The following is a 129,956-nucleotide window of genomic DNA, read 5'->3' as shown; positions in this document are numbered from 1 at the left end:
TCACCCACATCTAGATCATAATGTGGTAGTTATCTCTAGCTTATGGTTGATGAATAACCTTTCTTTCAAATCAAGATATTTCTTTCCACATCATTTGCAATGGAAGTAAGAAAATCACCTAAATAACACTGATGGTGTGTAAACAGTTATGGGGAAAAGAAAGATGGGGGAGACAAAGTGTGAGCAGGTAGTGAACTTGTGTAAGAAAATTCTCTCCTAAACTTCCCTTCTCTTTAGCTCATATTCATAAACCCAGGTCAGGGGAATGTGATCAGAAGTAGGCTGCCATAGAGCAAGATCCAACCTTGGAATATGACTATGAAACATCTACACTCAGGATGAACAGCAGGTAGCTCTCTCATTTAGTGTCCAGTGATCAGTAGTTTTCTCTCAGGGATCAGATATTTCCACATTCTCACCAGGCACTCTCAAAGTTGATTTCTTACCTGGAAAGGACATTGATATTTTGCCTCATGTATGCATTCCTCTCATTTCTGATCCATGAAATGAATGATCAAAAGTAAAACAAATGTGTGCCTAGAGACAGCACACAGAAAGATATCTCACTGCAGAAAGTCTCAAAATGTTTCTTGCTTCTGATTTATCTCTTCCCTGGATTCTTACCATCATTCTCAAGTTATACATGCTCATAACCCCTGCTTTCCTCATGGGAGTATCTTCTGAGACTTTGCCACTAAGTCCCTGGCGTTTGGTGGTGGGGATGGGGAGAGTAAGAAAACACACATTCATTAACTTTGTGCAGAACTGTCTCCAGTGATCCAGAGGGATTACAAGTGTTCTCACTCCCCAGGTGGACCCACAGTTCTCTTGGAATCGCCAGATGTTGTACAAGATCTGCTTTGCTTGCCATAGGTATCCAAGATGAATAATACTTTTCTTTTCCTGGATGTTCCATGCTCTTTGAGGGTTTACCTGGGAGATGTCCCAGGTAGCACTGAGGACAGAGTACTGGGTATTACTACCTGGATCCATTTCAATTTAGCTTTCTCCTTAGTGTCTCCATTTCTTGTAGGACCACTACCCCTAAGTACCCTGACATCATGGGTACCTTCTTTCCCTAACCACCCAAGATTAGATACAGCTACTAGTTTATTGTCAGTTACCTTATGACTACCTTCAAACAAAAGGTTTGTTTGAAGGTACCCAATTACTATCACAATAAGGAAAGCTGCTAGCTTTAGATATTTTGCTCCTATTGATTCATGGAAGCCCACAGCATCAACACATCAGCATCTGCAATTGCCCTACCTTTTACATCTTACTTGTTTTCTGTCACTTACCGATTCCTGCATCCATCTTACAATTCAGTCATCAGCCTTTCTTCTTTTTTCTTTTCTCCTCTAATTTTCTTAAGGTATAAATGATAAATAAAAATTGTATATATTTAATATGTACAATATGATGATTTGCTGGACGTACACAATGTGGAATGATTACCACAAAATAATTAATTAACACATCCATGACTACATATTGTTAATATTGCGTGTGAGTGTGTGTGTGTGTGTGTGTGTGTGATCTACTGTCTTAGGACATTTTATGTAAACAATATAGTACTGTTAACTATAGGCATCATACTGTACATTAAATCCCCAAAAACTGCTCATCTTATAACTGATAGTTTGTACCCTTTGACTAGCTTTTCCCCACCTACCCTAACTCTAAGCCCCTGGCAACCACCATTCTACTTTCTGCTTCTTTTCCTTTTTTCAAAGAGGTTTAACAGGTATTAATGGTTTCTGTCACATGGATGAATCGCATAGTGGAGAGTCTATGCTTTTAATATACCCATCACCTGAATAGTGTACATTGTACCTGATAAGTAATTTTTCATCCTGTATGCACATCCCCTGCTCAATTTCCAATGTCCATTAAATCACTCTAGATGACCATGTATACTCATTGCTTAGCTCTGTTTATAAGTGAGAACATGTGGTATTTGTTTTTTTGTTCCTGGGTTGCCTCACTTAGAATAATGGCCTCTGAGAAGTGATGTTCCATTACATATATATATATATATTTTTTTTTCTTTATCCACTTACTAGTTGGTGGGTTCTTAATTTTGTTCCATATCTTTGCAGTTGTGAATCATGCTACAATAAACATACAGGTGCAGGTGTATTTTCTATAAAATGTCCTTTTTATCCTCTGAATAGATTGCCAGTAGTGGGATTGCTGGATTGAATGATAGATTTACTTTTAGTTTCTTGATAAATCTCCATAGTATTTTTCACAGAGGCTGTACTAATTTACATTACCACCAACAGTGTATAGTCATTCCCTTTTCACCAAATCCATGTCAGCATCTATTTTTTTTAACTCTTTAATAATGGTCAGTGTGATGGAGTAAGGTGATATCTCATTCTGGTTTTTTGGGGTTTTTTTTGTTTTTTTTTTTTTGAGGCAGAGTCTGGCTTTGTTGCCCAGGCTAGAGTGAGTGCCGTGGCGTCAGCCTAGCTCACAGCAACCTCAAACTCCTGGGCTCAAGCAATCCTCCTGCCTCAGCCTCCCGAGTAGCTGGGACTACAGGCATGCGCCACAATGCCCGGCTGATTTTTTCTATGTATATATTAGTTGGCCAATTAATTTCTTTCTATTTATAGTAGAGACGGGGTCTCGCTCTTGCTCAGGCTGGTTTTGAACTCCTGACCTCGAGCAATCCGCCCGCCTCAGCCTCCCAGAGTGCTAGGATTACAGGCGTGAGCCACCATGCCCGGCCTCATTCTGGTTTTAATTTGAATTTCCCTTATTAGTGATGTTGAGCATTTTTTTCTTATGTTTGTTGGCCATTTGTTTTCTCTTATTTTGAAAAATATGTGTTCATTTCTTTTGCCCACTTTTTGTTGGGGTTATTTGTTTTTTTCTTGCTGATTTATTTGAATTTCTTATAGATTATGGATATTACACATTTTTGAGATGTATAGCTTGTGAATATTTTCTCCCATTGCATAATAGCATGTCAATTTAAACTGTTGGTTATATCTTTTGCTGTGTAAAACCCTTTTAGTTTAAGTCCCATTCATTTATTTATTTTTTTTTGTTATTGTTGTATTTGCCTTGGGATATTAGTCATAAATTCTTTGCCTGGGCCAATGACTAGAAGAATATTTATGGTGTCAGGTTAGGTCTTCATCCATAATGAGTTCATTTTTGTATGTGCTTAGAGATAGGGATCCAATTTCATTCTTCTGTATGAGACTATCAGATTTTCCCAGCACCATTTATTGAAAAGACTGTCATTTCCCCAGTGTATACTTTTTCTTGCTTTGTTGAAGATCAGTTGATTGTAGGTATTTGGTTTTATTTCTGTATACTCTACTCTGTTCCAGTAGTCTACTTGTCTACTTTACATCCATACCATGCTCTTTTGGTTACTGTTGTCTTGTAGTATAATTTAAAGTCAGGTAATATAATTCTTTCAGATATATTCTTTTTGCTTAGGATTTCTTTGTCTATTTGGGCTCTTTTTTTGGTTGCATATGAATTTTAGGGTAGTTTTTTCCAAATTCAGTGAAAAATGACATTGGTTTTTTTGATAGAAATTACATTGAATCTGTAGATTACTTTGGTCAGTATGGACATTTTAACAATATTGATTCTTCCAATCCATGAGCATACACTCTTTTCCATTTGTTTGTGTCATCTATGATTCTTTTCACCAGTGTTTTATAGTTCTTGTAGAAATCTTTTACCTCCTTGGTAAAGTATATTCCAAGATATTTTATTTATTTTTAAAGCTATTATAAATGGACTTGAGTTCTTTATTTGATTCTCAGCTTGATTGTTATTAGTGTATAGACATGCTACTGATTTGTATACTTTGATTTTGTAACTTCAGACTTGAGAAGCCTTTAGGGTTTTATAGGTATAACATCATATCCTCAGTAAACAGGGATAGTTTGACTTCCTCTTTTCCAATTTGGATGTCCTTTATTTCTTTCTCTTGCCTGATTGCTCTGGATAGAACTTCCAGTACTATGTTGAATAGAAGTTGCAAAAATGGGCATTCTTGTCTTGTTCTAGTTCTTAGGGAGAATGCGTTGAGCTATTTTCCATTCACTATGATGTTGGCTATGTTGGCTTTTATATATGTCTTTTATTACTTTGAGGTATGTTCCTTCTATGTCTAGTTTCTGAGGTTTTCTTTTTATCATTAAGGGATGTTGGATTTTGTTGAATGCTTTTTCTGCATGTATTGAGATACTCATGTGGTTTTTGTTTTTAATACTGTTTATGAGGCCGGGCGCTGTGGCTCACGCCTGTAATCCTAGCTCTTGGGAGGCCGAGGCGGGCGGATTGCTCAAGGTCAGGAGTTCAAAACCAGCCTGAGCAAGAGCGAGACCCCGTCTCTACTATAAATAGAAAGAAATTAATTGGCTAACTGATATATATATAAAAAATTAGCCGGGCATGGTGGCGCATGCCTGTAGTCCCAGCTACTCGGGAGGCTGAGGCAGAAGGATCACTCAAGCCCAGGAGTTTGAGGTTGCTGTGAGCTAGGCTGACGCCACGGCACTCACTCTAGCCTGGACAACAAAGCGAGACTCTGTCTCAAAAAAAAAAAAAAAAATACTGTTTATGTGGTGAATCACATTTGTTGACTTGCACATGTTGAACCATCCTTGCATCCTTGAAACCCACTTGATTATGGTAAGTTATCTTTTTGATGTGTTTTTGGATTCAGTTTGCTAGTGTTTTCTTGAGGATTTTTGCATCCATGTTCATCAAGGATAATGGTCTCTATTTTATTGTTGTTGTGTACTTTCCTGGCTTTGGTTTTAGGGTGATACTGGCTTCATAGAATGAGTTAGGGAGGATTCTCTCTATTTCAATGCTGTGGAACAGTTTCCGTAGTATGGGTATCAGTTATTTGTAGGTCTGGTAGAATTCGGCTCTGAATCCATCTGGTTCTAGCCTTTTTTTGATGGGAGATTTTTTTTTTAATTTTATTTATTTAGATAGGAGATTTCTTATCACTGATTCAATCTTACTATTCATTATTGATATAATCAGGATTTCTATTTCTTCCTGATTAAAGCTTGGTAGATCATGTGCTTCCAGAAATTTATCCATTTCCTCTAGATTTTCTAGTTTGTATGCATGAAGGTATTTATAGTAGTCTCAGATGATCTTTTTTATATCTATGGTATCAGTTGTAATGTCTCGTTTTTATTTCTGATTGACCATTTTTGAATCCTCTCTCTTCTTGGTTAATCTATCTTGTGGTATATCAATTTTTTATCTTCAAAGAACCAAATTTTTATTTCATTGATCCTTTGTATTTTTTTGGTTTAAATTTCATTTATTTTTACTCCAATCTTTGTTATTTCTTGTCGTCTAGTAGCTTTGGGCTTGATTTGTTCTTGCGTTTCTAGTTCCTTGAAGTATGACATTAGGTTGTCTATTTTTTGTCTTTCTGTCTTTTTGATGTAGGCATTTAGTGCTATGCATTTCCCTCTTAGAACTGCCTTTGTCATATCCCAGAGATTTTCGTCACTAGCGTCACCATTGTCACAAAATTAAAAAAAATGTTTTATTTTGTCATTAAGCCAATGATCATTCAGCAACAAGTTGTTTAATTTCCATGTAGTTGTATAGTTTTGAGAGTTCCTCTTGAAATTGATTTCTAGTTTAGTCTACTGTGGTCTAAAAAGATATTATACATGGCATGACTTCGATTTTTAAAAATTTGCTGAGGCTTGTTTTGTGGCCTAACACATGGTCTATCTTGGAGAATGTTCCATGTGCTGATGAGAAGAATGTATATTCTGCAGTTTTTGAGTAGAATGTTCTGTACATGTCTCATAGTCCCTTGTTCTAGTGTCTTTTTTAAGTCCAGTGTTTCTTTGTTGATTTTCTGCCTTGATGATCTGCCTCTTTCTGTCAGTGGAGTGTTGAAGCTCCCTATTATTTTTATGTTGCTGTTTATTTCTTTTCATAGGTCTAGTAGTATTTGTTTAATGAATCTGGGAACTCTGGTGTTAGGTTCATATATACTTAGGATTGTTATATTTTCTTGTTGAATTGATTCATTTATCATCACATAATGCCCACCTTTGTCTTTTTTACTGTTGTTGATTTAAAGTTATTTTTATAACAATAAAATAAAGTTATTTTTATAACAATAGCTACTCCTTCTTGCTTTTTGTTTCCATTTACATGTAATATTTTTCTGCCCCTTTATCTTGAGTCTATGAGAATCTTTATAAGTTAAATGAGTTTGTTGGAGACATCAAATTTTGGGTTGTGTTATTTTTATCCATTCTGCCAATCTACATATTTTAAGTAAAGGAATTTAGGTCATTTACATTTATTGTCAATATTGACATATGAGATACTGTTCCAGTCATCATGTTGATTGTTACCTAGTTGCTTTGTATTCTCCCTTGTGTTATAAGAGCTTTGAGCTTTTACTTTTGGATTTTTTTATACTGGTGAGTATTGTCTGGTCTTTTTCCCCCATAATTTTTAGAGCACCTTTGAGCATTTCTTATAGGGGAGATCCAGTGGTGATACATTCCTTTGGTGTTTGCTTCTCTGGGAAAGCCTTTGTTTCTCCATCACTTATGAAACTTAGTTTTGTAGGATATAAAATTCTTAGCAGACAGTTATTCTATTTAGGACTATAGATAGGACCTCAATCCCTTCTGCCTTGTAAGGTTTCTGTTGAGAAATCTGATGGGTTTTCCCTTGATGTTTACTTGATGTTTTCTCCTCCTGGCTCATAGGAGTTTTTCCCTCACTTTTACTTTGGACAGTCTGATGGCTATGTGCCTTGGTCATGTTCTTTTTGCAATGAATCTTCCATGTGCTCACTGAACTTCTTGTATCTGGATATCTATATCCCTAGCAAGACTAGGGAAGTTTTCCTTAACTATTTCCTCAAATAGGTTTTCAGGCCTTTTGTTTTTTTCTTTTTCTTTCCCAGGGATATCTGTGATTCTCATATTTGGGTGCTTTACATAATCCTATATTTCTCAAAGAGTTTGTTTGTTTTTCTTGATTCTTTGGTCTTTATATTTTATTTACTGGGTTAATTCAAAATAGTAGTCTTCAAGCTTGGAAATTCTTTCTTCTGCTTGGCCTATTTTTGAAACTTTCCATTGTGTTTGTGTTTCCCTAATTGAATTTTTCACTTCCAGAAGTTCTGTTTGGTTTTTTAAAAAAATAATAAAAAATAAAATAAAATTTTAAAATATTCTCCATCATTCCATGTCCTGTATTGCACCATTTCCCAGGCCAATCATTTTTAAAGCACCAAAGCACCTTTTCAATATAAAAGAAATAAAGAATGATGAGGGTTTAGAGAGGGAGAGACAAAGGAAAATACCACATCCAACTTTAATTTTGGGGTTAAATTTCTCCCAGAGATGTGTATTCCTTATATTCCCTCCAGTTAGTAGGGCCCAGACTGTTTCTGACCCAAGCCCTCCTCTTACTGGCTCCATAAAAGTCCAATTCTTATGAATTTCTTATGCTGTCACATAGTAAATTACAGAGATTTACCTAAATCTTCCTTGAAGTGGTAGCCTAGTGCAATTGTCAAGGACATGGATTGAATCCTGGCCCTGACATCTGATATTATTTGGGGCAATATCATTTACCTCTATGAGTAAGACTCAGTTTCCCTATCTATAAAATGGGCATACTAATAGAACATCTCTCCAAGAATTTATGTAACTACTGCATGCCTGAAATGAACTATGTGGTTTTGTTATTTCATGGAAAAGTTGGCTTAGGGCACAATTCTGGCAACATGTGTCTTATAAAAATTTATAAATCCTAGGATTCTTAAGGTTTCATGCCTTAGGTTTAAGTCTGTTATCCATCTTGAGTGGACTTTTGTGAGAGGTGAGAGGTAGGGATCCTGATTCAGAAGATGTTGGGGGGGGGGTGGAGCAAATTGGCGGATGAGACACACTGCCAGACAGAGTGTCTCTGCAGAAAAGACAGATTCTAGCAGAAATTAGAAAAATGAAGCAAGAAGACGACCATACAGCGGACGAGGGCCGGAAGGAGGGGTACCTGAGACCCCAGGAAACTCCACGGGAGGAGGCTTCGGAGGAGAACTGGAGGCTGAGACCACCGGAGCAGCCCGGAGACCAGCGGCAAGGGTAGGTGGATTTGCTGTTTCCCCTCCCCTGCATTTGGGACTGCTGGTGGGCTCCCCAGTAGGTGGAGAGACCTGCGGACACCAGCCCAGAGACGGTTGCCGCCAGCCAGCGGTGAGCCTGTAGCAGACGTGGCACCAGGGTCCCAACTTCCTCCAGGCACCTCCGTGTGCACAGACCCGAGCCACATGGCAGGCGCCATATTACCTCCTCCTCCCCTCCACCGACCCTACCTGCAGCTGCCCAGAGAGACAATACAGCCACCAGCCAGAGGCACCTCCAGGGAATGGGACTTTCCCTTTTGGGACCCTACAGCTGACTCAAGGGAACTCAGACTGTGAGCTCCCTACCCGACAGCTCTCCCAGGTGTTGGTGGCACGGTGTTCCCAGGAGAACAGTGCCGACTCAGAGGCTGAGAGACATAGACCCAGCTTGGGCTCCCTGTGGATGAATTGGGACCAGAAATCCTCTCCCTGGTGGGGATACAGTTTGAACTCTGGGACCCAGAGGTCGGACCTGCAGACCAGATCCCCTGCACCGAGGGCTAGCATTGCCCGGGGCACAGAAGGATTATACGTGAACAGCCTACTGAGGTCTGTGTGCCTCCAGGGGCGGATCGGGCGGAACGGCGTCCCAGGAGGAGGCTGTGCGCCCAACCCAGGTGGCGTTCCTGTGCAGGGAACCTCCCCGCCGGCATCACAGTCCGGGGAGGCCTGGTGGCTTGTGGTCTGGCCTGCTGGCAGAGGCTCAGGAGTAGCTGCGGAGTTGGGGAGGGTAGAAAGAAGCGAGGCCTGCTGCAGACTGTGGGTCTCAGACAGCCCCACCCCCACACCCAGACTTTCTGGCTGAGCGGGACCATTCCAGCCCCGCCCTGACAGCAGAGAACAGAACTTTGACCCCTGCTAACGGCCTGAGGGCAGGCTTACCCAACCCAGCTCCGCCCAGAACGAGAGCTGATAACAGGACTCAAAATCAACACCATAGCCTGTTCCTCCAAGCAAACGCCACCTACTGACAGGGACAGCATCTTGCACAGCCTTTCCACGGCACCCACTGACTCAATATACAGGGAGTGGTCCAATTTCACCCACAGGCACCACCTAACGCCTCAGAAACTAAACAAGGTGTGTGAATACCCAAACAATAACCTAAGGAAAGAAACAACAACTGATCGACATGGGAAGAAATCAGCGAAAGAACTCAGGAAATATGAAGAACCAAATGGAAAACACACCCCCAAGGAGGAGCACCAGCCCCCTAGAAACGGACACCGACCAAAATCAGGCAACCAATATGACAGAAGAGGAATTTCGTATGTGGAACATAAGAACACTCACCCAGCTGCAACAACAACTCAATAACCAACACAAAGAAACCACAAAAAGCCTCCAGGATATGGAAAAAGAAATAGACACAATGAAGAAAAGTTTAACCGAACTCTTGGAAATGAAGAATCAATTCAAGGAACTACAAAATACAGTGGAAAGTCTCAAGAACAGGGTAGATCAAACAGAAGAAAGAATCTCAGAGCTTGAAGATAACACCATCCAATTAAATAAATCAGTCACAGAAATAGAGCAGAGAAACAAGAGAAAAGAGCAAAGCCTACAAGAGCTGTGGGATTATGTGAAGAAACCTAATGTGAGGGTCATAGGGTTACCAGAAGGGGAAGAAGACAACACTCAAGGGTTGGACAAGCTGTTTGAAGATATAATAGAGGAAAATTTCCCAGCCCTTGCTCAAAATCTTGATACACAAGTTCAAGAAGCTCAAGGACCCCTGGGAGATTCAACGCAAACAGGAAGATGTCACGACATGCAGTCATCAGACTGACCAAAGTATCAACTAAAGAGGCCCTTCTAAGAGCTGTAAGACAAAAGAAGCAAGTAACATACAAGGGAAAGCCAATTCGAATAACATCAGACTTCTCTAATGAGACTTTACAAGCAAGGAGAGACTGGGGCTCCATTCTCACTCTTCTGAAACAAAACAATGCCCAGCCTAGAATATTATTCTCTGCAAAACTAAGCTTCGTATATGAAGGAGAAATAAAAAACATTCTCAGACAAGCAAAGGCTCAGAGAATTCACCAAGCCAAGACCAGCCCTATAAGAAGTACTTAAAACAGCGTTACGCACGGAACAACATAATAATAACCCACGAATATAAAAACAACCAAAACCCAAAGATATTAAAGGCCAGATATTACAATGGCTCAAGACAGAAATCATAGCAACAACATCCAACCCAACAGAATGAACAGTAATCTACCTTACCTATCAGTTCTCTCAATAAATGTGAATGGCTTAAACTCTCCACTCAAGAGACATAGGCTGGCTAAATGGATAAGAAAATACAGGCCAAGTATATGCTGTCTTCAGGAAACACATCTAACCTGCAAGGATGCATATAGACTAAAAATAAAAGGGTGTAGATCAATATTCCAAGCAAATAGAAGCCAAAAGAAGGCTGGTGTGGCAGTTCTAATTTCAGACGATTTAGTTTTTAAAGCAACAAAAGTAATGAAAGACAAAGAGGGTCATTATATAATGGTGAAGGGCACAGTTCAACAAGAAGAGATAACAATTTTAAATATATCTGCACCCAACTTAGGTGCACCCAGATTCATAAAGCAAACCTGACTGGAGCTAAGCAAATGGATTAATAGCAACTCCATAGTTGCCAGAGATTTCAACACCCCACTGATGGCATGAGACAGATCCTCCAAACAGAAAATTAATAAAGAAATAATGGACTTAAACAAAACTCTAGAACAATTGGGTCTGACTGACATTTACAGAACATTCTACCCAAAATCCAATGAATATATGTTCTCATCAGCTCACGGGACATTCTCTAAGATTGACCATATCCTAGGACACAAACTAAATCTCAAGAAATTTAAAAAAATAGAAATCATACCATGTACCTTCTCAGATCACAGTGGAATAAAACTAGAAATCAACCCCAACATAAACTCACATTTCTACACAAAAACATGGAAATTAAACAACCTCCTACTAAATGATTACTTCAGAAATGAAGAATTCAAGACGGAAATAAAAAAACTCTATGAAGAAAATGACAATGGAGAGACAAGTTATCAACTCCTCTGGGACACAGCTAAAGCAGTTCTGAGAGGAAAGTTTATCTCCATAAATGCCTATAACCAAAAGACAAGAAGATCACAAATAGACAATCTAATGAAACGACTCAAAGAGCTGGAAAAAGAAGAACAGACCAACCCCAAACCCAGCAGAAGAAGTGAAATCAACAAGATCAAATCAGAACTAAACGAAATTGAAAACAGGGAAGGTATTCAGGAGATTAATAAAACAAAAAGTTGGTTCTTTGAAAAAATAAACAAAATTGAGACACCATTGGCTAAGCTAACGAAAAGCAGAAAAGAGAAATCTCTAATAAGCTCCATCAGGAATAAAAAAGGAGATATCACAACTGATCCCAAAGAGATACAAGATACAATTTATGAATACTACAAAAATCTTTATGTATACAAACTAGAAAATGTGGAGGAAATGGACAAATTTCTAGAAACACACAGCCTCCCTAGGCTCAACCAGGAAGAAATAGATTCCCTGAACAGACCAATCTCAACAGCTGAAATAGAAACAGTAATTAAAAATTTCCCTAAAAAGAAAAGTCTCGGTCCAGATGGCTTCACACCTAAATTTTACCATACTTACAAAGAAGAACTAGTACCTATCTTGCAGAAACTATTCCACAACATCGAGAAGAACGGAAACCTCCCCGACACCTTTTATGAAGCGAATGTTACTCTGATACCAAAACCAGGAAAGGATGCAACAAAAAAAGAAAACTACAGACCAATATCCCTAATGAAAATAGTTGCAAAAATTTTCAACAAAATCTTAGCTAACCGAATCCAGAAGCTTATCAAAATAATAATCCACCACGACCAAGTGGGCTTCATCCCAGGGATGCAGGGATGGTTCAACATAAGTAAATCTATAAATGCAATTCACTACATAAACAGAAGCAAAAACAAAGACCACATGATTCTTTCAATAGATGCAGAAAAAGCTTTTGACAAAATTCAACACTCTTTCATGAAACGAACACTTAAGAAAATAGGCATACAAGGGACATACCTAAAAATGATACAAGCCATCTATGACAGACCCATAGCCAACATCATACTGAATGGGGAAAAATTGAAATCATTCCCACTTAGAACTGGAACCAGACAAGGCTGCCCACTATCTCCACTTCTGTTCAACATGGTGCTAGAAGTCTTGGCTACAGCAATCAGGCAGGAAAATGGAATCAAAGGTATCCAAATAGGGGCAGAAGAGATCAAACTTTCACTGTTTGCTGATGATATGATATTGTATCTAGAAAACCCCAAAGATTCAACCAACAAACTCCTGGAACTGATCAATGAATTTAGTAAAGTCTCAGGATACAAAATCAATACACAGAAATCAGAGGCATTCATATACGCCAACAGCAATCTAATTGAGAACCAAATCAAAGACCCAATTCCCTTCACAGTAGCAACAAAGAAATTAAAGTGCCTAGGAATATACTTAACCAAGGACATAAAAGACCTCTACAGGGAGAACTATGAAACACTGAGGAAGGATATAGCAGAGGATGTAAACAGATGGAAATCCATTCCATGCTCGTGAATCAGTAGACTCAATATCATCAAAATGTCTATACTACCCAAACTGATCTACAGATTCAATGCAATTCCTATTAAAATCCCATCATCATTCTTCACAGATATAGAAAAAATAATTTTATGCTTCGTATGGAACTAAAGAAGACCTCGAATATCAAGAGCAATTCTAGGCAACAAAAACAAAATGGGAGGCTTTAATATGCCAGATATCAAACTATACTACAAAGCTGTAGTAATTAAATCAATCTGGTATTGGCACAAAAATAGGAATATGGACCAGTGGAACAGATGTGAGAATCCTGATATAAAACCATCCTCATATAGCCATCTCATCTTTGACAAAGCAGACAAAAATATACGCTGGAGAAAAGAATCCCTTTTCAATAAATGGTGCTGGGAAAACTGGATAGACACCTGTAGAAGGCTAAAACAGGACCCACACCTTTCACCTCTCACAGAAACCAACTCACGCTGGATAACAGACTTAAACCTAAGGTATGAAACTATTAGAACTCTAGAGGAAAAAGTTGGAAACACTCTCCTAGACATCGGCCTGGGCAAAGAGTTTATGAAGAAGTCCCCAAAGGCAATCACAGCAGCAACAAAAATAAATAAATGGGACATGATCAAACTACAAAACTTCTGCACAGCCAAAGAAATAGTCATGAAAGTAAACAGACAACCTACAGAATGGGAGAAAATTTTTGCATCCTATGCATCCGATAAGGGACTGATAACTAGAATATACTTAGAACTCACGAAAATCAGCAAGAAAAAAAATCAAATAACCCTATTAAAAAGTGGGCAAAGGACTTGAACAGAAACTTTTCTAAAGAAGACAGAAGAATGGCCAACAAACATATGAAAAAATGCTCAACATCTCTAATCATCAGGGAAATGTGAATCAAAACCACAATGAGATATCACTTAACTCCAGTGAGAATGGCCTTTATCAAAAAGTCTCCAAATAACAAATGCTGGCCTGGTTGCGGAGAGAGAGGAACACTCCTACACTGCTGGTGGGACTGCAAACTAGTTCAACCTCTGTGGAAAGCAATATGGAGATATCTTAAAGCGATACAAGTGATTCTTCCATTTGATCCAGCAATCCCATTGCTGGGCATCTACCCAAATGATCCAATGACACTCTACAAAAAAGACACCTGCACTCGAATGTTTATAGCAGCACAATTCATAATTGCAAGGCTGTGGAAACAGCCCAAGTGCCCGTCAATCCAAGAATGGATTAATAAAATGTGGCATATGTATACCATGGAGTACTATTCAGCTCTAAGAAACAATGATGACATAGCACATCTTATATTTTCCTGGTTAGAGCTGGTACCCATACTATTAAGTGAAGTTTCCCAAGAATGGAAAAACAAGCACCACATATACTCACCAGCAAATTGGTATTAACTGAACAGCACCTAAGTGGACACATAGGTACTACAGTAATAGGGTATTGGGCAGGTGGGAGGTGGGAGGGGGGCGGGTATATACATACATAATAAGTGAGATGTGCACCATCTGGGGGATGGTCATGATGGAGACTCTGACTTGTGGGGGAAGGGGGAAATGGGCATTTATTGAAACCTTAAAATCTGTACCCCTTTAATATGCTGAAATAAAAAAAAAAAAAAGAAAAGAAAAAAAAAGATTTTGGGAAAACCCTTTCAGATCTCAGCCTAGGCAAAGAATTCTTGAAGAAGACCCCCAAAGCAATCACCACAGCAACTAAAATAAACAAATGGGATCCAATCAAATTAAAAAGCTTCTGCATGGCCAAGGAAACTATCATTAGAGAAAATAGACAACCTACAGAATGGGAGAACATGTTTACTCTCTATACTTCCAATAAAGGCCTGATAATGAGAATCTATCTAGAACTCAAAAGAATTAACAAGAAAAAATCAAACAACTCCATCAAGAAATGAGCAATGGAAATGAAGAGAAACTTTTCCAAAGAAGACAGAATAATGGCCAGCAAACATATAAAAAATGCTCAATATTTCTAATCATTAGAAAAATGCAAATCAAAACAACAATGTGATATCATCTAACCCCAGTGAGATTGGCCTGTATCAATAAATCCCAAAACAACAAATGCTGGCGAGGATGTGGAGAAATAGGAACACTCTTACACTGCTTGTGGGACTGCAAATTAGTCCAACCTTTGTGGAAAAGAATTTGGAGATACCTCAAACAGCTAAAAACAGAAATACCATTTGACCCAGCAATAGCATTATTAGGCATCTACCCAAAAGAGCATAAGACATTCTATTATAAACACATCTGCACCTGAATGTTTGTGGCAGCACAATTCACTATTGAAAGGACATGGAAATAACCCAAGTGCCCATCAATTCATGACTGGATTATTAAAATTTGGTATATTTTTACAATGGAATATTACTCAATTCTAAGAAACGACAGCGAGCTAGCACCGCTTATATTTTCCTGGATTGAGCTTAAGCCCATTATCCAAAGTGAGGTGACACAATATCAGAAAAATGGGCTCCACATGTACTGACCATCACATTGGTGCTGACTGATTATCAATATCATGCTCAAAGGGTGGTGTTGTTCACCAGAGATTGGGGGCATGGGGGGATAGACCCATATCTGAGGGATGTGGCAAACCGTGTAGAGGGGAAGGGCATACTTCTAATCTTTGCTACATAAAGGCAAAGTTATAAAATCTAACCAAAATGTTTAAAAAAAAAAAACATTTATCGGGTGTCAGACAGGTGGGGGGGAGGGGATGGGTTTATATATATACATTACAAATGCAATGAGCATTGTCGGGGGGATGGACACACTTGAAGCTCTGACTCAAGAAGGGAGGGAAGGCAATAGCAATGTATGTAACCTTAACATTTGTACCCCCGTATTATGCTGAAATTAAAAAAAGGAAAAGAAAAACAAAAAAAGAAAAGAAAAAGAAACTATATTATTCAGCAATCCCACTACTGTATACATAACCAAAAAAAATTGGTATGTCAAAGAGGTATCTGCACTCCCATGTTTATTGGGGTCACAGCAAGGGCTGAGTCCCTACCTCTCCCTGATTTAATTATGTAAGAATTGTGTCTCTTTGGTCTCACTTATATTGCTAGGATTGAAGTATTTTATAAGAGTGTGGGAGTAAATTTAAATAGTATCAGAAACATTAACAACACAGCCATTCCTATTTTTTAGGAATAATGGTATTTAATTAGCCTAGTACAGATATGGGAGAATGGATTAGCTAAGTGATTGTGAAAGTAAAGAAAGTAAAGGGAAAAATACATTCATCTCATAAATATTTACTCTTTGTAAACACTGTGTTTGGAGAACATTAGGCAAGATATACTTGAGCTCAGAGATGTTAAGTTGATCGTCAAATTCACAGAGATTGTAAATTGTGTATCCCAGAAGCATATTTAATTTTATTTGCCTCCAAAGTTGCCCTGCTTTAGGTCATTATATCACACATTCCTTATTATATCATAGGAGATAATAAAGTGATGACTGTGTGAGGGACTGGGCTAATAATACACAAGTGTCTGTCATTTGGGATGTCTGGGCATTGGTTGAGTAGTGTCCTCTACCCCTTCAGGGTCAGTGGCATGGAGCCATTGGCAGGGACTTGAGGTACATTAACCTTCCCTTGAGAGTATGTCCATGCTTTCTTGATCAGCTGGCATTGCACTTAATCTTCCCCGTGTGGCTCTAGGGGATAGATCTCTAGGGCTCCACAACCTCTGCATCTCACTTAGCTTCACCAGGCTGACTTCCAGCGCTAGCCATGCATCTGCATTTCAGCACCATGGACAGATCTCCGAGGACTGGCAGAAGGCTGGAACTACAAAGGCCAGTGTCAGAGCACTCCTTTCTTGCTAGGTGAATGTATGGCTGGGGAACTAGCCTTCACCCTCCACCCTGTTTTCCCCTGGCCAATTCTTGTCTTTATTAATAGCCCATCTTTCACTCTGGATCCATTTGTGTTTAACACCATCTTTTCTCTTTTATGTCCTCACAATCATTTTCTTCTCTCTCCTCACCCTGCCCCCCCCATTTTTGCCATCCTTCCTTCTTTCTGTTCCCATTCTTGATGTTCCATTTCTCATGCCTGCCTTCACTTCTCTTTCTTTTAGACCATTCCATGTCCGTTTCCTTTCTGCTCTCCTTCTACTCTGTCCACTTTCACACCTTTGTCTCAATCGTCATCCACATATCCTTCTTCATTTCCTGAAAATCTTATTTCTTCTCATTATCTCTTTCTTAATTATATTCTTTAAATTCCAGTCCCTAATTCTGCTCTTTTCTCATTTCAAAAGTTCTCCCCTCTCCCGTGGGGGGGCAAGGGCAGTATACGTAGCCTTAACATTTGTACCCCATGATATGCTGAAATAAAAAAAAAGTTCTTTCTCTTATTTTCCTTATGTTTTTCTTTTTACAATACATAAATGTACCACTATTTACTTTTATTACTTTTTTTTATTTCAACATATTATGGGGGTACGAATGTTTAGGCTACTTTTTAAAAATATGTTTTTAATGACAAATACAATTTAAACATATTTGTCATGTACAACATGATGGGTGGAGAATGTAAACATTATGGAATGACTAAATCAAGCTAATTAACCTATACATTACTTCACCCAATTATTATTTTTTGTGGTTAGAACACAAAATGTACTCTCTTAGTGATTTTCAAGAATATAATACATTGTTATTAACTGTTGTCACTATGTCATACAACAGATATTTGGAACTTATTCCTCCTACATAACTGAAGTATTGTGTGCTTTGTCTAAACTCTCCTCATCCTGCTCACCCCCAGCCCCACCATTCTCCTCTCTGCTTCTATGAGTCCTTATGTTCTTTTAATTCATCCATTCAGTTTGTACTCTCTTTCCACCCTGCATTTTCTCACTCTTTCCCCATAAATTTTTATTTTTCATTTTTTCTTCCCATTTGTCCTTTCTTCTATTGTGACTTCATTTCTATATCTCTGACCCTCACCATGCCTTTCACTTAACTCTCAAAGAGAAGCACACAGTTATTTTTAGAAACATGGAACTTCAGAAAGGAAAGCTAGGGGAAACACCCAATTAAGAGCAAATTCTGCCTTTCAATAGTTATTTTTTGAAAATCTGTCACATATGCAGAGCTTATATGCAACACACACATGTGTGCACACAGGAACACATACAGTTACATCACATTCACTATTATTTATTCAGAATGTCAGCTGTTCTTGAAGTGAAGGACAATTTTGGTATCAACCATAAGTGCTTCAATAATTACACTCTGCTGTGATTTTGTTGCCTGCTAAGACATCTTTTCATGACCTCAGCCCATCCCTGAACCCCTCTCAGGCTAAAATGGGACCAGCTCCAAATAAGCTCCACACGCCGCTTTGCTTATGTTTATCATATCACATTTTACACTGTTTTGTATATTAATACAATGTTTTTATTCTTTTTCTCTATGCTGTGACCTATTTATTGCAGGATTTTTGTATGATTTGTCTTAATGTCCCATCACAGGTAAGAAACCAATATTAATGGAAAAGATGAATTAATCATTAAATGGATGGATAAATAAATGAATGATCTTTTTAAAATAGGTGCACACATATTTATACAAACATAAATATAATGCACTTGTATTTAGAATTATGTCATTTGGCACTATTAGAGTATGTGGGATATTTTGGCTAGTCAAATTCAATGATCTTCTTGATCATGTGGTTACCTGCTGTGGTTAATCTAGCCAAAGTTATTTTCTGGAAACCATAGGTAAATGCAGGTATTCATAACAATTCTTTAAAGCATCATCCCTTCTCTTCTGTCTCTTATTTTCAGAGGCATGGATTCCAGTTGTCAGTCACTATTTAGAATAACAATTGTGCTTTGTGAGAAAAATAGTCTTTGATAACAGCTTTTATAAATTATTAAAAATCTCTAATATGATTGATTGGCAGTGATTAGTTCTACATTTCCCCCCCACACACACACACTCCATAGTTTCTCTCCTGCTTTTCCCCTTACTGTCTTCTCTCTCTTGTTATCCTCCAGTTCCCTGTATTCACTCTGGATCCTACATTTATATTATTAGCCCTTCATTGTATAGTTAGCTTCTTGAAGTGTTTAAATTTCCACAAGAACTATAGAATGGATCCTTCAGCCCTTTACTGTAGCAGTAAGGGTGGCCAGATTTAGAGTCATGAATAATCAGCATTAAGTTAATAACTATCTAGAACATGTATGTTCTTCTGGTTTGCTCTTGGGGAGGTTCTTGCTAAAGGGAATGAGAAAAGAAGTGAGAAAAAGGTATACAAAAGAGCTAACTACTTGGAGAAGGAGGATAAAATTCATAATTTATAGTATTAGGAAAATGGGAAAAAAGCAAATATCAAGAAGGTGGGGGATAGTGATTAATAATGCCATGGGTAAAGAAGGAAAATGAAGAAGTGTTGAAAGAAACACTGGCCCTGATGTCTAATTCTCTGTGTTCAAATTCATTACAGTCTGCCACTGACTAGTTGTACAATATTAAGCAAGTTGCTTAATTTATCTATGCTTCAGTTTCCTCGTCTATAAAATCAGAATAAAATAGTACTTGCCTCATAGAACTATAGTTTCAATAAAATCATGCATGTGGAGTGCTGTATACTGTGTTTGGCACATAGCAAGGGCTCCACAATGTTGTCTTCTATGACTGTTACTGCAGTTGTTAGAGATCCTTGTATTTGGTGAAGACTGTTCACTGAGAACCTCAAAAGCAAAAATTGAATCAGTTGCTTTATATAAGCACTATATTTAATTAGTTGATAGATCATAAAGTATGAATGATAATTTTTAAAATATTAATAGGCATTTTATTTAATTTTTCCAACAACTTTCTGAAAGTAGTTTCTATGTCCATTTTACAGTTGGGAAATCTGAGATTTAAAGACAAGTCAAGAAATCTGTCCATGTATGACATTTAGTAACTTGGTGCACAGAAATATAAACTTAAGTCAGCTTGGACCCATGCTATGTATAATAGAAATCAGTAAAATTCAAATCGAATACCTATCACAGAGAATGAATAAATATATTGTGATATATCTATACAAAGGGCTGTTATTAATATATAGCAGTGGAAAACAAATGAAATACAGCTATATCCAAAAATATCAGTGAATCTAAGTACTATTAATATTGAGACCTGAAATCAATTCCACCTCAAATTACTTAAAGCTTATTGCCCTTTTATAAATTTTAAATCATCTCAAATTTAATATTCTTCTTGGAATAACTACAGATGTATCAAAATCATAGGTATATATCACAGATAAACATATATAACAAGAGCAAGGGAATCATTAAGCCAAGATTCAGGAGGTTGGTTACCTAAGGCAGGGAGTGACAGGAGGAGGTGATGAAGAAGGCTGTGTAAGTAGGTATGAATTATCAACAATGTTCTGGTTTCTTTGTTAGACAATAAGTTGATAATATTTAAAACTAAGGGAGCAGGCAGGCAATCAGGCAATGATCGAATCAATGAAAAGAGTGTAGCATAAACGAAAGCTTACAATTAATTAAGTTCTGGGCTCCTGAGGCTGGGGAAATAGAGGCAGTTATGAGCTTTTCACCCCTTAAGAGTCTTGCTGAAAGGCCTTGGGGCCACATGTGGCCTTCTGGGTCCTTGAATGTGGCCTTTTGATTGAATTCAAATTTTATAGAAAAAATCTTTTAATAAAAGGATTTGTTCTGTGAAGTTTGGATTTGGTTTAGGGGCTGCACTTGGGGATCTAGAGGGCCACATGTGGCCTTGAGGCTGCAAATCCCCCACTCCTGGCCCATCCATCAAGTTTTTAATTTAAATGTGAATGTTTTTGTTTTCTAAAGTCATTTTTGTAGTCTTTTAAAAATATGTTTTATCTTTCTAATACCTTCTTTCTTATAGTCTTCATTCTCTCTTTTGGATGTTAAGTACTTTAAACATAATTATAATCCCTAAAAACTGGTTAATTTTATGATATTTGGAGAGAGTCAATCCTTATTTGTTGCTGATTGTCTTCATAATGAATAGATTTTAAGTGTGTTTTATAATTATGAATTGTGAGCTCATCTTTGGTGGGTTTTTATTTGTGGGATTCCTGTTCAGTCTAGAGTCTGTAAGGAGAAATTTTATGCTCACTCCTATAAGGTACCGCAATGCTTTTACCTGTATGAGAATGATTTGGATGCTAACTATGCAATTTGAGTATTCCAAGATTGCATGTGTTTTGTAAATTAGCATTCTCCACTCTGTGTATAGTACAGAGCCATCACTGATTCCCATGAGAGATGTTTTTCCCTCCATGTAGTGCAGACTGAGAGATCTGAGATTCCTTTTTTTCTCCCATAGCCTCTCTGTGTGTGTGTATGTGTGTGTGTGTGTGTGTGTGTGTGTGTGTGTGTGTGTGTGTGTGTGTATTCTCTCCTGTTCATGTATACCCTTTTACTGAAAGTTCGACCTTTCAAATGTCCTGAATTTATATGGTGGTCTCTACCTTCTGCCTTGTGCAGGTTTAAACTCTCATCTCCTGTTCCACATGGATGTTAGTACTCAAACCTCTCAACTATGCAGACTGATATGATGTCCCCTGCCACCCACCTGTCACCTTCCACCTCTCACCACCATCATGGCCAGTTTAGATATCAATTTTTCATATCCATCTTTGATTACAGGCCCTTGTATTTCCCTTACATTCTTGGAAGTTCAGTTATCAATTTAAAAAGATGATTATGTGTTCTCTAAATTTCTATTTGTAGTGAATGTGTGGGTATGCTTGTACCTCATATTTCAGGAAGCTGAAGTACTCAAAATAGCATGTGAAGGCATGAAGGGATTTGAGAGCCTACCATGTTCAAGAATTAAGAAAAATGTCTAGTTTAAAGCACTTGGCAGGTAACCCAGCATAATCCTAAGAGAGGTTAGGTACTAGTAATGAAAGATTACAAACTATTTGGATTTTATCCTGATGTCCCTGACTGTTTGCATATGGAGTCACATTTTAAAGTTTTATTGTGGCATCAGTAGAGAAGGCCTATCAGGGAAGGCCTTCCTAAGTAGGGAAACCAGTATGAGGTTGTGGAAATTAGTATTGGTCAGAGATGCTGATGCTGACAGCAAAGAATGAACATAAGGGAAAACATAGAAGTTAGGGTGTGAATGGATGGGGAACGATGGGGGAGGAATTCTTTCAGTTTTTGGTTTGTATGTCAGGAAGATGATGATGACGCAATTAGCCAAAACAAGGAATAAAGAGAAAAAAACAAGTAATTTCATTACAATCCAAAGCAATCTTACATCTAAGAGTTTTTTGGTGGAGTCTAGGTTTTTCCAGATATGAGATTATGTCATCAGCGAACAGGGATAATTTAACTTTCTCTTTTCCAATTTGGATGCCTTTTTATTTCTTTCTTTTACCTGATTGTTCTGGCCAGGACTTCCAGTACTGTGTTGAATAGGAGTTGTGAAGTGGGCATCCTTGTCTTGTTCCAGCTTTTAGAGGAAATGTATAGAAGTCAACTACTTAGAAAAAACAATTTTTTTATATTTTATGTGTTTTAATGGTACATTATGTTCCATACAGGTTAAGAGAGAAGAAATTATGAGTACTGCAGTGGGGTGAGGTGTGAATGGAAGGTCAGGAGCTGGAGAAGGTGAGTATAGGTAATTCTTTCATGAAGCTTGCCACTAGGAGGAGATAAGCAATAGTTGTATGAAAAGACAAGAATGAATGACAATATGAGGATGGTTTTATATCTGGGTTCTCAGGCCTGTTCCCAAGGTCTATATCTCTGTTCTTGTGCCTGTACCATGATGTTTTGGTTACTATAGCCTTGTAGTAAAGCTTACAGTCTGGTAGACTGATGCCTCGCAATTTGTTCTTTTTGCTTAAGATTGCTTTGGCTATGCAAGGTCTTCTCTGGTTGTTTCATACAAAGTGTAGAATTATTTCTTCTAGATCTGTAAAGGATGATGATGATATTTTGATAGGGATTGCATTGATTCTGTAGATCACTTTAAGTAGTATGAACATTTTAACAATATTCTGCCAGTCCATGAACATGATAGGGTTTTCCATCTGTTTACATCTTGTACAATTTCTTTTCTCAGTGTTTCATAGTTCCCCCTATATAGGTCTCTCATCTCCTTTGTTAAATATATTCCTAAATATTTAATTTTATTTGATGCTATTGTAAAGGGTGTTGTGTCTTTGATTCGATTTTGGGGGCAAGGCTAAGGCATTATATGTAACCAAAATGTTTGTACCGCCATAATATTCTGAAATAAAAAACTAATAAGTATTAAAAAAAATAATGAAGGAAGGATTTTTCACTGTGGGAGGGACTTTGGCAAATTTTGTGGATTAGATGAAATGGGCCATTAGAGTGGGTGAAAAAAAGTATAAGGGAGAAAATCGGCTGGGCACGGTGGTTCATGCCTATAATCCTAGCACTCTGGGAGGCTGAGGTAGGAGGATCGCTTGAGGTCAGGAGTTCAAGACCAGCCTGAGCAAGAGCAAGACCCCATCTCTACTAAAAATAGAAAAAAATTAACCAGTCAACTAGAAATAGATACACAAAATTAGCCGGGCATGATGGCTCATGCCTGTAGTCCCAGCTACTTGGGAGGCTGAGGCAGGAAGATCATTTCAGCTCAGGCGTTTGAGGTTGCTGTGAGCTAGGCTGACACTATGGCACTCACTCTAGCCTGGGCAATGAAGCGAGACTTTGTCTCAAAAAATATATATATAGAAAAAGAAAAGGAAGTAATAAGGGAGAAAATAAATTAAGGAAGAGAAATCCTAGACCAGGGGAAGGAACATAGATGGTCAGAGCAACTTAACTAAATTAATTAGAAATGCTTTGATCCCTCACCTGTGATGCAGGACTTGCTTTTTGACTTAATCTCTTTTTTAGGTAGGCTCATCATCACCCATCATGAGCTGTGCGCCTAATGCTTCACACTCTCCAGTCTTCTTGCTCCTTGGGTTCTCCAGAGCTGGCATCTCCCACACTCTCCTCTTTCTCCTGTTCCTGGCTATTTACCTCAGCACTATATTGGGGAACACAACTCTGGTGCTGCTCATCTCCCAGGACTCCAGGCTCCACTCACCTATGTATTATCTGCTCCGTGGCCTATCCGTGATAGACATGGGGCTATCCACAGTCACCCTGCCTCAGTTGCTGGCCCATCTGGTCTCTGATTACCCAGCCATTCCCGCTGCCCGTTGCTTAGCTCAGTTCTTTTTCTTCTATGCATTTGGGGTTACAGACACACTTGTCATTGCTGTCATGGCTCTGGATCGCTATGTGGCCATCTGCAACCCTCTGCACTATGCTTTGGTGATGAATCGCCAACTCTGTGCCCTCTTACTTGCCTTGAGCTGCGTGGTGTCCATAGTGCACACCATGCTGCACGTGGGACTACTCCTGCCTCTTTTCTGGGCTGGGGATGCTAGGGGCAATGTTGCCCTTCCTCACTTCTTTTGTGACCATCGACCACTTCTGAGAGCCTCTTGCTCTGATACACATTCTAATGAGCTGGCCATATTCTTGGAGGGTGGCTTCCTCATGCTGGGCCCCTGTGTCCTCATTATACTTTCCTATGTCAGAATTGGAGCCACCATCCTACGTTTGCCTTCAGCTGCTGGTCGCCGCCGAGCAGTCTCCACCTGTGGATCCCACCTCACCATGGTTGGCTTCCTCTACGGCACCATCATTTGGGTCTACTTCCAGCCTCCCTCCCAGAACTCTCAGCATCAGGACATGGTGGCTTCAGTAATGTATACTGCTGTTACACCTTTGGCCAACCCTTTCGTGTACAGCCTCCGCAATAAGGATGTCAAGGGTGCACTTCGCAGGCTGCTTGGACAGGGGAGGGTGGACTCCTGATTAGTCTGCTGTGGGCCATACTGGGCAGGTGAGGAAAGAAATAGCCATATTTTGAGCATAGCTGGTTTTGGGGAGGTCAGAGGGAGAGATGACCTAGACAACTGAAGGAATTCCAGATTTGGCTCTTGTCAATGCTATGCTTTGATAGAACTGTGAACATTTCCCATTCATACACATGATTGGGAATCCCTTATCAGCATGCCTCTGGGACCCCTCATCAGCCCATTTATCTTAGGTTGTCAAAGTGGATGTAAATTAGTCATTAGGCCTGGGTAGCTCTAACTTTATAGTTTTGAGGGAATGTGAGGATAACATTATGACAGTGGAGTTAATCATAGTCACATTTAACTTAATGTGCTTCTTGTGGGAGTGTGTTGGTGTACATCAGAAAGTAGGGAGAACTGTCTAAACAACAGTTTAGACAAATAGGGCTGGCAAGTTCACTACCTATTCTATTCCATGAGCAAATATATATCCACAAGACACTCCAAGATGATAATCATGATTCTGCTATTCTAAGTTCCATGGGCCTCTCACAGTATGAGCATCTAACTCTGGGAGACAGAGGGGGAAGGATTGCTTGAGCTTAGGAGTTTGAGACCAGCCTGAGCAAGAGCAAGACCCTATCTCTACTAAAAATAGAAAAAATTAGCCAGGCAACTAAAAATCGAAAAAAGTAGCCGGGCGTGGTATCACGCACCTGTATTTCCAGCTAAGTGGGAGGCTGAGGCAGGAAGATTGCTTGAGCACAGGAGTTTGAGGTTGCTATGAGCTAGGCTGACACCATGGCACTCTAGCCTTGGCAACAGAGCAAGACTCTCTCTCAAAATATATATATATGATTTGTTTTGAAGCTTATCAACTACTCCTAAAAGCCTCTTATATTTGAACAGCAGTAATGGCTCTTATGTAGCACATACTATGTGTCAGATGCTATTTTAGTTTCTCTCCACATATTAACTCACTCCTCCCAACAACATTATTAGTTGTTACTATTGTCCTCATGAGGCACAGAGAGAATAAGTAACTTGCTTGGAGTTACACCTTGGTAGTCAGTCTTCAAATATCCTGTTTACTTGTATGCTATGCTGTCTCTCCGAATTGAACTCTTCTCTCAGTTCTCAGAAACTTCACCTCAGTCTAGATCTTTATCACATCCCATGCAACTTACAAATGGGCCTCCCTATTACCAATCTGTTCCATAGTTCATGGTGTTAATCCTACAGAGCACACTGCATAAACCAGCCCATGTGCTTTGGATTTAGAGTCATCAGACTTTGGTTCAACTCTTAATTCCATGACTTCCCTACTATATCATTTTGATTGAGGTCTTGCATCTTTGAAGGTCGGTTATCCCCAGACATTGTAATACCTGCCCTACTTTTCTCACAAGTTTATTGTGAATCTAACATTCTGTATGTGATTGTGCTTTGTAAACTGATAATTGACAAAGAAAAACCGTCATGATTATGGTCTATTTTTTCCAAGTGTGTTGGCATCATTTTTGAAATTGGATTATAATGTTGAGGAGGGAAGAGGCTATGTTATATATTTGTTAATGATTTCCCACAACAGCTGGTCACAAAATAGGTGCGGATATTCATAAGTATTCATTGGCTGCTAGGTTCTTTTTTGCTGGACAAGTTGACATTTGTACAGCACTGGGGAAAAGGTTATCATTTTATCTCCCATTGAACTCATTGAATTGTATATTTTTCCTGATGTTGCCCCTGCTCCCTGAATCATCTTTTTTTCTTCTCTTCTATTCTCTGTCTTTCCTCCTCTTCTTCTCCCTCTCCTGTTTCTTCTGCTTCTGCTTTTTCCTCTTTTGACAGTTTCCTGGAGCACTGCTTCTCAAACTTCAGGTGTAACTTGCATTTCTAACAACTTTCATATGATACCACTGCTGCTAGCCAGTGGACCACAACTTGAGTAGCGAGGTCCTAGTGAACTTTTTTGATTAAAAAGTTATCCTACCACTGGAACACAGGCATTTTATTCTTATGCATATGTTTTCATAATAGTAATAATAACCTAGATACAGTTTTGCAAAATGACTAACATCATGTCAAAAAACTTTCCATGTTGTTCCAATGTCACTGTAATATTAAAAGAATTTTCATGACTACTTAACACCTAGTGGTAGGGATCATTTAATCCTCCACCCTCAAGTTTCCATAAAGAGAACCAAATGTTCTGTCTTAATGTGCAGAAGAAAGCAAATTGGCAGGAAAGCTTCTAGTTCTACCCTCATCCACCACTTATACTCAGGAGGAGGAGAAATTTGTCTAACTAATAATCCTTACATTAATTGAGCCACACCCTACATATGAGTATATGAGATTAACTTGCTTTCAAAGTGGGAAAGCTCCCCTGCCTACATTCAGGCCAGCCTTGAGCTACAAGCTTCTGTATCAGTGGTTCTCAATCCTGCAGCATACCAGAAACACCTGATAGGTCTAAAAGTATACTGAACCCAGGTCTTGCCACAGACCAATACAGAATCATTAGGATTGGGCCCACGCACTGATATTTTTATGACTCTCTAGGTGCAAGGCCAGGATTGTGAACCATAGATCTACGAAGTAACGCAAATATGCACAGTAGTGCTTCTGCTCTCTCTGTCCAGACATGGAGAAGGTTAAGGAAAAGTCATCCTTGAGTGGGAGAAACAGGAGAGAAATCACTCTGTTGTGGACTGAATGTTTGTGTCCCTCCACGCTTCATATGCTAAAATCCTAACCCCCTTGGTGATAGTATTAGGAGGTAGGGCCTTTGGAGAGAGGGCATGAAGGTAGAGCCCTCATCAGTGGAATTAGTGCCCTTATAAGAAGAAATCAGAAAGAGTTTCTTTACCGTCTCTCTCTCCTCGCCACCATGTGAGGAGACAATGAGAAGTTGGCCATCTGCAAAGCAGGAAGCATGCTCTCGCCAGACACCAGATCTTCCATCACCTGGATTTTGGACTTCCCAGCTTCCAGAACTATGAGAAATAAATGTTGTTTAAGCCACTCAGTCTGTGGTAATTTGTAATTGCAGCTGTAACTCACTGAGATAGATTTACTGTTAATAAAGCTCTGACCCCAATGTGACTCTTTTCGTCTGCTCAGTTGGTTAGAAGCTGAGTGGAGCAGGGATGTAATCTCTGAACTTCTTATTATACCATAAACACTGAGTAGTAAAATCACTACTATTTATTTACTTCGGTAAATTAATGTTGCCTCTTTTTTGTTGCTATTAATAAGAATACATTTTCTCCTTATTTGGGATTATTGTTAGAAGTGGATTTCTTAGTGCTAGTACATGATCTTATTTGGGCTTACATTTTCTTCATCAGTTTTACTACATATAACACATTTTTGTTCTCTTTTTCCCACCAGATATCTAAAACTTACACAGCTTACTTTTATTTAACTAATGGTCACATTTACATTTTCAACCTTGTACTGAAGTTTATATTTTACTAACTAACACTATCAAAAACATATCTTTAGATGACTTTCCATACATACTGAGGGACTTGCCATCTTTTTTTGTCTATCACATGACTGCATCCAGTTTTTATTTTATTTTTAAAAAAATAAGTTTAATATTTTAAAGTAGTCTTAGGTTCACAGCAAAATAGAGCCGAAAGTACAGAGAGTTCCCATGTACCCTTCTCCTCCCACCCACAGCCACTATCAACACTGTCAGCCTACCATCAACATCCACACCAGATGTTCTGGCATTTAGATTTGAAAAAAAAAAAAAAAGAAAGAAAGAAAATAAAGGAAAAAAAAATCCACACCAGAGTAGTGTATTTGTTATGATTAATGAACCCACAGTGAGACATCATTTCTTCAAATCCATAATTTATATTAAGGTTCACTCTTGGTTTATTACATTCTATGATTTTTGGCAAACGCATAATGGCATGTATTCTCCATTACAGTATCCTACAGGACAGTTTTACTGCCTTAAATAGCTCCTGGGTTCCTCCCTTCCTCCAACCCAGAAGCAGGTTATATAGCTACTCTGTTATTAAGGTTTTGAGGAACTTCCATACAGTTTTCCATAATGGCTGTACCAATTTATATTCCCACCAGCACTGAACAAGCATTCCCTAATTTTAGCTCTTATACTTAGGTCTTTGATCAATTTTGAATTAATTTTTGTATCTGGTGTGAGGTGAGGATCCAACTTCATTCTTTTACATGTAAAGATCCAGCTATACCAGCACCATTTGTTGAAGAGACTGTTCTTACCTCCTTGGATGTTCTTAGCACACTTGTAAGTGTGCTAAAATCAGTTGGCCCCCCACTTATACATACAGTGGAATATTATTCACTTATCAAAAAATCAATTGACATTAGGTATATGAACTTATTTCTAGACTGTCTATTCTATTCCAGTGATCTATATTTCTATCCTTTTGCCAATACAACACTGTTTTGATTACTGTAGCTTTGTAGTCATTTTTGAAATAGGGAAGTGTGAATTCTCCAACTTTGTTCTTTTTGTACCTTCCAGATTGTTTTGGATACTCATGGTTTCTTGCAATTTCACATGAATTTTAGGATTGGCTTTTCCATTTCTACAAAATAGTAGATTATGCTTTTGATAGGAACTGATCTCTGGAACTTATATATCCATCCATCTGAAATTTTGTATCCTTTTTCCAACATCTCTTAATATTTCTCTACCCCACTAGCCCCAGGTAACCAGCAATCTACTCACTATGTCTATGAGTTCAACTTTTTTTAGCTTCTACATATAAGTGAGATAAGTATTTATCTTTCTATGCCTGGCTTATTTCACTTAGCATTATATCTTCCAGGCTTATCCTTGTTGTCACAAATGACAGAATTTCTTTCTGAATAGTATTCCATTGTTTATACATGCCACATTTTCTTTATTCATTCATCCATTGATGGACATTTAGGTTGATTCCATATCTTGGATATTGTGAATAATGTTTCAATGAACATGGAGTGCAGATATCTTTTTGACATGCTGATTCTATTGTCTTTGGATATATACCAAGTAGTGACATTGCTGGATCATGTGCTAGTTCTATTTTTAATTTTTTTTTTCTTCACGAATTTATTACATAAAACGCCCCCAGAGTATTTAATTTTTCTTCTTCTCACTTTCATTACTTTCATTATACAGAAGAAGCACAGTGGATGAGAAGTCTTTTAAGATGACTATAGTCCCATCATCAAGGTAGTGTATGTACCTTAGCAGTGTTCTAAAGGTTGGCCAAAAAAACTTCATGTTACCTTATCACAATACGGAAGCACTGTCTTCTTTTTCCACTAAATTATGGTGAAAAGTGCTACTGTTTTATTTAGCATTATGGTACATAACAGTTCTATTTCAATTACTAAAAGAATTAAAATAATTCTGAAAGACATCCTTTTTCCCCTCCAATGATTTGAAAGCCATATTTTTCCTGTCAAATTCAAACAAATCATCAGGTTGATGTACAGTAATCAGTAAAACAATCATCAAGGCACAAGCTCAGCACATTAGCCATTGCTTGCAGTAAAAGGATATATCAATATGTCTCTCCTTAGTTAAAAATACATAATCCTTTTATTTTGTAATGCAATAAAAGAAATTAACATCACAGACACAGAAGACTAGGAAAGGGGGAAACTACTTACTTCTGAATATCCAGTAATTTAAATCTATTTGTACTTTTCCATAGTACATGAAAGTAATTTTTAACACTTTTTGAAGTAAAATTTAGCCTTTGGAGATATGTAATTCTTAGGACTATTTTTAATTTTTGAGGAAACTCCATACTGTTTTTCATAATGACTATACTATAATAATTTACATTCTGACCAACAGTGTGCAAGAGTTCCCTTTTTTCCACATCTTGTCCAACACTTACCTTTCATCTTTTTCATAATAGCCATTCTAGTGTGAGGTTATATCTCATTGCAGTTTAAATTTGAATTTCTTTGATGATTAGTGATGTTGAGCATTAGAGTTTCTTTCTTCATAATCATTTTAATCTTGATGGATAATTGGTAGTTTTTGGAATCCTATATATCGAAGAAATTATTTGTTGCTTTGTACATGCCAAATTTTTATAATTGTATTCTGACTTTTTTGTGAAGGAATGTTTCTGATAGAAAATAGCCACAGAAGAATATTGCCCATTATGCAGCTTTAGTAATTATCAAATCAACTCTTTGCCAATATTGTATCATTTAAATTTCAACCCACTTCTCTCACTATTGTCTCAAACTAAATTCCAGATATCATATCATTTTACACACACACATATATACACAAACACATATGGTTAATAGCAATCTCTAAAAGATAGGGACTTCTAAAAATATAACCTCAATGCCATTATTATACCTAAAGTGTTCACTGCAATTTCTTAATATCACCAAATGTCCAGTCACTGTTGAAATATCCATTTGTCTCATAAATATAATAAAAATATTTCTATAGTTTTTACAAATCAGGATTCAAATAAGGTTCATAAATTTTTATTAGTTCTTTAGTATTTTCATTCTCTTTCTTATATCTTCCTCCCTTCCTCCTCCTCTTCTTCTTCCTCTCCTTTCCCTGTTCTGTCTCTTGCAATTTATTTGCGAAAGAAATTGTGCAATTTTTCTGTGGAATTTTCTACAATCTGGATTTGTCTGATGTTATCATCATATTGCAGCTTAACATGTTCCTCTGTACTTTGTATTCTCCATAAGTCACAATTCAGATCTAGAAGCTTGATTGTATTCATGATTTTTGGAACAGGGACACCATTTCATAGATGGTCCTATGTTATTCCATCAGTGGGAGACATAATGTCTGCTTATGTTGCTGTTTTGATGAAATTAGCAGCTGTTGCAATTTAATGTCTAGATTGATTCATTTATAGAGCATTAATAGAGCAAAAATAAAAACAGAGTTGTGTATGTGAAGAGGGGTATAGGGTGAGTTGGTGAGAGAAGAAATAGTCTAGAATACAGGACTGTCTGCTTAGAGTGAGACTGGTAGAAATGAATCATACTCAACCACTTAATCCCTTTGTCCCCTACCTAAAGTTCTGGGGTGGGAAAGTGTCTGCCATTGCCATTAGTCTGCATCCACTGGGAGTGGGAGTCATTCCCCTAAAGATAAGTAAAGCTGTTGTTATTAATAGAAACACAAATAGATCCTCTGCAAACAGAAATAACAAATGTCACTCTGTGGCTCTTGGTAAATATAGTCCATTTTTTGAGAATATTTATTAAAATATCTTTACCTGTTTTCACTGGAATTTAATTATATTTACCAACTAGTAGTTTGGTTTTCTAGCTAGTGATTGAATTTCTTCCATGCAAATGAATGGTGGAAAAATACTGCTATGTACCCAATTCATGGTTCTTTCTATGACATACATTTTATATTGATAAGCCATATGTCATTATTATTATATTTTAAAATGAGACCAATAATTTTTTCATTTGCATATAATCATAGATTTTTCAATGTGGTGCTCCACCTCTTGCTGTTTCTTTTATTTCTCAAAGACTTGTTTAAATCCAATATTCTGAGGAAAAGATACATACATATATATTTATAAAAGAGATAAGCAAAATGGCTAGATTAAATCCAGCTAAAGGATGGAACTGGGGAGGGCAGGAAATGAGAAAATCATTGGTAAGCAAGATGGAAACATGATAACAGTGGTCAGAATTGGCCCATTGCTATCTTGTGAAGCCTCACGAGCTGCACTACTAGTTCAGGTGAGTTAAAATGTTTGAATTACTAGCAAATACTCAATAACTATGGAAAGAATAGGTTAGGAAAGATGGCTTCTTGAGATGATGAAATGGGAATCGGTTTCCCCTTGGGGTTTCTCGTTGCCTGTCTGTTGATGTTACATATGAGGCTATGGTATCCCCCAAAGGCTAGACCTTCCCTTCAGGCACAATTGTTTTCAGAAGTTTTATGGGTTTTGCCTCGGTGAGATCTAGGTATAAGGAAGGAGAATGAGCAAGCTCTTGAGTCACAGTCCCATTTGATAACAAAGGTGAAAGGGCCCAGCCCATTCCAATTAGTATTTCATGTGAACACATTGGAGGCTCCTGGGGTTGGTAGAGTCCCAGAGTGAGAGCATGTAAGTAAGGCTGCTTCACTGTGATGAGCTTCCTTGTAGTAAGACTTTTATAAAACACGACAAAAAGGGGATTCCTAATTTTGGAAGGATCTGGGCAAGAGGGTGTGAAACTCTGCCCAGACTTCCTAACTTTGGTGTATGATGTTAGATACAGAGAAAAGGTGAGACTAAGGTTATACTCCACCCTCAGAGTAAATGGAAACGGAATAGAAAATAATACGCCCTAATCATCTTATAGAAAATAGTGTGATATTGGCACCAAAGAGAGTATGACGAAGTACAAATATTATTGTCAAAGGAAGCAGTAGGTTGGAGGAATTTTCAATTGTAACATACAAAATTTATTTACATGTTTTAGTGGAAACTCAAAGACTGAGGTGGATAATATAGTCATGCAACATGGAGAATTTTATGGTTCCTTCATGCAAGATGTGTGACAGAGGACCTAATTTATTTTGTGAGAGTTCAGAGGATCTATTTTTGAGACAATAAAAAAGGAGGTTCTTATTTATATATCCCAGATTCAACTTATGTCAAATCTGAGATTCATCAACGCCAGGTAGGGGACAGAACGTAACAGACTAGAAATAGAATTTAGATCAAGAAGGTATTAAACAGATCGTATTCCTAACATAGTTTGTTAGATCAGTAGGGTGACTTTAGTTAACAATAATCTACTGTACATTTCAAAATAGCTAGGAGATGATAATTCAAATGTTTCTAGTATGAAGAAAGATAAATGTTTAAGGTGATGGATATACCAGTTACCCTGATTTGATCTTTATACATTATATGAATATGTCAAATTATCACATGTGAACAGAAAATATGTACATCTATTATGTATCAAAAAAAAGCCTAGTAAAGAGTCAGAATTTGACTCTTGGTGCTCTCATCAAAGAGGAAAGTTAAGAATAAGCAAGGTTGGGGCTTGACACTCTAGCTCTCTCCTTCTTCCATGACTGTAGATGTCCCTGAAGCTCCAAGTAGGAAGTAAAAAACCTGAGGCACTTATCTGTCCCTTTCCAGGGATTCCTCCTTTTGTTTTTGTTCTTCCAGATTTCAATTTACTTTACTGTCTTGAGACATTCAGGTGCTGTCTTTGTATCTTCATATCTCTCCTAAAAGAATTTTTCTCCTCTGTCTTTCCCTAGCATCAGCATCCTTTATCCCTTAAAGTTACCTGAACAGGATCCACAGAGCTTGGGCTGTAATAGGAGCAATGTTGAGATATTGGGAAATAGGACAGGTACAGAGATGAACCCTTGAAGAAATCAGCCAACAAGAGTACTACCACTGCTTATTAATCTTATTGCATATAATTACTTTAAAACAGTTTTGTTTTGCTTGGAAGAAAATGGACTCTCTATGTTATTACATTCCTATCCTCATAATGGATAAATGTACAGTACTTTTTTCTTCTTGGAGAACGTTGTCTCTCATTCTTTCGCCATGAAGGGACTCCATCCCTCTTCCCTCCCACCTCTTCTTCTCTTTCATCTTCTTCTATACATCCATGTCGATAACTGTGTGTGGCTATGTCTTGAATGAGTGATAGGATCCTAACAGCATACGGTTTGAGCAACAACCACTGAAATAGAGCATAGAAGAAGAAATAGAGAAAAGAGAACAGATACTGGAAAATGTAAGTTTTCTTTCTCTTTTAAGTTTTTGCTCCATGTATGATCTTTAAAGAAAGCACCAAGAGAGATGTCCTTAAAATGGAGTTTTGATTTTTTATTAAAGCTAACTAACTATTCTAGCATCCCACAATAGTGGCTGTCTTTGTAATTGGTACACTTTTTGAATTTGATATAATTTGTGTCTTTTTCTTCTAGGAAAGCTAGAAAGAATCAAACCATGAAGAATCAAACCAAAATAATAACTTATTGTTAGCTTTTCCCCTTAAAGTATAGATGATGAAATGGTCATTTTATACTTTTTTCATCTACTTGCTTATTTATCATGTTAAATTTTTATCTCATTATAAAAATGCTATATATGTGTTCTAGAAAATGTAGGCCATATAAAGTGAAATGGATAAATAAAATCCTGAATTTAAAAAAACCCTCTATAAATTCTCTATCCAGAAATTACCCTTCAGGTTTTTGGTATATTTTCTTGTGGTCATTTTAATGCATATCTGGTAAACTATGACCATACTGTACATATTACATATTTTATTTTTTTTTTTTTTTTTTTGTCTTTTTTTTTTTTTTTTTTTATTTTGGCATATTATGGGGGTACAGATTTTAAGGTTTCAATAAATGCCCATTCCCCCCCTCCCCCCAAAAGTCTGAGTCTCCATCATGACCATCCCCCAGATGGTGCACATCTCACTCACTATGTATGTATATACCCGCCCCCCTCCCCCCTCCCACCTGCCCAATACCCTATTACTTTAGCACCTATGTGTCTACTTAGGTGCTACTCAGTTAATACCAGTTTGCTGGAGAATATATCTGGTGCTTGTTTTTCCATTCTTGGGATACTTCACTTAGTAGTATGGGTTCCAGCTCTAACCAGGAAAATATAAGGTGTGCTATATCACCATTGTTTCTTAGAGCTGAATAGTACTCCATGGTGGACATATACCACATTTTATTAATCCATTCTTTGATTGATGGGCACTTGGGCTGTTTCCACAGCCTTGCAATTATGAATTGTGCTGCTATAAACATTCGAGTGCAGGTGTCTTTTTTGTAGAGTGTCACTGGATCATTTGGGTAGATGCCCAGCAATGGGATTGCTGGATCAAATGGTAGATTCACTTGTATCGCTTTAAGGTATCTCCATATTGCTTTCCACAGAGGTTGAACTAGTTTGCAGTCCCACCAGCAGTGTAGGAGTGTTCCTCTCTCTCCGCAACCACGCCAGCATTTATTGTTTGGAGATTTTTTGATAAAGGCCATTCTCACTGGGGTTAAGTGATATCTCATTGTGGTTTTGATTTGCATTTCCCTGATGATTAGAGATGTTGAGCATTTCTTCATATGTTTGTTGGCCATTCTTCTGTCTTCTTTAGAAAAATTTCTGTTCAAGTCCTTTGCCCACTTTTTAATGGGGTTATTTGATTTTTTCTTCCTAATTTTCGTGAGTTCTAAGTATATTCTAGTTATCAGTCCCTTATCGGATGCATAGGATGCAAAAATTTTCTCCCATTCTGTAGGCTGTCTGTTTACTTTCATGACTATTTCTTTGGCTGTGCAGAAACTTTGTAGTTTGATCATGTCCCATTTATTTATTTTTGTTGCTGCTGTGATTGCCTTTGGGGACTTCTTCATAAACTCTTTGCCCAGGCCGATGTCTAGGAGAGTGTTTCCAACTTTTTCCTCTAGAGTTCTAATAGTTTCATATCTTAGGTTTAAGTCTGTTATCCAGCGTGAGTTGGTTTTTGTGAGAGGTGAAAGGTGTGGGTCCTGTTTTAGCCTTCTACAGGTGGCTATCCAGTTTTCCCAGCACCATTTATTGAAGAGGGATTCTTTTCCCCAGCGTATGTTTTTGTCTGCTTTGTCAAAGATGAGATGGCTATATGAGGATGGTTTTATATCAGGATTCTCACATCTGTTCCACTGGTCAATATTCCTGTTTTTGTGCCAATACCATATTGTTTTAATTACTACAGCTTTGTAGTATAGTTTGATATCTGGCATATTAATGCCTCCCATTTTGTTTTTGTTGCCTAGAATTGCTCTTGATATTCGGGGTCTTCTTTGGTTCCATACGAAGCGTAAAAGTATTTTTTCTATATCTGTGAAGAATGCTGATGGGATTTTAATAGGTATTGCATTGAATCTGTAGATCAGTTTGGGTAGTATAGACATTTTGATGATATTGAGTCTGCCGATCCACGAGCATGGTATGGATTTCCATCTGTTTACATCCTCTGCTATTTCCTTCCTCAGTGTTTCATAGTTCTCCCTGTAGAGGTCTTTTACCTCTTTGGTTAAATATATTCCTAGGTACTTTAATTTCTTTGTTGCTATTGTGAAGGGAATTGAGTCTTTGATTTGGTTCTCAATTAGATTGTTGTTGGCGTATATGAATGCCTCTGATTTCTGTGTATTAATTTTGTATCCTGAGACTTTACTAAATTCATTGATCAGTTCCAGGAGTTTCTTGGTTGAATCCTTGGGGTTTTCTAGATACAATATCATATCATCAGCAAACAGTGAAAGTTTGATCTCTTCTGCCCCTATTTGGATACCTTTGATTCCATTTTCTTGTCTGATTGCTGTAGCCAAGACTTCCAGCACTATGTTGAACAGAAGTGGAGATAGTGGGCAGCCTTGTCTGGTTCCAGTTCTAAGTGGGAATGATTTCAATCTTTCCCCATTCAGTATGATGTTGGCTATGGGTCTGTCATATATGGCTTGTATCATTTTTAGGTATGTCCCTTCTATGCCTATTTTCTTAAGTGTTCGTATCATGAAAGGGTGTTGAATTTTGTCAAAAGCTTTTTCTGCATCTATTGAAAGGATCATGTGATCTTTGTTTTTGCTTCTGTTTATGTGGTGAATTGCATTTATAGATTTACGTATGTTGAACCATCCCTGCATCCCTGGAATGAAGCCCACTTGGTCGTGGTGGATTATTTTTTTGATAAGTGTCTGTATTCGGTTAGCTAAGATTTTGTTGAAAATTTTTGCATCTATATTCATTAGGGATATTGGTCTGTAGTTTTCTTTTTTTGTTGCATCCTTTCCTGGTTTTGGTATCAGGGTAATATTCGCTTCATAAAAGGTGTCGGGGAGGTTTCCGTTCTTCTCGATGTTGTGGAATAGTTTCTGCAAGATAGGTACTAGTTCTTCTTTGTAAGTATGGTAAAATTCAGGTGTGAAGCCATCTGGACCGGGACTTTTCTTTTTAGGGAGATTTTTAATTGCTGTTTCTATTTCTGCTGTTGAGATTGGTCTGTTCAGGGAATCTATTTCTTCCTGGTTGAGCCTAGGGAGGCTGTGTGTTTCTAGAAATTTGTCCATTTCCTCCACATTTTCCAGTTTGTGTGCATAAAGATTTTTGTAGTATTCATAAATTGTATCTTGTATCTCTTTGGGATCAGTTGTGATATCTCCTTTTTTATTCCTGATGGAGCTTATTAGAGATTTCTCTTTTCTGCTTTTCGTTAGCTTAGCCAACGGCGTGTCAATCTTGTTTATTTTTTCAAAGAACCAACTTTTTGTTTTATTAATCTCCTGAATAGCTTTCCTGTTTTCAATTTCGTTTAGTTCTGATTTGATCTTGTTGATTTCACTTCTTCTGCTGGGTTTGGGGTTGGTCTGTTCTTCTTTTTCCAGCTCTTTGAGTCGTTTCATTAGATTGTCTATTTGTGATCTTCTTGCCTTTTGGTTATAGGCATTTATGGAGATAAACTTTCCTCTCAGAACTGCTTTAGCTGTGTCCCAGAGGAGTTGATAACTTGTCTCTCCATTGTCGTTTTCTTCATAGAAGTTTTTTATTTCCGTCTTGATTTCTTCATTTACGAAGTAATCATTTAGTAGGAGGTTGTTTAATTTCCACGTTTTTGTGTAGAAATGTGAGTTTCTGTTAGGGTTGATTTCTAGTTTTATTCCACTGTGATCTGAGAAGGTACATGGTATGATTTCTATTTTTTTAAATTTCTTGAGATTTTCTTTGTGTCCTAGGATATGGTCAATCTTAGAGAATGTCCCGTGAGCTGATGAGAAGAACGTATATTCAGTGGATTTTGGGTAGAATGTTCTGTAGATGTCTGTCAGACCCAATTGTTCTAGAGTTTTGTTTAAGTCCATTATTTCTTTATTAATTTTCTGTTTGGAGGATCTGTCTCGTGCCGTCAGTGGGGTGTTGAAATCCCCGGCGATTATGGAGTTGCTATTAATCCATTTGCTTAGCTCCAGTAAGGTTTGCTTTATGAATCTGGGTGCACCTAAGTTGGGTGCATATATATTTAAAATTGTTATCTCTTCTTGTTGGACTGTGCCCTTCACCATTATATAATGACCCTCTTTGTCTTTTACTACTTTTGTTGGTTTAAAAACTAAATCGTCTGAAATTAGAACTGCCACACCAGCCTTCTTTTGGCTTCTGTTTGCTTGGAATATTGATCTCCACCCTTTTATTTTTAGTCTATGTGCATCCTTGCAGGTTAAATGTGTTTCCTGAAGACAGCATATACTTGGCCTGTATTTTCTTATCCATTCAGCCAGCCTATGTCTCTTGAGTGGAGAGTTTAAGCCATTCACATTTATTGAGAGAACTGATAGGTAAGGTAGATTACTGATCATTCTGTTGGGTTGGATGTTGTTGCTATGATTTGTGTCTTGAGCCATTGTAATATCTGGCCTTTAATATCTTTGGGTTTTGGTTGTTTTTATATCCGTGGATTATTATTATGATGTTCCGTGCATAATGCTGTTTTAAGTACTTCTTGTAGGGCTGGTCTTGTCTTGGTGAATTCTCTGAGCCTTTGCTTATCTGCGAATGTTTTTATTTCTCCTTCATATATGAAGCTTAGTTTTGCAGGGAATAATATTCTAGGCTGGGCATTGTTTTGTTTCAAAAGAGTGAGAATGGGGCCCCAGTCTCTCCTTGCTTGTAAAGTCTCATTAGAGAAGTCTGATGTTATTCGAATTGGCTTTCCCTTGTATGTCACTTGCTTCTTTTGTCTCACAGCTCTTAGAAGGGCCTCTTTAGTTGATACTTTGGTCAGTCTGATGACTGCATGACGTGACGTCTTCCTGTTTGCATTGAATCTCCCAGGGGTCCTCTGGGCTTCTTGAACTTGTATATCGAGATTTTGAGCAAGACCTGGGAAATTTTCCTCTATTATATCTTCAAAAAGCTTGTCCAGCCCTTGAGTGCTGTCTTCCTCCCCTTCGGCTAAACCTATGACCCTCACGTTAGGTTTTTTCACATAATCCCACAGCTCTTGTAGACTTTGATCTTTTCTCTTGTTTCTCTGCTGTATTTCTGTGACTGATTTATTTAATTGGAAGGTGTTATCTTCAAGCTCTGAGATTCTTTCTTCTGCTTGATCCACCCTGTTCTTGAGACTTTCCACAGTATTTTGTAGTTCTCTGAGTTGATTCTTCATCTCCAGGACTTCGGTTAAAGTTTTCTTCACTGTGTCAATCTCTTTGTTGAACCTTTTTTCCATTTCTTGGAGGTTTTTTGTGTTTTCTTGGTGTTGGTTATTGAGTTGTTGTTGCAGCTGGGTGAGTGTTCTTATGATCCACATACGAAATTCCTTTTCTGTCATATTGGTTGCCTGATTTTGGTCGGTGTCCGTTTCTAGGGGGCTGGTGCTCCTCCTTGGGGGTGTGTTTTCCGTTTGGTTCTTCATATTTCCTGAGTTCTTTCGCTGATTTCTTCCCATGTCGATCAGTTGTTGTTTCTTTCCTTAGGTTATTGTTTGGGTATTCACACACCTTGTTTAGTTTCTGAGGCGTTAGGTGGTGCCTGTGGGTGAAATTGGACCACTCCCTGTATATTGAGTCAGTGGGTGCCGTGGAAAGGCTGTGCAAGATGCTGTCCCTGTCAGTAGGTGGCGTTTGCTTGGAGGAACAGGCTATGGTGTTGATTTTGAGTCCTGTTATCAGCTCTCGTTCTGGGCGGAGCTGGGTTGGGTAAGCCTGCCCTCAGGCCGTTAGCAGGGGTCAAAGTTCTGTTCTCTGCTGTCAGGGCGGGGCTGGGATGGTCCCGCTCAGCCAGAAAGTCTGGGTGTGGGGGTGGGGCTGTCTGAGACCCACAGTCTGCAGCAGGCCTCGCTTCTTTCCACCCTCCCCAACTCCGCAGCTACTCCTGAGCCTCTGCCAGCAGGCCAGACCACAAGCCACCAGGCCTCCCCGGACTGTGATGCCGGCGGGGAGGTTCCCTGCACAGGAACGCCACCTGGGTTGGGCGCACGGCCTCCTCCTGGGACGTTCCGCCCGATCCGCCCCTGGAGGCACACAGACCTCAGTAGGCTGTTCACGTATAATCCTTCTGTGCCCCGGGCAATGCTAGCCCTCGGTGCAGGGGATCTGGTCTGCAGGTCCGACCTCTGGGTCCCAGAGTTCAAACTGTATTCCCACCAGGGAGAGGGTTTCCGGTCCTAATTCACCCACAGGGAGCCCAAGCTGGGTCTATGTCTCTCAGCCTCTGAGTCGGCACCGTTTTCCTGGGAACAAGGTGCCAGCAGCACCTGGGAGGGCGGGCGGGGTCCCAAACGGGAAGGTCCCGTTCCCTGGAGGTGCCTCCGGCTGGTGGCTGTATTGTCTCTCTGGGCAGCCGCGGGTAGGGTCGGCGGAGGGGGGGAGGAGGCAATATGGCGCCTGCCGCGCGGCTCTCCGTGCACACGGAGGTGCCCGGAGGAAGTTGGGAACCTGGTGCCACGTCTGTTACAGGCTCACCGTTGGCAGGCGGCGGCAGTCTCTGGGCTGATGTCCGCAGGTCTCTCCACCCGCTGGGGAGCCCACCAGCAGTCCCGAATGCAGGGGAGGGGAAATAGCAAATCCACCTACCCTTGCCGCTGGTCTCCGGGCTGCTCCGGTGGTCTCAGCCTCCAGTTCTCCTCCGCAGCCTCCTCCCGTGGAGTCTCCCGGGGTCTCAGGTACCCCTCCTTCCGGCCCTTGTCCGCTGTATGCTCGTCTTCTTGCTTCTTTTCTCTAGTTTCTGCTAGAATCGGTCTTTTCTGCAGAGACCCTCTGTCTGGCGGTGTTATTCGTCCGCCATCTTGCTCCGCCCCCCTCCATATTACATATTTTAAACATAAAATGTGTAACAAAAATTACACATTTTAAGCATAATCTTACACTGTAGGTAATATTATCATATTATCACACTCTTAGGTGTAACCTAAAACATTATTCTTAATGGCTACATAGTTTAAGTTTTATGAATGCACTGAAATTTATTTAACTTGTCCTATATCATTGGACAACCAAGTTTTACGCTACTTTGAATCATCCTGTGATGAATATTTTTGTGCACAAAGATCATATGATTATTTCTGATTGTTTCCTTGGTAAAATTCCCTCAAAATTAATTTCTTGGTCAAAGATTGTGAGTATTCTCCAGTGTCTTTATCCATGTAGCCAATTGCTTTCCTGAAAGATTTCATTAAGTTGTACTTCACCTCTATAGGTTCGTTAATATCCACATTTTCTACAGTATGGGAGCTATGATTTATTTAAAAAACCCAAATAATTGACAGGTGAAATGGTATCATGTTTATTAATTTATATTCCATTAATTATGAGTGAGGTATACTATTTTTCCAAATGTTTATTAATCCATCCATATTCCTTTTTGCTCTGAGACACTGAATTCCTCATAAGGAGCAGTTTTCCTCTTACATTAGGTTTAATGTCATTACCATTTAAGGGATCAGGGTAAGGTTTATTCAGAACTGTAGAATTTGTTATGTGAGAAATAATACATCATAGCTGATACTAAATTTTTACAGATGAGATCTATTAGTTAAAGTTGACCTGAAAATGTATGTTTGAGGAGATTTAGGAAAAACAAAGTCCAACTAAATGAATTTGGATGTGCTCCAGGACAATGTGACAAATGCAAAAAAAAAAAAAAAAAATGAAAACCTAATGATTTGAATGTTTTTATGATGAAAGACAATGTGAAATGTGTAACCTGCTATTTAACAAAGAGAGCTCAAAAGGGAATCAATTTTTAGTGTTTTCATTGCAATTCAGGGGAAATGTTCCTTACTAGAAGACTTGAGTATCCCATCTGTTCTGTGATTAAATTCCTATAGTGGAGATAGACATCTTAGGAAACCAGAGCCATCCCTAACTCTTTGGCTTTTGGGTAAGGTATCAGATTTATCATATAATACATTTTTGTTCCTCTATATCTCTAGAGAACTCAGCAAAATAGTAATAAAAGAAAACCACATAATAATAAATGGGAAGAAAGGGGAATCATTAGCAGATGTGATATTTTAGTGGATTTTTAAGAGCTAGACAGAAAGTAGCAATATGATAAAAATCCCTTAGAATACCCAGGACGGGATTATAATGGATGGAAGATGGAAGTTACAATGTTTGTAATTTAATCACAGTGATGACATCCTATCATCTTGTCATATCCCATTGTTTAATGCTGCCAGGGGGTGGGAATCACTGGAGGCTAACAGTCTTCCTGCTATATAAGCAAAAGACAGAATGCCTAATGATAGAGATGGTAAAAAATGTGTATGTGCATGTATTAATGTATATATGTATGTATTCATATGTAAACACATATGTCTGTATACCCACATGCATACATATGAGAAAAATGCATAACAAATTAGAAATATATAAAGATAGTATTATTTAGAAGAACTGATGAAGTATTAAAACAGAATAGTAATTTTATTTTAATTTTTTTCCAAATGAAAGTAAGAAACTTTAATCTAATGCCAGATATAAAATATGGACTCAAAAGAAACAGAAAACTTGGGGTTGAAAATGTAGCAGATACTATTAGATAAATAAATGTTTTATTCATGAAAATATTCACGATAAGTCACCCTTTGTTCTCTTTTTGAACATTTTGAGTGCTAGGAAACTATCAACTACCAAAGTAGCTCATTCTAAGTTTTTACAGGTCTAATTATTTTTTTAAAAAACTTTTTTTTTTTTTTGAGATAGACTCTCACTCTGTTGCCTGGGCTAGAGTGCCATGGTGTCAGCCTAGCTCACAGCAACTTCAAACTCCTGGGCTCAGGTGATCCTCCTGCCTCAGTCTCCTAGTAGCTGGGACTACAGGCATGTGCCACCATACCAGCTAATTTTTTTCTATATATTTTTAGTCGGCCAGTTAATTTCTTTCCATTTTAGTAGAGACAGGGTCTCAGGCTGGTCTCGAACTCCTGACCTTGAGCGATCTGCCTGCCTCAGCCTCGCATACAGATCTAATTATTAACAAGTTATTCTTGATTCCAATATGAAGTTAAGCACCTCATCTTTAAAAAATTGATCCTAGGTCTGTTTCCTGCAGCTGAGATATATTTAACTTCTATATGACATTCCTCAATTAATTGAAGATGACTAAAAAGAAAGAGGTAGGCCTCTTTCCAAGCAAAATATCTCTACTTCCTTCAAACACAGAATACTTATTTTATAATAATTTTAGGAATTTTTTTTTCTTTCTTTTTTTTTTCTTTCGGCATATTATGGGGGTACAGATTTCAAGGTTTCAATAAATGCCCTTCCCCCCCTCCCCCCACAAGTCTGAGTCTCCAGCATGACCATCCCTCAGATGGTGCGCATATCACTCGTTATGTAATGGGTGTAACACTGGCCTCATCAAAGATTAAATACAACCATAGCACATCTTTGGTTCTGCAGTAGATAATATTTACATAATTATAATAATATAAATGTTCTTTATGGATTTTAAAATTTTACTTGGAACACAACTATGACTACAACTTAGAATTTACATGTCTTCATTCTTGACATTATACAAGTCAAGGTACAGCTTTCTGAAATTTGGGTTGGTGAGAGGAGAAGTGGAGGCTAAATTTGGGGGAATGAGAAATATAGATTTAAGTAAACCATTTAAAGCAGAAAAGCAAGAACTAAAGAACTTGCTTTTGAAGAACTAAAATAATCATCAAAATTTGGGGAAAGGAGGAGAAAGGAGTAAGGATAATGTAATCAAGACAAAACTTCATCTTTCAGGATAGAGAGACAAAAGGTATCTTAAATTGAGAAAACACGAACATGATGCATAGGCAAGTGGCATGTTATTTAGAGGCAGAGAGGCATGAACTACCAGAATAGTTAAAACTAAACATGGTGGTAGGCAAGCATAGCGTAAGGGAACTCGCTTTTTGTTATACATTCTCCTGTACATACACTATACTATTTTGACATTATTTTTCTCATACTTATGTAGAAATATAGCATTACATCAAATATCTTTATTTGTATAGCAGCCTCAAAAGTTAGCTCTTTGGTGTACCCTGTCGATCTGCCTATAAGGGAAAACCTGAGCTGAAAAGACATGAAAATCTCACCCACCGACAGATTCTTTATTCATTAAAAATAATCAATAGAATCAATGATTATAATAATCATTTCTACTTTCATCCCAGGTAAGTTTAGTGAGTTAGTGGAATATGAACAACCCTACCAAAGAACAAAATTGAGCTTCTCCACATACAAAGTTCACACCAGATCTTCACTCCAGTGGCACATCTAAGATGCAGGGACTCTGAGGTCTGAGTGAGCTTGACATCTTTCTCTTCCCTTTCCAACTGTGATCTTTCTTCTTTGCAGGTGATGTCTTATGGCCACTAGAAACTGGACAGAAGTGACTGAATTTGTCTTGCTGGGCTTGTCTAGCTGGCCCGAGATGCAGCCAGTTATTTTTGGTCTTGTCCTTGCCATGTACCTGGTTGCAGTTATGGGCAATGCCCTATTAGTAATTGTTGCCTGCTCAGACCCCAAGCTTCAGACCCCCATGTATTTCCTGCTCAGCCAGCTTTCTTTTATTGACATATTTCTGACAACCATCACTGTTCCTCAGATGCTGGTGCACACACTGTCTGTGCATCGAACCATCTCATATAACTGCTGCATGATCCAGCTGTTCTTCTTTATGGCTGTGGGCAGCATGGAAGGCCACTTGCTAGCTGCCATGGCATATGACCGCTATGTTGCCATCTGTGACCCCTTAAGATACTCCACCATTGTCAGCCATCGCCTCTGTCTGTGCATAACATTGACCTCGTGGGTGGTTGTCAGCCTCAACAGCCTCCTTTATAGTGTGTTGGTCTCCCGCTTAACCTTCTGTGGCAACCGGGTTACCCACTTCTTCTGTGACATCACTCCCCTGCTGCAGCTCTCCTGCACCCGGCCAGTGGTCAATGAAATGTTAATATTCACTGAGGGTGTAGCTGTGGTGGTCAGCCCCTTCTTCTTCATTTTGGGTTCCTATGCCCGCATTGGTGTTGCTATAGCCCGCATGCACTCAGTGGCTGCCCTGCGCAAAGCTCTGTCTACCTGCAGCTCCCACATCCTGGTTGTGCTTCTCCTGTATGGCTCTGTGATCCACATGTACCTCCGACCATCCTCCAGCTACGACTTGGACCAGGATCGTCAGGTCGCCATCTTCTACACGGTCGTGACCCCTATGCTAAATCCACTGATCTACAGCCTCAGGAACCAGGAGGTTAAAGGAGCTCTTCAAAGGCTTTTTAAGAAACTCTGCATCTCAGGAAACTTCCAACCTGGCTCCCAGGCAGACAGGGAATGGCAGCACATCTCCTGAGCTCAAAGAGTTAAGACCTAAATAGATGGAGTATACCTTTACTAACTGATATGAATCACATTCCTGTGGAATAATCTTCCCTGTTGGCTCCTTCTTGATTGGATTTGGGAAAAAGTGAGTTCATGAATAAATAGTTCTGATGTCTGTTGACGGACCTAGAATCTCATTGTATTGAAACTGAAAAGATATTTTTAAACCAGCAAGTCTGAACCTCTCATCTATCTGGTCTAATAAGGGGCATAGAGGACTATTAAGCAAAATGATAACAAAATCAGTATGGCTTGCATAACTTTGATCATTTCAGTAATGGTGTAGCATGTGCTGTCTTCCAGAGAGAAATCAAAGTGAGTTACAGTGCAATTATACGGAAGAGAGAGTTTTGAATAAACCATCAAATAGCCTAAGCCTCTCTTAAAATTGTAATATTTTTAGTCTCTCTCATTTCAACAACCTCTCAACTCACAGTAATCATAATCAGCTCAATATGTGTAGTGACAAAATTATTCTATCTGTACCATTTTGCTATCCCAAAAAAGATAGTGTAGGTCACTAATAATAGAGATTGGAGGAGAATCTACACAGTGGTCTAACACCAGGAGCAGTTGGTCAGATTTGGGTTGTATGGGGAGAACTGTTTAGAAGTACTGATGGTTTAGATGTAATGTGTAAGGAAAAAAGAGTAATTAAGAATGGATGGTGAAAATATGTTGAATCATCATGCCACTTATATGTGGAAATCTGTTGATGGTAAATAGCACAAAGATTTGATTAGGTGGCAAAATCAACAACTCTTTTTTCCTATGTTAATTTTCTGATATGCATTAGGTATCCAAATGGAGATGTTTTAGAGACAGTTGAATACGTAATCCTTAGGCTCCTGGAGAGGTCCTACCAAGAGATATTTAATAGAAATGTCAGAGGCAATAAAATGCACATAATCCTTGAAGCTGTGGAACTGGATAAAGTCACCTAGTAAGAAAGTGTAGAAAAGAGAAGAGAACTATAGGCAGAGCCCTGAGATGAGTAAGCACTCCAACATTTAGAGCTCTGGGAGAGGAGATAGCAAAGAAAATTGATAGGTGTACATTGGTAGGAAGGGAGCAGCTAAGTTTTACATGTCAGGATCCTAAAAAAGGCTGTTTCCAGGATGGAAGAGTGGTCATTCTCTCAAATGTAGTAGTTGAGAGGTCATTAATGAGAACAGATTATTATTAAATTTGGCAAACTGTAGATTTGTTGGAAGCTTTGATAAGAGCAGTTAAAGAGAAAAATTTCAATTATCATCATTTTATGATGACATCGCATGAGAGGAAGTGGAGGTTGTGATTATATAGACACTTTTTAAGTATAGTTTTTTTCTGAGGAGATAGAAAAAAGTTTTGTATAACTTGAGGACATGAAATCAAGAGAAAGTTTCTTACAATTTTTGGAAAGAGTAGTGACATTAAGCATGTTTATTTGCTTATAGGATTGATCCAATAAAAATGAAACATTAATTATTCAAGAGAGAAAGTAATTAATGGCAAGAACAAAGTCCTTGCAAGAGGATGCACATCTACTGGGGGATGATTTTATCTAGGAGCTGAGCCACCTCTTCCCCTGTAACAAAAAGGAAGTCAGAATATATAAATTTGAATGTAGGTGAGCTGGTGGATTTGGTTGGGAAGAAGACATGAGCTTGAAGAAACTTCAACTGAAAGTGATGGGAGCAGAGTTGTTTTAGAGAACTGTAGGAAGAGAATATGTGAAATAATCATTCTGGAGTTGGGAAAAGTAAAGTACTAGGTAATATTGTAGGATTATCTGCCAGTATTGAGTATCCATTTGCATATTTTGTTCACAAGTTTAATAGTAGTCAAATCAGCATAGTTGGGTGGTCTTATCCAACAATATTGAGGTACTCATGTACAGACATAAATGAAAAAAATACCGGATTTACCCAGGGCTGAAATTTTCCAGGTAGTACAAAAAGGAGCAAAAGAATAAGGGTTTTTACAAGAAGGTATTTATGGTTGTTAGGGTGGGAAGAAAGCATAAATTAGGTTATAGATAATGGAAAACACTTTGAAGGAATAATAGATCTCAGTCATGTCAGGGAATTGGTAGAGTTTGAGAACTAAATTAAATAAGCTGAAAAAATTAGAAGTTGATAGGAATTGTGATGTTTAAAATCAAGATTTCACAGATGATGCAATTATTGGTGATGGCAATGTCTAAGATGGGACCATATGAGTGGATGGCTGAGACAGGGTAATGATGTAAAATATTGTTGAAGCTCCAGAGGTCCCAAACTGAGAATTCAAGGTGTTAGTTAGATCATTTATGTAGATGTTTCCAAAAATGATAAATAGTGGTGGACAGAGATAACCAGATGCCAAGGTCATCAATGAATGAGAGAGAACCACTAGAGAATTGATAGAGTATAGCAACAAGAATAGAAAAGTCTGTTTGAAAGAACTTCAAAGAAATTTTGAAATTTTGGAGATGTGAGGTGCAAGGATCTCATATGTGATGGAACTGAATAGCCACAGGAACTAAAATAGATCCTCTGTCCATCACTCCGGAAATACTTTGTTCTTGATGTTATGTCTCTTTGTAAATCAGATTCATGTTTCTTTCTGCAGCCCAGCCTTTTCTCTACCTCCTTGTGCTTGGCTGCCCCAGAGAGAGAATGTGAACCATATGCACCATGGTCTAACCAAATATGTCTAGGGAACGGGAATGCATAATTTAAACACAGCTCCCTGGGCCAACAATTTTGTATGCAAGTGTGTGATGCTTAAAGTATTGATAAAAGGAAATACTGGCTGGGTCGACACTACCAAAAAATTTTTTGTTTGTTTGGTTGTTGTTGTTGTTTGGGGGTGGGGGTGGGGATTACTATACTGACCCTTTCCAGATCTCTAGGTCTTCTAGGATGCCCTGTACATTTGACTTGTAGGGACACAAATCTTCTGGTTTTATGAGAGGACCAAGTGAGTTCTTGATGTGGAATATTTTCTCTTCTAATTTCCTTCATGAGCTCCCAGATCTGAGTGAAAAGGAGAAACTTTTTTAACACTTGTTGCTTCACTTTATATATCATAGAAATGCAATTTCCAGAGTGTAATATGGTTTAGGCCATTCTAGAAGAAGCATTTTTATAGAGATAAAACCTCTAGTAGAGAAATTGAAAGGATTCTGTGTGTCATGTATGCTGGGGGCTGTAATCTTTCAGTGAACATTTTTTGTTAAATATTAATAATTTTTATCATTTTCATATAAAATAGCATTTATTGAGCATTTCAGACTCTATTCTAAATGATTGCAATTATGTATCTTGTTTAATCCTAACAGCAATCAAATGAAATGTATGTCATTATCATTCCCATCTTAAAAATGAAACATAGGATTATAAAGATTCATGCAAATCATCCAAGAAGCCTGTTTAAGTTACTTGTTGCTACACAATGAACCACTCCAAAATTTAGTTGTTCAGATAACAGTGATTTTATTGCTCACAGTTCTGTGGGGCAGTACTCTAGGCTGAGCTCAGCTCATCAGTTATTTGTACTGCATTCAGTAAACACACAAGTGCAGGTATCTTTTTGAAATAATGATTGCTTTTCCTCTGTGCAGATGCCCAGTAGTGAGATTGCAGGATCGAGTGGTAGATCTACTTTTAGTTCTTTGAGAAATCTCCATATTGATCTCCACAGAGGTTGTACTAATTTACATTCCCACCAACAGTGTATAAATATTCCCTTTTTACTGCATCCACACCAACATCTACTGTTTCCCCATGTCTAGGAGCTTCTCTTGGCTGTTAGCCAGGCCCCAGCTGGGCAAGTTACCAACATCAACCAGGCTTCAGCACAAGGCCAGATAGGATATCAGCAATGTGAGTGAAAGGGGATAGGAAGTATGAGGGCAGATGAGATGCTGGATGAGGAAATAAGGTGGTTTTAATCTGGTTCTAAAGGAGAATAACCATAGTCCAATGCTCAGTGTTCAAGGATGGGATGACATGATGTCAAAGCCCCTGTGAAAATAACCAAAGCTCAAGCCAGAGTGCCAGATCCAGTGATTGTACATCAGATGCCCAACGGCTAAGTTGAGACTTGGTGTGTTTGTGAGGCAAACAAGGACTGCACAAAGCAACATGAATCATGGAGCCTTGAGACAACCACAGTGTGCTGTGGTCATCAGGAAATGTATTTGCCTGGTGTTGTCAGTGTGGGTTTTGATCACCATTCTACCAGCTGTGGGATTTTCATTTCTTTTTTTTTTTTATAGTTTTATTTTTTTTCTCAAATTCTGTGAGTACAAATATTGTTAGGGTTACATATCTTGCCCCTGCTCCCCCTCCCCACCCGGCTCTGCCAGAGCTTCAAGCGTGTCCAGTCTTCAAGTGGTGTGCCCTGCACCCACCATGAAAGTGCGTACCCTTCCCCTTCTCCCCCCTTCCACCTGTTCACCTCCCATTAACAAAATTTTTTTTTAGACATTTTGGTTGCAGTGTGTTTCTTTGCCTCTCCCTAAAAATAGAGGTAATCCTTTCCCCCCTACAATGCTCATTATATCCTTAAGATGTGGGTCTCCCCCCCTCAGATCCCTGTTGAACACTACAATTATTTGAACACCATAGTTTTAGGCTGTCAGTACCAATTTGATGGCGAGTAGATGTGTAGCCCATTTTCCAGGTCTTGTGTCGTCTCGCTTTGTATTACAGGCTTAAGCTTAATCCAAGATAGCATAAACGGTGCTAGTTCACTATCGTTTCCTAGGATTGAATAATATTCCATTGTGAGTATATACCACATTTTAGTTATCCATTCATGAATTGACGGGCACTTGGGTAGTTCCAAGACCATGCAATAATGAATTGTGCTGCTATAAACATTCAGGTGCAGACGTCTTTATAATACAGTGTTTCATTCTAAATGGGGAAAAATTGAAATCATTCCCGCTTCGAACCGGAACTAGACAAGGATGCCCACTTTCTCCCCTCCTATTCAACATAGTGCTCGAAGTCTTAGCTATAGCAATCAGGCATGTGAGGGGTATTAAGGGCGTCCAAGTTGGGTCAGAAGAGATCAAACTCTCACTCTTTGCCGATGATATGATATTATATCTAGAAAACCCCATGGACTCATTCAAGAGACTCCTAGATCTGATAAATGAATTCGGTAAAGTTTCAGGGTATAAAATCAATATACACAAATCAGCAGCATTCATATATGCCAAAAACCATCAAGCAGAAACTCAAATCAAAAACGCAATACCCTTTACTATAGCTCCAAAGAAAATTAAATATCTAGAAGTATATCTAATGAGAGATACGAAAGATTTATATAAGGAGAACTATGAATCATTTATTTCTTAAATTTATTTAACGCCTGTTTGTTAACAATGTATTATGTGCCAGAACTTGTGCAGAACATGGTTGGGATACATATTCTGAAAGAGCTTATAAAAGAGTAGAGGGAGACAGGCTGTAAACAAATGAGAGCAATGAAATGCAGGGAAAGATGCATAGGGTAAGTGGTGTGAACACAGAAAGGTACATCCAATCAACCAGTGCTGGGGAATTGGGATGGTGGTCAGAAGAGGCTTTATAACGAGGTTGTCCATATAACTTATCGTCTAACCCAGCACGCTTTGGGGAGACAAAGACTTAAGAAATATACCTTCTTATATCTATTTCAATGGTATCAATTTTGGCTATGTTTTCTATATAGGTTACAAGAAACCCGCCTAGCACATTACACAAAATTGCCACAATTTTAGCTCCTTCTCACCCCGGTGTCATAACTACTCTTGTTCTCTAAGAGAAACTTTGTACAGACAGATGGACTAATTCAGTCTGCATTTGCATCTTCTGCCCCACATCCAGGGAAACCCCTCTCACATCTTCCTCTCAACCCATGAGTCTGAAGAATCGACATTTAAATAATAGACATCTTGGCTCCTGAATCTGTTCCCCATGCCCAGCACTGATGGGTCAGCAGACAGACACCCAGTGTTAGATGACTTCCACGTACCAACTGTGGGAACTATCTGGAGCCTGCTGAGACAGAAGGAGTTTAAGGTATCCCTGAACAGTGCAGGTAAGGAAGGTTAAGAAGATGCAAATTGGAGAGCGTGGCAGTGCTTAATTCTGGAGACTCTTTAACTTCTGACCCCATATAGTAGACATTGTCATCATGTCCCCCTTCCCATATTGGAGTAGTCACCCCATTTCACGTGTCTTATATAAACTTATTGAAAATAAGGCACCAATACTGCTCTCTCCAGCAGCTAGAGTATAGGCAAGTGACCAATTCTTGGCCAATCAGATACACAACCTTATTTTGAATTTAGAGATAGTAGTGAAAAGAATAAGAAGTGGGCAGATCTTCCTGGGGATGGTAATGTCCAGGTTTTAGGCCTCCGAGGGTTATGCCCAGTGACTATTGCTGGCATTGCTGGTGAGGGTACAAGCTGCAAGGAACAGAGTTTGCTGGCTACAGACTAGTTCTGGGATATGATTACAATTGTGGTTCTGACTACATGATATTTCTTATTCGTGTACAATTTTTGAGCCTTGGAAATTCATGAGCTCCAGTTTTCTTTTCAATAAGCTCCAATCTTTCATGAATAAACCAGAATTGGCTTCTGTTGATTGGATCTAGGAACTCTAAGAGTTACAGCCCTAGTGTTTAATTGCAGGCACAGAGAACACCTTTAATTATGGTTGAAACAATGATAGTGTTTTACATAAGTTCATGGTGGTTCCTTTGGGTTTAAGAGTTATCTTAGGACAATATCTAATGAGAAAATCTATGATATGTACTTAATTTAGATATTTCTAGGACGTCTTAAAGGGAGCAGATCTGTGAGGCACAAAATTGTTTACCCAGAATCATAGGTAAAACTCTGAACTGTGTTTTGGAGTTTTATCTAAAGAAAGAAGTCCATATTCTGTTCGTCCATTTCCTGAAGGCTCCCTTGACATCCCCATTCCTCAGGCTGTAGATGAAGGGGTTCACCATGGGCGTCACCACTGTGTACATGACTGTCACAATGCGACCCTTGGTCACTGAATAGCTGGAAAGGGGCCGGAAGTAGACCCATGTGAGGGTGCCATAGAACATGGCCACCACAGTGATGTGGGAGCCACAGGTGGAAAAGGCTCTCCACTTGCCCTTGGCTGAGGGGATTTGGAGGACCGCGGAGATGATGCAGGCATAGGAGGCAATAATGAGGACCAGAGCTCCATTGATGACAACAACGCCTTCCGTGTGAATCATCAGGGTGTTGAGGTGGGTGCTGGTGCAGGAGATCTTCATCAGAGGGTAGAGGTCACAGAAGAAGTGAGGGATCCTGTTATCTGCACAGAAGATCAGCCGGCCCATGAGCAAGGTGTGCAGCAGGGCATGAAGGTGGGAGAGGGCATGGCACATGGCCACCATCTGCGCACACAGTACTCTGGTCAGGATCACAGGGTAGCGGAAAGGGTGGCAGATGGCGATGTACCTGTCGTAGGCCATCGCAGCCAGGAGGAAGTTTTCCATGGCTGCAAAGCAAATGAAGAAATAAGTCTGGGCTAAGCAGCCAATGTAGGAGATGGTCTTTGTAGGGGAGAAGATATTCTGAAGCATCTTGGGCACAGTGGTGGAGGTGAAGCAGATGTCCGCTAAGGCCAAGTTACTGAGGAAGATGTACATGGGGGTGTGGAGGTGGGGAACAGAGATAATCAGTGCGATGATGGCAAAGTTGCCAGAAATGCTGACTGTATACATGAGTAGAAAAAGAAGGAAGAGTGGGATCTGCTCTTCTGAGTGGGTAGAAATGCCCAAGAGAACGAAATGGGACACACTGGTCCAGCTGGTATTGTCCATCTGTTGCCATAAGAACAAAAAGAATCATTTTTATAGACTTGGACATAGGAACAGGCTGTTTAGTTACTGTTGTGCTTCCAGATCAACTACATGTGATGCTGATAAAGAGATCAAGTGCTAACAATCTTCCAAAATAATATGGATTTTTCATCATCATTAACATCATTACTATCACCACAGCTAACATTTACAGAGCATTTACCTTGATCCTGGGGTGTTTCTGCATTATCACATTTAAATCCAATCAATAACGCCTGAGGCTATTACTATTATTTTTATTTCAGTTTTATACATTAGGAAACTGAGGCATGGAAAGTTTAAGCTCATAAAGGGCAAAATATGAATTTAAGTCATATTTATCTGGCTCTAATGGCTATACCATCAGCCACTATATAACAGAATTCCTTAAATTAAAACCAAGACATCTTGTTCATGGTAGTAAGGCTTGTTGATGAGCTGTATAACCAAGGAACCTGCCTGCTGAAAGGGATGTCAGAGGACATTTGATTCGGCAATTTTCACTTTGTGCGATGCATTCCCTTGCGGATGCCCAAAGAGTTCTCAAAGAGTCCACAGACATGGTTTTTACAGAATAAGTTTCTTAATTTCCATACCTTTTTTTCTAAACTCATTTTTTCTTTGAGATATCACCTTATGCATTATCCTGTCTCCCATGTAACAAATAGTAATAGAATTGATGCTGACTTTGACTTTTTCTGGTAATAAATAACACTCATTTCTGGATGCATGAACTAAAAAAACCCATTACTCTGTTAAGTGTCTTTAATTAAAACTTTATTACTTAAGTATAATAATTATTTTCAAAATTTGTGATATATTACAATACAAAGTTACCATTTTTATAGTTCAAAATAGGTGAACATTAGCAACTTTATGTAATTGAAGCTATTTAATAATTACATAATTTTGGTCTGTTGTTTACTACTAATAATTGTAACAATAGTTCAGATTATTTTTAATGCTTAAAATTGTATGTTCATAAGAAATTAAAAATAAGTTTCATGGATTTTTTTTTCATTGAGAAAAGATGGGTGGTTATAAAATATTTTCCAGCATAAAAATTTATTACAATAAGATAAAATTTGTATAGCAGAAAAAAATGGAAATGCATGTTTAAATTGAAGAGGAGTAACATTAAGCTTATAGCAATTAAGGGTGTCCTTATTCTTGCATTTTAAAAATGGATGATATGAATATCAGGTCACGGCGGTGTTTAGATGTCATTGACTATATTTTAAGAAATAAGGTTAAAGTTTTGTCTTAAAACTTTACTATATATTACATATTATATCCTTACAACTATTTATGCATCTGATGAATAATTTTATATACCCATTTTAAAAAAGTGCATAGGTTTTAATTTGAGCAAAAACTATAAAAACCATAGATTTAACCAAACCTGTCACTCAGTGTTCAATCTCCATTTGTAGGATCCTGGGGAAATGAACTTCTCTCCTCCCCTTGAATGCTGTCAGTGGCAGAAAGTTCTAATTGTCAGCATTTCTTCCTTTGTAGGAGAAGCTGAAATACGATTGCCTCTCATCACTGTCCACCAGTATAAGGTTGGTCCTCTGGGATCTCACAGAAAAAGCCTATTATGCCTCAACATGAAAACCCTTGAGAAATGTAAATAACCAGCAAAGGCAGCACTGTGGAGTGGTTACGAGCCCAGCCTTAGTTTTCTCATCTGTAAAATGGGGATGTTAATAGTATAGTACTCTTAAAGTTGTTATGAGGATTAAATGAGAGTATCTGCTCCCTGGCATGTATTCAGTAAAGGCTGCCAATTTTTTCAATCAATTTTTCAGCCTTGTTAAACATGGAGTCTCTGGGTTTTTCTGCATCTGGGTCTCTCTACTGTGAACCTGTTCCACTTTGTCTCTGTCCTCAAAAACGTGGTTCCTAGAACTAAGCAAGGTGCTATGTGTTGGGTCTTTCATTACAGGATAGTCACAATGAGTTTATCTGGACATAGATAATAATTGAATAGCCTTTTTGAGATGGGCATCAGAGTTGACACTCCACAAATAAGCTGTATTTATGGCTATTCAAAGAATTCGTAGATTTTGCGATTTGGTTGTTGGGAGAACAAGTGCAAACAATTAAGAAATACCCCTGTCTAAGGCACTTTTGCAGATACTTTCACATATACTTTTATGTACCTTTACACTTTTACTTATATCATCTCACATAATCCTATGGCAACCCCAGGACATGTCTAGTTATGTGTCCCTGCAACAATCACTAATTATCCTTACTCCACAGGTGGGAATTCCAAGGCTCAGGGAGGTCAAGTGATCTGCTCAGTATAACTCAGTGTTAGGTGGTGGCTGGACTCCACACTGATGTTTGGATACCTTGAGTGCTCATACATACCTGACTGCCCATTTCATTTATTTAGCTTCCCCACAGAATTGCATTTATTTATCACTCCCAGTCTGTCTGCTTTTATGGTTCAAGTTAAAAGATGCCACCATGGTACAGCTCAAAAGAACTAACACCAGGTTTTTCAGTTATAAAAATGTAGCAATTCATAATATGATATTGAATATCCTGAATTGATTTCAATAAGGCATGATGACGAATGAGGACTAAAAATGGTAGCTGCATTTTCTGAGCACTTACTATATACCAGGAATTATTCTAGGAGCTTTATGTGTGTTTTTCATGTGATCACAGCAATTCTGTGATATAAGTAGTATTACCTCCACTATAAAGATGAGGAAATTGAAGCTCAGAGGAATTCTGTGGCATGTTCAAGGTCACAGAGTTCATACGTGGCAGAACTGAAACATGAATTTAGTTCTGACCTCAAAGTCCCTGGCTCTCAACCATAGGGCTATGCCACTTCTTAAGTTTTCTGTCATTATTCCAGTTTTTACTTTCCTTTTTGTTTCTTACTTTTTCCTGAATTATCCTGTGCATTGGCCAAAGATAAGTACCTGTCATTTTTTTTTCTAGTTAATCTTCATTATAACACTAGAGAGTGGATATTATTATTCCTATTTTCAGATCATAAAACTGAGGAATAGATAAATGGATTAACTTTCTCAAGGTCACAGAGTAGGGTTGGATCCAGGTTGATCACAAATCAGTCTAACTCAGAAGCAATGGCCTTCCTCTCCTACCTCATCCATTTAACACCTGGGCTCCCTTCTCTTTCTGTGCTCGTTTTCTCTTTTAAGCCTGTCATTGTAATTTTGCTCTTCAGATGAAAGTTCACAATTTAGCCTCCAGGGCTGGGCATCAGGTGGCCCTGAGATTATGGTTTATGAAACACAGAATGTCTCTTTTCACATCAAAGGAAGGCCTAAGAATGGACTGAGCTCTACTTGGCAATTAGCAACCTGGGGCTGCTACCCGGGCCAACGTCCGGGTAACTACTGTGATAACAAAGCTACACATGAGGCTGGAGAGAGTCCCAGAAGTGATTGGAGGGGAGCTTCCTGGAACCTTGGCGTCCTCCCGGTCTTCCTCATGGCTGGGAGAGACTATCCTGCCTGACCCACAGTGTAGCATATGGGCAGAGGAGGGGACCGTGGGCAGGAGGTGGGGAGCCAAAAATGGGGAACTACTAGAGGAGAATATTGCTTTATAAAAGGGTATGGATTTAAAAAAAAAAAAAAAAAACAGCAGTGTGGTGTGCAGGAATGAGTTTTGACCCAGGAAATAGAAGATACAGGCTTTGGTTCCAGATCTGCCATGAAAATTTCCTGAGACCTTGGAAAAATCACTTCCCTTCTTGGCGGCCTCAGTTTCTTCTTCTGGGATATGGGAAGAATAATAACTGCTTTCAATACATAAGCTTTATTTAAAAAAAACAGAAGAGACTATAGATGTGAAGGCCCTTTAAAAATCTTATGAAACAGTGAGAAGTTGTTTCTTTTAAATTCCTATAGGATTCTGGGTTCCCTATCACAGAATAGGTCCCCATAAACTGCTGACAATCTGATCCATAGATTGCCCTTTGTAAATAGAGGAGGCACTTGGATAACACAACTTAATCTGAGTTTTCCTGTTTGATCTTTAATTCCCAGAAGTGGGAAGAAAAATCTGGGTCCAGTTGTTAAGAGAAAACAAAAAGGACAGCCATCTCCAGAGGATGATTTCTGGGTCACCTAAGTCTGCTTACTCATCATACCTCCCCAACTGGTTGAAACTCTCCGGAGTCCTTTAGTTATTTTCTCTAACTCCTGGAAAATTTCCCTGAAAGGAATGACTCTTGACTATGTAAATCATTCGTACTTTTTTGTGGATAGGTTTCAATGAGGGAAAGTGAGAGAGTCCACAAAGATACAGTGTTATTCAGGATGGTGTAGGGAAGATACTCTATGAAGGGAGGAAAAAGGCAAAAGAAGAAGACTTATGGGGTCAAAGACAAACTTGACGGTATTCACCATGTGCAAAGAATTTTGAGAAAGATAGTCCTCCCTCCCAAAATTACTGAAAGCCTGTCTAGGAATTGTCCAAGGCTCAGAAACTGCCGTATGCTGGTGTGGAGCCCTCCAAGTGCCTTACCGTGGACCCTCGGCTGGACTGGAGCGGGCCAGGCCTGGTGCTCCCACCCGCTTTCAGGCAGCATGTGTCACCATGTCTTGTTTTGACAGCAGCACAGAGCAGACCTCTCAGGGAAGACAGAGGAGGTGGCCCAACACAGCAGAAAGGAGAGCATCAGGAAGCAGTTGAGGGTAGAGCACCAGATTCCCAGTGGTTGGTGCTTCTGCTTTTTGGGACAGGAGGACATGTCTGGGAAAGGTGCTGGAGGCTGAAGTTTTATCGGGCACTTCTGCTTGGATTCCACTGTTCTCACCAGCATGGAGTCCCAGGTGTGTCATTGTCCAACCTCACTGCCCTCTCTGGGGAGTGGGGCCCATGAGACAGTGGTTCTAACATCAGTATTGGTGACTATGGCTTGGCAGCTCAGCTGATCCCAGGAAAGCAACCAGGGAGGACCTGGGAGATCAGTGTGGATATAGGGTTCATTACATGTGCTGCAAACTCTGGCTCTGAGAAGGAATCCCACAGAAACTTGAATATGGTCAAGATAGGGATGGGGTGTCTCCCTACCCTGAGTCCTTGGAGATGCAGCCTCTTGTTTTACTTTTTTTTTTTTTAGTTATATATGCTTTTTTTTTTTATTTCAGCATATTATGGGGGTAGAAACATTAAGGTTACGTACACACTTATTTTTTAAAAAATTATCAGTAAAACATATATCAAGTAAAAAATGAGAGTCTGTTTCTTACCACTTCCTTATTCCTTTCCAGAGGTAATCACTATTGATATTTTGACATGTGCCCATTCAGACGCTTTCTATGCATGTGTGAGCATGGATATATACAATTTTGTTTTTATAGAAATGGGATCGTTTGTTCTGTAACTTTCTTTCATCGATATACACTGGATCTCCTATGGCACTCTCAGACTTTCTAACTCTCAGTCTGAGAGTTAGAATCACTCTCAGACTCTCATTATTCTAAGGTAGTTCAGAGAATATTAGATATGCCACAAGTTATAAACATTTCCCTCCTCAGGCCACTTACTCATCTCCCTTTTTTTCTGGCTATACAAAGACAATACTATAATCAATAGTCTTTTACAGAAATTTTTGTCTACATATATTTCTCTAAAAATGGAAATGCTAGATGAAGGTGTATGTGCATTTTGCATTTCAATCGTTACCACCAGATTGTTCTCCAAAAAGCTTGTACCAATGTCCAGAAGCATGTAAGAACACCCTTTCCCAGTCTAACAGCATTGTTTGCAAATACTTTACTGTTTCCCAGTCTAAGGAGGGAAAAAAAGAAATAATACTTTATGATTGTTTTACTTCTTATTTTTCTGATCAATGGGGACAATTTTTTATAGTTTTCAGCATTTTAGGATTTTTTTCTTCTTTGAATTTTCTGACTGTATCCTTGCCCATTTTTTCTATGTGGTTGCTTTGTTTCTGTTATTGATTTGTAGGTGTTACCATGTGATTGAGGATATTTTTATGTTTTCCTTCTTGACCTAATTTAAATAAATTAAATAGCTGCTTAGGCAATTATTTATTGAAATATCATTGAGATAAGTTCACTGAAAAAGAGATGCTGGGAGTTTAGACAATGTAAATTGCAAAGATCCAACCTAACTTTCTTGAGGACCTTAGTCCTTTCAGGCTGCTATAGCAAAATACCATAAACTGGGTAGCTTGTAAATAACAAAAAATTATTTCTTACAATCCAGGAGGCTGGGAAATCCAGGATCAAGGTGCTGGCAGAGTCAGAGTCTGTGTCTAGCGAGGGCTGCTTTCTGGTCCCTAGATGGCACCTTTTCTCTGCATCCTCACATGGTAGAAGGGGCAAGGTAGCTCTCTGGGGCCTCTTTTATAAGGGCAGAGAGCCCATTCATAAGGGCTCTGTCTTCATTATCTAATCACCTCCCAAAGGCCTCACCTCCTAAGGCCATCACATTGGTTATGAGGTTTCAAAAGATGAATTTTTGGGGAGACATAAACGTTCAAACCATAGTAGTGAGGAAGTGGGGCTTCACCTGAGATCTAAGGAATGAGTGGGAGTTGGGGAGAAGACGAGGAGGAGGAAATATTTCAGGCAGAAGGAACCTAGGTTCCTGAGCCAGAGCAGTTTGATATATTTGTCAAAACAGAGCAGCATGGTTAATAAGCACAAGAGAAAAAAGTAAATGCTATGAGGTGAGGCTAAAGAAGATGCAGTCTGGGTCATCCGGGGCCTTGTGAACCATGTAAACGTGGTGGCTCTTTATTCCAGTAGCAACGGGGAAAGCCTCTGAAAGGGTACAGCATAGAACACAAAGATCTGCATTTTTAAAAATTCTCTTGGTTTCCATGTGAAGAATAATTTGGAAGACTGAGGTAGGCACACAAAACTGATGGTAAAGAGACCAGCTGGGAGATTATTGTATCTGGGAAAGAGATGATGATGATCAGGCCATCAAGAATGTGTGGATAGAGAGAAACGAGCAGATTCAAAGGAAGTTCTAGGGTAGATTTGATAATATGTCATGATAGAGTAGATGAAGGGAATGACAGAGACAAGAAAGTCAAAGATAAAACGTAGGTTCTGGGTTATCATCAGGGAAGAATAAAGGACTTTCACCTACTTGGGTCTCTACCTCTATTTATGAAGTCAAAGACCATGTTTACTTTCTCAACAGCAGTCAATGAACTTGAGTCCGTGAAAAATCTAGGGTTGACTCATGCTGCTCTCATGCTATCATTTTCCCCATCTCTCTTCCCAGTGCTGTTTGTATGAAGCCATTTTTGCAGGCCAGTATAGAATTTTACACATCTCCACATTACTTTACATTTTCTTGTAGAATTAGTCCATCATTCCAAACTTGAGAGTCTTATTTGAAACTTGATCCTTTCACCCACTATACTCAATTATTTTCTCAGTTTGGTATTATCTAAACGTCTAATCAAAATTGTGCTTACCCTATTAAGATCCATTGATAAAAGTGTCAAACATGATAAAGAGTAAGTATTTGGTAATTAGAAATTATTAATACACGCTAAAAATAACACACAAACCTGATGTTAGTAATGAAATTTAAAACTTATTTTCAAATTTAAAAATTACTCAGATTTGGTCTTATGTAGTGTAAGCTTATATCAAAATATCACATGTGCCCTATAAATATGTTCAAATATTATGTACCCATAAAATTCTTAAATGAATTTTTTTAATTTTTTAAATTAAAAAATTAAAACTTAAAAAAGTACTACCCTTAACTCTTTGTTATATAACCGTTTATAACCAACCAGAATAACATTCGTAGTTGTTTGAAAATCCACTCTTTCTGGGTTTCTTTCCTTCCCTGCCTCACTGTTCTATTCTGCTGCCAGTATTTTTGTTATTCTCAAACCAAGTACTTGAACTTAATTTCCTTAATTTCTAGGTCTGCTTCAAGAGGTTCTGAAATTAAGACAATTGACACAAAAAGTGGTCTTCAGAAGCAGCTCTTTAGTTTGGAGTTCTGGACTGGTTCACTTGCCACCAGATGGTAAAATGGGTACCACAGCTTGTGGTAAGTGGCATGCTGTGGGGAAAAGAAGGAGATTGAGGTAGAACTAGGATGAATTGGCTGGTACCGTATCTCTAACATTTGAGAGATACGGGAGAAATGGTAATTATGAAAATTTGGGATTAAATGACTTGCTGAATGCCCATAGATACACTGAAAGAAGAAAGTGAACTCTTCAGATCGGCTGAGGGCATGTCTGAAAGCCACAAGTCTCCATGTTATTGTTTATAGAAACCTAGATCCAATGATGAGAGTTATGAAGAAATCTAGATGCACAGTCCTGGAAAGTTTCATAAGTTGAGATCAGGGCCCTGATAGAGAAAAACTGGTACCCTGGGCATACGATGAGAATACCCATATGTACTTAAGAAAATTAAATCCTTGATTCTTCTCAACTTTCTGGGCTAAGAGTAGAGATCAGCTTCCTTGCTAGAGATTAGCATTCTCCCCTTGCATGGGTACCAAATAAAGACCTCCCTTGGGGCCAACAACTAGTAAGACCACTGCCCACCTCCCATGATTCTAACAACTAGGGTCAGGCCTTAGCATGGTCTGGCTGAGAAAGCATTGTCACTGCCATGGGATAAAAGGACTAAAGGGCTTACTCATAATAAGAGTTTGGGGACTAAGAGAATGCCTGGAAATGGACCTTAAGGATAATGGCCAAGAAGGGTTGAATATAAGACTGATGAATAAAACCGTTGAATATAGTGATATGGGACATTACTCATGACTACACATTTAACACCTGCCAAAGAACCATAGAGCTGGCTCTAACATGTGGCTGAGGTGGCTGCTCAAAGCTTAGGTATGATTGTGGCCTATAGAAAATGCAATGGATATGCTAGAACTACCTTGCAGAGTATTGATAAAGGAGTCAAAAGTAGGTATGCTAAAAAAGATTTGTTATCTATGATCAGAGGACCTATCGGTTGATGTTCTACAGGTGGTCCTAGAGAACCTCACCTCTCCTCCTCACCAGCGTAGACCACATTCACTACCCTTCCCTCTTGGCATACCACTGTTTGTAGTGCATATTGAGAAGGATATTTTAAGCATCTGGCAGAAACCTGACATTGGTTGTATGACCTGTGTGGTAAGAGTCATAGTGATAGGAAAAGCCAAGTAGAGGCCTGTGAAACTGCCCCCACTCCAATCCAAAACAGCAAATCAGAGGCAACATAACACCCTGGGTGGTATGGCAGAAACTATGCTATCTTTAAAGACTTACATGGCGCTGGGGTGACAGAGCCCCACCATCCCTCTATTAATTCACTAGGGAGGTCCCTTTAAAAACTATATGGATCTAACAATATTTGTACCCCCATAATATGATGAAAAAAAAAACTATATGGATCATGGTGTGTGTTGGTGGGCTACTGTAAACTTAAGACTAAGTATACCATGGAGAACTTCTCAGCCATAAAAAATGGTGAACTATCTCTTGTATTATCCTAGATGGAGCTGGAGCCCATTCCTCTAAGTGAAGTATCACAAGAGTGGAAAAACAAGCACCACATGTACTCACCATTAATTGGCACTGATCAATCAACACTTAAGTGCACATATGGAAGTAATATTCATCAGGTGTCAAGCAGGTAGCAGAGCGAGGAGGGGATGGGTAAATTCACACCTAAAGCGTGAAATGTGCACTGTCTGGGGAATGGGCACTTTTGTAGCTCTGACTTGGGTTGGTGCAAAGGCAATTTATGTAACCAAAGAGTTTGTACTCTTACAATATTCTAGAATAAAAAAAAAGAAAGTGATATTCGCAATCACAGCTGCTATTCCAGATATGATGTCATTGCTAGAATAAACGATCCCTGCCTCTAGATCTTGATATTTAGCTCTTAAACTGGCAGATGCATTCTTTTTAGTCTGAATGAAAATATAAAGTTAGAAGCACATGGAACCAACAGCATTAAATAATGTGCATGCTCTCTGTTACAGTCTGAAGGGGCCTTGACATGTGGACATTTTACAGAAGATAATGTTGGTCTGCTATATTGATGCCATCATTCTTTTTAGTGTATATTTTGACAAGTAAAAATTGTATATATTTATGGTATAATGCATGATGCTTTGATATATGTATACATTGTGCAATGGCTAAATCAAGCTATTTAACATATGCATTACCTCACATATTTTTTTGGTGAGAAACTTAAAATATACTCCTATCAATTTTCAAATATACAATATATTATTATTAGCTGTAGTCACCATGATGTGCAATAGATCTCTTAAAAGTATTCCTCCTTCCTAACTGAAATTTTGTGCCCTTTGACCAGCATCTCCCCAGTTCCCCCATTTCCTAGCCTCTGGTAACCAATAACTGACTCTCTGTTTCTGTGAGTTTGATGTTATTATATTCAACATATTAGTGAGATTATGCAGTGTTTGTCCTTCTGTGCCTGGCTTATTTCACTTAACATAATATACCACATTTTCTTTATCCATTCATTTGTTGATGGACACTCAAGTTGATTCCATATCTTGGCTATTGTGAATAATGCTGTGATGAACATGGGGATGCAGGTGTCTCTTCAACATATTTACTTAATTATCTTTGGATATATGCCCAGTAGTGGGATTTCTGGATCACATGGCAATTCTATTTTTAACTTTTTAAGGAACCTCTATGCTTTTGTCCATAATAGCTGTACTAATTTACAATCTCATCAACAGTGTGAAGGGTTCCCTTTTCTTCACATCTTTGCAGTAGTTATCTTTTCACTTTTTGATAATAGCTATTTTAACAGGTGTGAGGTAACATATCGTTTTAATTTGCATTTTTCGATGGTTCGTGATATTGAGCATTTTTTCATATACCTGTTGGCCATTTGTATGTCTTCTTTTGAGAAATGTCTATTCAGGTCCTTTGCTCATTTTTTAATTGGGTTATTTGTTTTCTTACTATTGAGTTGTTTGAGTTCCTTATATACTTTGGATATTAACCCCTTCTCAGATGTGTGGCTTGGAAATATTTTCTCCCATTCTGCAGGTCATCTCTTTACTTTGTTGTTGTTTATTTTGCTTGTGCATGAGCTTTTTACTGTATGCAATCTTATTTGTTTATTTTTTGCTTTTTTTGCTTGTGCCTTTTGGCTTGTATCCAAAAAAAAATCATTGCTCAGACCAATGTCATGGACATTTTCATCTGTTTTCTTCTAGTAGTTTTGCAGTTTCAGATCTTATATTTAAGTCTTTAATTCATTTTGAGTTGTTTTTATATATGGTGTAAGATAAGAGTCTAATTTCATTCTTCTTCATATGGGTATCCAGTTCACTCTTTAGGTAGGTGAATGGATAAGTAAATTGTGTTACATCCAGACAATGGAATATTATTCAGTGCTAAAAAGAATCAGGGTATAAAAAGAGGTTTTTATGGCTTGAGCTATCATGGAGGAAAGTTAAATGCATATTACTAAGTGAAAAAAGCCAATCTGAAAAGGCTACACATGTATGATTCCAACTATATAACATTCTGGAAAAGATGAAACTATGGAGGCAGTAAAATGATCAGTGGTTTCCAGGGGTTAGGGAGATAGGAAGGATGGGAGGTGGAGCATAGAGGATTTTTAGAGCAATGAAAATACTCCGTATGATACTATAACTGTGGATACGTGTTGTTATACCTTTACAATACAAAGAGTAAACCCTAACGTAAAGTATGGACTGTAGGTGATAATGATAATTCAATGTAGGTTTCCTTGATTGTTAACAAATGTTCTATTCTGGTAGGAGATATTGATAATGGGAAGGCTATACATATGCAGGGGCAATGGGACATCTTATACCTTCCTCTCAATTTTATTGTGAATTTAAAACTACACTCAAAAATAAATCTTAAAAAACCTTGTATTACAGGTTTGTTTTTTTTTTGTTGTTTTTTCTTGGTAAAACATTTTTGTAGGCCGGGCGCGGTGGCTCACGCCTGTAATCCTAGCTCTCTGGGAGGCCGAGGTGGGCGGATTGCTCAAGGTCAGGAGTTCAAAACCAGCCTGAGCAAGAGCGAGACCCCGTCTCTACTATAAATAGAAAGAAATTAATTGGCCAACTGATATATATATAAAAAATTAGCCGGGCATGGTGGCACATGCCTGTAGTCCCAGCTACTCGGGAGGCTGAGGCAGGAGGATCGCTTGAGCCCAGGAGTTTGAGGTTGCTGTGAGCTAGGCTGACGCCACGGCACTCACTCTAGCCTGGGCAACAGAGTGAGACTCTGTCTCAAAAAAAAAAAAAAACAAAAAAAAAACATTTTTGTTACAGACAAGGAGACTCAGAGAGATTAAATAACTTACTCTAGAATCACCCAGCTCCCAAGAGATGGGTCTGTGATTTTCAGATTATTGGGAGTCTTTGTGTGAATCCAGAAAATAACCCCTTCTTTTCCATTTGAGTTATTAATCAATCAATAAATAAGACAAATCAGACAGATGGAAGTCAAATCATCACTTTACTACTGATAACGTCTAGGTTGTAGGGCATGACTAGGGGTGAGAGCCCAAATGCTTTTCTAGCCAACTCCAGAAGTAGGCAGTGCAGAATTAAGGAGGGCTCCCAGGTGTGTGTGGGTGACTGCTTTGCCCTTGGGGTTGTGCAACTGAGCATACGCTCCCTGTAAGCAGGTTGATTCTTAATAAGAAACAGGGAGGATCTGGGCTGAGCATGCCCAGAATAATCAATTAGACATTCTGAGGCACAGCAAGGGTAAACTCATTTAGGACAGTTGTTATGTAATTGAACTTCTCTACTTGGAAGCACAGATCAAGCCTGGTAAAGAAATGTTCCTCCCAATACTAGCACACTCTTCTATCTACATTAAATAAACTTGGAGCGACTCGTGTGAAGCAAATATGGAGGAATTAAATAACTACTGGGAGAATTCTCCTTAAAGGAGTCTACCCTTCTGCATTCAGAAGAAACCTCCAAAATATAATACCAGAGAAAGTAATCACCTAGAAGATTTTTTTTTTTTTTGAGACAGAGTCGCGCTTGTTGCCCAGGCTATAGTGAGTGCCGTGACGTCAGCCTAGCTCACAGCAACCTCAAACTCCTGGGCTCAAGCAATCCTGCTGCCTCAGCCTCCCGAGTAGCTGGGACTACAGGCATGCGCCACCATGCCCGGCTAATTTTATATATATATATATATATAGGCCAATTAATTTCTTTCTATTTATAGTAGAGACGGGGTCTCGCTCTTGCTCAGGCTGGTTTCGAACTCCTGACCTTGAGCAATCCGCCCGCCTCGGCCTCCCAGAGAGCTAGGATTACAGGCGTGAGCCACCGCGCCCGGCCTTAGAAGATTCTTGATAACAGATAAGAAGACTGGAAATGGGTTCCAGAGATGCGAGTGATTGGGGGTTGCACCAGCAAAGGGAGAGAAGAAAGGGTCTAAGATTTATTAGCATAAATAACAGCTCTGAAGACTTAGATTCAATAAATGTTTTTTGAACACTTACTGTGATCCAAATGAATTCATATATTATTTGTCACTCAAAGTAATCCTATGATGTAGTTGTTCTTCCAGTTTTACAGGTAGGGAAACCAAGACTCGGAGAGAAGAAAGTTGTCTCAAGTGACATGATGTGAAAGTGGTGGACTTAGGGTCCTGATTTGTAACTTACAAGTTCAAGTCTTGAGTTCTTGTCACTATAATGCTAAATACTATTAGAACTGGGGTATGTGTGGGGGTGCTTAGACTAACATAGTCCAATCACTTTGTTTTACAAATTTGGAAACCAAGGTTCAGAGTGCTTAAGTAGTCATGTAGCTGTCACACAATTCATTAATGTGAGAGCTGCACTGGAACCCAGGACTTACGTTAAATCCCCCTTCTTAGTCTTCTATAGAACATCATCTATTCAAGTGTAAAATATCAGAATATTTCCTTTTTATTTCATTCTATCATATGAATCCTATATTCTTGGGCTAGAAAAATTTTCTACAGTTCCTTTAGAACTTGAGCCAAACAAAAATTTAGACTTCTATTTTCACTTTATATGTATACAAGTCCCCCACTTGTGGACTCCTCTTTGGCATCCAACAAAAATAAGCAAGAACCATTTTGAGAGCAGGTAGTGAACTACTCAGAGCCTGGACATTTCACAAACACGATTACAGGTTACTAGTATCACTGGCTTCCTCCCTGTCCTCAGATGTCAACCCATATTTCAACATGTAAACATGACAGCAAAGAAGTCTTAGGTTCAGGGAAGCTACAGTGGTTGGGCTCTCAGAAGACCAATTTTCAACTCTCAGCTCTGAGTCTTAGAGTTGGGACCCTAAGGTCCTAAAAGAATGTTGGGGTGTTTTTTCCTTAGTAGTTTTCCCAGTGCCCCCTTCATATCCCTGTTCCTCAGGCTGTAGATGAAGGGGTTCAACATAGGAGTCACCACCGTGTACATTACTGAGAAGACTCTGTTCTTCCCATCTGAGTGGGATGCTGGAGGACATAAATAGACACCAATAGCTGTGCTGTAGAACAGAGAGACCACAGAGAGGTGGGAGGTGCAGCTGGAGAAGGCCCTTTGCTTACCCTGTGGGGAATCAATTCTCAGGATGGCCAATGCAATGTAAAAGTAAGACGTAAGGATGCAGACAAAGGGCACAATCAGCAGAGTTCCTCCCACAAGGGTGAGCACCAGGTCATTGGCATAAGTACTGGAGCAGGCCAGCTTCAGAAGTGGGACCAGATCACAGAAGAAGTGGGGGATGATATTGGGACCACAGAAGGAAAGCCTGGTCACTAGGAGGGTATGTACTAGGGCGTGGAAGGTAGTGATCACCCACGACCCAGCCACCAGCAGGACACAGCGTTGGGAGTTCATGGTCACAGTGTAATGGAGGGGTTGGCTGATGGCCACATAGCGGTCAAGTGCCATCACAGCCAGGAGAAAGTTGTCCAGATCTGCAAACAGGCCAAAGAAGTAGAGTTGTGTCAGACACCCGCCATAAGAAATCAGTTTAGTTCCTGAGCTAATATTATCTAGCATCTTGGGAATTATTGTAGAGATAAAAGCAATATCAGAAAAGGACAGGTTGGCCAGAAAGAGGTACATGGGCGTGTGGAGGTGCAGGTCAGAGCCAATGGCCAGGATGATGAGCAGGTTCCCCACCACGGTGACCAGATACATGCCCAGGAAGACCCCAAACAGGAGAGGCTGCTGCTCCAGGTGCTCAGAGAAGCCCATGAGAAGAAATTCGAAGATGCTGGTCTGGTTGCTTCTGTACATATCTGGAATTCTGTGTGAAATAAATTTTATTAGAATATAAATAGCAAAAAAGTAAAATAATGCTGTGTTGAAAGTACTTCAAACCCATTTTAAAAATTCTTTGGTTTAAATGATTCTGTTTTGGTAAAGCTTGAATCTATGATTTGCACATTAAAGAAAACAGTTTGGATGAGACCATTTGTCCAGTTGTAGATTGGTGTCAGCACCTGATCAGATACCTAAGGCTCCTTCCCACGATTTCAACTTTCCCTATGATGTGTGTCAGCCACCATGTAAAAGTGTGTCCTGGAGCGTCCATATCCTACAGAATATGCTAATATTTTCACTTAATAATATAATTAAGTAAATAATACATTAAGTAAAAAGGTAAAACACCAGAACAGTTTGTATATTTATAATTCCATTTTAGTAAAATTGAAACATAGAAATGTTTCTATGTAAGAACACCGTCTGAAAGAACATACACCAAAGGTATTTACTTCTCAAGAGTGAGTTTGAGTTGAAGGGTGATAGGTGTCAACTTCTGTATTACTCAGATTTTTACTAGCACGTATTATCTTTGTAATTAAAAGATTACTTTTAACTGTGATGGAACACAGTTAAACAGAAGCCAATATGGAGATTTTGAGAGACCCACAGTTCTTACAAATTAGCAAGGGTATAATAATCTCTGAAAAGCAGCCCTGACAAGTAGGGGAACAAAAATCAAATGGCTTTGACCCTGTGCAAATAATTAAAAAGATAAGTTTTGGAGCAAGAATTTTTCATCAGAGTCTACTCTGGCATAATGTTCTCAGCTTTCCATAAGAAAAGCTAGAGGACGTCCATAAAATACTGCTCCAATTTCCCCGGCGTGCCTGGGAATTACACGGGCTTTCCCTCTGACAACCAGGATGCTCCTCACTTGCAGGTGCTTCTCCACGCAGCTTGGCTCCTCTTCTACTGGCCCTTCGTATTTAAAAACCTAAGTTTTAGACTGTCTGTTCCAGCTCCTGAACCCCTCTTTACTCTAAAATGGCCTTATTATATTTATTTATTTACTATATTTATATGGTTTCTAAATAGAAGGCATCAAATTCTTAGTTTGCCCCCAAAACCACGCCTTAGTTTGTCTCTAGCGCTGCTCAGAGAAGAGACTACCCTGATTTGGGATTTTGCATATCTTTTTTTTTTTTTTTCAATAGAAACCACAGTGAGGATATACCAGGCTCTCATAACTAGATAACACTGGGCATTAAGTTTATCCAATCCACAGCCCTTGCTCTGACTCTATGAAAAAAGTCAGAGTGATAGCAAGGGCTAGCACCGGCTGAGCACTAGCTGTTGCCAGGCACCGGATTCCCTTAAGTGATAACCTTGCGCACTGCACCATGACTATCAACAATTCAAAGATGTAGAGACTGAGATTGGTGACATAACTTGCTGAAGTCCACACAACTAGGTATTGAAGTGAAATTTGTCTAAGTCAAAAGCCTAAATTCTTAACCACTCTGCTGTGCTGCCTTTCAACATTCACCAAATCACTTCCAGACTCTAGTTCAACCTCATGCATATTTTCCACAAGGAGAGGATGCACCATCAGGGAATTTAAATGTCCATTCAGTTTGGCAGTTCCAGTTCTCATATAACAAATGACGATGTGGACATTTTTGGCTTATGCCTCAACCATTTGTGAATGTGATCGATGTGAGTCAGTCCGCTTTGGTCCAATCCAATGTTTGGACAAGGTCCAGTTCTATACTTGCAAAGCTAATGGGCTAGAACCATGATTTCCATCAGGGAATTTAAATGTCCATTCAATTTGGCAGTTCCAGTTCTCATATAGCAAATGAGGATGTGGACATTTTTGGCTTATGCCTCAACCATTTGTGAATGTGATTGATGTGAGTCAGTCCGCTTTGGTCTAATCCAATGTCTGGACAAGGTCCAGTTCTATACTTGCAAAGCTAATGGGCTAGAACCATGATTTCTACTCTGAGGTGGAGCTATCCTGAAAGCCCCAGGCTCCTTCCTTTCTGGTATCTCTATCTTGTCTTCCCCTAATTTCAACCAAGTCCAAATTCAGAAGCTAAGCAGATACCAAGATGTACAGTGATATATTTTGTTACATTCATTCAATTGGATAACTTTTATAGTAAGAATTAGAAATAAGTGAAAACTTATTCCAGTTTGTACTTTTTCATGCTCAAAGAATACACACTTCCAGGAATTTCATTATTTCATAAAAACATGTAGCCCCATTGCATTGATTCCAAATGAAAAATTTATAAAAATGAATTACTATTATCAGAATTCTTCTGATATTCTGAGCAAGTAAACTAACAAAACTTTATACAATTGACTTTTGAGAAAAGATATATCCTTTGGTTCCAGTTTTATTATTATGGCAGATGCACTAACACCCTGGCTGATGGGTCTCAGCCAACCTGGGAGGATTTCTTATACTCCCCCTCAAAATCTGATCTCCACTGTATCTATACACTTAAAAACACTGCATTCAACTCATTAATTTTTTTCTGAGGAGAATATTCAGGTTGAGCAAAATAAGGAGGAAAAAAATCTTTAGTTTGCTTAAAGAAAAACTTAATTAGCTTTCTGCATCAAGCTTAATACTATGGGTTTGAATAATTTAACTTCTCTGAACCTCAGTTTCCCTCTCTGGGAAGAGGGATAACTGAATCTGTGTTACATACTGTTGTGATGCTCCTCACTGCCACCTAGAAATTGTTCCAGCTATTTCTTATGGTGGCATAATCAGCCCTTCATGATTCTGCCTCCAACTATCTATCCATGACATTTTCCCCTTTGCCAGGCCACCCCACATTCTTACCCAGGAAGCCACTCACAGTCCCCAAACAACTCATCTTCCTGACTCTATATGCACTGCTATTCCACCTTCCTGGATGTCTCTTCTTCCTCCCCACCGGGTAAGAGCTCAGGTGTCAATTTCTGAGAATATGTTACGGTCTCTAGTTGGAGTTCATTGTTTTATGCTCGGTGTTCCCATGTCCCTTTATGTGGGTCTCTGGTAGAACACTTGACATATTGCCTTGTAACTGGAGACTCATTCCCATTAGACTATGCATTTCTGAGTGCCAGGGACTCATTTTTATTCATTTTGTTTCTTTTTAGTATGTTCTTGGTAATCATCTATTGAATAAAATAGTAGACAGATGAGCAGTCAAATAATTTTTAAGCTATGATAAAACTGTATGATGTAATTATTTAGTTATTAGCATTGTCTTTTACCTATGAGACAGTTAATAAAACAGATGACCCTTAATGAGGGTCTTAGGTTGCCTAGCATAAGTTCTAGGATATAGAAAATATTCAAAATTGTAAAGATGAAAAAAAGTATTGCTGGATGTTGAATTAGTAAGTCTAATCAATTGCATGTTTATACAAATACTGAATGTATGATTTGTTTACATTTGAACTAAATATTGTTTTAATTAGAAAAGAATGCTGGGAAAATTAGTGCTTGGGTTCAGATTGAATATGAACATATCTGGTTGTAGGTCTGAAACTGCTCTTTTATGATCCTTCCCAATTTGATAATGTTACCCCAAATCTCTTGTTTTTCCGCATTCAAAAACTTAGCTAACTTTCCCTGACACACTCCATCTACATATCAAGCCTCTCTTAGGGCAGTTTGGCAATTTCAGGAAACTGGATTCAGGGACTAGGGGTTAAGATCACAAATAAAATAGTCCTCTGATCAAAGCTACCTTCCTAGCCACTCTACCCTTTAGGGATTAAAAAAACATTAAGCCATCTAATAAAACTCCCTTATTTAATGAATAAGAAAACTGAATCTTAAAAGGCTGCTGAAATCTGTCCAAGATCAACACTTACAACTAATATCAAAAACAGAGTTCCTGAAACTATTTCTGATGGACTGTTCTGCTTCTCTTGATTGACCAACATATGAGAGTGTGACCAATGACTTACTGTCAATCCTGAGTTGGAACAAGAAGAGTTCCTCATCTATTCATGTTTAGGTAAGGCTTTGACTCTTCTGCTCTAGGTTCTCACTTGTCAAGAGTGGAGAAGCAGTATTTGAGAGACAAATGAAAAGACAGCATCGTCCTCTGTTTAATGCAGAAGGGACTCTTGAGACATGGAACCCTCCTCTGCTCCAAGGAAGGAGAAATGAGAGCAGGTCACCCCAGATCCTGAGTCAGCCAGACTGATCAGAAACCCAGGAAAAGAGAAGATATCTGCATATGGTTTCTGGCACAATCCCCAGAGCTCCCTGCCAGAAGTTTTGTAGAGACATGTGGGAACACCAGTCTCTAAAGTATTCATTGTAAGAAAAATCTGTATCATTGCCAATCCCAGTCCTCAAACTCTAAATGAGCTGCTCTGTGACTTTCTGAAGTTCACTTATCCTATTTTGACTGTAGTTTCTAATTCAGAAAACAAAATATTCTCTCAATAGAAGTCTTATAGCTAACATTTTGCCACTCTAGAGTGTATGAAGCAGTATCTCATTGTAGTTTTAATTTGCATTTTCCCATTGACTAATGACATTGAACAAATTTTCATCCACTTATTGGTTATTTACATATATCTTCTTTTTATGAAGTTGTATGCCTATTTTTATTGGGTTGATTGTCTTCTAATAATGATTAGTAAGAATTTTTAATTCATATATTCTGTATATGACTCCTTCATCAGCTATATGTATAATGAATACTTTCTCCCAGTCTGTGGCTCAATTTTTGTTTTTCTAACATTGCCTTCTGATGGACAGATGATTTTAATTTAGATGAAGTTCAATTACACATTATTTCTTTTATGGTGATTTCAGGAAACCTTGTCTTATTTGTGAAATATGTTTAACTCAAGAATTTGAAGATATTAACTAAGATTTTTTCTAGGAGCTTTAAAGCCTTATCGTTTATGTTTAGATTTTATGTTAGGGGAAAAAATCTTTTTTTCAATTAACCAGATAAGTGTGGGGCTATGACTGGACTCCATTTAATCTTTCATTGGTCTGATGTATATTCTCAAGCAAATACCACACTGCCTTGCATACTGCAACTTTATCGTAAATTTAAAATCACTTATTATCCTTTTAATGTATTTATTATCTTTGATCATGTCCTGTTTGTCAGATTACAACAAAATTTATAATTTTTGTTCTCTTGTTTTTCTTTGATCAATCTTGGTAGTAGGAGTTTGTTCATTTTAGTAATCTTTTCAAAAGATCAAATTTTGGTTTGGTTTATTTTTCTCTATTGTATGCCTGCTGCTATTTCCTTGCTTTTCACATTTGTCCATATTATTTTCTTTCTTTTGCTTTTTTTTTTCTTACCTACTTAATGTGGGAGGAGACACCATTGATTTGTAACCCCTTCTTCCTATTGTATGCACTTAGAGCTAGAAATTTCTTTTAAACATTTTATTAGTTGCATCTCACAAATTTTGATATATTATATTTTTATTAGCATCAGTTTTAATATTTTCTAATTTTCCTTGATACTTGGTTTTGATATTGTTTGATTCATAGGCTATTTAGAAATGCATGGCTTTATTTCCAAATAATTGGTGGTTTTCTGATTATTATTTTCATTATTGTTTTCTCATTTAACTCCATTGTTTTCAAAGATTATACTTGATATTGAGATAGGGAACTGGCAGGCCCTCCTCAGTAAGGGGTTATGGAGACTCAAACCAAGGTCTATGATAAAACAGAAGGTAGTGGAGAAACTGGCCAAAACCAGCTAGAACCAGATGGTAATGAAAGCAACCTCAGGTCACCCTCACTGCTCATTATACACTAGTCATAATGCATAAGTATATGCTAAAATAAACACCTCCCACCAGCACCATGACAGTTTACAAATGCTATAGCAACTGTTGGAAGTTACTCTACATGGTTTAAAAGGGGGGCGGGACTCTCTCAATTCTAGGTCTCTCCACCCCTTTCACAAAAACCTTATGAATAATCCTCCCTCCACTAAACATAAAATCAAATTAAAAATATAAAATAAAAAGTATAAAAGAAATTCACAAAGGGCTACTCTATGTTGCTCTGAGAGATGACCACTGTCCAGCCTATGGGGTAGCCTTCCTTCTGTTTCTTAGTTACTTCAACAAATTCGCTTTTGCTTTACTCTGTCAGCTTGCTCTTGAATTCTTTCCTATGCAAAGCCAAGAACCCACTTGGCTTTCAGGCCAGACCTCATTTTTGGGGTCCACTTTTCTGTAGCAGTAATTATTTCAATTCTCTGAAGTTTACCGAGGCTTTTGTATGACCCAGCATATAGTCGTTCTTAATATATTAATATATTTCATGAGCAAAAATGAAAGTATATTCTTCAGCTGTTGAGGAGGATTGTAGCAGGGGGTTCTCGGCCAAGTCTATCTGGGGTCCATTGTTAAATTCAAATTTGTCTGTTCTGTAGGCATTGGCTTTCATCTCAAAGTGCTGGGCCAACATTATTCTGTTAGGTGTTGTACTTGTGCAGAAATTTATAAGTAGCAGGTACAAAGTTTAAAAAGGAAAATACAGGGTAAAATTAATAGCAATATATTTGTATAATAGTTTGGCACTATGAACCTAGGCTTAACGGCAACCAATTGAATAAAACAAATGACTATAGGGAATTAGGTGAGACCTCTTGTAACCATGTACTTTGTTTTCTTATTTTGTGTATGTGGTCCCAATTTCCCAGAGGAATTTGTCCAGGCACAGCATGTTGTATAAGGAATAACAGACATTCTTTAATTTAACCAATAGATAATATAGAGCAATTTTATCTAGTATCCCATGACTGGGTTGAATTAAAGCAGACAGTAAGCAGCAGTTGTGTTAGGGATGTTGCCAAAGTTACTCACTAGGTGGATGAAAGGATCTCTTAGGTCAGGTTCTGTCAAGTTACTAATGGGAGCTACTGATTGTGAAATTTCAGTAACACCATTATTCTGTCAAATAAAAAGAGATAGGCATTAAGAGTGGGTGAGAGTCTTATTATGATATGCAGTCTTGTTCCAATGTCTTGGGAAGAGCTGTCTACGGTGTGAAACCATCAACTTGTCCTGGTTTGCAGTTTGAATGTCTCTGGTCATGGCTTAAGGAAGTTTGATGAATATTCTATGTGGCCCATACTTCAGGCATGAAACTTGTTCCTTAAAATTTATCTTGTTTCAGCTTACAGGCCTCCAGGAATAGAGAAGCTCCCATTTTTAGTAATTCTATGGAAGAAAGTTGGATTGGAAAAATCTAAAAAAATTCAACATTTAGTTTAATCTTTAGATTAATTTTTAAAAAACTTGAAAAAAAATGCACAGGGCTATGATCTAATAAGAGGTGTATTATAGCTTTTATTTAGAACATAACTTTTACTCTCTACATTGATCACATAGGAATCTCCGATTTATAAAGGTCTTGAGGCCAGGAAGCCATATTAAGGCAGGCTTTAGATTTTACTTACAGTCTTATGGTTACTGGGCCTGCCAGAAAGTGACAATGTTTACTCACTCACTGTTAGGCTGAAAACCCTTGAAACCAGATATTTTTATGCACATTCTCAAATATGATACTTCGGTCAAAGCCTTTGTAATATAATCAGTGTTTCCCATTGACCACTACAAAGAGAGGGTAATTTTTTTTTTTTCGGCATATTATGGGGGTACAGATTTTAAGGTTTCAATAAATGCCCATTTCCCCCGCTCCCCCCAAAAGTCTGAGTCTCCATCATGACCATCCCCCAGATGGTGCACATCTCACTCATTATGTATGTATATACCCACCCCCCTCCCCCCTCCCACCTGCCCAATACCCTATTACTGTAGTACCTATGTGTCCACTTAGGTGCTACTCAGTTAATACCAGTTTGCTGGAGAATATATCTGGTGCTTGTTTTTCCATTCTTGGGATACTTCACTTAGTAGTATGGGTTCCAGCTCTAACCAGGAAAATATAAGATGTGTTATATCACCATTGTTTCTTAGAGCTGAATAGTACTCCATGGTATACATATACCACATTTTATTAATCCATTCTTGGATTGATGGGCACTTGGGCTGTTTCCACAGCCTTGCAATTATGAATTGTGCTGCTATAAACATTCGAGTGCAGGTGTCTTTTTTGTAGAGTGTCATTGGATCATTTGGGTAGATGCCCAGCAATGGGATTGCTGGATAAAATGGTAGATTCACTTGTATCGCTTTAAGGTATCTCCATATTGCTTTCCACAGAGGTTGAACTAGTTTGCAGTCCCACCAGCAGTGTAGGAGTGTTCCTCTCTCTCTGCAACCACGCCAGCATTTATTGTTTGGAGATTTTTTGATAAAGGCCATTCTCACTGGGGTTAAGTGATATCTCATTGTGGTTTTGATTTGCATTTCCCTGATGATTAGAGATGTTGAGCATTTCTTCATATGTTTGTTGGCCATTCTTCTGTCTTCTTTAGAAAAATTTCTGTTCAAGTCCTTTGCCCAATTTTTAATGGGGTTATTTGATTTTTTCTTCCTGATTTTCGTGAGTTCTAAGTATATTCTAGTAATCAGTCCCTTATCGGATGCATAGGATGCAAAAATTTTCTCCCATTCTGTAGGTTGTCTGTTTACTTTCATGACTATTTCTTTGGCTGTGCAGAAGCTTTGTAGTTTGATCATGTCCCATTTATTTATTTTTGTTGCTGCTGTGATTGCCTTTGGGGACTTCTTCATAAACTCTTTGCCCAGGCCGATGTCTAGGAGAGTGTTTCCAACTTTTTCCTCTAGAGTTCTAATAGTTTCATACCTTAGGTTTAAGTCTGTTATCCAGCGTGAGTTGGTTTTTGTGAGAGGTAAAAGGTGTAGGTCCTGTTTTAGCCTTCTACAGGTGGCTATCCAGTTTTCCCAGCACCATTTATTGAAGATGGATTCTTTTCCCCAGCATATGTTTTTGTCTGCTTTGTCAAAGATTACATGGCTATATGAGGATGGTTTTATATCAGGATTCTCGCATCTGTTCCACTGGTCAATATTCCTATTTTTGTGCCAATACCAGATTGATTTAATTACTACAGCTTTGTAGTACAGTTTGATATCTGGCATATTAATGCCTCCCATTTTGTTTTTGTTGCCGAGAATTGTTCTTGATATTCAGGGTCTTCTTTGGTTCCATACGAAGCGTAAAATTATTTTTTCTATATCTGTGAAGAATGCTGATGGGATTTTAATATTCCATTGAATCTGTAGATCAGTTTGGGTAGTATAGACATTTTGATGATATTGAGTCTGCCGATCCACGAGCATGGTATGGATTTCCATCTGTTTACATCCTCTGCTATTTCCTTCCTCAGTGTTTCATAGCTCTCCCTGTAGAGGTCTTTTACGTCCTTGGTTAAGTATATTCCTAGGTACTTTAATTTCTTTGTTGCTATTGTGGAGGGAATTGAGTCTTTGATTTGGTTCTCAATTAGATTGTTGTTGGCATATATGAATGCCTCTGATTTCTGTGTATTGATTTTGTATCCTGAGACTTTACTAAATTCATTGATCAGTTCCAGGAGTTTGTTGGTTGAATCTTTGGGGTTTTCTAGATACAATATCATATCATCAGCAAACAGTGAAAGTTTGATCTCTTTTGCCCCTATTTGGATACCTTTGATTCCATTTTCCTGTCTGATTGCTGTAGCCAGGACTTCCAGCACTATGTTGAACAGAAGTGGAGATAGTGGGCAGCCTTGTCTGGTTCCAGTTCTAAGTGGGAATGATTTCAATTTTTCCCCATTCAGTATGATGTTGGCTATGGGTCTGTCATATATGGCTTGTATCATTTTTAGGTATGTCCCTTCTATGCCTATTTTCTTAAGTGTTCGTATCATCAAAGGATGTTGAATTTTGTCAAAAGCTTTTTCTGCATCTATTGAAAGAATCATGTGGTCTTTGTTTTTGCTTCTGTTTATGTGGTGAATTGCATTTATAGATTTACGTATGTTGAACCATCCCTGAATCCCTGGGATGAAGCCAACTTGGTCGTGGTGGATTACTTTTTTGATAAGTGTCTGGATTCGGTTAGCTAAGATTTTGTTGAAAATTTTTGCATCTATATTCATTAGGGATATTGGTCTGTAGTTTTCTTTTTTTGTTGCATCCTTTCCTGGTTTTGGTATCTATTTGCTTCATAAAAGGTGTTGGGGAGGTTTCCGTTCTTCTCGATGTTGTGGAATAGTTTCTGCAAGATAGGTACTAGTTCTTCTTTGTAAGTCAGGTAAAATTCAGGTGTGAAGCCATCTGGACTGGGACTTTTCTTTTTAGGGAGATTTTTAATTGCTGTTTCTATTTCAGCTGTTGAGAGTGGTCTGTTCAGGGAATCTATTTCTTCCTGGTTGAGCCTAGGGAGGCTGTGTGTTTCTAGAAATTTGTCCATTTCCTCCACATTTTCCAGTTTGTGTGCATAAAGATTTTTGTAGTATTCATAAATTGTATCTTGTATCTCTTTGGGATCAGTTGTGATATCTCCTTTTTTATTCCTGATGGAGCTTATTAGAGATTTCCCTTTTCTGCTTTTCATTAGCTTAGCCAATGGTGTGTCAATTTTGTTTATTTTTTCAAAGAACCAACTTTTTGTTTTATTAATCTCCTGGATAGCTTCCCTGTTTCAATTTCATTTAGTTCTGATTTGATCTTGTTGATTTCACTCCTTCAGCTGGGTTTGGGGTTGGTCTGTTCTTCTTTTTCCAGCTCTTTGAGTCGTTTCATTAGATTGTTTATTTGTGATCTTCTTGTCTTTTGGTTATAGGCATTTATGGAGATAAACTTTCCTCTCAGAACTCCTTTAGCTGTGTCCCAGAGGAGTTGATAACTTGTCTCTCCATTGTCGTTTTCTTCATAGAATTTTTTTATTTCCATCTTGATTTCTTCATTTACGAAGTAATCATTTAGTAGGAGGTTGTTTAATTTCCATGTTTTTGCGTAGAAATGTGAGTTTCTGTTAGGGTTGATTTCTAGTTTTATTCCACTGTGATCTGAGAAGGTACATTGTATGATTTCTATTTTTTTAAATTTCTTGAGATTTAGTTTGTGTCCTATGATATGGTCAATCTTAGAGAATGTCCCGTAAGCTGATGAGAAGAACGTATATTCAGTGGATTTTGGGTAGAATGTTCTGTAAATGTCAGTCAGACCCAATTGTTCTAGAGTTTTGTTTAAGTCCATTATTTCTTTATTAATTTTCTGTTTGGAGAATCTGTCTCGTGCCATCAGTGGGGTGTTGAAATCTCCGGCAATTATGGAATTGCTATTAATCCATTTGCTTAGCTCCAGTCAGGTTTGCTTTATGAATCTGGGTGCACCTAAGTTGGGTGCATGTATATTTAAAATTGTTATCTCTTCTTGTTGAACTGTGCCCTTCACCGTTATATAATGACCCTCTTTGTCTTTCACTACTTTTGTTGGTTTAAAAACTAAATCGTCTGAAATTAGAACTGCCACACCAGCCTTCTTTAGGCTTCTATTTGCTTGGAATATTGAGCTCCACCCTTTTATTTTTAGTCTATATGCATCCTTGCAGGTTAGATGTGTTTCCTGAAGACAGCATATACTTGGCCTGCATTTTCTTATCCATTCAGCCAGCCTATGTCTCTTGAGTGGAGAGTTTAAGCCATTCACATTTATTGAGAGAACTGATAGGTAAGGTAGATTACTGTTCATTCTGTTGGGTTGGATGCTGTTGCTATGATTTCTATCTTGAGCCATTGTAATATCTGGCCTTTAATATCTTTGGGTTTTGGTTGTTTTTATATTCGTGGCTTATTATTATGATGTTCCGTGCATAACACTGTTTTAAGTACTTCTTGTAGGGCTGGTGTTGTCTTGGTGAATTCTCTGAGCCTTTGCTTGTCTGAGAATGTTTTTATTTCTCCTTCATATACGAAGCTTAGTTTTGCAGGGAATAATATTCTAGGCTGGGCATTGTTTTGTTTCAGAAGAGTGAGAATGGGGCCCCAGTCTTTCCTTGCTTCTTTTGCTACTTAATTAAATCCCATTTATTTATTTTTGTTGTTATATTTGGTTTTGGGGTCTTACTCATAAATTCTTTGTGTGGGGCAATGTCTAGAAGAGTTTTTCTTACATTTTCTTCTAGAATTTGTATTGTTTCAGGTTTAACATTTAAGTTTTTAATCCATCTTAAGTTTATTTTTTTATATGGTGAGAGATGGGGATCCAATTTCATTCTTCTGCATGTGGCTATCCAATATTCCCAGCACCATTTGATGAATAGGGCATCCCATCTGAAAAAATTGGGCTAACAAAATGAAAGATTCTTCTCAAAAGAATATAGACAAATGGTCAACAAACATATGAAATAATGCTCAACATCATTAATTATCTGAAAATGCAAATTAGAACCACAATGTGATATCATCTAACCACTGTCATAATTGCCATTGTTAAAAAGTCAAAAAACAGTATATGTTGGTTTGGTTGCAGTGAAAAGGAAATACTTATACACTGTTGGTAGGAATGTAAACTTGTACAACTGCAATGGGAAACAGTATGAATATTCCTCAAAGAATTAAAAGTAGACCTACCATTCGATCCAGCAATTCCACTACTGGGGAATTTACCAAAAGGAAAATAAGTCATTTTATAAAAAAAGACACCTGCACTTGAATGTTTATGGCACCACAAGTCACAATAGCAATGATATGGTATCAACCTAATCAACCTGCCTATCACCTCATGAGTGGATTAAAAAATATGGTATATATTAATATTTGCCATGGAGTACTACTCAGCCATAAAAATGAATGAAATAATATCTTTCACTGCAACTTGGATGGAACTGGAGACGATTATCCTAAGTGAAATATCTTAGGAATGGAAAAACAGATACCACATGTTCTCACTTATATGTGGGAACTAAATGAAGGATATATGTGATCACAAAGAGCAGTAATGGACATTAGAAACCATGAAGTGGGAAGAGTGGGAGGGGAGTGAGGGATAAAAATATACCCATGGTGTACAATGCTATTCTGATGATGGGTACACTGAAAGCCCTGATTTCAGCAGGATACAATTTATTCATGTAACAAAAGTCACTTGTACCTCCTAAATTTTTTGAAATAAAAAAGAAAAAAAAAGAATATATCCTTAGAAGCATCTCTAGAGCAGATGCAATAACAAAATTGGTAGTTGTATTTTAAAATAGATCTAAACATAGAAACCTTCCAAAAGAAGATAGACTAGTGGCTAACAAACATGAAAAAATGCTCAACATCTCCAATCATCAGGGAAATGCAAATCAAAACCACAATGAGATATCACTTATCCCCAGCAAGAATGGCCTTTATCAAAAAGTCCCAAAACATATCTTGGCATGGATGCAGAGAGAGAGGAACACTCCTACACTGCTGGTGGGACTGCAAATGAGTACAACCTCTGTAGAAAGCAATATGGAGATACTTCAAAGAGATATAAGTAGATCTACCATTTGATCCAGCAATCCCATTACTGGGCATCTACCCAAAGGAAAAAAAGACATTCTATAAAAAAGACATTTGTACTCGAATGTTTATAGCAGCACAATTCACAATTGCAAAGATGTGGAAACAACCCAACTGGCCATCAATACATGAGTGGATTAATAAAATGTGGTATATGTAGACCATGGAGTTCTACTCAGCCACAAAAAACAATGGTGATCTAGTACCTCTTATATTATCCTGGATAGAGCTGGAACCCATTCTACTAAGTGAATTATTCCAAGAATGGAAAAACAAGCACTGCATGCACTCACCATCAGATTGGTATTAACTGATCAACACTTAAGTGTACATATAGTAATAACATTCATCGGGTGTCAGGCAGGTGGGAGGGGAGGGGATAGGTATATACACACCTAATGGGTGCAGTGCACACCATCTGGGGTATGGACACGCTTGAAGCTCTGACTCGGGGGTGGGGGCAAGAGCAATATACCTCACCTAAACATTTGTGCCCCCATAATATGCTGAAATAAAAACAATATAAAGCAGTAAAATATCTTAGGATGAATGTCATTAAACCTTTTATATCACATCAAAATATAATATTGTATTTAGAACAAAACAAAACAAAACACAAAAACATAGACTGTTAACATAGTGCTGAATGGTTCAGTGAAAAAAAAAAAGCTCCGTGAGAGCCAGAATAATGTGGTTCAAGTACTCTTATCTCCAATCATATGGCTTGATTTGTAAGTCATTTCAGAATAACAAACTAGGGACTTATGCTCAAGCAGAGGGTGTACTCCCTTGGGGAGGTGTCAGGATCTTTGAAGGCCTTTATGCTTTTATCCCCTAGCGTCTTATTTGCCTTGTCCCATCTTCAAATCATTTGCTCATATGGAGAGAAAATGTTGATTAGAGCAGTATATGTGAACAGAGTGAGGAAAGCAAGAAAAGAAAAAAAATGAAATAATTGAGGGAAATATGTAGATTTCATGTCCATTTAGACATACTGTAATCATTAAGAGTATGTGTTTGGAATCAAATATCTGGATTCAAATTCTGGCTCTGCCACTTGTTCACTGTGTAACTTCAGTTCAGTCAAGTAATTTAACCACTCTGAGCCTTTGTTTTCTGTACAACGAAAAAGATGAAAATATTTACCTCAAAGGAATATGTTGAATATTTCTGAGGATAATAAAGAACTAAGAATAAGACCCAGAACAAGCAAACTTGCATGTATGTATATATGACATGCATATACATATATCATACATACACACATACATGAGGGCTACCTGGAAAGTATCCAGCCATTGTTAATATAACAATAACTTATTACATGGCTGGATACTCTCCAGACAGTGTGTGTGTGTGTGTGTGTGTGTGTGTGTGTGTGTGTGTGTGTGTGTATCAAAACTACGATAGAGATTAGGAGTGAGAAAATTATAACTCAATGAGGTTATTTCATTTGCCCTCAGTTGGAAAGCTAGCAGGTGGAAGATCCAGCATTTGAACTTAGGCACCAAGATAACTCTACAAGTTGATTTCCCCTGAATTCCCAAAATGATGTTTCTGGCCTCATGGAGACTGCAGTGCTCTCCTGCTCAGGAATCTCCGTAAGGCACTCTTCATGTCTTTGTTTCTCAGGCTGTAGATAAATGGGTTCAGCATGGGAGTCACGACAGCATACATCACTGCTGCGATCCTGTCCTTGCTGGCCGAGCCAGCAGCGGAGGGAATGAAGTACACCCCAATAGCAGACACATAGAACAAGCAAACCGATGAGAGGTGGGAGCCGCAGGTGGAGAAGGCCTTCCACTTCCCACTTGCTGACGGGACTCTCACGATGGCAGCCACGATGCGAACATATGAAATGGTGATGAGCAAGGGGATCAAGACGGTTAATGCCCCTCCCCAGTACATCAGCACACATTGGTTGGCATAGGTATTGGAACAAGAGAGTTTCAACAGGGGGAGAAGTTCACAAAAGAAGTGGGGAATGACATTGTCAGTGCAGAAGGATAACTGAGCTAGGAGAATGGTGTGGGTTAGAGAGTAAGAATGGGCAAGGACTAGGGACGTGACCACCAGCAGGCTGCAGCGTCTGGGACTCATGACCAAGGTGTAGTGGAGGGGATGGCAGATAGCCACAAGCCTGTCGTATGCCATCACTGCCAGGAGGAAGACATCTAGACCAATGAACCACAGGAAGAAATGGACCTGAGACAGGCATCCTGTATAGGGGATGGTACGCCTGTGGGTTGGGATGCTCACCAGCATCCTGGGGACCGTGGTAGATGACAAACACAGGTCAGTGAGGGAGAAGTTGGCCAGGAAGAAGTACATGGGAGTGTGGAGCTGTGGATCGGAGCCAATGGCCAGGATGATGAGCAGGTTCCCCACCACGGTGACCAGGTACATGCCCAGGAAGATGCCAAAGAGGAGAGGCTGCTGTTCCTGCTGCTCAGAGAGGCCCAGGAGGAGGAATTCAGAGACGCTGGTGTGGTTTCCCGGTTTCATGTCACTGTGTCACTACAGAATAAAATCAGGGATGACATTTCAAAAACTTTCCTTGCTCTAATATTGTCTCAATGGGAACAAAGGCATAAAATAAAGATAGCATCAGAATATTAATAACTTCAAATTAGCTCATTGAAACCTGATGGATCGCTATGGGGGAGTTTTTGTTATATCCATTTGATTGATGAAGGAACTGTGTCTCCTAGAAAGAGGTAAAGGAAAAACTTAAATCTTGGCAATTCTGACATTAGAGTCTTTGATCTTAACCTCTCTACTCATCTGCCTATGATAAGGCAACTAGAACTAATTCATTTATTCACTCCACATTCATTGAGTGTTTCACATGTGTATCTGCTCTAGGTACCGGAGAAATAGAATAGTGGTAAAGCTACAGCAAGGCTTCCTCCCTTGTGCAGATAATATCTTCATCAGAGGAATCATGTAATAAACAAACACATAAACGAAAAAAGAAGTGTTAAAATGAAGTCAAAATAGAGTGATGCCCAACAAACACATGAAAAAAATGCTCAACATCTCTAATCATCAGGGAAATGCAAATCAAAACCACAATGAGATATCACTTATCTCCAGCAAGAATGGCCTTTATGAAAAAGTCCCAAAACAATAAATGTTGGCATGTATGTGGAGAGATAAGAACACTCCTACACTGCTGGTGGGACTGCAAACTAGTGCAACCTCTGTGGAAAGCAATATGGAGATACCTCAAAGAGACACAAGTAGATCTACCATTTGATGCAGCAATCCCATTACTGGGCATCTACCCCAAAGAACAAAGACATTCTGTAAAAAAGATATCTGCACTTGAATGTTTATAGCAGCACAATTCACAATTGAAAGATATGGAAACAACCCAAGTGCCCATCAATATACATGAATGGATTAATTAGATGTGATATATGTATACCATGAAGTACTCTTCAGCTATAAGAAACAATGGTGATCTAGCACCTCTTGTATTATCCTGGATAGAGCTGGAACCCATTCTACTAAGTGAAGCATCCCAAGAATTCAAAAATAAGCATCACATATACTCACCATCAAATTGGTTTTAACTGATCAACACCTAAGTGCACGTATAGGAATAACATTCATCGGGCATTGGACATATGAGAGGAGGGAGGCGGGGATGGGTATGTACATACATAAACAGTGCGATGAACAACGTCTGGGGGATGGACACGCTTGAAGCTCTGACACAGGGGGGAGAGGAGGGGCAAGGGCAATATACGTAACCTAAACATAATATGCCGAAATAAAAAATATATATAGGCCGGGCGCTGTGGCTCACGCCTGTAATCCTAGCTCTTGGGAGGCCGAGGCGGGCGGATTGCTCAAGGTCAGGAGTTCGAAACCAGCCTGAGCAAGAGCGAGACCCCGTCTCTACTATAAATAGAAAGAAATTAATTGGCCAACTGATATATATATAAAAAATTAGCCGGGCATGGTGGCGCATGCCTGTAGTCCCAGCTACCTGGGAGGCTGAGGCAGAAGGATCACTCGAGCCCAGGAGTTTGAGGTTGCTGTGAGCTAGGCTGACGCCACGGCACTCACTCTAGCCTGGGCAACAAAGCGAGACTCTGTCTCAAAAAAAAAAAAAAAAAAAAAGAAAGAAAAATATATATAGTGATGATTAACAGATTACTTTAAATTGAATGGACAGCAAATAACTAAAGGAGGAATGAAGGGATGGATAAGAAGGAGACAGCCAAGAAAAAGAATTGGTTGGAAGAGTATTTTAGAAATGGGAACAGTAAGTGCAGACTTGGGAATGAGCACTTGTATTTGGAGAGGAAAGAAGGCAAGTATGGCTCAAAAAAAGTGAGCAAAGGAGTGTGGTAGGAGAGGAGGCCAAGGGGTGGGCAGGGGCAGGTGGCACATGGCCGTGGAGTGCAGATTAGGGAGTCTGGACTTCATTCTCAGGCAGTCAGGGCTCCGTGGGGATGTGAGGGGACATGAGAGTGGGTAAGCAGCAGATGGTCGTGGTCTGATTTATGTCATGGGAAGATTGTCCCGCTGCTGTGTGGAGAAGGATGGCAGGAGCCAGACTGCAAGCAGGGAGGCCAGTGAGGAAACACGTCCAGGATGCAGGGTGAAGCTGGGGTGGAGTGAAGTGGACGGACGTAGGCTGCGTTTTAGAGTTTGCTGACTTATCTGAGGAACTGCACATGCTGGACATGGGCCCAATAGTAAAAGGCTTTTCACTCCTCCAGCTGCACCCTTGGGGGTACAAATATTAAAATCCTTTGAAGTAAACAGGAAAGAATTAAGCTGATTTCCTCTATCAATGGAGTTCTTTAAAAATTATGTAGCTTAAAATAGCTGATAAATGATCTCTAGAATAGTTTTCAAATGGCAGAATACCTGGAATGTCCTGGAAACAAGCTAACTGAGTTGGGGAGGGGGGTGTCCAGAGATGTGCATAACTCGGAGTCATTCCCAGAAGGGGATGGGATGAAAAAGCCAAAGGCTTCAGGGACAATTCACCCGGTTGGTGCTATAAAAACCATTTATGATGTGTTTACTGTGTGCCAGTGATTTATATCATGTAATCCACACAAACTATGTGCTATATATCTTTTCCCTACATTTTCAGATCAAGAAACAAAGAGCTCAGACAGACTGATCAGCCTAAGTCACACAGCTAATAAGGGAATAAACCAACATTCAAATTAAGATCTTTCTTCTGCCAAACCTTGGAAGTTAGTCCCTGCTGCAATCCCACTCCTTAAGGCAGGCAGACTTCATTTCTTTCGTGGGCACTACAAACTATTTGGGAAACGTAACTTTATGGTATTGATTCATTCTTTAGAATGCTTCCACAGTGGGTCTAGGAGCCATGTTTTTAATTTTTCATATATTCAAATATTTGTTGATTGCCTACATGAATATTTACTGAATGCCAGGAATCCCTGTTCATACTGGATATTTAAGAATAATCAAAATAAGCACAGTTCCCGTGCTTACAAACTAATTGAGACTGCCAACAAACAATTAAACAAGTAAACATATAGTCAGAACCTTTGATTAGCATTGGCAAGGAGAGATATGGGGGTGCCATTGAAAAAGTATAACTGGAGGACCTAATTTAGATTGGAGTTCACAGATAACACCTTTGAGAAAGTGAAGTATAATTTCGGATCTAAAATAGTAATTAGCTGTAACAAGAGTAAAGGCAGGAAGAGTGGGGCTATAAACTTTCCAGCGTGTGTGAAGGTCCAAGGTATCATAATAAAGGGCCTGACCAGCATGGGAAGCTCAGGGTGGTTGGAGAACAGTGAGAAGGTGATAAATTACATGAAATATGGCCTTAGCCCTCTGGCCGCAGGTGATTGAACCATGGAGTCCCCTGAACCAAACTGAGTCAGTCAATTGGGTTGTCTTTTCAAAACTTAGAATTACTGAGAGTTTAGCCAGTTAATTCGAGCTCTGAAGACAAAAATTCTTGCAGAGTTGGCAAAAGAAGCAGTATCCTGGCCACCACACCATAAACATTTGAGATGAAACTGCAAAGAGAAAACTGGGAAAAAACTTGGAGAAAAGAGAAGTCAAGAGGACTGATATTCCAGAAAGACACAGATTAGCTGCTTGTTGATTTTCCAGTTTAATTTTATTCTATTTAGTCTTTTTCCCCCTATAACAAGAGGTGGGATAACTCAGTGCCCAAGAGTGCAGACTCTGGGGTAAGACAGACCTGGGTGTAAATCCTGCCCCTGTCATTTGTTCGATAAAGGGAAAAAATCACAGAATATCTCGATGATCACGACAACAGCAAGAAGAGTTAACAAATACTGACTGTTAATATCCTGCCCAGGCACTGTGCCCAAAGTGCTGTACTTCTCTTATCTCATTGGATTTTCACTATTTTATAAGATAAGGAAACTAAGGTATAAAGAGGTAAAGTGATTTGTCCAAGGTGACTCAGCTGGTAAGGAGAAAAGCCCAGACTTGAACTATGGTCTGTCTGATTCAGCACTCACCCTGCAGGTAATGACCAATCTCAGAGACTACTGAGCTGTGGGTTCTGCAGCCTTGACACGTTCCTCTTGGACAGTGGCAAATTCGCATCACAGCCCCATCTGGAGACCCGGGTCTTCCCCTTATGCAATGGAAATGAAATGCAATGTTGTAGGCACCTGTGGAGTCGATTTCTGGAATCATAATAAGTGGAACTGCAAGGCCCTAAGGGATCTCATGTGGGAATATTTACTGGGTTTGGAGCCCCCAGACTTCTTAATAGTGGGAACAGAGACTAATTGTCTCTGAATCCCTGAAGAGAGGACCTGCACTGCTGTTTTCAAGTGGGATTCCTGTTCTACTTGTGAGCTCTCGGAGAATGAGGCACTGCTCGGGGCTTGCTAATGCCACCCTATTTGCTTCAGTCTATGCCTCAGATGGAAAAACTTGGGTAAACAGTCCAGATGGGAACAGTAGAGACAAGGCATCTGTTTCTTTATCTGATTTTGACACTGTCTTAGGCCAAGTACCTTGGCCAATGTTCTAACCCTTCTGTGTGTTATTATCTGTCTGGTGTGCAATTGGTGTCTTTCATAGAACAGAAATTCTTAAATTTAATGTAAATCAGTTCACCAGTTTTACATGACTTACTTTACTCAGCATTTTGTTTGTGAGATTCACCAATGCTTACTGTGTATTTGGTTTATTTATTCTTATTCTCATTTTGTTTAGAATTCCATTAAGTGTGCCACAATTTTTTAATCCATTATAACACAGATGTACATTTAGATTTTTTTCCATGTTGGTCTATTATGAATAGAGCTACTAGGAATATTCCTGTAAATATCTTTGGGTAAGCATATATATGTAATTCTCCATAGTGGAATTACATATATATGTTTGCATATATATGAACCTGTATGTATCCATGGGGAATACATTAATAGATACTATTTAATGGCATTCCAGAGAGGTTTTTTTTGTTGTTGTTGTTGTTTTTTACCACTATATACTCCCAGTTGTAGAATAAGAGGGTTTTAGTGGCTGCAAATACTTAGCAAGAGTAGGGTTGTTAGTCTTTCAAATTCTAGCCATGCTAATGGGGGCATTACAGTATCTCATGGTGATTTTAATTTGTATTTCTTTGATATCAACTGAATGTGAACATCTTTTAATGTGTCTATCGATCATTTGGATATCTTCTTGTGTGAATTAGCTATTCAAATCTTTTGCTTATTTTTTCTATTGCATTTTGTCTCTTTTTTCTTGAAGAGCACTTGTGTATTCTAAATTTTCTTTCTTTGTTGAAGATAGAGAATCTTCTCTCACTCTGTGAGTTGCTATTTCACTATCTAAATGGCATATTTTGATGGATAATAGTTCTTAAATCTAATTTAGTCTAATTTGTCTATTTGCTCTTTTATAGTTAGTACTTTGTGTTTTTATGTTACCTGGACAAATATTTAAAGATATTCTCCCGTGTTATTTCCAAAATACTTTCCTTTTTTACATTTTATTTTGTATCTATGATACTTTTGGAAGTGATTTTTGTTTATGCTAAGAGTTATAACTCACCTTTCTTCTATATGGATAGTTATACCAGCCCTATTATTTTTTTTTATTTCAGCATATTATGAGGGTACAAATGTTTAGGTTACATGTGTTGCCTTTTCCCTCCCTTCCCCACTGGAGTCAGAGCTTCAAGCATGTCCAACCCCTGGATGCTGCACATCACACTATTATGTATGTATATACCCCTCCTCTCCTCCCCCCTCCTATCTGCCCGACATCTCATAAGTGTTATCCCATATGTCCACTTAGGTGTTGATCAGTGAAACCATTTCAGCACCATTATTAAAAAGGTCATTCTTTCCTCACTGCATTGTAGTATCACCTTTGTCACATATCAGGTGATACATATGTATGAGTCTATTCAGTTTCATTGGTTTGTCTGTCCTTATAGTACAGTACAACACTGCTATAATTACAATATAATTATAATAAATCTTAATTTTTAGTAGTATAATTTCTCGTAATTTCTTGTTCTTTAAAGATTATCTCAACTCTGTATTTTCATGTATATTTTAGAAATAGTTTTGCCAGTTTCTCTCTCTCTCTCTCATGCACACACACACACATGCACACAAAGATACTACCATGTGAGCATTTTCTAGTGATTCCTTCTCCAGTCTCAGTCTTAGTCATAGGTATGTTCAGATATGAACCCAGCCAAAGACTCAGGGAAGGCCATCTGCAAATATCTGATATTTCTCTCTGTGAAGTCTCCTTCTTTCTAGCATCGTCCCAGGAATTCTAGCTTTGTTGGTTTCCCTGATCTTCAAATGTTGCCTCTTCAACTTACAGAGGTTTCTGGGATGTTTTGGGGTTTTCCTTTCTACACTGAAACTTGGAAATGCTCTCCAGACAGCAGGACTGGAAATCAGAACAAGCATCCATGTGTTTCCACCCTCCTGGAGACAGTTGTTTTGTGTGGCCGTCTAAAAATAGTAGCTTTATTGATATAATTCACATACCATAAGATTCAGTGTAATTTCAGTATAAAGTCTGTAAATTTTATAGTTAGTAAATTCAGTTAGTTAAGTTAGTAAAGTCAGTAAATTTAATTCAGAGTTGTGAAATCCTCATCACTGTCTGATTTTAACCCAAAAAGAGATCTAGTACCATTGGCAATCAGTCATTATTCTACCTTGCACACAGCCCTGTAAACCACCAATCCACTTCCTCTGTCTATGGATTTGCCTATTCTGGACATTGCGTGTAAATGGAATCACACAATGTGATCCTTTTTGACTAACTTCTTTCATTTTGGTTTTCTTTTTCTTTTTCTTTTTTATTTCAGCATATTATAGGGGTACAAATGTTTAGGTTACGTATATTGCCCTTGCCCCACCCACATGTACTCACCATCAAATCGGCTTTAATTTCTTTCATTTTGCATTAATATTTTCAAAGTCCATCCATATTGTAGCATGAATCAGTACTTTATTCCTTTTTATTGCTGAAAAATATTCTGTTGTATGGATAAACCACATTTTGTTTATCCTTTCATCACTTGACAGACATTTGAATGATTTCCATTTTTTGGCTATTGTGAATGTGCTGTTATGAACATTCGTGTACATGTTTTTGTGTGGACATTTTTTATTTCTCTTGGATATATAATTAGAAGTGAAATTTTGGGGTCTTATGGAAAATTTGTATTTAACTTCTGAGAACCTGCAAACTGTTTCCCAAAGTGCCTGTGCCATTTCACATTCCCACCAGAAATGTTAGAGAGTTCTTCTTTTTGTTGTTTTCCTTATTTATTTATTTCAATTTCAGCATGGTACAGGTACAAATGTTTAGGTTACATATATTGCCTTTGCCCTGCTTGAGTCAGAGCTTCAAGCATGTCCATTCCCCAGACGGTGTGCACCACACCCATTAGGTGTGAATATACCCATCCCCCTCCCACCTGCCCAACACCCGGTAAATGTTACTACTACATGTGCACATACTTATTGATCAATTAATACCAATTTAATGGTGAGAACATGTGGTGCTTGTTTTTCCATTCTTGGGATACTTCACTTAGCAGAATGGGCTCCAGCTCTACCCAGGATAATACAAGAGGTGCTAGCTCACCATTGTTTTTTGTGGCTGAGTAGCACTCCATGGTATACATATGCCACATTTTATTAATCCACTCATGGATTGATGGGCACTTGGGTTGTTTCCACATCTTTGCAATTATGAATTGTGCTGCATAAACATTCTACTGCAGGTGTCTTTTTTATAGAATGTCTTTTTTTCCTTTGGGTAGATGCCCAGTAATGGGATTGCTGGATCAAATGGTAGTTCTACTTGTAGAGTGTTCTAATTTCTCCACATCCTCACTAAACTTGTTATTGTCTGTCTTTTTTTTTTTTTTAATCATTTTAGAGAGTGTGAAGTGCTATCTCCTGTATGTACAATTTGATATGTACAATTCCTTAACGACTGATGATGTTAGCATCTTTTCACATGCTTATAGGCTATTTATATATCTTCTTGGGAATATTATCTATTCAAATACTTTGACTATTTTTAATTGGTTTTCTGAGTTGTAAGTTTATATATTCTAGATACAAGCCCCTTATCAAAGATATGATTTGAAAATATTTTATTTCATTTTGTAGACTGTCTTTTCACCTCTTTGATAGTGTTCTTTGAAGTTCAAAGGTTTCTAATTTTACTAAGTCCAATTTATATATTTTTTGTCACTTTTGGTTTTGGTGCTGTATCTAAGAAATCATTGACTATCCACAATGATTTACTCCTGTGTTTCCTAAGAGTTTAATAGTATCAACTTACATTTAGGTCTATGATCCATTTCTAGCTAATTTTTATATATGATGTGAGGGAGAGGTCCAACTTCATTGTTTTGTATGTGGATATTCAGTTGTCTAATCACCATTTGTTGAAGAGACTATTTTTTTTTATTTGAACTTCACCTTTGAATTTTAGTTTTAATTTTATTTTATTCCTAGAGGTTTTATTTTGTTCTCTCCTATATATTACTACTGATTATTTTTTAATTGTGGCTTTTCAGGTCTGATTCTGTTGTTTGTTATTCCTAAACCTTGCTCATTATGTCTGTTTTTCCCCCCTTTAACAAGTTTTTTGTTTGTGTTTTTTAAACTCATATATTTTGAAACTTAACCTCTAGAAATTCTTTGAAGCCTGAGTTTCAACTATTTTCCAAAAACGATTTTTGAATACTTTTGCCTGATTTCAACTTAAACTAAACTCTCAGCTTATAATTTTTAAACCATGGATATAGTTTTAGTATGTGCTCCAATCTTTCATTAGTTGTTGAAACTTCTCAGAAGTTTTTAAAAATGTACTTGAGTCAAAAACTCAGAAAGAGAAATTTGCTTGCTGTTTCCCAGCATGGACTAAATTTCTTTAGTTAATCCTTACATAGTAGAGCTTAGTCCCCCAGTGGTCCTAGCTTTGGGTGAAGGTGTCCAATATCTTTATCCCTTCCTCAGGCTATGTTTTTTTCTCTTGTTTCTTGTGAGGTCTTTAAAAATGAAGTGGTATCTCTCCAGAGACTGACATTATGAATCCACACTTCCTTGATGTTTTTAGCCCTTAAGGATAGAATTTTTCTTGTTTTCCTTACTAGGAAATATATATACCTGGGAATTTGGAAGTAGAAATATGTTTGCCTAATTGCCAGAAACACAAGTCCTAGAAAGATTTTTGAACTTATTTTTGTCAGTCTAGTGATAATGGCCTACATTTTTACTTAGCCATAACTGCCTTAACTTACAATGATAATATAATACTTGTCACTAATATTACAGAAATATAAACCATTATGATTATATTTAACATTCAATCAAATGCTTTTTGAAACTGGTGTTAGAGACACTGAATATTGCTTGATTTTATAAATGAAAACCAATTGTTCATTCAAGGACCTGATGTGTGTGATCACTTGAAAGAAAGCAAAACACTGATATATATATAGTTATTATTTGAGTGATTTTAGCAGTTTTATTGAGCCACGCTATAGTATCTCCAGCCTAGAACAAAAGTACATATTTTTTAACAAGCCAAAAATAAAAAACAGATACAACACAAACAGAGCCTGACACCAGCAGTCTTCTCACATGTTTAACCCCCTCCCAATACAATACAACGATCACTTTTTTATTTATGGACAATGGGGTAGGGAGTATATTATCAGTGGACTTCAAATAAATTAGTTTGGTAATTGAAACCTTTCCGCTTTTTCTGGGAATTCCTTTCCCATATTCTTGGGCGCTCTTGGCATTTTATGATCTTCTGCATCAATCCATATATCCTGGAAAATGCAGACTGTAATAAATATCTCAGCCCTGGTGCTCCTCTGCCTTGACCATATGTAAACCTAAATTATTAATATTATAGATCAGACATATCATCTCAGGGAAGGAGAAAGTTATTATTTAATGGTGTCATTGGTAAATGTTTGAGAAATGACCAGTTGGCACTCTGTATCCATTCTGACCTGGTTCTAGCATGCCTGCCTGTGCATCAAAGGCTGGAGAGAAACAAGGATACATTTCTCAGCCTCCTTTACATTTGGAATCCTCAGCGTGAATCAATTAGATAAACGTATATACAATTTAGAATACTGAAATGAGGTGGAAGACATCCTATAGTTTTGGTCTTTCTGCTGTCGCAAATATTGGTGGAACATTTTATTCTGCAGCAGCCTTGCACTGTGCAGTTGCCGGGTACATTGTGTCGAGATGCACCTGCAGTGGGAGTGGCCACAGGAACCTGCTTTGTGTGAACAATCATCAAGTCAGTAGGAATTACGAAGTAGTTTGGATGCTGATTCCTAACTTTTAACGTTTCCTGTGAGGCAGATCTTCTGGTAACAAATTCCCTCGCAGCCTATGGGCACAGGTCCAGGGACACACTAAAAGACTGTCACCTAATCATAGGTCTGTAGCACTTCCCCTCCCCACACAACTCACCACCACATCACCAAAGGCTCATTTACTGCAGTTTCTTTTACCCAGTGCATCGTGTCCAGCTATCAAGAAAAAAGTCCAAGCAACATAGTTTGAGGAAAACTGAGCAAGCATCAGAACTAGAAATGGCAGGAATGTTGGAATTATCAGACCAGGAATTTTCAAAGAAAGCTACACTTAATAGGCTAAGTGCTCTCATGGACAAAGCAGACAACATGCGAGAACAGATAGGTGATGTCAGAATAGAGATGGTAATTCTAAGAAAGGATCAGAAAGAAATGCTGGAAGTTCAAAAACACTCTAACAAATTTTAAAACGCCTTCGATAGGATTGTTAGTAGACTGAACATGGCTGAGAAAAAAATCTCTGAGCTTGAGTAGAAATTTCCAAAAGTGAAAAGCAAAGTGGAAAAAGCGTGAAAAAAAAATGGAACAAAATACCCAAGAACTATGGGACAAAGGACATACCATATGTATGATGAGAATACCAAAAGGAGAAGAGAGAAAAGGACTCAATAAATATCTGAAGTAATAATGACTGAGAATTTCTTCAAATAAACATTAGACACCAACCTACAGATACAGGAAGCCCAGAAAGCACCAAGCAGGAGAAATGCCCCAAATTTACACCTAGGCACATCAGATTCAAATTGCAGAACACCAAAGATAAAGAAAAAAGTCTTGAGAGAATCTAGGGGGAAAAAAGACTTTACCTAAAGAGAAACAAATAAACGAATCATTAATGTATTCAACTTCTCTTCAGAAATAATGCAAGCAAGAAGACAGTGGAGTTAAATATTTAAAGTGTTGGGAGAAAAATCCCTATCAACCTAGGATTCTATATCCTGTGAAATTATCCTTCAAAAGTGAAGGAGAAATAAAGACATTCTCAGATAAACAAAAATTGAGGGAATTTGTTGCCAGTAGATCTGTCTCACAAGAATTGTTAAGATCTTCAAAGAGAAGGAAAATGCTATAGGTCAGAAACTCTGATCTATATAAATAAAGGAAGATCATTGGAGAAGGAATAAGTGAAGATAAAATAAAAATTACTATTTTTCTTATTCTTAATTGATCTAATAGATAACAATTTGTTCAAAATAATAATAGCAACAAAGTATTCCATTAATATATATGTATATTTTGTAGACACAAATATTAAATCAAATGGATCACAGACCTAAATGTAAAATGCAAAATTATAAAACTCATAGAAGATACCATAGGAGAAAAATCCAGATGATCTAGGTTTTAGTGATGACTTTTTAGATACAACACCAAAGCATGATCCATAAAAGAAAGAATTGACAAGCTGGACTTTATTAAAATTAAAAGTTTCTGCTCTGTGAAAGACATGGTTAAGGCAATAAAAAGAGAGGCCACATACTGGAAGAAAATATTTGCAAAAAACATGCTGATAAAGGCTGTTTCCCAAAATATACAAATAACTCTTAAAACACAACAATAAGAAAACAAACAACCCAATTAAAAAATGGGCCAAAGATCTTAATAGACAGATGGAAAATATATACAGATGGAAAATAAGCATATGAAAAGATGCCCCACCTCATATGTCATTAGGGGAATTTAAATTAAAACAATAATGAGATGCCACTGCACACCCATTAGAATGGCCAAACATAAAAGCTCCCAAACATAAAAATATTCACACACATCAATTTTTACCCACCCTTGATAACCATTACTCGATGAAACAGAAACATGCCCTTGAGATGGTGCAGTGAAGTTAAGAAGCTCTGAAATTAGTCCCAACGTCTCCACAGGAAACCTCAGGGATCCTCTGTCTCCTTGGAGTCAGCCCTGCTAACTGTGATTCCCACCCTGCCTTCTCCACCTAGAGAGATCACAGGACAAACTCCCCTGAGAGGTCAGTGCACCACAAGTCTCTCAGCCTAACAAGAGCCCCAGAGTCCAGGAGGACAGAACTCAAACGCATGAAAATGACTGAGCTTCCACAATCAAGAGAGTTCTTGCCACTTGATTCAGGGTATCTGTACCTTCTGCTTGTGGAGCTTGGAAAGGACCATCGGTTAGGAAAGAAATGAGGATTTGAGGCCAGAAAAGGGAAATGTGCTATCCCAGGAGAGCAGTGTAGCAGTTCCTCCCTCCTTTCCTGTTCTTCTCCTTGCTAATTGGCCCAGAAGTTAAGAGGAGAAATGGGAGGAAGCTGAGTGTCGGCTGAGGAGCAGACTTGGAATTAGTTCACAGATGTTGTGCAGAAGATCAGCTTCTGGAGAAACTTGGAAGCAAAGAAAAGCCTCTGGATTTGGAGGTGAGCTTCAGTGCACTGGCCACCCACCTGGCCACTCCAACCCAGTTTGGCACTTCCTCTTTCCTTTCTGATAGTTTCAAATATTTCATGAATTATTAAGTCACAGGGTCCAACTGAAATCCTCATCTGGTTTTTGGCTTTGGGTCCATCCAGCTTGACATCTCAGCCATCAATGCCACATGTTTTGGGGGAAGCAAAACCTCATCAGTAGAAAAGAAAAAAACCTCTTGTATTCCCGGGCTCTCACACTCACTCCGTGCTTTTAGAATCATTCTCCCTGATTCTCAGATCCAAAACCTTCTTCCTTTTTTCTAGTCGCAAGCGTGGGTGATCCTCATGCCTACAACCTAGACTCAAGCATCCAACTCAATCCAATCTGCACTCATTTTTTTATTCTGCGTTCCCCAGGCAGCCCTTTCCTGAATGGCTCATTTTTGAATAATACTCGGTGTTTGACAAACTGCTTTTCAGACATGGTATCTCACTGGTCATTCATAAAACATCAAGAATGAGCTTGTGAGCAGGTGGTAGGGGACAAATCAAACCCGCATATTCTGTCTCAAGTCCAGGCCACTGTCCACTGCACCACAACAACTCCATACCCTGACACGCCCCAGCCATTTTACCCACCTGATTGTGGCCACTCACAGGTATTGAGTTTTTCAAATCCCACATCTGTACAACACAGAAAGCTAGGTCATCTCTCTAGCAATGGTAGATACAAGGATAGATTCCCAACAGAGGACAAGAAAGTGTGTCAGTTGTGTTTGGTGGGGAGAGGGGTAGTTCAAACAGAAAATTATCAAAATTAGGGAAACATAGTGCCACACTACACACATATATATGATATATATCACAATCATGCATGTGTGTGGGGTTCAAGCCCTTGTTACTATTCACTTCCTTAGTGACATTGAACAAATCACTTCACCTTTCTTTTTTTTTTTTTTTTTTTTGAGACAGAGTCTCACTCTGTTGCCCAGGTAAGAGTGCTGTGGCATCAGCCTAGCTCACAGCAACCTCCAACTCCTGGGCTCAAGGGACCCTTCTGCCTCAGCCTCCCGAGTAGCTGGGACTACAGGTGTGCACCACCATGTCCAGCTAATTTTTTCAATTTTTAATTGTCTGGCTAATTTCTTTCTATCTTTAGTAGAGACAGGATCTCGCTCTTGCTCAGGCTTTGACCTCAAGTGATCCTCCTACCTCGGCCTCCCAGAGTGCTAGGATTACAGGTATGAAGCACTGCGCCCAGCCAAAATCACTTCATCTTTCTAAGCCTTGTGTGTGTGAAATGGTAATAGTTAAGCACATGTACCTTCTAATTCCTTACTATGAGATTTAGTGAGATGCTTATCATGTACCCGATATTAACAAATTTTCAATAAATATTGGTTATTATTGACCTTAATTACTGATTCACTCAAATCATTTAATGCATAAACAAATACTTCTTCCATAAAATCTTAAAAAATCATGCACTTAGTCTCACAGCCAGTAAGGGATACATATTTCAAGCATGTGAATTAATTAATTTAGAAACCATCCAGGAATAGCAGACAAGAGAAGATGACACTGAGGTTGATGGTGAACAATAGCTTTTTCTGAGGTTTACGGTATACTTGTCCCTCTTCTAAGTCCTTTAATACATTATTTCATTCAATCCTCATGACAATGAACATATTTTTGTTTGATTTCACACATTTTCACACAGAAAACTGACATTAAAAAATGCTTGGTAACTTACAATACAAATATAGGCGTTTAATTTTTAAACAAGTTAATATGTAAGCAGACAACATTTTTTAAGTGTGTGAAAATTCCAATGTATCAGGTCCATTCACAGTGTGCAAAAGAATATACTGACTCTAAAGAAGTTATTTTAAACATTTTGATAATGCAAGCATGTTTGCTGTCAAGATTTTTATGGTAGCCAAAAATAGATAAATAACCAATATTTTAAAATGCTTGAATATCTCTTTGTAATATGTCTATTCACAGCTATGGATGAATTGGCTTACTCTAAAAATTTAACATTTTGCTCATACAAGAACTTTAACTGCGGAGTTTTTTGTAGTAGCAAGAAATGGAGGCCACTTTGATGTTCTATTGCTGGGTAACTAGACATGACTGGGAAAAACACATAAAAAATTAACATGTTATGCATAGATATTTGTGGATAAACATGTGAAAGATGAATTAGAAAAACATAAAGTTTTTACTTAACAATGGATGTCCATTCTGGACAAATGTGATTTAGGTCCCGGGATTAAAGAAGAGGAAAACAAGTTACAAAGAGGGGAGGCTTGTGCAGACTGATGATGATAGTATGTCATGAGCTAGGGAGGATGACTCTCTCATTCTGTGCCCAGAGGAGAAAAAAATGACTCTGTCTAACTGGGTTCAACAATCCTCTTAGATATGCCCTCTTTTCAAGACAATGCAAAGATAAATTTCAGCATGACACAACAGAATTTGCTTTGATAGAGAATGAGTGTCGACTGGCCATGGTGGCTCACTCCTGTAATTCTAGCACTCTGGGAGGCTGAGTCAGAAGAATTGCTTGAGGTCAGGCATTTGAGACCAGCCTCAGCAACAGCAAGACCTGGTCTCTACCAAAAATAGAAAGAAATTAGCAGGGCAACCAAAAAATAGAAAAAAATATCTGGGCGTAGTCGTGTAGTCATGCACACCTGTAGTCCCAGCTACTCGGGAGGCTGAGGCAGGAGGATTGCTTGAGCCCAGAAGTTTGAGGTTGCTGTCAGCTCGGCTGATGCCACGACACTCTAGCCTGGGTGACAAAGCAAGACTCTGTCTCAAAGAGAGAGAGAGAGTGAGAGAGAGAGAGAATGCTTGTCCTGTTACCTCCCTATCTAAAACAGTCCCATCTTCACTCCCCATCCATGTCCATCTCCAAACACTGCTTTATTTTGTTCACAAATGCATCCCTACTTGATATTATACTACATATTTAATAGTGTATCTCCCCGACTAGAACATCAGCCCCACAAAAGGGACCCGTGTGCACTAATGCTATGTCCCCAGAAGGGGAACAATGCTCTCCACAGAACAGGAACTAATGAGTCTGAATCAGAGAGGTCCACCTCTGATGGTTTCTAAAGGAAAACTCTTCTCTGTCCTTCCAGATTTCAACATCAGGCCCTTGTGAGGGCCATGGATTTGGGAAAGGAGGACCACATACCATGGGCAAACACATGAGGTTGACAGGCTGTCCCACGACTAGTACAGCAGCCAATGTGTCCAAATGGAGGATGCCAAGACTTGCTAGATTCTCATGATTTGTGTTAGGAAATCAGAGCATGTTAAATAACAAAACTTGCATGTAACTGGGCTCACATCAATGGAAAGAATCAACCAAACCAGCAGTGTCTCTGAATTTATTCTCCTGGGACTCTCCTCCCGGCCTGAGGACCAAAAGCCACTCTTTGTCCTGTTCCTCACTGTGTACCTGGTCACGCTAATGGGGAACCTGCTCATTATCTTGGCCATCTGCTCTGACCCCCAGCTCCAGACCCCCATGTATTTCTTCTTGAGTTTTCTGTCTTTCACTGACATTTGCTTCACAACAACTGTTGTCCCCAAGATGCTGATGAACTTCCTGTCAGAGAAGAAGACTATCTCCTATGAAGGGTGTCTGACACAGATGTATTTTCTCTACGCCTTTGGCAACACTGACAGCTGCCTGCTGGCAGTCATGGCCTTTGATCGCTATGTGGCTATCTGTGACCCCTTCCACTATGTCACCACGATGAGCCACCACCGCTGTGTTCTCCTGGTGGCCTTCTCTTGCTCATTTCCTCACCTTCACTCACTCCTGCACACACTTCTGCTGAATCTTCTCATCTTCTGTGACTCCAATGTTATTCACCACTTTCTCTGTGACCTCAACCCTCTGCTGAAATTGTCCTGTTCTTCTATATTTGTCAATGAAATTGTGATTATGACAGAAGTGCCTATTGTTTTAGTGACTCCCTTTCTATGCATTGTTTTCTCCTATGCACGAATCTTCGTAACGGTTCTCAAGATTCCCTCTGCCACTGGGAAACGCAAAGCCTTCTCTACCTGTGGTTCTCACCTTACCGTGGTAACACTCTTTTATGGAAGCATCTTCTACGTCTACTTACAGCCCCTGTCCACCTACACCATCAAGGACCACATGGCAACAATTGTCTATACAGTTTTGTCATCCATGCTAAACCCTTTTATCTACAGCCTGAGAAACAAAGACCTGAAACAAGGCCTGAGGAAGGTCATGGGCAAGAGGAGGTCCTAGACAGCACGCTCTTAAACCCACAAGTGCAAATGTGCCCCACTCAGAACTGGTTTCTACTGGCTCTTGGCAAACAACCAAGATGTAGGAGGCTAGCAGTTTTGACCCATGTGAGACAAGGCCATCGTGGGCACTTGCATCCATTGATGACAGCCCACCAAGTGGCCCAGCATCTGCTTAAATCACAATACTCTTCCTCTCCATTCTTCCTCCTTCCTAGGAAGATTCATTTCTCTACTTTCTCATCTTGCAAATACTGCTTTAAACTAATCCTTTTCCCACAAATATGTCCCAGACAGATTTCTCTCTGTTTATTAAGACTGACCCTCCAAAATTCTTCACATTTCAATATATGACTAAAAAAAAAACTATAATTTGTAGCTATTTAATGTCTTTGCAAACATTTGAAGAGGGAACTAATGGAGGAAAAGATGGAAGGGAAGATACATATTTTAGCTAATTTACTTGTTTTGAGGATTTTTCTAATTTCTTACTTTTCTCTTTCTAAAAATATTTTCTTACATAAGTCTTAAGTTTTTACTTTTACTTTTCTCTATCTTTCTATCCTTCCTTTATTATACGACTATGACTTTATTTCCTTTTAATTTTCTGTTATCTTTCACCATGCAATTAAAAAATACTAATGGTCAGAAAGAACAAGAACCAGGAGTGATAATGTGGAAATTATTCATTTTATATTTCTTCTCTCCACCTGTCCCTAAAATATGTGATTTTGTACTTTATTTAGAAACTCCCATTCCTAGGACTCTAGCCTATATAAGTATTATTTTACAAATTTGTATTGAGGAATATTATTGTAAATGTATATTGTATAGTGAGATATGTATGTATATATCCAAAGATATTCAGGGAATACCAGTTTATAATAGGTAAAAAATGGTAACAACCTAAAATCTTAACAATAGGGAAATGTAGAAAGATGTTATGATTATTTCCATAAAGCATAACTATAGGCAGCAGGTTCAAAGAATCAAACAAATTTATCTCTATTACCACCTTGGAAAGCCATTAAGTAGGAAAATTATGATGTGGAATAAAATACAAAAGCATGAATTCATTATGTTAAAAATTATATAAGTTTATATGTATGTATAGCCACTGGAGTAAAAATGGAAGTCCAAGAGGGAACAGGGAGGGAGAGCATCTCCACTTTTTTATACATATTGTAAGTTCTGAAATTGTTCAAATAAACATTTATTCCTCATAGAATTTAAAACTATGAACAAATAAGATGACCAATGCACTGGTGGAAGACTTTATAAAATACCAGCAGAAGAGAAACTTTCTGAGTGCTTGCATATCTGAAAACTTTATTTTTTGGCACTTTCACTTTGATAGATAATTTGGTAGGATCCAGTATGTTAGGTACCCATCTATAGATGCCCTATGTAGGCCTCAGAGGAGCATACTCTCATTCCACCCACCTTACTCCAAGCCTGAGTTCAGGAACTCAGTCATTGTTCCTGACTGTGTCTTTTCCCATGCATGTGTCAATATGTAGCAAAAAGTAAGAAGTAAAACACCAGGCAGACAGTTCTTAGACTTGGCATCAAAAGCAAAAATGTAATCAATAAAAGGAAAAATTGAAAAATTGAACTTTATGGGTGAAAATATTTGCAAACCATACCTTTGATAAAGAGCTAGTATCTAGACTGTGTAGAGAAGTTTAAAAATTCAACAGTAAAAAGTAAGCCATCCAGTCTTCAAGTGGTGCGCCCTGTACCCACCATGAAAATGTGTACCCTTCCCCCTCTCTCCCCTTCCACCTGTTCACTTCCCATTAACAAAAAAAATTTTTAAGACATTTTGGTTACAGTGTGTTTCTTTGCCTCTCCCTAAAAAGGGATAGAGGTAATCCTTTCCCCCCTACAATGCTCATCACATCCTTAAGATGTGGGTCTCTCCCCCTCAGATCCCTGTTAACACTACAATTATTTGAACACCATAGTTTTAGGCAGAGCGTGGTGGGGAGGGGGACAGGGGCAAGATATGTAACCCTAACAACATTTGTACCCACAGAATTTGGGAAAAAATAAAAAAAAAAAGATCTGACCATCTGAGAAATCAGAAGAGATGACAGCCAAATCCCCAGATAAGCCAGTTTTATTTAGCATGATAAGGAAGCTCCCTCTGCTTTAACCCACACAAGAAAAGTAACCTGGCTGGGCGCTGTGGCTCACGCCTGTAATCCTAGCTCTTGGGAGGCCGAGGCGGGCGGATTGCTCAAGGTCAGGAGTTCAAAACCAGCCTGAGCAAGAGCGAGACCCCGTCTCTACTATAAATAGAAAGAAATTAATTGGCCAACTAATATATATATATATATAATTAGCCGGGCATAGTGGTGCATGCCTGTAGTCCCAGCTACTCGGGAGGCTGAGGCAGAGGGATCACTCGAGCCCAGGAGTTTGAGGTTGCTGTAAGCTAGGCTGAAGCCACGGCACTCACTCTAGCCTGGACAACAAAGCGAGACTCTGTCTCAAAAAAAAAAAAAAAAAAGAAAAGTAACCTGATGTTAACCAATCTGCTTTTTGCACTATGTTATTTCTTTGTTTCTGCTCAAGCTATCCATGTCCAGCTTAGTACCTTTCTATTTTATAAATGGGATACTGCACAATTAATGAGTTGCAAATAAAAGCCAATTCAATCATTTTTTTAAAAAAAATGAAATTTGACAGTATACCTATTGGAATGGCTAAAATAAAAAAAATAATGGCAACACCAAATTCTCATAAGGATCCAGAGAAATTAGACAACTCATACTTTGCCTGGTGGGACTACCAAATAATGTAGTCACTCAGAAAACTGTTTGGAAGTTTCTTTACAAGCAGAGCATGCCACTACCATACAATCCAGAAATTGCATTTATCCCAAAGACATTAAAACTTATGTTCACGCAAACACACACAAAAAACTTGTATAAATATGTACATTCTTTGCAGCTTTATTTGTAATAGCCAAGAACTGGAAAAGCCCAGGTACTTTCACAAATGAATGATTAAATATAGAGTGGCAATCCATACCACAGAGTATTACTCAGCGATTTAAAAAATGAACTGTTAGTAAATACAGCAAGCTATATGAATCTCCAGGGAATTATGCTGAGTGAAAAGAGCCAATCCCCAAAAAGATTACATAGTGTGTTATTTCATTTATGTAACATTCGTAAGATGACAAAATTATAGAACTGAAGAACAGATTAGTGGTCGCCAGAGTTTAAGGAGGGGGTGGGGGTAGACAGGAAATGGATGCAGGTACAAAAAGGCAACATGAGGGAGTGATGTTGAAAATGTTCTGTATCTTGACTGTATAAATGTCAATATCCTAGTTGTGATACGGCACTATAATTTTGCAAAAAATTATAATTAGGGAAAACTGGGTAAATGGTACATGAGATTTCCCTGTTTTATTTTTATAACTGCATGTAGATCTATAATTATCTCAAAATAAGAAGTTTAATTAAAAGCATGCTTTCAATTACACAATGAAAAATATTAGAAGCAATGGTTAGAAAATGTGAAATAAAATGCAAAACTTCTGAGTGACTTCAGCAAAATAGCAGAGTAGGAGCTATCAGGCTACGTTCTCCCCCACAGAAAGCCAACCAACAAATCTGGCAGCAATATTATCACCCAAAATATTTCAGCCCTCAAAACTACAAAAAGAAGAGCAAATTAAATCCAAAGTAAGCAGAAGAAAAGAATAAGAATTAGAGCAGAATTCTTATTAAACTAGGTAGCATTTTATTGAGTGAATGTATCACAAGTTTTTCTTCATTTACTTGTTGATGGACATTTGGATTGTTTCCAGATTTTGGCTATTACAAATAAAGCTGCCACTGATTTAAAAAAAGAAGAAGAAGAATTAGAGCAGAAATCAATGAAATGGAAAACAGAAAATCAATAGAGAACATCAACAAAACCAAAAGCTGGCTCTTTCAAAAGACTGACAAAATGTATAAGCCTCATTACATCCTTAAGATGTGGGTCTTCCCCCTCAGATCCCTGTTGAACACTACAATTATTTGAACACCATAGTTTTAGGTTGTCAGTACCAATTTGATGGCGAGTAGATGTGTAGCCCATTTTCCAGGTCTTGTGTTGTCTCACTTTGTCAAAAAAAAAAATTTTGTTAATGGGAGGTGAATAGGTGGAAGGGGGGAGAAGGGGAAGGGTACGCACTTTCATGGTGGGTGCAGGGCGCACCACTTGAAGACTGGACACGCTTGAAGCTCTGGCACAGCGGGGTAGGGAGGGAGGCAGGGGCAAGATATGTAACCCTAACAATATTTGTACCCACAGAATTTGGGAAAAAATAAAAAAATTAATTAAAAAAATGTATAAGCCTCTAGCCAGGCTAACTATGGGAAAGAGAAAACAAACTACTAATATCAGAAATGAATAAGGGGGGATTGCTACAGATCCCATGGACATTTAAAAGAATAATAAAGGAATACTATGGAGAACTCTATGCCCACAAATTTGGTAACTTAAGTGCAATGCACCAATTCCTTGAAAGCCATAATCTGCTAATACCCACACAGAAAGAAACAGATGATATTAACAGGCCTATATCTGTTAAAGAAATTGACTCAATAACTGATAACCTTCACCAACAGAAAGTACCAGACCCAGATGGGTTCAATGGTGAATTTTACCTAACATTTAAGAAAGAATTTATGTCAATTTTCTACAATCTCTTCCAGAAAATAGAAGCATAGGGAATACTTCTTAACTCATTATGTGAGGCCAGAAATACCGTAATACCAATACCAAAGATATTATAAGAAAAGTGCAGATCAATATCTGTCATGAACATGTTTGCCAAAATCCTCAATAAAACTAGGAATAGAGGGGAACTTTCTCAATGTGATAAAGGATATCTATAAAAAATACCCCACAGTTAACATCATACTTAATGGTGAGAAACTAGAAGCTTGCCCGCTAAGATGAGGAACAAGGCAAGAATGTCCCTTCTTACCACTCCTTTTCAACATCATACTGGAAGTCCTAACTAATGCACTGAGACCAAAATAAATAAATAAATAAAAAGTATATAGATTGTGAAGGAAGAAATAAAACTGTCTTGGTTTGCAGATGGCACGATCTATGTAGAAATCCAAAAGAATTGTCAAAAACCATCCTGGAAATAGTAAACAATTACAGCAAGGGTCCAGGATTCAAGGTTCATATACAAAATTTAATTGCTGTCTGATATACCAGCAATGAACAAGTGAAATTTGAAATTAAAAACAAATTGCCATTTATACTAGCACTTCCCAAAAGTGAAATACTTAGGTATCAATTTAACAAAATATGTATAAGATAAGAGAGAAATTGCAAAACTCTGGTGGAAGAAATCAAAGCAGAACTAAATAAATGGAGAGATATTCCACTTTCATGGATAGGAAAAGTCAATATTATTATGGTGTCAGTTCTTCCCAATTTGACCTACATATTTAACATAATCTCAATCAAAATCTCAGGAAGTTATTTTGTGGATATCACCAAACAGATTCTAGAGTTTGTGTGGAGTCAAAAGACTCAGAATAGTTAACACAATATGGAAGAAGAAGAAGAACAAAGTTGAAGGACTGATACTATCAGACTTCAAGATTTACCATAAAGCTACAGTGATTGAGGCCGTGTGGCACTGGCAAAAGTACAGACAAATAGATCAGTGGAACAGAATCAAGATCTCATAAATAGACCCACATATGTATAAGCAACTGATCTTTCGCAAAGATACAAAGGCAATACAATGAAGAAAAGATAGTCTCACCAAATGGTGCTGGAACAACTAGACATTCACATAAAAGAAATGAATCTAGACACAGGCCTTACATCTCTCATTGAAAATATTCCATACAATGAAATATTACTTAGCCCTAAAATGAAATGAGCTATCAAGGCCGGGCGCAGTGGCTCACGCCTGTAATCCGAGCACTCTGGGAGGCCAAGGCGGGTGGATTGCTCGAGGTCAGGAGTTAGAAACCAGCGTGAGCAAAAGTGAGACCCCATCTCTAGTAAAAATAGAAAGAAATTAATGGCCAAATAAAAATGCATAGAAAAAAAATTAGCTGGGCATGGTGGGACATGCCTGTAGTCCCAGCTACTCGGGAGGCTGAGGCAGAAGGATTGCTTGAGTCCAGGAGTTTGAGGTTGCTGTGAGCTAGGCTGACACCACAGCACTCTAGCCCAGGCAACAGAGTGAGACTCTGTCTTAAAAAAAATAAAAAAGAAAGAAAGAAATGAGCTATCAAGCCATGAGGAGAAACCTTAAATGTATATAACTAATAATTGAAAAAAAAGCCAATCTGAAAAGGCTACATACAGTAGAATTCCAACTATTAATATGTGACATTCTGGAAAAGGCAAAACTATGGAGACAGTGAAAAAATCAGTGGTTGCTGGGAGTATTGAGGAGAGAGGGATGGATAAGTGGAGCACAGAGGATTTTGGGGGCAGTGAAACTATGTATGGTACTACAATGGTGGATACATGTCATTATATATTTGTCAAAACCCATAGAAATGTACAACACCAAGAGTGAACTCCACTGTAAACTTTGGACTTTGGGGGTGATGATGTGTCAATGGAGGTTAATTTGGTATAACAAATGTACCGCTCTGGTGTGAGATGTTGATAGAGAGGGAGATTGTGCATGTGTGGGGGCAGGGGGTATATTGGAACTTCCGGTACTTCCCACAATTTTGCTATAAACCTAAAACTGCTCTAAAAACATAAAGTCTATTTTAAAAAAACAAAAAGGTTGCAACATCAATTCCTGCCTATTTCCAACCTTCCAACCTACTCTACAAATTTCAGACTTGTCACACCCCACACTGTTGCATGAGCCAATTTTGAGATAAATATCTTTATAAATAAGCAGACTGCAAATGGCACGGTGCACCTGGGTGGCTGGAGGGCAGAGGCGGGGATTTTAGAGAAAGGAAATTAACAAAAAAAGGAGAGAGAGATTACTCACAAACACAAAATATGTTTCTCCAACCTTTGCTTTTGTACTAAAAATTGCAATAGTAGATTGCTGTGGTCAGGGTCAAATAACCTAATTTCGAGGCTAGATTGGTCTAGCCTGGTTTCCCTAGTTGCCTTATTATTCCTAGCCTTTCTATCCAAAGAGAAGAGACAGAGGGGGAAAGGTAAGATGACCAAAGAGCAATGCATGCAGGTACCGGATACTTCTTCCTGCTTGTTTAAAAACAAGGTCTATTGTGCAATGCCCAAAAGTCACATCCTGCTTTTTACAAAAGTTTGGTGCAGTATGAACTTGATCTTGAGACTTCAGAGATCCATTTAGGTGTTTATCTTTCTGGAGTGCCTTACTAATCATTGGGACATTTTTGTGCCAACCCCAAATTTCATTTCCTGTTTTTAAAAATACCTACATATTTCACAACATGTAGATATAAAGAAGAAAATGATAACTGTAATTTCACCTCAAAAAAGATAACCATTGTTACCTTTGTGACTTTTCATAACACTGATTTCCACCAGACTGCTTTCCCTCAAATTATTTCCCTAAAAATTTCCAGCACACTTGAGTTGTTATTTTGTATTTCAGAAAATATTTTATGAAAGAATCCAGGAATGAATGGTGTACTGAATACAAAATTGGCACATAGTAGGCACACAGCAAATATCAATCCTTTTTCACCTGCCCATTACAATAATAAAAGTGTGCTTTTAAGTGAAAGAATGAAATAGTAAGGGCCGGGCGCTGTGGCTCACGCCTGTAATCCTAGCTCTTGGGAGGCCGAGGCGGGCGGATTGCTCAAGGTCAGGAGTTCAAAACCAGCCTGAGCAAGAGCGAGACCCCGTCTCTACTATAAATAGAAAGAAATTAATTGGCCAACTGATATATATATAAAAAATTAGCCGGGCATGGTGGCACATGCCTGTAGTCCCAGCTACCCGGGAGGCTGAGGCAGAAGGATCACTCGAGCCCAGGAGTTTGAGGTTGCTGTGAGCTAGGACGCCACGGCACTCACTCTAGCCTGGGCAACAAAGCGAGACTCTGTCTCAAAAAAAAAAAAAAAAAAAAAAAAAAAAAAGAAATAGTAAGGAAATACCACAACATATATATTAATTTAATGAGTTATCTCCCATTGTTACCAGTCAATATTGGCCCTTGTAGATGCTCATGCACTTTCCTTGTCATGATCCCCACAAAGTGGTAAAATAGAAAGAAAACAGATATTGGAATCAAACTTATCTGGTTTGGGTGAGTTATTTAGCATCCTAAGTCACAGTTTTCACAGTTCTGCCTCAAAGTACTGACGTGAGGAACAATGAGGGACGTTGTAGATGCTCAAAGAACGTTTGCATTCTCATCCCTTCACCTCCTCCCATGCCCGTCTCATCTGGGTCGACCTGCTCAGGTCTGACTTGTCGGGTCTGACAGCAAATGCCTTCTTCACCATGGCTGACACGCTGGTGTTAGAGACGAGGCTGGGGAATGGTGCTCTGCTCTTAGTCGTGGTTGCCTCACTGGTATCAGGAAAGAGACGGAGGCAGAACATCTCATTCCATAGGCTAAAAAAGGAGCAAGACACTCTTTTTGTTGCATCCGTGACTCAGAGTTAACTGATAAATAACCTTTGCCTAAAGTAAACCTGAGAGTGGTAGACTCACTGAAGGGACAGAGAAAAAGGGTTGATGAGGGCACCAGGATTAGGCATCACAGTGAGAAGAACGTTTTCCCACTGCCAAAAAGTTTTCCCAGAGCCTCCTTCATGTCTCTGTTCCTCAAGCTGTAGATGAATGGGTTCAACATGGGAATGATGACCATATAGAGAACGGCAGCCCTGCTTTCCCTCTCCGTAGAGTAGGATGATGGAGGGAGCAAATACACGCCCATAAGAGACCCATAGAAGAGCAGAACCACCGTGAGATGAGAACCACAGGTGGAGAAGGCTTTCCATCGCCCGCCAGGAGATGAGATGCCAAGCACAGCCCAGGAGATGCGGACGTAGGAGAAGACAATCAGCGAGAGGGGAACAGTGAGGAAGGCCAAGCCCATGGCGATGATCATCAGCTCGTTTACGCGGGTATCTGAGCAGGCAAGCCTCAGGAGAGCGCTGGGATCGCAGTAGAAGTGGGGGATGGCCTTCTGGGTACAGAAAGCCACACGGGTCAGCAACAGCGTGTGCATCAACGCGGGACAGTTGGTTAGCACCCAGCACATGCCCAGCATGAGTGCACAGAGTTGGGGACTCATTGCTGTGCTGTACTGGAGTGGCTGGCAGATGGCCACGTAACGGTCATACGCCATCACAGCCAGCAGGCAGTTGTCAAGGCCACCGAACACGAGGAGGAAATACAGCTGCGTAAGGCACCCAGAATAGGAGATGGCCTGACTCTGGGTATGAATGTTGGCCAGCATTTTGGGGATTGAGGCAGATGTGAAACAGGCATCAGTTAATGACAGGTTGGCCAGAAAGAAGTACATGGGAGTATGGAGGTGTGGGTCAGAGCTGATGGCCAGGATGATGAGCAGGTTCCCCACCATGGTGACCAGGTACATGCCCAGGAAGATGCCAAACAGAAGAGGCTGCTGCTCTGGCTGCTCCGAGAGTCCTAGAAGGAGGAAGTCCAAAGCAGTGGTCTGGTTTGCTCTGCTCGGTTTTCCCATCCCTTGCAGTTCTTGTTATCTGTGTAGGTAAAAGCCTTCCATGCATCAGTATTTAATTATTATTAACAGATCAATTTACAGATATGTATCTATGCGGTCAGAACTGTGCTGGGGAAAAAAGGAGAATAAATTGTCTTTGCCAATGAGAATTTCTGAATCTTATTGTGGATGCAAGAAAATGCCCAGGAGGCATTTAGAGAACAGTTAAGCTAATATCCATTCAAATATAAATTGTGCTTTCTGTGCAATTACAAAGTCCAAAGAGAAGAGATCAGTTTGACCAGAGGAGTCAGTGTAGGGTATTTGTAGAAGGTGAGAATTGAGCATGGCCTTGATGGTGAGATTGGAAAAGTCTTTTATGCTTGTCAGTGGAAAAGGAGATGCATGACACCCTTCATGGTCTTTCCCCTCCCCAACACACACACACACACACACACACACACACACACACACACACACACGCCACACATTGTAGCTCTCTTTGGGCAGCAGGACAGGGCTGAAAATGACTTTGAGGAGAAGATACCCTCCTCTCCACTTGCCTTTCAATCCCTAGAATTTGACTTCGCCCATTCACACCAGTCCTGTCTCTCCCCTAACTGGGGCATAGAGCATGTGGGCTGAGGACAGTGTCTGTGGCTTCCCCCTTTCCCATCCCCTGTTAGGAAGACCCCTCCACAAATAGGACAGAGGGTGCCCTCTCTCGCTTTTATCCCTGTCCTCTTTCCTTTTCACTCCTCTGTGCCTGTACCTGCTCCGGGAACTGATGTTTTTGACCTCCTGGGCCTTTACCCCTACATTGGTACCACATCTCTCTGCCGGTTACTTTTTATCACACGGAAGGAAGGTGAAAGGTACCAGGTCCTGGCTTCTTGATTTGACAACAGCCGCTCTGTCCTTCTAGGATTGAGAGCAAGCTGGGAGGAGAGGCCGTCTCATTCTGACCTCCTAGAAGCTGCGACCTTAGAAGCTTTCGTGAATATATTAGCCCTCCGTCTGATCTTTGGTTCACAGAGAGGCTTTGGCCTTAGCCAGAGACTCAGCTCACCTCCCCAAGAAACCTTAGCCTGGCCATTGGGAGGGGAAGGAAGAGGGGTGAGAGTGTCTGTGTGTGTGTGTGTGTGTGTGTGTGTGTGTGTGTGTGTGTGTGTATTCTAGATTCTCACCTGTCAGATTATGGGTCAGTGTTGGGCATCTTCAAATTCTCCAAATCTCTCACCTGGATGAAAAATTCACAATAAGGAACTCTGAAAGACTTTTCTGTCCAACTCAGAGTCACTCAAGTTGGAGTCTAATGAGTACAGAGTTTACTAGGAACACCTGAAGTGTATGACTCAGTTTCAGCTTCCCCAGGATTGAAAGGACAGGAATATTTCTTAGGGTTATAAATGCTCCTGGAACACCATCTCCCAGAGTGCTCATTAAAGCCAACCTCAGTGTCATGGTGCAGCCTGTTCTGCAGCCAGCTCGGGCTGGTCCCTGGGGGAACAGAGGGCATCTCTTTCCCAGGAGTTAAGCTCTAACACGTGGGTCTCGGGAGTGTGATTCCGAAGTCTCTTGCTGGAACGCAGTGCACTTCAGCCTGACTAGCAGGTCCACTAGAACTCCTGCCTATGCATTGGGCAAGTCAATGCTTGTCCCATGATCTAGGCAAAACTGCATTGAAGAATAAATCAGAAGCATAAATTATAACATGACAATTTCTGCTGGTGATTTCCCTAAACAGAGTAATTCTAATATGAAGCAACCCCCTCAAAAAGTCCAAAACTCTCAGTTAATGAAGCAGCCTAAATAATGCCTCATACATGGCAGCTGCTAAAAAAAGCTACTCATATTTCCTGCATTTTTATTATTAATACTATCTAGTCCTTAGTGAACATTTTCTTTACGTGATCTCAAGTAATACAGCAAGCTTAGAATGTAGGAACTATGATTATCCCCATTTTACAGATGAGAAAACTGATACTCAGTGAGGAAAATGACCTGACCAAGTTTCATAAAAGTATTAAATAGAAGTGATGGAATTCCTTCCTAGGTTTGCATGGCACTAGAGTACGTCCTTTTAGCCTTTATTCTTTGTCCCAGTATCATTGTTGGTTTTGATCATTAACAATTTCATAGGTGTAAAATAATCAGATTGTTTTAAACACTTGCATTTCTTTCATTACTAGTAAGATTGAATATTCATTTCATATGATTTTTAACCATGGATAATTATTCCTCAAATTGTCCTTAATATTCTTGTCCTTTTCACTGGGTTGTATCATGCCTTTTTAAATGGATATTAAATATAATAAAACAATATAAAATATTTTATTTTATTAGTGAGTGATTTTTTTGTACTAGTCATTCTATTTTCTATATACTTGAAAATTATTTTTGATTGCGGCTAAATAGGAGAAATAAGTTCTAGTGTTCTATACTATTGTAGGATGACTATAGTTAATAATAATATATAGTTTCAAATAGCCAGAAGGAAGATATTGAATGCAACACAAAGAACTAATAAATGTATAAGAGGATGGATATGCTAATTACTCTCATCTGATCACTATACATTATATGTCAAAACATCACTATGTGCCCCATGAATATGCACAACCATTATTTGCCAACTAAAAAATAAAATTTAAAAAATTACTTTTATAGTCAAAATTGGCAGATATTTTGCTTCGTGATTTTTTTCTCATTACTCTTATATGCAACAGTCCTTTCCATCCATACATCAAGGAAATTTTATTTAGTTATTTCTTCTAAATTTGAAGCATTACATTTAAATCTTTAACTTACTATAATTTATGTTGTCAAAAATCAGTTGGCTATAAATGTGTGGATTTATTTCTGGGTGCTCTATTCTATTCCATTTCTCTATGTGTCTGTTTTTATGCCATTACTATGCTGTTTTGGTTACTATAGTTTTGTAGTATATTTTGATGTTAGGAAGTGTGATGCCTCCAGCTTTGCTTTCTTTGCTTAGGATTGCTTTAGTTATTTTGGGGTCTTTTGTGATTCCATACAATTTAAGGATTGTTTTCTCTATTTCTCTGAATATTGTCATTAGTATGTTGATAGGGATTGCATTGAATTTGTCAATCACTTTGGGGGATATGGACATTTTAGCAATATTAATTTTTCCAATCCATGAAGATAGAATATCTTTTCATTTTTTGTGTGTCCTCTTCAATTTCCTTCATCAGTGTTTTATAGTTTTTATTGTACAGATTTGTCAGCTTTTTTTTTTTTATCAGAGAAGCCATTCATTATTTTTTTTCTCCCTTTTTTATTTCAGAAAATTATGGGGGTACAAATGTTTAGGTTACATCTATTTTTTTGCCCCTCTGGAGTCAGAGATACAAGTGTGTCCATTCCCCAAATGGTATGCATGGCACCAATTAGGTGTGAATATATCCATCCTGATTTAATTTATTCTTAGGTATATTATTTATTTCTTAATTTTTGTATGTTGTATTAGTTTGTTTTCTGTTGCTTGTAACAAAATATGAGAAACTGGGTAATTTGTAAAGAAGAGAAATTTATTTCTTACAGTTATGGAGGCTGAGAAGTCTCCATATAGGCTGCATATGTGTATGGGCTGCATCTGTATGGGTGTATGGGCTGCATCTGATGAGGGTCTTCTCACTGGTCGGGACTCTACAGCATTCTGAGCACAGATTGTCACATGGTTAGGAGGTTGACTATGCTAATGCCCTTTATTTCTTTCTCTTGTCTAATTGCTCTGGCTAGCATTTTCAGTACTATGTTGAATAAAAGTGGTGAAAGTGGGCATTCTTGTCTTGTTCCAGATCTTAAAAGAAAGGCTTTCAATTTTTCTCCATTTATGTAATGTTAGCTGTGGTTTTGTCATGTATAGCCTTTATTGTTTTGAGGTATGATGCTTCTATACACAGTTTGTTGTGAGTTTTTATCATGAAAAGATAAAAAGTTATAAATTTTATTAAATGCTTTTTCAGCATCTATTGCAATGATCATATGATTTTTATCCTTCATTCTATTGATATGATGTATCACATTGATTGATTTGCATATGGTAAACCATCCTTGCATCCCTGGGATGAATCCCACTTGATCATGATGAATGATCTTCTTAAGGTGCTGTTGAATTAAGCTTGCTAGTATTTTGTTGAGGATTTTTGTATCTATGTTCATGAAGGATATTGGCCTAAAGTTTTTTGTTTTTGTGTCTCTGTCTGGTTTTGATATCCGAGTAATACTGGCCTAATAGAATGAGTTTGGAAGTATTTATCCCTCTGCAATTTTTTGGAATAGTTCTAGTAGGATTGGTATTAGCTCTCCTTTAAGTGTTTTGTAGAATTCAGCAGTGAAGCCATCAGGTCCTGGGATTTTCTTTGATGTGAGACTTTTTATTACAGCTTCAATCTAGTTACTCATTTTTTTTATTTCTTCATGAAATCAGTCTCGGTAAGTTGTATGTGTCCAGGAATTTACCAATTTCTTCTGAGTTTCCACTTAGTTGGCATATACTTGTTCATCATAGCCTCCAATGATCCTTTGTATTTCTGTGGTATCAGTTGTAATTTTTCCTATTTCATCTATTATTTATTTAGATCTTCTCTCTCTTTTCTTAGTCTAGCTAAAAGGTAGTCAATTTTTGTTTACTTTTTTTAAGAAACTAACTTTGTGTTTTAATTTCAATATCATATAGCTAAAATATTTTCAAATTTTTATTTTGATTTCTTCTTTGGTTCATGGATAATGTGAAGTACATTTACAAATTTCCCATATGTGGAGATAGTGGTAATCTTTTTGTTATTTATTTCTAACTTAATTCTATTGTCATCATAGACTGTACTCTAAATGTTTTCAAACATTTCAAATTTGTTGAGACATTTTTATTGAATAGCATTGATCTATTTTGGTAAATATCTGAGGAGTACTCTCAGGTAATAGGAATTCTATCTTTATTGGGTCTATAGTCTAGGCTTCCTTACATCACAACAGCCAGGCTCCAAGGGTAAGTTTCCAGATACTCAATATCATCAGTCATCAAGGCAATGCAAATTAAAACTACAATGTACTATCACTATATACCTCCTTGAAGGGCTAAAATAAAAAATATTAGCAATACCAAGTTTTGGCAAGAATATAAGCATCTGGAACTCTCATATAATGCTGATGGGAATGTGAAATGGCACTACCACTTTGGAAAACTGTTTTCCAAAATTTCTTATAAAGTTGAACAGAGTTATCATGTGAAACAAGTGTTCACCCAAAGATTTGTACATGGATGTTCATAGATGCTTTATATGTAATGGATAAAATGTTCATCAGCTATAGAAGGTATAAGCAAATTAGGATATATAATGGAATATCATTCAGTAATGAAAACATAAATTACTGATATATACTACAACATGGATGAATCTCAAACATTTTTTTGCTGAGCCAAAGAAACCAGACACAAGAGTATATACTGTAAGATTTCATTTATTTAACTGTCTAGTAAAAACAAACCTAATTTACTATGACAAAATTCAGATTTAAGGCTGAATGTTACTTGGAGCCTTACATTCTATATCTTGACTGTGGTGGTTTACACAGCTATAAACTTGTCAAAACTCTTAAAGGATGCAGCTAAAATGGGTGCACCTTATTTTATGTAAATTATACCTCAATAGAGTTGATTTTAAAATAAGATAACTTGAAGGATGGATAAATGGATGTGTTAAAGCAAGTATAATAAAGTGTTAAAAGTTAAATCTAGTTTGCTGATATAAAAATGTTCACTGTAAAAAATTCTTTCAAATGTACTGTATGCTTGAAATTTTTAAATAAAATGTTGGGAGAGAAGACTGAAACTACTAGTTTTGTTGAAAATATAGAATAACTGGAGTTATCAATTATTTGGGTGAGGGTGTAAATTCATATAAACATTTTGGAAAACAGTTTTTCTATATCTATTAAAGCTAAATATTACTTACTCTATTACCCAAAAATATCACTGCCATTTTAGGTAAACACTCAAGAGAAATGGCCCACAAAATGTTTAAGGATATTCCTATCAGCTTTACTGATAATAGTCAAAAATTAGAAGCAATCCATATGTTCATCGACAGGAAAATGAATAAATTGTGGGTTATTTGTATAATGAAATATTATACAGCAATAAAAAAACAAACTTCTGCTATATGAAACAACATGATTGAATCCAACAGATGTAACATTGAGCTAAAGAAGCCAAGTGCAAGCGTTCTACTGTATAATTACTTTTACACAAACTTCAAGGACAAACAAAACTAATTTTATGGTGATACAAATCATGAGCATGGTTACCTCTAAAAGGACAATACCTCAGAAGAGGAAAGAGTGAGTGTTCTGGCTTGATGGAAATGTTACATATCTTGATTTGTGGGTGGTTACATTGGTGCATACATACAGAAAAATTAGTGAGCTGTGCACTTCAGATGTATGTGTTTTACTGATCTATGCCATAACCCAATAACAATTTTGGAAACTGACAAGAAGCTCTGCACTTGTAGATGGAGCTGTCCACTTTCAGTTTCATTGTCAGCTGAGTTGCCTGGGAAGCATGCTTTGGGAAAAGGATTCCTAATGTCAATTCTTTCTTCCTAGGCCAGTCAGACTCCAAAGAAAATTCTTTTAATATTCTGTATTCAGGGTAAATGTTTGCCAGCTTAATGCAGACAAATGTCTGTGGATTTCAGCATTCAGCATTTGGTATACATATATAGTCATGCAATTCATCTATTTTTTTTTTTTTGCACATACACCAAATGTCTGAAATTCATCTATTTTTGATATGGTTCAATAATCGTAGCCATATGTGGCAACCCTTAGTCATAAAAATTGATAGCCCTTTTGCTAGATTGACAAGAACTAGAAAGGAAAGGACTTTAATAAACTCAATCAGAAATGAAAAAGAAGAGGTCACTATAGACATCACAGAAATACAAAACATTATCATTGAATACTATAAAAAATCTGTATGTCCAAAAACTACAAAATGTGGAGGAAATGGACAAATTCTTGGAAACACATAACCTCTCTAAGCTCAATCAGGAAGAAATAGAATCCCTGAACAGATCAATATCAAGCACAGAAATTGGAGCAGCAATAAAAAATCTGACCAGATTATTTCTAACAATTTGCCTTCATGTTCTGATTTTTTTTCTTCTGCTTGGTCTAATCTATTGTTGAAGATTTCAAATGTATTTTGTTTTTCCTTCAGTGAATTTTTCAAAATTTTCAGTCACCACTAGACCAGCTCTCCAAGAAATGCTAAAAAGAGTCCTAAACTGGAAAACAAAAGGATAATATTCATCATCATGAAAATATACAAAAGTATAAAAGTCACTAGCAAAGCCATCACAGATAGGAAGAAGAGAAAGAAATCAAATGGCACCACTACAGAATCATGCCAAACCACAAAGACAAAGACAGAGAAAAAGAAAGACAGAAAGAATTTATAAAATAAATAAAAAACAATTAACAATATGACAGAAATAAAACCTCATATATCAATATTAATCTTGAACATAAATGGAATAAATCCTCCACTTAGAAGATGTAAATGGGCTGAATGAATAAAAAAAATCATAATCCAGCTATATGCTGCTTACATGAAATTTGCCGTATCTGTGAAGACACACATACACTAAAAGTAAAGTGGTGGAAAAAGATATTCCACACAAACAAAAACCAAAAGTAAGCTGTACTTATATCAGGTAAAACAAGCTTTCAATCAAAAATAGGAAAAAAATCATAATAAATGATAAAGGGATCAATCCAGCAAGAGGATATAATAATTCCACATGTATAGACACAAACACTTGGAGCACCCAGATTCATAAAACAAATATCAGGCAGCCTAAAGAGAGAAACACATGAATACAATATTAGAGGGGGACTTCAACACCCTATTCACAGCATTAGACCATCTAGACAGAAAATCACAAAGGAAATATTGGACTTAAATTGGACCAAATGGTTATAACATACACTTCCAGAACATTCTACCCAACAACTACAAATATGCATTCTTTTTATCAGCACAAGGAACATTCTCCAGGATAAGTCATATGTTAGTCCATAAAAAAAAGTCTCAACAAATTAAAAATATCAAAATCATCTCAAGTATAGTCTCAGACTACAGTGGAACAGAACTAAAATTCTTAACATGCTCCTGACCGATCCTTGGGTCAATGAAGAAATTAAGATGGAACTAAAATATTTTCAAATGATGGAAAATGGAAACACAACATAGCAAAACCTGTGGGATACAGAAAAAGCAGTGCTAAGAAGAAACTTTACAGCATTAAATGTCTGCCTCAAAAAACTAGAAAGATTACAAATTAACAACCTAACAATGTACCTCGAGGAGCTAGAAAAACAAGAACAAACAACATGCAAAATTTGCAAAAGAAAAGAAATAACACAGATCAGAGCAAAAACTAAATAAAATAGAGACCAAAAAAAAAAAAAAAAACCCAAAATCAACTAAATGAAAATTGTTTCTTTGAAATGATAAACAAAATTGGTAAACACTAGGTGGAATAATCAAGAAGAGAGAAGACCCAAATAAACAAAATCAGAAATGAGAAAGGAGACATTACAACTGATATCTTGGAAATAAAGAGATCATCAGAGACTATTATGAACACCTATACACTAACAAATTAGAAAAACCTGAGGGAAATACATACATTCCTGGACACATACAGCTTCCCAAGGTTGAACCACGAAGAAATAGAAAACCTGAACAGACCATTAATGAGTAGTGAGATTGAATCAGTAACAAAAATCCTTCAACAAAGGACCATATGGAGTCCCTGACTTCACAGCTACATTAAAAAAAAAAAAAAAAACTGCAAGGGAAAAGTCACAGAGTAGAATTTTTAAATTACTTAATCATAAACAAAAATACTAGTGTTATATGCATTTATTATAAATATATATAAATATTCATGGGCTATTTAATAAAAACTTCTTGAGACAAAAAAGAAAAGTGCTGGAGGGCATGGGGGATGATTACCGATGTGATTGGGCCTTCTCTGTTTGCTACTCGGTACTTGATGAAAGCTAAGGCCCTACCTGCTCTCCCAGAGAGACTGAGAGATTGCTGTGCTATTTTTCTTCTCATTAAATTTCAAAGGGATGGCTCCAGGTCCATGAGGAAGACATCCCTGGGTTGTAAAATTGGCAAGAGTCATGAAGATTTACATCTCAAAAGGACAGAGAAAAAATTTCCAAAGTAAATGTTGAATTTAAATAAAAGGAGGTCAGGATCCCTCAGTCAGGAAGAAATCTGCCCAAAGTTTAGTCAAGCTGAGGGTACTGTCATCACTACTCATGCATCCATCTGGTTTCCAACATCCAGAATCTTATTTGCTTTCCTCTCCTCTCTTTGCTCGGGGGTTTTGTGTCTTTATTTTTAAAAATCACTTTCCTTTAAGTAGATTTTAAGGAGGGGGTGAAATGAGATGCATGAGTTTATTTTTTTATTTTTTTTTATTTCAGGAAATTACATAACACCATGAGCCGGAAGCGTGAGAATTCTTTAAGGAAAGCATGTCATATGCCATTAAACTGTTTGTAGAGGTGGATCTGGCAGCTTTTAAATTTCTTTAGAAGAAGGACTTAGGGGCAGGAACCTTGTTTCAAGGGGGCAGCAAAGAGATTTATTTACACAGAAAGTTCATTTTTACCGTAAACTGTGGTTACAAATTAAATACAAATACCATTACCACCACTTAACATAGAGAAAGAAGTACAGCTTCCCAATATTTAAATGAAGCCACCACTGTACTAATGTGGTCTGTTGCAAGGGAACCAGAGGGAAAAAAAATAGGACAATTATAAGTGTTAACACTAACGAGGCTCTAGGGAGCCCTGTCCCATGAGTCCCTGTGTCTGCAGATGATCCAAGTGGAGCATGTTCAGCCTCCTCCTGCTAGTAGCCTGATGAGCCAGCAGCTCCCTGTTTCTGAGTCTATCAGTTCAGGTTCCAAAATATAAAATACTTCAAAATTCCTGGACACCCAGCTCAGGTGGGATCAGAGTACCATGTGTCCCAGGTCATGTCCGAGACTCAGTACAGAGCCTGTTCTTTCTGGTCTTCTCTGTTCCAGCTGATGAAGGTAGAATGTGTGCTCCAGCCGCCGCTTCAGACCTGGCCTTGACTTTGCTTTGCAGTTCTTCGTTAATCTCATGGGCTCCTTATCTGAAATCCCGGTCCCTCCCTCTCTGCCTCTCTCCCCCCCTAAACTAGGGTTTTCACCTCAGTGTCACTGTCACTTTTGCTTCTGGATGCTTGCCTTTTGTATTTACTATTCTTGATCCTGAACCCTGATTCCAGTTAATCCCATCACAAAGATTGTCAGAAAGACGAATTAAAAACATCTGCATCGCCTTGTAGTCAGTAACCAAGGTGGCAGTAAACAGAGAAACTAGAGACAAACAGGTGGAGGCTGGCAGTCTCTACCTTTGGAGTACTCTCTCCGCTGTGCTCCAGCCTTGCCTGCTCTTACCCGTTGGCCCGCGCTGGAGGAAGAGGCAGTGGAGGTAAGTAAAGGGACCTCATCACCCTGGGATGACAGAGGGAGGGCTTGTCCCAAGCTTCTGGGAGCACCTCATTGATGCCTCAAGAATCTACAGAGTTTTCTGAGGCCGTAGATGGGATGAAGGATGAGAAACCCTGTTACGGAAAGGAAAAACCAAAGGACAGGGCAAAGGATACCAGCACAAGGGGAGAACAAAAAAGGACAGAAGGTAAAGCTAGGTTTACAATGGAGAGCTTTAGACCCTTTTTTCTTTGATGATTTGGGACATTTTCTGATGTTAACTGGGTGATGCCGTAGATGGACAGACCTCTACTGGAATAGCCTGATAGAGGCATTACATGCAGATACACAGATTGAAAAAAGAGATACTGCTTTTCCGTAAAATAACTAACTTGCTGAAGACAAAGTCCGCATGTCAGAAAAGCATGGCGCTGTCAGCCTGTCCATATCTCCCTCCTCTTGATGGGACACACAACCAGCTGGGCGTTGAGAGGGTCTCTTGCTCTCCAGGACCTGTTGACAGTAACGTGTCTCATCAGAGGAGTCCACGACTCTTTGTGAGGCATCATATTCCCCACCGAGGGATGAAGTAGGGGAGAAAATAACTTGGCTCATGGCTTTCTGATCTCTCAGAAAATGTTGTGTAACTCTGAGATACCTTCTTCATGCGTGTGGGGTTCATGGGGAGATAAATGTGTGATAATACTCCTCTTGCTGCGGTTTGAAGTATTAACCTCAAAATATGAACAATGCTTCAGTAAATATTCTATTGACTTGGAGGAAAGCTTTTCTTTAGCTACAGACTCTGAATAAAAAAATCAAGAAAAGGACCACATTTACATCTATAAGATATTGATAACAATGAATAATAAAAAATTAAAAAGATAGCTGAATTAACTAGTCTGAGAACCTGAATACTCTGGTTTTTGTAACATATCTTTCTCTAAGACATCGTGTAAACTTTTTCAATCACTTCACACTTTTGAACCTTATCTAATTTATTTGTGAATCATGGAGAAGGGTAGGACTAAATGAATTATTCTTAATCTCATTGAGCATCAAAATGCCTAACAAGGGTTAAGTTTTACTTTTATTTTTATATAAAGACACCCAGATTGTATCCTGGAGAATGTAAATTCAAATAGTTCTCAGGTGTGGAATAGGATTCTGTATTTTTAGCATACATGTCACCTGATTATGATACAATGGTCCACAAACCAATGCTTGGGGACCACGGGAACAGAGGAACATTTAGGCTCAATCCCGTTCTAAAACATCATCGTTCTTCTACAAAAGATAATTATACAAGGTAGTAACGGCAAGGGAGACTAAAGAGGTTAAACTAGGAATGCTGAGGGATTAAGTTTAAATGTTGTGGTAGAAAATTACTTTCTATCTGTACTGACTGATAGTGCAGTCTCTGGAGCCCATGCTGTGGGTTTGAATTCTGTCTCAAATATTTGCAACCTGTGGTCCTTGTGCAAATTCCTGAAACATCCCTACCCTCAGTTTTCTTACACAAGGGTAAGAATAATAATCTCTGCACCTCAGTGTTGCTTAAGAATTAAAGAAAACCATCTGTATAAAGTGCTTAGTAGAGTGCCTGACATATAACATGTGGTTAACATATAACAAGTGTTAGCTATAGGACAAGGATAATGCCCAAGACAAAAACTCAAAGGCAGGGAGAAATGCAGGATGCCCTATTTTCTTTTTCAGAAGAAATAATGAGGAAATAAAGGGGCATGAGTCTTTCATATCCTCTTCACTGTAAAATGAGACATCACGAGGATTTTTAAAAGAAGAATTTTGGGTGGGCTTTTTAGCTACCTCCCAAAATAATGTTAAGATTTAGCTCACCTCAGTCTACCCATGTATACATCATCCTGCAGTGACGAAACTGACGTGGAACTGGTCCAAGGCATCGTAATACCAGGACGACCATGCCCAGCCCTTACTGGAAGAGTGCTCTCTGCATAAATGATTGAACAGAGGGAAAGAGAGAGGTAAGGAAGAAAAATATGAGATTCCTGAGAAAGAGAGAAAGGAAAGCAATAGTAGGGTCAGATCGAAAGTAGAATCAGGATGAGGGATAATAATGAATTTAAAAGAAGTGTTGGAGATGGAACATTTGGGAGTCAGTACATGCAGTTTTGGAAGAAATCTAACTTCCAGAAATCTAACATGCAGTTTTTGGAAGAAATCTAGAAGCATTCTAACTGTCCCCCTCCTACCCCCAGAGGCTGCGGAGTCATGGAAAACCAATCCAGCATCTCTGAATTTTTCCTCCGGGGAATATCCAAGTCCCCAGAGCAGCAGCAGTTCCTTTTTGGAATTTTTCTGTGTATGTACCTCATCACCTTGACTGGGAATGTGCTCATCATCCTGGCCATTGCCTCTGACCCGCACCTCCACACCCCCATGTACTTCTTTCTGGCCAACTTGTCTTTTGTTGACATGGGTTTAACATCCTCTACCGTTGCCAAGATGCTGGTGAATGTGCAGGCGCGACGTCACACCATCTCCTATGCTGGTTGCCTCTCACAAATGTATTTCTTTCTGATGTTTGGTGATCTGGACAGCTTCTTCCTGGCTGCCATGGCGTACGACCGCTACGTGGCCATTTGTCGCCCCCTCTACTACTCCACAGTCATGAGCCCCCGTGTCTGTGCCCTGCTGCTTGCCTTGTGCTGGGTCCTTACCAACGCTGTTGCCCTGACTCACACCCTCCTCATGGCCCGGCTGTCCTTCTGTGTCGTCGGGGAAGTCGCTCACTTTTTCTGTGACATCCTTCCTGTTCTGAAGCTGTCCTGCTCTGACACCCACATGAACGAGTGGGTGGTTTTTGCCTTAGGAGGCACAGTGCTCATCGTCCCCTTTCTGTGCATTGTCATCTCCTACGTCCACATCATCTCTGCTCTCCTGAGGGTGCGAGCCCCAGGCGGGAGGGGCAAGGCCTTCTCCACCTGCAGCTCCCATCTCTGTGTTGTGTGTATGTTCTATGGGACCCTCTTTAGTGCCTACCTGTGTCCCCCCTCTGTTGCCTCTGAAGAGAAGGACATTGCAGCAGCTGCAATGTACACCATCGTGACTCCCATGTTGAACCCCTTCATCTACAGCCTAAGGAACAAGGACATGCAGGGGGGCCTAAAGAGGCTCCTCGGTCGCAGGAGAATTTTTTCCTCTTAGATACAGTGATAGCAATGAAAATGACTCTATAGACATGGAGTCAGACAAACTGGCTTCAGTTGCCACACACTAGCCAGAAGATTGTAGCCCAGTTACTTAATCTCTTTGAGCCTTGATGTTCTCATCTATAAAATGGAGATGATAGGTTCTATCTAATGAGGTGACTTGGAGGATTAACTGAAATAAACTATGAAATGCATCCAGAAGAGTGGTGAATAATAGTAGGTGTTCAATAAAAGATAGCTGTTATTATTATTACTATTGTTAGTTTTCATTCCTCCCCCATCTCCAAAGTCAAAAAATCTTTTCTGCGACACTCATTTGTTCAGCATACATTTACTGAACATCCGTCGTGTGCTGGGAGCTAATATGAGTACGAGGGCAGAGCTCCCAACCTTTCTGGCACCAGGGACTGGTTTCATAGAGGACAATCTTTCCACGAAACCAGAGGTGCAGGGGTGGATGGTTTCGGATGATTCGGCAGTGGTGCGGGTGACAGTAAATACAGATGAAGCTGGCTCTCTCGCTTGCCACTCACCTCCTGCTGTGCGGCCTGGTTCCTAACAGGCCTTGACCGGTACTGGTCCACAGCCCAGGGTTTGGGGACCGCGGTGCTAAGGAATAACGCTGAAGACGACCAAGTCCCTGTTTTCATGACACTTTCATTCTAGGTTAGTAATTTCTCAATCATTAAAAATTTGGGTGCACCTGTCTTTCTCATAGAACTAAGTGAAAGTTAAGACAAAAGAAATTAAGGAAGGAGGAGGTTACATTCCAGGAGATGCTGAATAGGTAAAGAATTCCCCTTCAGAAGATGGAAATTCAAAGTTTAGATTTCTACGCTGCTTATCAGACCCATAGTTTGCCAGGATTTCACTAGGCAGGGGCTAGAGCTCCTCGTGCTGCTTCTGCCCCCTGCTGTTCAGAACGTCCCATGTTCACCCATGTACACCTAGACTATAGCAACACCAATTGTTTTATATTTCCCTAGACACACCTAATTCAATGCTCTCGTTTACTCTGACCCCTCTGCTTAGACTGTCACTTGTCCCTTTATGTATCAATCCTGAGCATCCTTCAACCCCCAGCTGAAGAATTAATTCCCCTGTAAAGGTTTTGCTGATATCCAGGCAGCATTAACTCTATACTCCTTTCTGCTACTATTAATACCATATAATTATGTCATGATCTCTAAGCCTCAATTTCCTCAACTGTAAATTGTGTACACTTTATGGGATTGCTGTGAAAATTAAAATAGATAATACAGGTAAAGCATTTAATATAGTGCCTGATACACAGTAGTCATGCATAATAAGCACGATTATTCACAGTATTATTATATTACAGAAATTTTGTACTCTTACATACTCTTTATTTTTTTTTTTTTTTTTTTTTTTTTTTTTTTTTTTTTTTTATATTTTGGCATATTATGGGGGTACAGATTTTAAGGTTTCAATAAATGCCCATTCCCCCCCTCCCCCCAAAAGTCTGAGTCTCCATCATGACCATCCCCCAGATGGTGCACATCTCACTCACTATGTATGTATATACCCGCCCCCCTCCCCCCTCCCACCTGCCCAATACCCTATTACTGTAGCACCTATGTGTCTACTTAGGTGCTACTCAGTTAATACCAGTTTGCTGGAGAATATATCTGGTGCTTGTTTTTCCATTCTTGGGATACTTCACTTAGTAGTATGGGTTCCAGCTCTAACCAGGAAAATATAAGGTGTGCTATATCACCATTGTTTCTTAGAGCTGAATAGTACTCCATGGTGGACATATACCACATTTTATTAATCCATTCTTGGATTGATGGGCACTTGGGCTGTTTCCACAGCCTTGCAATTATGAGTTGTGCTGCTATAAACATTCGAGTGCAGGTGTCTTTTTTGTAGAGTGTCACTGGATCATTTGGGTAGATGCCCAGCAATGGGATTGCTGGATCAAATGGTAGATTCACTTGTATCGCTTTAAGGTATCTCCATATTGCTTTCCACAGAGGTTGAACTAGTTTGCAGTCCCACCAGCAGTGTAGGAGTGTTCCTCTCTCTCCGCAACCACGCCAGCATTTATTGTTTGGAGATTTTTTGATAAAGGCCATTCTCACTGGGGTTAAGTGATATCTCATTGTGGTTTTGATTTGCATTTCCCTGATGATTAGAGATGTTGAGCATTTCTTCATATGTTTGTTGGCCATTCTTCTGTCTTCTTTAGAAAAATTTCTGTTCAAGTCCTTTGCCCACTTTTTAATGGGGTTATTTGATTTTTTCTTCCTAATTTTCGTGAGTTCTAAGTATATTCTAGTTATCAGTCCCTTATCGGATGCATAGGATGCAAAAATTTTCTCCCATTCTGTAGGCTGTCTGTTTACTTTCATGACTATTTCTTTGGCTGTGCAGAAGCTTTGTAGTTTGATCATGTCCCATTTATTTATTTTTGTTGCTGCTCTGATTGCCTTTGGGGACTTCTTCATAAACTCTTTGCCCAGGCCGATGTCTAGGAGAGTGTTTCCAACTTTTTCCTCTAGAGTTCTAATAGTTTCATATCTTAGGTTTAAGTCTGTTATCCAGCGTGAGTTGGTTTTTGTGAGAGGTGAAAGGTGTGGGTCCTGTTTTAGCCTTCTACAGGTGGCTATCCAGTTTTCCCAGCACCATTTATTGAAGAGGGATTCTTTTCCCCAGCGTATGTTTTTGTCTGCTTTGTCAAAGATGAGATGGCTATATGAGGATGGTTTTATATCAGGATTCTCACATCTGTTCCACTGGTCAATATTTCTGTTTTTGTGCCAATACCATATTGTTTTAATTACTACAGCTTTGTAGTATAGTTTGATATCTGGCATATTAATGCCTCCCATTTTGTTTTTGTTGCCTAGAATTGCTCTTGATATTCGGGGTCTTCTTTGGTTCCATACGAAGCGTAAAATTATTTTTTCTATATCTGTGAAGAATGCTGATGGGATTTTAATAGGTATTGCATTGAATCTGTAGATCAGTTTGGGTAGTATAGACATTTTGATGATATTGAGTCTGCCGATCCACGAGCATGGTATGGATTTCCATCTGTTTACATCCTCTGCTATTTCCTTCCTCAGTGTTTCATAGTTCTCCCTGTAGAGGTCTTTTACCTCTTTGGTTAAATATATTCCTAGGTACTTTAATTTCTTTGTTGCTATTGTGAAGGGAATTGAGTCTTTGATTTGGTTCTCAATTAGATTGTTGTTGGCGTATATGAATGCCTCTGATTTCTGTGTATTAATTTTGTATCCTGAGACTTTACTAAATTCATTGATCAGTTCCAGGAGTTTCTTGGTTGAATCCTTGGGGTTTTCTAGATACAATATCATATCATCAGCAAACAGTGAAAGTTTGATCTCTTCTGCCCCTATTTGGATACCTTTGATTCCATTTTCCTGTCTGATTGCTGTAGCCAAGACTTCCAGCACTATGTTGAACAGAAGTGGAGATAGTGGGCAGCCTTGTCTGGTTCCAGTTCTAAGTGGGAATGATTTCAATCTTTCCCCATTCAGTATGATGTTGGCTATGGGTCTGTCATATATGGCTTGTATCATTTTTAGGTATGTCCCTTCTATGCCTATTTTCTTAAGTGTTCGTATCATGAAAGGGTGTTGAATTTTGTCAAAAGCTTTTTCTGCATCTATTGAAAGGATCATGTGATCTTTGTTTTTGCTTCTGTTTATGTGGTGAATTGCATTTATAGATTTACGTATGTTGAACCATCCCTGCATCCCTGGGATGAAGCCCACTTGGTCGTGGTGGATTATTTTTTTGATAAGTGTCTGTATTCGGTTAGCTAAGATTTTGTTGAAAATTTTTGCATCTATATTCATTAGGGATATTGGTCTGTAGTTTTCTTTTTTTGTTGCATCCTTTCCTGGTTTTGGTATCAGGGTAATATTCGCTTCATAAAAGGTGTCGGGGAGGTTTCCGTTCTTCTCGATGTTGTGGAATAGTTTCTGCAAGATAGGTACTAGTTCTTCTTTGTAAGTATGGTAAAATTCAGGTGTGAAGCCATCTGGACCGGGACTTTTCTTTTTAGGGAGATTTTTAATTGCTGTTTCTATTTCAGCTGTTGAGATTGGTCTGTTCAGGGAATCTATTTCTTCCTGGTTGAGCCTAGGGAGGCTGTGTGTTTCTAGAAATTTGTCCATTTCCTCCACATTTTCCAGTTTGTGTGCATAAAGATTTTTGTAGTATTCATAAATTGTATCTTGTATCTCTTTGGGATCAGTTGTGATATCTC

General features: G+C 38.6%; 6 protein-coding genes and 1 non-coding gene across 7 annotated transcripts; 5 read left to right on the top strand and 2 right to left on the bottom strand.

Annotated features, from left to right (window-relative positions):
- The first annotated feature begins 23,774 nt into the window (after positions 1–23,774).
- Positions 23,775–24,728, top strand: OR1B1 (olfactory receptor family 1 subfamily B member 1). Its single transcript, XM_012772245.2, has one exon. It carries the CDS (start codon positions 23,775–23,777, stop codon positions 24,726–24,728), a length of 954 nt encoding a protein of 317 aa, XP_012627699.2.
- A 20,157-nt stretch (positions 24,729–44,885) lies between these two features.
- On the top strand, positions 44,886–46,162 carry LOC105875151 (olfactory receptor 1J4-like). Its single transcript, XM_012771794.2, has one exon. It carries the CDS (start codon positions 45,097–45,099, stop codon positions 46,078–46,080), a length of 984 nt encoding a protein of 327 aa, XP_012627248.2. The 5' UTR covers positions 44,886–45,096; the 3' UTR covers positions 46,081–46,162.
- A 5,804-nt stretch (positions 46,163–51,966) lies between these two features.
- LOC105875154 (uncharacterized) lies at positions 51,967–101,332 on the top strand. Its single transcript, XR_012922201.1, has 4 exons — positions 51,967–52,169; positions 55,479–55,525; positions 61,884–62,012; positions 101,126–101,332. It is a non-coding gene; the product is annotated as an uncharacterized LOC105875154 (transcript).
- On the bottom strand, positions 52,998–53,942 carry OR1Q1 (olfactory receptor family 1 subfamily Q member 1). The gene has a single exon (XM_012771796.2). The coding sequence runs from the start codon at positions 53,940–53,942 to the stop codon at positions 52,998–53,000; it is 945 nt and encodes a 314-aa protein (XP_012627250.1).
- Positions 101,333–101,340: 8 nt separating the features above from the next.
- On the top strand, positions 101,341–102,273 carry LOC142860974 (olfactory receptor 1L8). Its single transcript, XM_076008433.1, has one exon. It carries the CDS (start codon positions 101,341–101,343, stop codon positions 102,271–102,273), a length of 933 nt encoding a protein of 310 aa, XP_075864548.1.
- Positions 102,274–110,988: 8,715 nt separating this feature from the next.
- On the bottom strand, positions 110,989–111,984 carry OR1N2 (olfactory receptor family 1 subfamily N member 2). Its single transcript, XM_012771795.3, has one exon. It carries the CDS (start codon positions 111,940–111,942, stop codon positions 110,989–110,991), a length of 954 nt encoding a protein of 317 aa, XP_012627249.3. The 5' UTR covers positions 111,943–111,984.
- A 12,770-nt stretch (positions 111,985–124,754) lies between these two features.
- On the top strand, positions 124,755–125,690 carry OR1N1 (olfactory receptor family 1 subfamily N member 1). The gene has a single exon (XM_012772262.2). It carries the CDS (start codon positions 124,755–124,757, stop codon positions 125,688–125,690), a length of 936 nt encoding a protein of 311 aa, XP_012627716.2.
- Positions 125,691–129,956: the final 4,266 nt, after the last annotated feature.

This window comes from Microcebus murinus, chromosome 12 (genome assembly GCF_040939455.1).
Source record: "Microcebus murinus isolate Inina chromosome 12, M.murinus_Inina_mat1.0, whole genome shotgun sequence".
Classification (NCBI taxonomy): Eukaryota; Metazoa; Chordata; class Mammalia; order Primates; family Cheirogaleidae; genus Microcebus; species Microcebus murinus.
The sequence above is the reverse complement of the archived record's forward strand: the minus strand, read 5'-3'. Positions and strand labels throughout refer to the sequence as shown.

Excerpts from the sequence above, each read along its gene's own strand:
- LOC105875151 (XM_012771794.2), top strand. The coding sequence starts at position 45,097 with ATGGCCACTAGAAACTGGACAGAAGTGACTGAATTTGTCTTGCTGGGC.
- OR1Q1 (XM_012771796.2), bottom strand. The coding sequence starts at position 53,942 with ATGGACAATACCAGCTGGACCAGTGTGTCCCATTTCGTTCTCTTGGGC.
- LOC142860974 (XM_076008433.1), top strand. The coding sequence starts at position 101,341 with ATGGAAAGAATCAACCAAACCAGCAGTGTCTCTGAATTTATTCTCCTG.
- OR1N1 (XM_012772262.2), top strand. The coding sequence starts at position 124,755 with ATGGAAAACCAATCCAGCATCTCTGAATTTTTCCTCCGGGGAATATCC.
- OR1B1 (XM_012772245.2), top strand. The coding sequence starts at position 23,775 with ATGAGCTGTGCGCCTAATGCTTCACACTCTCCAGTCTTCTTGCTCCTT.
- OR1N2 (XM_012771795.3), bottom strand. The coding sequence starts at position 111,942 with ATGGGAAAACCGAGCAGAGCAAACCAGACCACTGCTTTGGACTTCCTC.